The sequence below is a fragment of the Miniopterus natalensis genome, chromosome 7 (genome assembly GCF_054644295.1).
Source record: "Miniopterus natalensis isolate mMinNat1 chromosome 7, mMinNat1.hap1, whole genome shotgun sequence".
In the NCBI taxonomy this organism is placed as follows: Eukaryota; Metazoa; Chordata; class Mammalia; order Chiroptera; family Miniopteridae; genus Miniopterus; species Miniopterus natalensis.
The window spans coordinates 4,465,062-4,608,184 of record NC_142087.1 but is presented as its reverse complement, the minus strand read 5'-3'; the positions used below and the strand labels follow the sequence as shown (position 1 = coordinate 4,608,184).

Below are 143,123 nucleotides of genomic sequence, written 5' to 3'. Positions count from 1 at the left end.
TGCTGGCCATTTTTGGAAACTACCTCAGTAAATTAAAAAGCCATTCATTTACCTATTTCTAGAGCATCTATAATATGCCATAGATGAGCACTAGGCTTGGGTTTGAGGCTCAGCAAGGTTTAATAACCGAGTCAAAACCACAGAGTGATAAATGGCAAAGCTGGCATTCAAAATCAAGTTTGTCCAAATCCAAAGCCCATTCTCTTCTCCTCTAGAGGTTGAGGCTCATTTACTCACCTATAGATGTCCTATTGCTCCAGCATCATTTGTTGAAAAGCCTATCATCCTTCCTCAAGTTGCTTTTGCACCTTTGTAAAAAATCGTTTCAGCATATATGTGTAGGTCTATTTCTGGGTTCTCTATTATGTTCCATTGATCATGTGTCTATCTACCCATCAGTATCACAGGGTCCTGATTATTGTAGCTTTATAATAAATCTTCAAGTCAGCATACTGATCCATTTTATTATTCTTTTTCAAAATTGTTTTACCTCTTATAGTTTCTTTCTCTTTCCATATAAACTTTAGAATAAGCTTGCCTATAGCTACAAAAAATTCCTTCAGGAATTTGATAGGAATTGCATTAAATCTAATATGGGGAGAATTGACTTTTTACTGTGTTGAATTTCCCAACCCATGAACAAGGTATGTTTATCCATTTCTTTAAATCTTATTTGATTAACATTTTATAGTTTTCAGCATACAAGTTCTGTACATGTTTTGCTATATTTGCATCTAGCTATATAAGTTTTGAGCAACTTAAAATGGTATTTTATTTTAAATTTTGGTGCCCATTGGTTCATTGCTGGCACATAGAAATGCAATCTAATTTTGTATGTTTACCTTGTATCCTATGACCTTGTTGAATTCACTTTTAGTTTTAGGAAGATTTTGGGTTTTTTTAGATTCTTTGGGATTTTTCTACTCAGACAATCATCATGTCATCTGTAAATAAGACAATTTCATTCCTTCTTTTCTGAGGTGTATGCTTTTATTTTCTTGCTTATTGCACTGGTTAGAACTTCCAGCACCATGTTGGATAAGAGTGGTTACAACAGATATCCTTGCCTTGTTCCCCATCTTAGGGGAGAAGCATCCAGTCTTTCACCATTAAGTATAATGTCAGCTCTAGGCTTTTATAGATGTTCTTTATCAAGTTCTCCTCTATTCTTATTTTTCTGAGAGTTTTTGTCATGAATTTCAAATACCTTGGTCAATTTTTTTTTCTTTATTGGTTGATATGATCATGTGATGGCAACCAAATATAATTTCCTCTTTAGTTTGTTAATATGATGGATTACATTGATTGATTTCAAATATTGAACCAGCCTTATATCTTTGCAATGAACTCCATGGTATATAATTCTTTTTATATATTCATATGTCTTTTCATATAACTAATAAATAATTGTATTTGCTAATATTTTGTTAAGGATTTGTACATCTATATTCATGAAGAATATTAGTTTGTATTTTTCTTTCTTTTTTTTTTTTTTTTTTTTTTTTTTTACTGTACTTTAAAATATTTTTGGTTTCGGTACCAGTGAATACTAGCTTTATAAAATGAATTGGGAAGTGCTTTTGCCTGGTTTTGTGGAAGAAATTGTATAGAATTGGTGTTATTTCTTCTTTGCACGTTTGTCAGAATTCTAAAGTGAAAGCTGGGCCTGGAGATTTCCTATTTGGAAGTTTTAAATTAGTAGACTGTGATAAGTTTTGAAAATACAACACTTAAAAAAACTATAAAAAGATACATTCAAAAGCACTATTTGTAAATAAAAACGAAATTCTAAAAATGTTCAACTAATCCTCAGGAAGGCAGAATAAAGAAAACAGAAATTAAAAAATGAAAACAAACAGAAACAAACAAAAAAGAAAATAGCAAGCTTAAAATCTAACATGGCAATAATTGCATTAAATATAAGTGGTCTAAATACACAAGTTAAAAGACAGAGATTGACACTGTGTATTAAAAAACATGACCCCACTACATATGGCCAATAAGAAACTAATTTTAAATTAAGTTATATAGGCAGGTTAAAAGTAAAAGAATAGAAAAAGATATGATGAAAAATATAAATCAAAAGAAAGCAGTAGTGAATCAAACCAAAAGAAAAGTGGATTAAAAAGGATCTCTGCAGAACTAATATTGGAACCAGAGAGAACTGGGCTAAATGCCATGGTCTGCTACTTGGCTTCCTTATCACTGTAGTAATTTCAAGGAACATCTATAAACCTTGTTTTCCTCATCTTTAAAATGAGCATGGAAAGAGAACTTACCTCATAGGCCTGTTTTAAAAAGTAAATGTAATCTGGCATATACACCCTTGCTTCATTGCTTGCAGTATAACAAAGTCCTACTTGAAGCCATGACAGTAACTGCTACTACTACTGCTACTACTACTACTAACTACTACTACTGCTACTACTACTACTACTAACTACTACTACTGCTACTACTACTACTACTAACTACTACTACTGCTACTACTACTACTGCTACTACAAAAGGCACTTTGTTTTTAGGTTCTTTTAATTAAACATCTCAATGAACCCTAGTATTTACTGCAAGGTTAGTATCACCATCTTAATTTAAAAAATAAGAAAAACAAATTTAAACAAATAAATAAAAATAAGAAAATTGATGCCCAGAGAAGTGAAATAAGTCCTCCAACATCAAAAAGTATCTGGTGTAAGTGCTGGGATTAAATTCCAAAATTGTTTCCCTTCAGATTTCATGTTTTTCCAATAATCACACTATCTAAAACCTAGATGGTACTTTAATCAACTTTGAATTTTTCAGTTTTCAGCCCAATGAAATGCCCTTCATGACCCCAGGAAATAAATATTAAATTAAAATTGATTTCTGCCTTCTCTAGTCCTGGGATTTCTTGGTGTTTCTCTGGAGTTTGAGGCCAAGCTGCATTCCTGCAGCTTCAGGATGGCTCATGGACTCTCCAACCTGTTTTTGTTTTTGGTGGCTCTGTTTAGAGTTTACCAGAAGTTAGGTTTGAGATTTCAGGGGCCCGTGGGTGCCATTAGAGATAGATATTGGTCACCAGGGTGGAGGTTACATCTAAGGTAATTTGTGCTTGGGGCCCAGACACTGACTTCACATGAATACATTGTTGTTATGGACTAAATAATCCTCTGACATTCATGTAGAAATTCTAACCCTCAATGTGATGGTATTAGGAGGTGGGGCCTTTGGGAGGTGATTAGGTCATGAAGGTGGAGCTCCCATGAATGGGATCAGTGCCCTTATTAAAGGATCCCCAGAGATCTCCCTCATCCCTTACTTCATAAGCAAGAAGACGGCTGTCTGTACATCGGGAAGCAAGTCCTCAGTAGATACCGAATCTGCCAGCACCATGATCTTGGACTTCCCAGCCTCCAGAACTGTGAGAAATAAGATTCTGTTGTGTATAAATCTGTGGTACTGTTATAACAGCCCAAACAGACTAATGCAACAGTATTATCTAAATTTGCCCTTGAATGACACGGATCCCTGTAAAAGCTGATCCTGCTCAGTCTGAAGTGCTCAAGACCAGTGACATGAGAAACACATATGGGAACTACTCCTACTGTGTTTACTGTTAAGAGTTTACCAGGAAAGGATGTCTATGTACCTTCCTTCATGTTACACTTTGTGGGAGAAACAGGAATCATAACAGAAATACTCTCCTCTATATTTATTAATTCATAAAACCATGTGAGTTCCTCTACCTGCCTAGAACTCATCTAGTTTTGGAGGACGCTAAGGTGAGTAAGACACTGGTCCTGTTCTTAAGGTGTTTGCAGACCAATGGGGAAAATTTCTACATAAACATGCACATGCAAGAGTGAATTACGGGAGCCATGAAAAAAAAGGTAGAGTGAGGTCACAAAGGAGAAGGAGGGTTACATTTCTTTGTTTTTTTCAGGTTATGTTTCATTGAGGAGATAAAGATGGGACTGCACACCAACAGTGATGTTTGTGTGAACAAGGGGCAATGGTATACGCAAAGGCATAGAGACACTAAAAATGCACATTAAGTCAAGGGAAATGCAAGTAGTACATTGTGAGAGGATGAGGTTGGAGGCTTTGATGAGACATAGAACAGTAGGAGGTATTTAGTGGTCAAACATGTAGAAATTTTGGACTTTCTCCTATAGACCAGTGGCCTCCAAATATTTAGTCACCCCATCAGTAAGATTTACTGGGTATTTTTAATAAATTAATTATAATTATATGTATATGACTCTCCAGCCATACACCAAAAGTAAAGCCTACTTTTCCTCAGTTTTTTGGATACAAAAGAAACATAAAGGCGCATTCTAATACCTTATTTGCATACCATACATGACTTAACTGTGCCGTTCTCTGGGATGAACATCCCTACTTTGGAGATTACTTCTGAGGACAATGGGGACACATAAATACGCGGCATAATCAGAGCTCTAATTTGAAAGGAATGTCTAGAAGCAGAGTGGAGGGTGTTTTAAAGCAGTGGTTCTCAGTCAGACATAATTTTGCCATCCACAGGGGAACTGGCAATGTCTGGAGACAGTTTTGGTTGTCACAGCCGAGGAAAGGGTGCCACTGATATACAGTGGGTGGAGTCCAGAGGTGCTGCTAAACATCCGACAATGTGTAGGCCAGCCTCTACAACAAATAATTATCTGGTCCAAAATACTGATAGTGTTGAAGGTTAAGAAAGCCTGTTTCCAAGGGAAGTCAGAGGAAGGTAATAGACTATTAAAAGCGATGACCACCTATTTTCAAGTAGTAGCCAAAGGACTTAGAAGTGGGAGCTATTTCTAAATGGAATTAATCAGTAATTGGTTATGGAATGAGAGGAAAAAGGAGCATTCATCCCAGATAAGTGCAAGAGCGGCTGGGTCAATGGTGATGCCACATACTGAGACTGACAAAAGAGCAGGAATAGATTGGGCAGAAGGAGAGAGAGCTAATTCTTGGATATGTTACACTTTAGGCATCTGTGACACGTACAGGTAGAGATGTCGAAGTGACAATTGGGGCTCAGGAGAGAAGTGTGGGGTTAGGGTGCACTTTCAGAAATCAGGAGCATCTCAGTGGTAGCAGAAGTCATCCGACCAGGGAACAAAGAACATGGAGACCAAGGACACAGAGCCTGGGGGACAGCAGCACAAGAGTGGGCCTGGTGACTAAGAACAGGAGCCAGGAGCCAGCAGCTGTATCTGCAGCCTCTAGAACAGTCCTGGTCCACAGTGGTGCCCAACAAGCAGCTGTCAAATAAATGAAGAGTGTCTCAGAAGCTGCTGGTGGTGACAAGGTGACAATTTCAAGAATAAGTGACACTCCTAACTCAGTGCAATGGGCTGGGCACGCACACACATTTATCTCCCTTGCCTCCGAAACTACAGCAGGGAGAGACATAAACACTAATACGCTTATCAGGACAGAGCAGGTATTGGGAGAGGCTGTCAGCACGTGAGAAACGCCGACTGCTTTCTGGGAGACACGGGGGCCGAGGGAGAGAGTGGGAGCACCGTGCTCACCCCCTAACACCGATAGAGTGTGGCAAAGCCTCAGGCGCTGGTCGGAGCCTGGCGAGACCGCCCAGCTCAGGGGCAGGGCGACAGGGAGCTGCGGCGGGCAGGGGGCTGCAGAGGGGGAGGAGTAACGGAAGGAAGGATGGCTGCCCCCTCGGGTGGGTCGGGACCCCCACAGGGGTTAGCTGGGGGTTAACACTCAGGAGGCCGCGTCCATGGGTCTGCACGAACTTTGCAACCCGAGGGGTAAGCAGAGCACTGTGCTTAGCACCCTGAGAGGGTCACGGCTTTCCTTTGAAGGCAGCTCCAGGGAAACACACTAACATGCCCAGGTAAGGCACTGCCCCCTTTGGCGGGGGGGGGGGGGTCCCCTCAAGCGTTGCCCCCTCTGTACAGCCTAAAGAGAAGCCTGTCTGTACACGTGTCCCAGCGACGCACGTAGAAGGCCCCAAGTCATCCTCCCACCGGAGTGAAAAGCTTGCCAAGGAAACAGACCTGTGTGTTGCCAAGTAACACACGCCGGCTGCCTCAGCGGAGTGAGGCTTTGCCCTTTGCCCTTTCTGCGCGCACAGAAAACAAAACAGGCTCGGGGGCAGGAGGGAAACAGCAACCTGGCCAACACGCCCCAAGTAAACAAACTCCACGGCGATAAAAAGCAACGGCCTAAAGGGTGAGCTTAAGGCGGCAGGCTGAGGGCTGCAGAAGCAAGTTCAGTCCCCACAGCGAAGGGGTAACGGGGAGGAATTCACACGGGGGCCCCGACTGATGACACAGCCGGGTGTCCCCAAACGGATGAAAGAGCCTTACTTCTATGAAATGAGAAAGGTGGGGTATGAAGAAAGAAGTCCACAGACACTAAATATTTTACTGCTGACTGACGAAAGCAGAAAACCAAAACTCTCAAGAGAAGGCCTGAAAACAAACTCACACAGTTGACAAAAATGAGCAAATCTCTCGACACATAGAACAAAGACGCAGAAAAACGGGAATGATGAAAGAGAGGTACAAAAACCCCCCGGTGACGGGACTTCTGGGCGACAAGAACAAAGAGGCTGGGGCAGGAGAAACAACCGAAGTAACGGAAACACCCCAGAGCACAGGAGTCTCGCCTTCGGAGGACCATCCGCTTAGCAGGCGGGCAGCCTGAGGGGAGCCAACGGCCGCACGCTGCCTGGAGAAACATCTGGAAACCCAGGCTGAGAAAGCTTGCAAGAAGGAAGAAGAAAACCGGTTACCTACAAAAGATGAGACGCAAACTGCCACATGACTTCTGCCAGCCTCTCCAAGGGCCCGGAGCCCTTCTCAACGCGCTGACGGGAAAGGATTCCAGCCCCGACCCTGAGCGGCCGGCATTCACGCGACGGGGGGAGGAGGCCAGCTCAGGGGCACAGGGCCGCCCCGCCGCGGGAGACCCCCGGGCCTCTGTCAAACCCCGCAGACTCCACAGCCAGGAACCCTGGGGACAGGCGGGCTGGAGAGCGGCTCGGGCAGAGCCAGGGAGGGCTGTCAGCGGGTGGCCTACAGCCCAGGAAAGGGAAGAGTGCATGGGGCTCACTCAACAGGACACGTTTTTTCTTTTTAAAGCTTTTTTTAAAAAATATATCTTTAGTGATTTCAGAGAGAGGAAGGGAAAGGGAGAGAGATGGAAGCGTCAATGATGAGAGAGTCATTGATGCCGCAGCAGGTCTCGTCAGTTCAGCAACAGGCCCCTGGGACAGGGTAAAACAATCAGCCACTGAGGACGGAGAAGGCCTGGGCCTCCGGGTGAGCTGGGGCCGCCAGCCCTGACGGTCAGCACAGGGCACCTGAAACCGTCTTTTTATCTAAGTAGTAGGGTTGCCAGATTTAGTAAATAAAAATACAGGGCACCCAGTTAAATTTGAACTTCAGATACGCAACAAATAAGTTTTTAGTATGTGTGGCCCATGCGACATATACTTTGTTTTATATGCCCTGTGTCTTACCTGGCAACCCTACACCTAAGAGATCTCCCATTTCAAGTTCTTGGGCAAGCTGAAACATAAGCAGATGATGACTGACAACCAGCAACGGGTGGAAAATTTGCAGTGGACACGGACTCGAGGGTCTGTCTGGCCAAATCCCTAAAGATATATCCTTAGAATTATTCCAGCTACAAGCTCTTGAAAAGTTACTTAAATCTGTTACTTATACCCTCCATAAAAAGGGCATAATAAAAGTGTCTACCTCATAATGTCAGAGTTATCTGAGCCAACCCAGGTAAGGAAGTGAACAGTGAGTAGAATATAATAAGCACCCCTAAACTGTAGGTAATATCATGAGTGACCAATTATTATTATTTTGTCACTTTGTCTTCAAACCTGGGGCAGCAAAAACTAGATAAAATGGCAAATACACAGAAAATCAAAGAAGAGCACTCATAATTTCCTCTCCCAAGAGTCACCATGTTAGGTGATACTTTTATTAAACTAGGGCCTGAAAGTTCAATGTGTTGTTTTGATCTTCACATTAAACATGTGGTTGATCACTTTCTTACTCCTTTTACCTTTTCACTTTGAAAATTTTCAAGTGTACAGAAAAGCTACAGGAATGATTCATTCCGAATGAACACCTATAAACCATGTACTTAGCCTCACCGATTGTTAATATTTTACCACTTCTGCGCTCCCTCCCTCCCTCCCTCCCTCTCTCTCTCTCTCTCCATTGGAGAGTAAGTTGCAAACACCCCTAAAATGAGCATATACTTCCTAAGAACAAGGGTATTCTTTTACATAACCGCAACACTATTAGCAAATTCAAGATGCTGAACACTGTATAATATTATCATCAAATATGTATTCAAATTCCACCCATTGTCACAATATCACTTATAACATTTTTCTGACGAAGGATACAATTCAGAGTCATTCATTACAGCCTCTTGTCATATCATTTAGACTCCTTTAATCTAGTTCCCAGCCTTGGTCTGTTTTTTAATGACATTGAAGAGGACAGACTAATTATTTTAAAGAATAATCCTTTGTTTGGATTATTTCCTCCAAATAGATTCCTCCAATTAGATTCAGGTTACACATTTGTTGGCATAATTATAAGGGATGTTACATCTCTGTAAATCACATCAGACCAGTTTCATACACATGATGTCACTGTATCAACTGTTTCTCTTCTATCAATGATAGTAACAGGATGTAAGTTCCATTCGCAGTAGCATTCAGTACCTAGGGCAAGGTTAACAAATATTGGGCAGAATGTACCCAAAAGAAACCATTACTCTCTACTGTGTGACATTAAAGATGTGAATGGAGACATGTGCTGTTTTCCTGAAGAGCAAGACCCAATATTCTTTACCAAAATTCCGATCAAAATCTCAACAAGTTGAGTGATGTGAGTTTTCTTTATTTTTGGTTTTATTTTACTTAACACATCTAAATTTCATCTGGAAGAACAAACAAACAAAAAACCATAGGATAACAGCCAGGTCTAAAGAGTCAGAACATTTCCTATAAGACATGAATATGTTTACTATTAATATATTATTCAAAAGATTGCCTCTAGCTCCTTAAAAGAACACGTACAATCCCAAAAGTTCATAAGAATTTGGAGTGTGATGAAGGGGGAGTTTCCAAGTTGGGGGAGGGGAGAAATGAGAGAGGCAGGAAATCGTGTTAGGAAGCTAGAGGTGATGGGTGAAGAGGGGAAGAGTATATCTTTCGTTCATATACGTTATCACACATAAACTTCATGTAGATTCTTGATTTAATATTTTAATAGCAAACCACCAAGAACCTAGAGAAAACATAAAACAGTTTCCTCCTTCAGTCTCTGGGTAGGGACGGCAAACTGGCGAACCATAAAAGAAATGACTGCCAAATTTTACTCTAGAAAAATTTAAAACCTTACTTTCAGGGGAAAAAAAAATCAAGCAAAAAACATTTGGAAAATATATTTGTTAAGTATATGAAAGAAATGGTTTATTGACTTCATTTAATTATCTCTTACACATTTATAAGAAGATCACACTACCATAAAAATGATCTATGGGTACGAAGAAGAAAGTAATAAAAGAAAAATGCAAATGAGGAATAAATATGTGAAAGTAACCCATAAAGTATGAATAAAAAATGCAAATGTTTTTTGGCCTTTACCATTGGCAAAGATTATAAAGAAAAATGATATCCAGGGTGGGCATGAGTTTGGGGAGAGTTCAGTCTCATAAATTTCTATTTAGAATATAATTTACAAAACAATTTGGAGGCCACTCTACAAAGACTTAAAAGGAGCATGCACTGCAATGTAGCAATTCTGTTATTAGAAATATGACCTAAGAAAATAATTGTCCAAAGATACATGTATATTTCTCACAGCTTATATTAACAGCAGCACACTGTAAAAATATAAATGTAAAGAAAATGAGAAAAATACCTCATAGGAATCTGTAAGGTGGGGTACTGGGTAACTGTTAAAAATTATAATGCAGAGATATATTAATTTACATGGTGGTGAGTTTAAAATATATTTTCAAATAAAATATTCTTTACACAAGAATATAAGACATTAATTTATTTTTTGTAAAAACCATACATGTGTCCTAATGGTAGAAAAACAGCTATGAGAACCGATGCAAAAACAAAGTTGCACCAAAAAAAATTAAAAATTACTTTACTCTCCTACATAACAATAAAGCAGTCTATGCAAAGAGTTTGCTTATGAAGACCCAGGAGAATTCAAAGCCTGCATCACTCAATACTAATATCCTCATAGGAATAGACATATAATAGGAAAGGTTCGTTCTCAGTGAGCCTACATTTACATCTATTGTGGAATGTATCTGCTCTAACACTGCCTTTTTTATGTTCTCAGCATTAGCGCTGATGTTGTATTAAGTGTTCTTCACTAAATTAACGGCACAGTCCATTATGGTGTTTGTTTAAGTGTCTTTGTAGTATATTATAACATCTAATTTCCACTTCAAAGTAATTGGTCTCCATGAACTTTTACATAGACACCCCCAAGAATACTACCATTTAATGAATATTTGGATGAGACTGGTGTAGTAATTAAAATAAATTAAGTTTTAATAACAGTGAATGTTAAAATAACTGCCAAAGTTACAAAATCATTCAAAATATTCTCAAGCATTAGTAACAGTGTGCTTAATCAAGAACACTAACAATCCTGGGCTTGACTGTGGCGCATTTTAGCTCATCTGCTAAAGTGATACAGCAAACCTCAATAACACACAGTTCACATTTAGTGCACTTTACTGCTCTAAGTGATGTGGTTCCTTAGAATTTTTGGAAATTTTAGAAAACTTGTAGTGTTTTGAAATTTGCATCTAAGACACTAACACTAACAATATGTGTGATAGTAGACAAGTTGTTTGCTCATTCCACCCTAATTTTATTGCTATTTTAAGCAAGGAGTAAGATTTTGGTAACTTGCAAACTTTACTCCAGTACTACATTTCAGTCCTTCTATAGCTAAGAGGGAAGCCTTTTCTTGGCCTTGACCAGAATTGGGGGAAAAACATCAGTCAGGCATGGTAATATATATGGTATGGGACCTGCCCAGAATCTGGAAAGAAGCAGAAAATAGAGTTAGTGTGTAGCTTAGGGAGGAGTTGGTGAGGTTGGTGAGCTGTTATTCCAAGAGCAAATTTTCAAACACCCTACAATAAAGTCTATTTCCCTATAGAACCTGTCCCTTACCTGTCCCCCCTTTTCCTGGCTTACCTCTCCCCTCTCAAGGTTTGCCCTTAGCTTCTACTGTCACACAGTATTTTATGGCCCATGGATGTGGTGATATTATCCTAGCTTTGTTCACTATAAGCAGGAGAATTAAGAACTGCTTCAGGCCCAGCTATCTAGGGCCCTGATTCTTCTAGGGAGTCTTTCACTCTCCCCTAAAAGGTCTCAGGTTAGGGAGGGCGCTCTCCAAGGTACTCAGGGAACCATCTTCTTCTTCCTTCTCTTGAGCTGGTGTTCCTGTGAATGTTGGACCTGGGCCTAGGGGTCAGATGAACTTGATCTAGAACCTCTAACTTGGGCCACAAACTAAACCTCAGACTGAGCTTAAACTCTAAAAAGCCAGACTAGAGAGGTAAGGAGAGGCTCAGCATCCTCAGTGCCTGAACAGAAAGCCTCCAGATGTGATCTATGTGGAAAGGACTTTAACCACGAAGAAGTCCTGAAACTGCATTAAAATCTAACACCGGAGAGAAAGTTCTTCATTGTCTCACGTATGGACGTGGGAAGTAGAGTCGGGCACTTGGGCACGTGGGGAGAGGCCCATGCATTTGAAGTCCCAGCTGCCGCAGCATCGCCTGTGGGCCCTCGTGGGGCTCAGGAGGAGAGGGGACCCTGGAGGCCGAGACAGAGGCTTCGATGTCCCTTGTTTCTTCTCCGGGTGCGCTTGAGGTGGTGGTGATTGGGGGGGTGGAAGGTTGGGGCACTGGGTCTCACGTGCCTCTACCCTCAATTTTAGGGTGTGATTTCTCGGAAGCTGACTTTCTTCTGAGGACAGAGGCAGGAGAAAATGGCCCTTTCATTTCTAACGGTGATATCGGAGGTGAATTGCTTACTTATGATCTCCTCCCTAACACACCGATTTACAGGACCTAGAGACAGTTGCCTCGCCCGGGCTGTGGGGGGACTGCGATCCAGGCCTCTGTGTAGCTGCTGGTGGGGTGCTGGCACCCTTGGGCACTCCCTGGCCTGTAGCCCTGTCGCCCCGCCTCCGCTTCACCCCCACCTGCCTTCTCCCTATGTCCCTTCGTGGAGCTGGCTTCTGTGAAGGTCTGCCTGCATCCAAATTTCCCCTTTAGAAGTCATACAGGATTAGGGCCCACCCTAATAATCTCATTTTAACTTGGTTACTTCAGTAAAAAAATTCAAGTAGGGTGACATTCTGAGGTGCTGGGGGTTAGGGCTTCAATGTACCTTTTTTCAGGGACTGTTATGAATCCACACAAACCGATATACATTTATTAAAGCGTGTTATTTCTTCTGGAAGAGAGAAATCCCTGGTCAATCCATTTTCTTCAAGTCTAAGTTGACACATTGATTTCTGCCTTCGTTTTTGAAGGACGTCTGCGCTGGGCACAGAGCGCCAGGTGTAGGCCTCGATGAAACGCGCAGCCATCAGGGGCTCGCCTCGGCTGGGCTGCGAGCCTGCTTTCTCACCGGGACCCTATGACCTCCAAAAACTTCTGTTTTACTCAGTATCCCAACAGCTGTCCTCTGAAGTCTGGCCCTATGCAGGCACAGTTCCAGTGTCAGCCAAGGACCCGAGGGACATTTCCACACAGGCGTTTAGGGCTCCTTTGTAGCACCCTGCCCTCCAAACCCCAGCTGTGTTGGGAGGAAGCTCCAAACTCTGATATCCTCTCCCTCCATCCAGCAAGACCACTGCTCTCTGCTGGGGCTCCGTGTCCCTGCGCAGTCTCTAGAGATGCCATCAGGAACAATTCCAGGATAATGTGTGCTTTTGTTTCGTCAAGGGTCACGGCCCTGAATAGGCTGCTTTCCAGTGTATCAAAAAAGTGATTTGTATGCTTAGCTAGCTTTTTAAGTTCTTTCACAGTGAAAGGGTAACTCTGAGCAACCACTTCCATTATCGCTGGGACCAAAAGAGGCTGTCCTTCCACTTGAGGTACAGTTCGAATTGACTTTATTTTTACCTACGCCGATATAGTCACAGGTCCTATCAATGTACACTCTATGGACGCTAACAAGTGATGTTAATTGGGGTTCTCCAAAGAAACAGACACACACACGATTTATTATAAGGAATTGACCCACACAGTTATGGGGGCTGAGAAATCCCAAGATCTGTAGTCAACAAGCCGGAGACCCATGAGACATGATAGTGTAGCCCTAGTCCAAGTCTGAAAGCCTGAGAGCCAGTGATGTAAGTTCCAGCCTGAAGTCTGGCAGGTTTGGGACTCAAGAAGAGTGGTGTTTCCTTTCAAGTCTGAAGGCAGGGAAAGACTGATGTCCCAGCCCAAGCAGCCAGGCAGGAGGAGCTCCCTTATTTCACCTGGGTGGGATGCCAACTTCCAGGCTTAGTAATCATCCCACAGATGGCAGCTTCGCCCCATGGACTCCTCAGCCAAGCACATACACCAAATGTATGTTTCTTTAGCTGTTGCTTTTTTTTAAAAAAAATGAGGATAGGTAATCTTGCCTTCCCAAACTCTATGAGGAGAAAGTATTTTTACAGTTTCCACTTTCCATTATAGCTTTTGGCCAGATTCTAACATATCCTTATACTGTTTCCCTCCCAAGTATGCCCAACTTGAAGATATCTACTAAGGGCCACGTGGAAGCATGTCCACATATAGAGTATAAAGTGTTATTTCAGGAGTCGGTGAGATCTAGAGATGTGGCTGTGGTCTTTCCTCTGGACCGGTGGGCTCGTCTGAGCCCTGAAGAGAGAAAACTGTATGAGGATATGATACTGGGTAACTGTGATTGCCTCGTGCCTTTGGGTAAGGAGACCTTTTCTTGTTTAGAACTACCCATGGTGGAATTTTCCCTTCTGTATGAATTATCTGCAAAGCCCCTGAAAATGCCTGAGCGAATGTCAACTCAACATTCCTCAGAAAAGTATTAGAGCTGCATGTTAGGAAAGGGCATTTTCATCCTGGGAGGACGTGGGTTTTACATTTTCCACTCCCTTCCTTCAAAACTGTACTTCTCAGGCCATTGTGTGCCTAAGACACAGCTGGGGACCTGTTAAAATGTAGCTGGTCTTTTTTTGTTTTAAGCAAAAATGGTGCTTTGGAGGTTCCTGGGAGATTTTGAGGTGAAATTCATTATTGCCAAAAGTGGGGGTCCAAGTTCTGTACCAACTGCAGCATGGTCAAGGTCACTTATTTTTCTTAGGACACTGGACTTACAAGGCAGACGTGATGTCCCCTTTGAAGCAAGGGAAATGTCCCAGGATGTTGGAGAGAGAGGTGACAAGCCCTCCATGCCCAGGTAACTGAAGCAACAAGCAGGTGGACGCCATCACAGCTCACACCCGAGCTGGTCAGAGTAACCGGGACCCCCGAGGTAACAGGACAGGAGCCCTCCCCCTAGGCCTCCAAAGAAATCTTATTTTTATCCCATAGTCATCACTCTCCCTGTACCCCTTTTGTTATACCTCCCATCTTCAGACACTAAATGCTGTGCTGGTGAATTTTTGAAATTTATATTACCATGTGAAGGGACAGAAATATGAATCGCTGAACTCCTCAAATAATTTATCAGTGATTAGAATGAATGGGTGGGTTAGCTCAGAAAAGTGTCATGAAAAGCCTTTTTTTTTTTTCCAAGAAAGAGTTGTGGAGAGAGATTTTTCTCTCTAGATTAGGAAATAGGTTAATCAAACATAAAATAACAAACCAGAAAAGCAATAAAACTTACTATCTAATTGGAGAGAGATGATACTCCCATCATTAACAGAAAGCAGAAGTTGAAGTGCTCACCTAGGGGTTCCACAGAAGCTTGTTTGCGTTTCAGTGACAACAGAGAAGGCAGCTCATTCACAGGCTCTGAAAGCCAACGGATGGAAAGGTGGCGATTTTCGTTTTGGACATTATTAGATCCGGAGAGAAGAATAAGATGCCATCGGCATTTTGGGAAGCGGTCCTGGAATTCAGGAAGAAATTAAAAAGTTTTATCAGAACTGCTCACAAGAATTCCCAGGAAACCTGAGCCCTCTTATTCTTTAAAAACTTAATAAGCTGGCCTGGCTGGTGTGGCTCAGAGGTTAGGCATCAACCTAGGATCCAGGAGATTGCGGTTCGATTCCCGGTCAGGGCACATGCCCGGGTTGCAGGCTTGATCCCCAGTCAGGGCGTGCAGGAGGCAGCTGATCAATGACTCTCACCATTGATGTTTCTATCTCTCTCTCCCTCTCCCTTCCTCTCTCTGAAATCAACAAAGATATATTTTAAAAACAAAAACAACTTAATCAACTGGCCCAAACTCCTCTCCCCCCACAGCTAGTTCATCTATACAGAGGACTCACCTTCTGAGCTTCCCCTTTTATTCCGTTAATGTATCTGTCTCCCTTCCTTAGCCTTTCATCCTCTGTGCGCTCCTGCGTATTTTCTATCAAGCTTAATTACTTTTATATTTACTACAACATTTTTTCTACTCTCTCCACTGCCTTTGGTTTCAGAAAACAAATCTGTTTGCTTTGTTTTATTTTGTATTTCATACGTAAATATACATCTATTTGAATAAAACAAATTAGACAGTTCATGGCTGGCGACGTGGTGGTGAGAGGGCTGGAAATCGGGTGCAGAGGACTGAGCCAATCACCCTGCTCAGCTGCTGGCCAGCCATCACTGTTGCTCAGTCACCTACATGTGTTCATAATACTCCCTTACTCTTTTAATGGCTATAGAATCTGTAGTCACATAACCGATTTCATTCTTGATATTGGTAATTTGTGTCTTCTCTCTTTTTTTTCCCCTGATCAGTCTGGCAAGGTTTATCAATTTTATGGGTCTTTGTAAAGAACCAGTTTTTATTTTATTGTTTTTTTCTGTATTGATTTCTTGTTTTCTATTTCATTGATTTCTGCTTTGATTTTTATTATTTTCTTTCTTTTGCTTACTTTGACTTAATTTACTCTTCTCTTTAAATCTTAAGGTAGAAGCTGAGGTCTTTGATTTGAAACCTTTCTTCTTTATAATATAGGCCATTAGTGCTCTGAATTTTTCCCAAGTACATCCCGCAAATTCTTATGCATTGGGTTTTCATTTTCATTCAGTTCAAATAACTTCCTGATTTCTCTGATCATTTCTTGTTTGATCTGATTGGTTAAGTTTGTTGTTTGGTTTGAAAGTATTTGGGGATTTTCCAGGGATTTTTCTAAATTCTAATTTAATTCGATTGTGGTCTGAAAGCATACTCTGTGTGACTTGAATCCCTTTAAGTTTGTTGTTTTATGGCCAGAATGTGGTGCAGCTTGGAAATGTCCCTTGGGCACTCGAGAAGAACGCGTATTCTGTTGTTGGATGGAGCAGGCTACAAATAGTAACTAGATCTACTTAGTTGATACTGCTGTTCAAACCTATCTTGTATTTGCTGGTATTCTGCCTACTACTTTCATTGATTACTGAGAGAGGGGCATTAAAATCTCCAGCTATAATTGTGAATTTATTTCTCCTTGATACCCTTCTGTATCATATATTTTGAAGCTCTGAAGGTACAGAAACATTGAAAGTTGCTATGTTCTTGATTAATTGACCTCTTTACTATTATGAAATGAGCTCCTTTATCCCTGGAAATATTGCTGAGACCTAAAATATAATATTAAATATCAGTTAAGTTGCTAAACCAGGTTTATATTTACTAATATAAATTTCCCCAATTTTGCTGTTTAAAGGAAAATAGTTAAAGCATAATCACTTGCACAAATTGTTATATCTAATATGGAGATTTTTTTAAAGGACCTTAATGACAATAAGACTTTAATCCATGCTGGGACTTTCATGTGATTCTTTTTAGATAATTTAAGCTTTTCTGTTTTCATAATTAAAATTTCAATGAGTCATTTTTTATGGCCACAGGTGTAAGTGACTGTAATTAAAAAAAAAAATTTCAGTGGTTACAAGTAGCTCACTTAATTATTCTTGTACAGTATTTAGAGAACACTTCTCTCTCATTCCTCACCCCCATAAACTCCTACCTCTCAGTACGACCCCTCTAAAGTCTCCAGTCACTGAACCCTTTTATCCCTCATCCCACTTCCTTATCTTGATGTCCGTTACAATGTCCAGATTTAATTTTATTTTTCTCACACTGTTTTCCTCACGGCATGTCAACCAGCATTGGCGGATTATCATGCCCTTAATGAGCCTGTGAATACCTTCAGACAAAGCTCTCATCATGCTAAGGATGAAAAACCTTGTGCCTTTGTCCAGCGTTAGGAATGCGATGACTGAAGCACAGCTTTCAGCCACATCTCACAACTTAGTGGACAGCAGAGGATTCACAAGGCAGTGAAAGCCCACAGATATGGTGAAAACGCAAAGGCCTTTAGGCACCACGCATCGTTTACAACACTCCAAAGAATTTGTATTCTAGATCAACACTTTGAATGTAACCAGTGTGGCAAAACCTTTAACAGAGCTTCAAAGTTTATTCAACATCAGAACACGCACAATGAACTGAAACCATACAAATGTGATGTATGTCAGAAGGCCTTCAGGTTTTTCTCATCCTGTGATACACATCAAAAGTTTCATGTTGGAGAGAAGCCCAATCTGACTCAGCATCAAAAAATTCATACTCAAAAGAAAGTCTTTGCCTGTAAATTTTGTGGTAGGGCCTTTCCCAGTTTCTTAGAAAGAAATCAACACCAAAAAATTCATATTAAAAAGAAATACTACACATGTAATTACTGCAAAAAGGACTTCAATCCATACTCAAATTCATCATACATCAAAGAGTTCATACTGAAGAGAGACCCTACAAATGTAACGATTGTGAAAAATCCTTTAAAAGCATCTCAGATCTCAGTACACATAAAAAAATTCATACTGGAGAGAAGTCCTTTTCATGTAATGAATGTAAAAAAACCTTTCACCAGCTCATAGATCTTAATCGCCATCAACAAATCCATACTGGAGAGAAACTTTACATATGTAGTAATTGTAAAAAGACCTTTGTCTGTTTCTCAGATCTAACTCGACACCAAAGAACTCATACTAGAGAAAGACCCTACCAATGTAATGTTTGTGAAAAAGCCTTTAGACACCATTCAAACCTTATTAAGCATCAAAAAATTCATTCTGAAGAGAAGCCCTTTAAATGTAATGAATGTGAAAAGGCCTTCCGCTATTACTCAAATCTTAATCAACATAAAAAAATTCATACTCAAGAGAAACCCTATAAATGTAGTGAATGTGAAAAGGTTTTTAACAATCATTCAAACCTTAAGAAATGCAAGAAAATCCATACTGGAGAGAAACTCTTTGTATGTAATCAATGTGGAAAAGCTTTTAGCATAAACTCAAAATTTACTCGACATCAGAAAACACATGATAAAAAGAAACCCTAAACATGGAGCAAAAAAGGCATTTAAAAATCATTTACCTTTTACTAGAAATTTGAAATTTAAACCTAAGAGATCAATGTGGAAAGGTTTATAGTCAAAGCTCAATTTTTCTGCATGAATTCATCCAGTATGGAATATTTTAGAAACATAAATACATATATGTTGAAGAAACAGGGACACATGATCAGATATGTACTGTCTACATTGCATTGATTTGGTTCTTGGAGCAGAAATGGCTGAACACATTCAGCCCAAACTTGAAATTGGATAAGTTTCTATTGTGAGAAGTAGGTCAAGGGGCAGCTGGGAAGGTGTAGTGAAAAGAACAGATTTATTTTGCTGTCCATCATCTATTTTTACTGGATGAATACAATCATATGTTTAGTAGAGGTAGCTCTCTAAAATCATAAACTTTTGCAAGGGGAGAATGCAACCCTAATCTAAGCCTAAGTCAGGAAAACAACAGCCATCTCTTCGGAATCAGGAACTGGAACTAGTAGAGCAGAAACTTTGCCAGTGACTAATGGAAAAAAAGATGACCATGGTTCAGAAAGCTAAAGTATAAAGAGTTAAGAGGGTAGACACCGGAGATCCAAAGGTCACGGGCTGGTGGATAAGATGGTTTCTGCTGCCTCGTCGAAAGGAGTATAATTCTGAGACCCCTGGCCTCCCTGAAGAGTTGGCACCATTCTTAGATGTAGCTAGAGAATGAAGAGGAGATGGAGAAACTACAGCATTTCTAGGACTTAGATTCCAGACACGGAGACTCTATTGCAGTGTTTTATTTGTAGTAAGTTGACTTGCTGTATTTTTAATAAATGCTGAGTTCTCTGTTATACGTAAACACTGGTGTGTAATGTTGAATACATTCAGGCCTGATCTCAGAAATCTAATTACACTTCCCTGCATCTATTCCTATAATCACTGGTAGCAACGCAGCCCTGTTCAGCCAAGTAGGGTGGCCATAGTCTTATAAGTTTCTTTAGAACTGGCCTCAATCCATAGGGAGTGACGGGAAGGCGATATTAAGTTTCTTCTCCAGGGGTCAGTCTCACCTCTTTCTGCTTTCTCTGCCTTCCCAGATGTTACAGTGGCTGCCACAGAGCTAAATTGTTGTATAATCCCCAGATGTGGTCCCTCCTTGTCTGCTTTCTTTAAGGAAAAGTGTATATATGGCTTTTTGTAAATAATAGACATATTATATGTTCCAGATTATACATAAGGTGAAAAATGCAGTTGAAGTAAGTTTAAAAATGAGTATAAAAATGTTATCAGTACAACCATGGAAATGGAACTGGTTATTGGAATAAAGGGAAAGAAAATGTGCACTAGATCGCTTACTCCTGATTTTGGTCCTTAAAATACTGGGGTAAGGTAAAATTTAAAAGGGACTATTTTATGTTTGGCAAATGTATTAAGACTTTCCACCATGGCTCCTATTGGGGTCAGACTGCTAATTCGAAAGTCTGTATTATAAGGAAAAGAGAAAGAAGCTTAATAGGACAAACTAGTATTCCAAAGTTGCCATGAGCAGACTCAATAGAAAACTACATCCCAATAAAAGATCCCTAACATATATTCTTCTTTCTATATCTGTTGCCATGTTTCCTAGGGGCTATCACTACTTTTAAGCCATAAGTCTCCACAATTATATAAAACAGGATAAAAGAATAGCCATTATGCAAAAGTTAGGCTATTCAAGACATTATCATTGAAAAGTTTAAGCAGAAAATTTTAATATTAAAACCACATAATTATACTGTTTAAGCAAAAAAATTTATACACACTTTGAATTATATACACTCTAAATGATTATAAAGTCAGTGTTTAACATACAGTTCATTTTCAAAACGAAGTGAGTTATCAGCTGTTAAAGTGTGTATAGGTTTTTGGGGATATATGTAGCCTAGCCCAGAGGACTGAGACATCTCAAAATCTTGGTAATGTTGGCAGCAGGGCACAGATGCTTATTGAGGATGTGTTATATTCTGGGCTTGATCTTCACAAGTGTTATCCGGCTCTACCTCAGAACAACCCAAGAGGCAAGTCTCATTCCTCTGCTCACTTACAGACGAGGAAACCGGATCAGGGTAAACAACGTGCCGGGATGCTGTGTGGTTGGGGGGCAGGACCCGATCTGAACCCTCACAGCAGGCTCCTAAAAAGTCCACGCAGCGCCGCGCACCCCTCCCGCCCTCGGACCCCTCCCCGAAACCCCCCGGGTCCAGCCTCCACCCTGGCCATCCCCCGCAGCGGCAGCTCACAGCTGCTCACGGCGACGTAGTAGAAGACCAGGAATACCTGCCAGTATCGGACTTTCTAACAGACACCTGTTCGCCTCCCTGCGGCTCAGCGCTTCAGGCCGGCCGGCTGCAGGCCGCGCGCCCGCACAGCGCCAGACCCGGGTGCCCGCGCGGGGCACAGAGGAGCCGAGGGCGGCCCGGGCCCCGCCCCGCCCCGCCGGCCCGCCCGCCCGCCTTCCCCGGCTCCCGAGCCTGCGTCTCCGACTCTCTCCGAGGGACGCGGACACAGCGCCCCCTCCGGCCCCGCGCCCGGCGGCGCCGCCCAGCCCCCCCTTCCGGGCCGCGGGCTCCGAGCTCCGCCCCAGCCCCTCCTCTAACTGGGGCGCACCGCTTCGCCTTCCGTCAGCGCCACGCCAGGAGACGGCGAGCTCAGGGGGTCCCCGGCTGCAGCGCCCACCCCGGGACAGCCTGGGGACCCCGAAGGGGCGCCCAGGTAGAGGCCCCAAGGGCGCGGGCGCAGAAGAGGCTCCGCCAGGCCCCGGCGGCCCCCCCCCCCCCCCCCCGGCTCCGCAGCGGGGCCCCTGCTTACGTTCCAGCGCCCCAAACAGGTCGGAGCAATCGGCGGTGCTTCCGCCTGTTCCCTAGGAGGCTCTTCTCTTTCTCTTGGTTAATCCCCACCCAAGGATATTTTTTCCATTGATCTTTAGAGTGGGAGAGAGAGAGAGAGAGAAACATGGACCAACCTGCAACCCAGGTGCGGGCCCTTGACAGGGAATCAACCTGAGACCCTTGGGCGCCTGGTGCCTGCCCACCTCCAGCTCTCCAACCACTGAGCCGGGCTGGCCAGGGCCAGAGGGTTTCCCTTTCATTTATTTTTAAAATATATTTTATTTGTTTGTTTTTGTTTATTTATAATCCTCACCTGACGATATTTTTTCCATTGCTTTTCAGAGAGAGTGGAAGGGAGGAGGGAGAGAGAAACATCCATGTGAAAGAGGCACATCAGTTGATTGCCTTCCTCACAGGAGCCTGCAACCGAGGTATGTGCCCTTGGCAGGAATCGAATCCAGGACCTTTCAGTCCGCAGGCCAATGCTCTAACCACTAGGCCAATGCTCTAATCAAACCGGCTAGGGATAAATATATTTTTATTGCTTTCAGAGAGAGGGAGGGAGAGGAAGAGAGAGAAACATCAATGATGAGAGAGAATCATGGATGGGCTGCTTCCTGCACGCCCCCTGCTGGGGATGAGCCCACGATCTGGGCATGGGCCCTGACCCCTAACGGAACCATGAGCGCCTGGTTCATAGGTCAATGCTCAACCGCTGAGCCATGCCAGCCGGGCCAAGAGTGTTTCCTTTTAAAAACCATGGATTCTGCTGAGATTTTATCTGGGGGAGCTTCCTTCAGAAGAAATTTAAAAAGCAGTGGAAGATAAAGTTATTAAAAAATTATTCTCAGAAGGTGCTTTTCAGAATACAAGTTACATTTACATAGATACTTTTATAAGGATGTTCATTGAAGCATGGTTTATAATAGAGAAAAAGGAAACAACCAAAATGTACATTGGTCCTGAATAACTAAATAAATCATGGTGCAGGCACACAATAGAACGCTGCGCAGGCACTAAGAATGAATGAGGTTATTTATATGTTGAAATAAAAATGCCATGATATACTCCTAAATGAAATAAAATGAAAGGCAAATAAATATATAAAGCATAATTCTTTTACATATACATGATTAGATAAAGATATGTACCTTTAAATACATAGGACTATTTAAATTTAGATAAAATTTAGAAACATATGCTCCCAAATTATTTAGAAGGAAGAGGGGCTTCCACTTGTGTATCTACATAATGTTTTCTGTAAAGAATTAAAATGTATAGTTTTTCCAGTTTGTGTATGAAAGATATAAAAAATGAAAGAGGAATATAAAGGCATTCTAAGCCTATTAATTGAATTTGAATTTCAAATGTGTGTCTGTAAAGAGAGCGATTAGAATACACATGCACATACAGATCCTCACTGAGATGAGCACTGAAGAAAAGACTGAAATAAAAAATATTAAATATTTATCACTTATAGGTACAGGTTCATAGGTAAATTTTATTTTTGATGTTACATATTTTCTTTTTAAAATTTTTTCTTAGTGTTTCAATAACTTCTCTCTGCTCTCAAATCATTACTCCTGCCATCTTGCCATCTGTATTTGTTAGCTAGGGCTGCAGTTAAAAGGTACCACACACTGAGTGGCTTAAACAACAGAAATGTATCATCTCACAGTTCTGGGGGCCAGAAGTCTGAAATCAAGGTGTTGGCAAGGTTGGTTCTTTCTGAGGACCGTCAAGGAGATCTGTTCCAAGCCTTTCTTCTTGCTTCTTGGGGCCTCAGGAGCTCCTTAGCTTGTAGATGGCATTCTCCCTGTCTTCCCACTATCTTCTTTTTCTATATATTTGTCTCTGTGTTCAATTCTTCCATCCCCTTAGCTTGTAAGGACACAATGGTATTAGATTAAGGTCCACTCAAATGATCGCATCTTAACTTGGTCATCTGCAAAGACCCTATTTTCAAATAAGGTCACATTAACAGATACTGGTGGTTAAAACTTCAACATCTTTTAGGAGGGTATAACACCATTGGATAATTTTCCTGATCACTCTATTAGGATAAAATTAATTATGACCTCATATTTACTTTGATATGTTTTTGGACATCTCTCTTCAGAGTTATTTGGGCAATATGACGTAAGTGGGTCTTGGGAGAGTAGAAATCCATGCACTAAATCTATGGCAAAGTTAGTGACCTCAGGCCTCTTCCAGCATATAGGCGGTGCTCCAATAAACATTTGTTGAAAGAATAGTTTTTAAAAAGAGGAGGAAAACAGGGAAAGTGACATAGAGGGGGATGGGTCTGAGTTCTATAGCTTTCCAGGTCCCCACTTTTGGGGCTAAATCCTGGCCTGCACACAGCTCAGGGGCTGGTCCCCAGGGATGATGAATTAGTCAGGATAGTCTAGGGGAGGGGGGAAGGGGAGATTAAAAAAAGGGGGGGAGGGAGAGGAGAAGAGAGAAGAAAAGACTGGATGGAGGGAGGGAGGCTGGGGAAGAGGAACGAAAAGGCAGACCAGCCAGCAGATATTGGATCATGCAGTTTCCACTGTGGCCAATGGGTGACAGTATTAGCAGCCTGGCGGATGAACCTTGTTGCCCAGGGAGAAGGCCCCCATTGCTGATGACCTGGGTCACCTCATCTGTGGTGGACATATGTTGTTGCTTTTGTGTTTTGTTTCTCCTGACACCCATACTCTCTTTTCCTGATAACAAGCACTTCAATTTTCCTTTGGGGAATTACCCCACTCCCATTAAGGTCTGCCTTATATACTCACATAAGCCGTGCACTGCACAACTCCAGAGGATCCATCCATTTAGACGCTGAATGGTGCCCACTACAATTGAGCCACCTATACAACGGTCAATGCCAGCCACTGAAAGATGGTCCAATAAGCTGCCCATCTTACTCCTGGCCTAAGGAGAGCCAATTCTTCCAGATGTGGATGCCATGAAGCAACAGCCCATTAATTCCTGCTAACAGAATGTGACCTCTGCCCCGTAACAGCCCAGAAGGCTGCAGGAACAAATCTCCTGACCTCTCTCTCCCCTCCCACTTTGGACAGCCTGTCAGTGCCTCCCATCGACTGGGCCCAATCAACAGAGGGCAAGGGAGCCAGGGTGTTATGACTCATAGGCTCACAAAGGTCAGACCCCTGTGAAAGACAACAACAGGCAGAAGAATGGCAGAGAATGATCTGGAGGGAAAAACAAGGGGTACCAAGCCTACAGAGTAGGGAATTGCAATTTATTATAATTTCAATGAGGAGACAGTTGCCAGATAAATTACAGGTTAGCCAGTTCAACGTGAATTTCAGATAAACAACCACTATGGGCATATTCTAAGTATGTTTAGTACAAGAACAATATATCCCAAGGACGCTAAACCCATATTCATTGTTTATCTAAAATTTAAATGGAACCTGGTATCCTGTATTTTCATTTGCTAAACCTGGCAGCCATAAATGGGAAGCCCCTAAAGGAATTCCAAGCGAAGGAGTAACCTAACCCAATTTAGGATTTAATAAATACATTTATTTACAAAATCATGACAATTTTAGATTACTATCAATAAGTTCAGAGGACTCAGGGGCATAGAAATAAGTTCCAGGAGCATTTAGACACATCGGGAGGCGAAGTTTCCATTGACTAGGTAAAGCAGTTGATGAGGTGAGAGCCTTGACCTCGACCGACCCCCACCGGCCTGAAGGCCCGCTGAGCCGTCTCTGCGCTTCCTTGCCTCCCACTTGGCGTGCTTTTGTTTATGGAGGCCTTCCATGCCCAGTATTTCATTCTGTCCTCACCACCTTCCCTTGTGGAAAGTAGCTCCCATCACTGTCATGCGGCTGTAGAGACTGAGGCTCAGAGAGGTGCAGCAACCGGCCCAAGGTCACACAGGGAGGCAGCAGGAGGGCCAAGGTTACAACTTAGGCCTGTGCGACTCCGAAGGCCTTTCCCCGCATCTCCGGGGCTCTCTGTTCTTCCAAGTGTCCGGTATGCGGTAGGCCTGTCTGTCCAGCTGGGCGCTCGCTGGCGGGTCCGCGCGTGGGCATCAGGAAGGGGCCCGCGGGAGATTCCTGTCGTGTCTCCGCTGGAGCCGCGCGTGAAGGTGGCGGGCCCGCCGTGCCTCCCGGGCCCTGAAGAAGGAGGCGGCGATGGCGTGCCGCAGGCGGCGGGCGTAGGTCTCCAGGAGCACCGTGGAGCAAGCCACGAGCTGCAGGCCCCCCGCGGCCAGGGGCGCGGCCGCGAGGGGGCGCTGCGCGGGCAGCAGCGGGCAGCCAGGGGGCGTGAAGCGCAGCTCCCACTGCAGGGACTTGCGGGCCGAGTGGAAGGGTCTCTCCAGGGGCGGCTGGTTGAAGAGGAAGGGGAGGAAGTCCAGGACGCTGTACGCAGCCTTCGCAAGGGAGAAAGAGGCCCAGTCAGCTGACACACGCCCCAGCCATCCCCTGTCCCCCGCCACCTGCAGGGCTGCGTCAACTTCCCCTCCCCTTGCCCTCATCTGCAAAATGGGCACAGAAGTAACCCTTGCCTTCTGGGGTTTCAGGTGTACAATTCTATAATACGTCATCCGTATGTTGTATTGCGAGTTCACCACTGCAATCAAGTCTCCTTCCATACCATCTATTCCCCCTATGACACTTAATTTGCAAAAACAGGAAGCTGGCAGGATTTGGCCAGTGGGCCATAGTTAGTGGACTCTTGACCCAGTCCCTTCCTGAACCCTCCTCCAGTCCAATATGCACAGATGTGAGCTGTTAGTAATAGCCAGCATTTATTAAACAGCCCCTGTGGGTCATAGTGCTTACTAGGTACTTCTAGGGACCATCATATTTTAAGGCTCACAGTAACCTTGTAGGGAAAGGAGGGCTGACCCAATTTGTACAAGTGAGAAAAAGGGGGCTAGGACATGTTGGCATGTATGAAAAGAGAGACCTTGGGGGGGGAATTATTTTAACATCTCTAGGTATCAGTATTTTCACCTGTGGTAGGTGAAAACAGAACCCACTGTGTCGGGTTGTAGTGGGAATTAAATAAGTTCATCTGCGGATGCCCCAGGTCCCACAGCCTAGCCCAGGGCTGTGATTTGAAGGTAAGTAAAATTCAATCACAAGTCAAGGATTTAACAAGCCCTACCCTTTCTCTCTATGCCCAACTTCTCATCACCACACTTACATCATACTTGACCATGAGCGTAACGGGCACAGCAGGCAGCTTCTGAGCCCAGTCCACGGCTGCCTGGGCCAGGAGGAAGGCCACGTGGTCTGTGGCCACTGTCACAGCTGTGGCCATCAGGAGCAGGGTGAGCAGCCCTAGCCTTAGCAGACAGCTCAGCAGCTCCCCCTGGGACAACCTTGGCCAAGCCGCCCTCAGCAGCCAGGCTGGTGGGGAGGCCAGCAGGTGTGTGGCCCGGGCCTCTTCCAGCTGCTGAGCCAACTGCCTTGTAGCATAGACGTTATCAAACTGCAGGTCGGTCAGGTAGCAATGGAGATACCAGGCTGAGTTTACCAGGAGGCCCAGCATAAAGAGCCCTGTAACCACCCGCTGGATCCCCAGTGCTGCTGCCCGGGCCAGGGACTCCAGGCCAGAAAAGTCCTCCAGGACCTGCTGAGTGACCTTGAGCATGTGAAGCCGGAAGACAGAGCCATTACCCTGGACCTGGAGTGTCAGGCCTCGGTCAGTGGGACTCAGAGCCCTGGATGCTGTGTGTAGCTGGTGAGTGGTGTTGAGAAGACTCTCCAGGGAGCCCTCGGTGACACACCTCAGCACCTGTCCAGCTGCACCCACGTTAGCCAAGACGTTGGGCACCACGGTGACAGCCAAGGTGGCAGTACTCCAGGACAGGAGCAGGCGCCGGCCCTGTCCTGTGCCCAGGGTGGGCACACTGAGTGCAAACAGGCAGCGAACCGGAGGCACCAGGCCCAGGCCCAGGAAGACCAAGAGGCCACAGAGAGTGGCCATTATGGCCGAAGGCTCCAAAGGATAAAGCAGCGAGGACACCAGCCAGTGGTGGATCAGACCTGCAGCAGCAACAGCTAGAGAACCACACAGGAGGAGCTGGATTAACAGCTGGCCACAGCTGGCTGGGACAGGCTGACAGAAGGCAGCCCAGGCCGCCTGCAGTGGTACAAGAGCCTTGCAGAGCCCCAAGTGCCAGAATCTCCACCTGCACACAAGAAATTGGGAGAAGGTTTATCAGGAGGGTGGGGGATTGAGTGTCTGCCCCATGTCCCTGCCCCACAAACCCTTCATCAGCTAACAGGCTTCACCCCATCAGCCAAAGGGGTGGGCATTCCTCCCTGGTGGGCCAATCGGAGTAACCCACACCAAACCCAGATGACCCAAGCTGAACCAATCAGAGCCTTCCCCAGGCGGCTCACTGGAGTTCTCAGAGAAGAGCCCGGTTTCCACGGAGTTCCTGAGGATGTGAAGGTGAATGCCTGGGCTGCTTGCATCCATAATTCCAATTTTGTAAAGGCAACTGGCCCAAGGGAATGAAAGAATCATGAAGAGAGAAGCACAGATGAAAGAGAGAGAATGAGAGAGAGAAATAAAGACACTGTTTCACTGTTGGCACTGTGTGACATTAAACATTAAAGAAGTTTATGGACCACAGTGCCTTCTCTATAATTTGGGGGAAAGGGGAGAGTGGATCAGTTGACCTCTGAGAAATTTTTCTACTCTATTTATTCAATAAATATTTTTTAAGCAACTACTATGTGCCACCCACTGGAGAAACAGGAATGAGTAAACAGACAAGAATCCTTGCCCTTATAGAGCTTACACTAAAGAGTGACGGTGGAGGAACTGTAAGAAAAGGGGATTCTGGATACATTTTAACGGAAGAGCCAACAAGATTGGCCAAGACTGATGGCTGTGGGTGTGAGAGAAAGGTGACCACAGGGTTTGGTAGACTGAGCAGCTGGAAACATTGGGGTGTCACTTCCTGAGACAGAAAAGTGTGGTTCAAGCAGAACTGAGTGGAATGGGGAGAGGAGGGATTCTGTTGAAAGTCTGAAATTTGTTGCCAATTTAGCCATTCAGTGGAGCTGTTGAGTATGTGGTTGGAAACACGAATCAAGAATTCAGAGAAGAGATCAGGCTGGAGATATAATGTTGGGTGCTGCTGATTTATAGTATTTAAAGTCAAGGGGCAGGGTGAGATTCCTCAAGAAGTGTGTTTAGGAGGAGGAGGAGAGAGCCAAGGACTGAGCCCTCAAACTCCAGGGTTAACAGTTTGGGAGATGAAGAGGAACCAGCAAAGACACTGAGAAACCAGGCAATGTGCTGCTTGAACAGCCAGGTAAATAAAATATTTCAACTATGTCAAATGCTGCTGCTGGGTCAGGAAAGATGCAGTAGCCAATGGGCAAGATGTGACCAAGAGAGATCATGTAAGATGGAAGAAGCTCTGGCAGGTGTGCAGATGGGAGATCTAATCAAGAAAGGGGACACTGATGAAGGGGAGCCTCCCTGCAGTGATCTCCTTCATGACTGTCAAGAGTGAGACCAAGAGCACAAAAGATGGGGATGATCTTAGAAAGAAGCAGGGGCCATTCATTCTTAATAGCAGGTGGGAAGCCAGAGGAAATGAATACAGATGATGGTGGATGGACAGGCGAAGTGTGGGCAATTATATATTAACATCATCTGACATACACAAAACACAGCAATGGTTAAAGGCATGACTCCAGACTGTCTGGGGTCAAATCCCTACTTCACCACCCACCATTTGTGTGGTCTTGGCTAGATTTCTTTTATTTTCTTTTCTTTTTAATATGTCTTTATTAAATTCAGAGAGAGAGAGAAAGAGAAACATCAAGGATGAGAGAGTAATTGATTGGCTGCCTCCTGCACGTCCCCTACTACGGGTCAAGCCCGCAACCCTGGCATGTGCCCTGAACCTCTATCTCCTGGATAACAGGTCAATGCTCAACTGCTGAGCCACGCTCAATAGGGCTTGCCAGGTTTTTTAACTTCTCTGTGCCTCAGTTTTCTCATCTATAAAATGGTGTGATAAAAGTAGTGCCTGATAGGGTCATTTTGTGTCTGGTGACTTGTATCATGCCAGGTATTATCTGTTACTGGAGCACCAGGCAGACACTTGTTCTCTTTTGATCACTAATATGTCCCAAGTGCCTAGAATAGTGTCTGGCATGTGGTGGGTACTCCATAAGTATTTGTTGACTGTAGTATGTTTGTTTCTGTTTGCTCAGAGTAGCGGGAATCGAGATCAGCATTGATGGTAAGGGTGCTGGAGGAGACGATGAAAGCTTGAAGATAGAGGAGAAGGTATAACATAGTTGTCCAGGAAAGTGGGAAAGCAAACGAATTAGGCAAATGATATACATGCTGGGCAGCACAGAGGACCCACTTGAGGTCAGAGATAATGAATTATGGCTTCCCCAACCCCTAAAGCCATTTTAATTTGTGACTAAACCCCCTCCTACTGTATCATTAGTATTCAAAATCTGGTAGCTGTAAAAATAATAGCTACTATAAACACTATTGGAATGGAAAACCAGTTCTAAGTCATATTGGGTGCCAAGGCCTGTGTTAAGTGTGGCCACTAAGAATTTAGCTGCCATTTATTGAGTGCTCACTCTGACCAAGAACACCAGCAGGCCCTGTGTGTGCATTCCCTCATTCCATTCTCACAACAGCTTGTAGGCATTATTATTCCTTTCACTTCACAGATGGGGAAACTGAGGCTCAAAGGGGTAAGGATTTACCCAAAGTCATCCCGTCAGGGAATGGCAGAGCTTGGACCTAGACTCACCCCCAGATGCCTGACTGCTGACTGGTTTCTTGCCTGTGGCCCCCAGTGTCCAAGGTCTCCAGACCTACCCTGTCCTGATGAGGTGTTCAGCTGTCCCCCAGATGGTCCTCATGCCTCCTGAATAGCAATGGAGCCAGCCAGGCGGCCTTAGGCAGCAATGGCAGGTGGAGAGGAAGTGTGGGGAATTTCAACTTCTAGGACTTGGGAAATCCTGTTACTTCTGCTTTTCTGCCCTTTATTAAGTCCTCCCAGGTCGCCTTGTCCCGCCCTGCTGGGCCCACCTCCCAGGGGGCTGGGCGAGCTGCCTCACCTCATCCTCTTTGGGTGGGCAGGGGCTGGTAGAGGGTGTGGGAGGAGAGAAGGAGCCTTTCCCAAGCAACGTCTCTAGTCCTGATAGTCCTGATAACAGGAAGGTGGGATTAGTCCCATTTCATAGAGGAGGAAACTGAGGTTCAGGGCAGCAGTTCAGCTCATTAGTGGTAGTGCCCGGACTAGATCTCTGCTCAGCTTTCTCTTTCCCTTCCCTTCTCCAGTTAGGTGTCCCAGGAGCAGCCTGATCCTAACTCTTAGGGTGTGGGGACCCACAACTGGACTTCAGCTAAGGCTCTTCTCCAACCGTCATTGGCTCCGATCTTTCTCTCCAGCTCCCCTGCAGTCTTTAGCCCAATGGAGACCTGGCTTCAAAGCACAGCTTTGTCCCTTCCTAGCTGTGTGACCTTGAGCAAATGACCTCATCTCTCTCAGTCTCAATTTCTTCCTCTTAAAAGAGAGTGACTGTGATAACAGTTAACATTTATTGAGCCCTTGCTATGCATCAGATACACTTCTAAACAGTTCGTATTCTAATTTGTCGAATCCCCACATCCAACAATCCTTTGTGGTAGGGTTTCCATTCTCCAGTTCAAAAAACTGAGACCCAGAGAATTAAGTCTCTTAACCAAGCCACTCAGCTAATAAGAGGTAAAACCGTGATTTATACCCAATAGTCTTGCTCCAAAGTCAACTGGTCAACCACTGTGTTCTACTAGTGTGGAGGGAAGGAGTCACAAGACTCATGAGGACCTTGTGTTGCTTCTGGCACTGTACATAGGAGGAACTCAATACATGTGTGTTCCCTGTATGTGCTTGGCTATAGCCATTACCCTGAAGGTATCCTTCCAGGCTGTTCTCTCCCAGCATTTCTGTGCCCCATCACTGCCTGAGGCCTTTCCTGAGCCCACAGGTCTCCACCCTGCAGGATGGGCCAGTTAGGGGACACTTAAGCAGCATTCCAGACTCCCTGTCATTTTTCCTTATAAGGACACGGTGCCTGAGTCACTTGCTCAGGCCTGAAGAAGGATGTCCTGTGGCCCGCATGCGAGGTGACACAATTTAATGAGACACCTGTGGCCCTCAGAGAGCCTAACATTCTTCCCAGATCACAAGCTCCTCCAGGAAGGCAGTCCAGGCACCAAGTGTGCAGAGACTGGGCACCAAGTGGACCAGGAGCAGTGAATGCATGTGCCCACGGGGCCACCCAGCCAAAATTAGGAGCACAGCAGTCCAGATGGAAACAGCGCTACCTGATCATGTGTAGATGCTTCACAAAGGGCAGCTTCTACTCTGCTCCAGCTGAGGGTTGAAGCCCCTTAAAAACGAGGCCCAGCGTCACCAGATTTTCCACATACTGCGTGTGCCGTGTGTTCTTGGGAGACACACTATCCCTCTCTGAACTTGTGTGGACTCTGCTGTAATGAGAGTGCTAGTACCTACTTTTTGAGGTTTCTTGAGGATTCAATGAAATAATGTATGCAGAGCGCCCAGTAAACAACAGCTCAATGCTCCTCTCTGCTCCCCTCACCTGGGCTGACTGCTGTGCCTGAGTGGGCCCCAGGCTGCTCAGACCTGATTGTGCAAGCCTCTGTGATGTTCACTGAGCAAGATCCCTGACCAGGCTCCCATCACATAGGAAATTACAGGGCATTGTGCTGGTCAGAGAGGAGCAGTCCTGGAAGACACCAGCATTTGCCCAGTTTCTGCACAGGCACCGGGGAGCTGATTGGTTAAGGCTCATGTTGGTCATTTCCCAAAGGCCTCTGGTGAGTGTGTAAGATTTGGGAGGATGGGGGCAATAGGGAGGGAAAGGACAGAAGATATTTTTGGCACTTCTCAGCACATGTAGGCAGCCACTTCTGCCTATATAAGGCTGGCTTGACTACAAAGCCCACAACATCCGGAAGGGCTTCTGAATCACCGAAATAGAATCAGTGTCGTGGAGGGGAGTTTCTGCAGAGAGGATTCAGAGCCATAAGACAGGGCAGGAAGAGGAAGTGGTAAACCCTGCGATCTGGAGTCAGAATCAAACGCCCATACAACATGGGAGTCACTGAATTTTACAGCCTGTGGGTGTAGAACATCACTGCCATGGAGTTGGGTTGAGAATACGGAAAGGTGACTAAAATCTTCCCAAATAGACAGCGCTGTGTCCCATAGACACACAATGGGAGCCTTAGATATAATTTAAAACTTTCTAGCAGCCACTTAATAAAGTGAAATTAATTCTAATAAAATATCTACTCAACCTAATATATCCAAAATAATATCCTTTAAACATGTAATCAATATAAAAAGTATTAATGGGATATTTTACATTCACTTTTTTGTACTCAGTAAAATCTGGTGTGTGTTTTCTACTTACAGCTCATCTCAGTTCCAACTAGCCACATTTCTGTTGCAAGTAGCTACTGTACAAGGCAGGTATAGAACATTTCCATCACCATAGAAAGTTCTATTGTGAGCGTTGCTCTAGATCATTAGAACCTGTGATCACTAAAGCTAAAATGGACCTTCCAGATCATGTTGCTCAGCAGTCATAGATTCAAATGCCTTCAGAAGCCAGGAAAGTGGCAGAATCAAATGAAGAGAGCCAGTGCAATACATTAAGGAGTGGTGGGGATTATGGCAAACAAGAAATTCACCCTCCAACTTAAGTTCTCCCACCACAATTACTCAACTCTAAACAATTGTTGCCAGATAGCAACAAAATCTTCTGGTATTTTCTTTTCTAAGAGAAGCATAAATTCAGGTTTTAATGTGAAATCTGAATTTAAAATATTAGCAATAAATTAAGAGTTTAAAATTTATGGAAGTGGGGGAGCAGAACATGACTGTGGGCTGGAGGTAGCCCTGGAGACTGCTAGTTTGCAAGATCTGATATGGTCTATACCTTCTGTGACACATTTTCTCAGTTTGCCCCTCCAGACCCAGTCTTTATTCTTCTCCTCCCTGCCTTGTGCCGCCAGAGGTGGACCTGATTGGGCTGCAGCAAAGGAGACCCTTGCATTAAGGCTTCTGTTGGTGTGATGATTAATTTTATGTGTCACCTTGGCCAGGCCCAGACATATGGTGAAATATATACTGGATATTTCTGTGAGCGTGTTTTTGGATGAGATTTATATTTTGATCAATGGAGTTTAAGTAAAGCAGATTGTTCTCCATTCATGGTGGGCCTTGTCTAATCAGTTGAAGGCCTGAATAGAACAAAAGACTGACTTCCCCTGAGCAAGAGGGAATTCTGCTAGCAGGCTGTTTTTGGACTATTTCCTGGATATACATACATATACACACATCCTGTTAGTTCTGTTTCTCTGGAGAACTCTGACCAATACAGTTGGGTTTGGCCAGTAGGAAGCCCCAGCAGAAAAGCTGAGTGAGAGGAGAGAAAGATCCAGGGCATCTCCTTCCCTATGGAGTTCTTAAGAGTGGATGTGTCCCAGGACTGAAGATGCCAGTTAGGCCCCTCTTTCCCTCAGACCTCAGGCTGGGGGGTGCTCCTCCATGACTAGCCCTCCCTCCACCTCCGGGCCTGCACCTTCCCTTGTGGTTTGCCAATCCTCTGCCCACACCTTGTTACTAGATCTTTTGCTAAACTTTCCTCAGATTAGCTAGTTTATGAACTTACTATCTCCTTTTGAGACCCTGTCTACACACTCTCATCTCTCAGATGAAGAAACCAAAGTCCAAAACAGTAAAGGACCTGCTTAAGATCACAAGTGTGTTAAGGGTGGAGCCAAGAGTCCAGTGTGGCTTACTGAACTCTTCATTCAATGACTTTTATATTTATTTCTTTTATTTACCATCACTACTTCCATTCCTCTGCCACTGACTCTATGTAAATTTTTTTGATATGGGGCAAAAGTAGGTTTACAGTTGTGAGCACAGGAAACACAGAGCTTATTCTTGTATTATTATTTATTAACTATTGTATTCTTTTCCATACAAACAACGGTAAACCTACTTCTGCCCCACCCTGCACGTACTGGGATATATGTCTTATCTCTCTAGGTACCTGTTGTTCATCACTTCTGTGCTGTAGTATTTTCCACAGTGTGCTTCCTCTGTATTTCACTTAAATAGCCCCACCAGGGATGGTCACCTAGGTGGCCTCCAGCAACTTGGCCCCTCAAACAACAGTGGCACAAAGATCCTTCTCTGCCATCTCCTTAGGGACCAGTTTTGCTGGGATACCCAGGAGCAGGGTAACGGGGCATAGGGAGTGCAGATAACAAATCCCCCCAAGTTGCTTGGCAGGCTGACAGTAATGGTTTGACGTCTCGCCAGCAGAACACAAGGGTTTCTGTTTCTTCCCATTTCTCCATCGCTTATTGTCCACTCTTCTAGTTTTTGCCAATCTGCTTGGCATATTGTTGAATCTTGCTTTAATTTGCATTTACCTGATTACAAGTGGGTTTGAGCATCTCTTTATAACCTGCTGGCCACTTAGATACCCCTTTTCCGAATGACATGTTTGTATCTTCCATTCCGTTTTCTCTTGGGTGTTATGGTAGAAGGCTTCCAAAGATAGTGGCTACCCATCCCCTTGTACATGGATGCCGCTCCTCCCAACAGGGAGTGGAGTCTATTTCCTGCCCTTGAACCAGGCCAACCCGTGACCTGCTTTCACCAATAGAATATGTCAGAATTGATGTTCTTGCACTCCCAAGCCCAGATCTTAAGGAGCCTTGTAGCTTCTGCTTTTGCCTTCATAGAAGCCCACTGTCATGTAAAGAGGTCCAAGCTAGACTCCTGGAGAAGCCACATGACCCTGGAGGGTCCACAGCCATGGTGGACATTCCAGCTCCAGCCAAACTCCCAGCTGAGTGGCCCTGGCCACACCATGTAGAGCAAAGACTAAACCATCCCTGTAGAACTCTATCCAAAAGCAGACATGTGAGCCAATAAATTGTTGTGTTTTAAAGCCCTGATTCTGTGGGGTGATTTTTTATGTAACCACAGGTAACCAAAGCAGCTGTTTTGTTTCGTTTTTGTCTCTTCTGACTTCCTTGTATATTACAGACATGAGTCCCTGGTATATGTCCAATGACTCTGCACTGCCCTTGCCATCCCCTGTCCTCCCACACCACCATGAGCACATGGCTGACTCCTTCTGGTCTCAGTCCAGTGCCACCTCTTCAGAGAAGTCCTCCCTAACTACTCTGGCTAAAGTAGCATCTGAGCCAGTTTGTCACATTGGCCAGTTTCATTTTCTTTCTTAGCCTGCATCATGACCCAGAGTCATTTTATTTATTTGTTTACCTGTCTACTACCTGTCTCCTCAGCTAAAATGTAAATTCATGTGGGTGGGGACAATGAATGAGCATATAATAAATAAATATTGTTCAATGAATAAATGGAAGAATGAGTGGGCAAAGAAATGAACCAAACAGACCCCAGATCAGAGAGAAAGATTGCTTTCTCATAAATTCTGGTATAGATTCATTTATCAAATATTTACTGAGCACCTACTATGTGTCAGAAACTATTCTAGGCACTGGAGTTACAGCTCTGAACAAAATAAAGTTTGCATTATCTTAAGTTTTTCTTTTAGAGAGAGATACATTTAATAAATAAGAAAATAAATAATACAATATCTTGACTAAATACTAAGAAAAATATAGCAGCATAAGGAGATGGAGAGTAATGAGGATGATATTTTAGACCAGATGGTCAGGGAAGCTTCTCTGGGGAGGTGACATTTGAGCAGAGACCTGAATAAAGTGAGGAAACAAGCATATATTTGGGACCAAAATGTTCTAGGCAGAGGTAACAGCACATGCAAAGGCCCTGAGGCAGAAGAATTTTTAGTGTGTGGCTGGAGTAGAGCAGAGAGGAGAAAGAAGGAAGAAAGTGAGGTCAGGGAGGTCAATTTTGTGGGACTCCCAGCTCAGGAATTTGGGGCTTTGAAGCTCTTTGATGTCCAGAAAGGCAAAAAATAAAAATAAAAAAATAAAAATCTCCAGGGCCAGTGTTAATTAACATTCTTTATTTTATAGCATTTTCAATCAGAAGTATTTAAAATCATGATTCATCTGGTTACAAGTCCCATGGGTTTCTCTGTGAATGAACTTCTCTCCTCCCCTGTCCCACAGGAACGCACCTTCCCCCACCGATGGGCTGTCATTGTGACTAAATACTGACATTCTACTCATGTGGGAAGGAGGTGAAGCTCTTCCTCCAACCAGGGGGTCCTCTCCTCGCTCTTCCCCTACTTCCAGGGAAACATCCATGACTCACTCCTGCTGTATTGAGGATGAGTTGTCTCTGGGAACTGCCTTCCCAGCCCATGCTGCTGCTCAGGGGAGCTCATCCCTCAGAGGTGCAGGGAGGGGAGAGAGGAGAGGGGAGAGGGGAGAGGGGAGAGGGGAGGCTTTGGGGCTCTTCAGGTGCTATGCTAACGCTGGGCCACTCATTCCACAGACACTTCCTGAGCATCTGCAGGGCCCAAAGCCGTGCTGTTCACTGGAGATGCCCAGATGCTTCTGCTTGAAACCAGGAGTGATCAAATCCCTAGGAGCACCCATCAGCCGCTGGCTCCCAGGGAGCCTCAGTGTCCCTGTCTAGAGAAGAGGATTGTGCTACTTCGCTGCCTGAGACACTTTACCCTGGCCCTTTACAAGGCCCGAGTTTATCTTTGGTCTTTCCTCTCACCTCTGAAAAATGTGGCCTTTGCTAATCAAACATGCTTGCCACTTGGGGTAGGTTTGGGGAGGAAAAGACCAGCTGCTGAGCCAGCAGTAGCTGGCAGCCACCAAGGCTGCTGTGGGCCACGTGCAGGAGGGGCCTGGCTGGAGGGGCCATGAGCCACCTGCAAGCGGGCACGGCCCAGGCTTGGCCTAACTCCAGAATTACAGCCAAAGTGAATCAGATTGAACAGGAGCATCCCAAAATCTTGGGTAGAGATGTCAGTGAGGGTTTCTAGAACTCCCCTGGTGTGCCTGGGAACACAGAGAAGCAATATGGAGGTTCTGCACAGTGTCCACGTACTCAGGAAGTCGTCTGTCCCTCCTCACCCGCCTCCGTCTCCCCGGATTGAAAATTCCCCTGACTGCTGAGTCTCAGTAGGGGAACTAGTCAAACAACCGGCGCAGAATGGGCACCGACTGTAGAGAACGCACACCAGCTGTGAACATTAGCTGTGCCCTTGGGGATGGGTAGCTTCCCGCCCCAGCTGTTCAAGAAAAACGTCATTCGAGATTTGTTTACTGTTGCTGCAATTGGGCTCTGTTGCATCCTAACCACATTCCAGCTCAGAGACAAAGGAGATTATTTCTCAGGCAGCAGATCTGGGAAATATCTGGGCCCTGAACTGCATGAGCGAGGAGAAGGTGTCCTAGATATGAATTTGTTGACCCAAGTGGACCACTGGAGGTCACCCTTGCTTGCTACGTACTGGATCACAGAGAATTGCGTGATCATCTTGTCTGATCCTAAGAGCAAGTGATGGTAAAGGCTTCTGGGAGGGCCCAGCCCAAAGAGAGTCTCCAAGGAGGACTCAGAGGGTCCGTAAGGTGTCGTTGGCCACAAATGTGGGTGGCGGTGCTGTGACATTGGCTGAGTGGCTGTGGGCCCAGTCCGGGAAGGTGCCCAGCTGGAAGATGGGTTGTGCCCAAGTATTGATGGCCACGTTGAGCAGCAGGACGCCTACCAGGTTCATCAGGAAGCCTGCCCGCACCTGAAATAGAGCACAGACTCGAGGCCCATCCCACAGATGGAAAAACCGAGGCTCATCCTACACATGGAAAAACCCCGAAGTCATTCACCCAAACTCAGTTCAGCCGATGCCCAAGACCCTTCCATCTTTACACACCCTAGGCTGTCCCTCAAAGTGCTGCAAATGTCCTCATTCAATGAGTGGCTTCTAGGAGCCAGGTACCGTCCATGCAGCTGTCATAGGGTCATTTAATCCTGAAAGCAACCCTACAAGGGTTATTGTTATTCGTATTACTCCCATTTTACAGAAGAAGGAAACACGGCTCAGAGAAGTTGGCTTATCCAAGGCTACATACTTGAAAATAATCTGATCTGATCATTAAACAATCCCACCCCCACAGCACACGCACAATGCGGGTCTATCCAGTTAAGGCTATACTTGTGTATTTAGGAAGATTTTTTTCTTCTGGGAACTTTTACTTCTTTAATAGCTAAAAAGAGTTGCCCACTTGCTCCCTCCCCAGGCTGACCTCCTGTACTGTGCAGTCCAAATGGGGGCTGAGATCCAGTTTCCCAGCTGGATTTTCTGGTTCCCGCCCTGGCAGTCCAGCTGGGAGTCACTCGGTGGGGAAATTCCTCCCTTTTCAATCGCTTTTCCAGTCACCTCCTCGGAGCGAGTCTGCCGGAGGTGCTGCCCTTTAACGAGCAGGGCTTCAGGCCCTTCTCCAGGCAACCGTCAGCAGGGAGAATTCCATTATTTTGCTTTTTCCCCCCTTTGCATTTATTTTTAGATTCGCCATCAATGGCATGCAATACTGGTTTCCCATTTACACGTGTGTTGGTAACTCTTCTTTTTAAATACTCTTATTTAGGTTTTTGTTTGTTTTGTTAATCCCCATCAGAGGAAATTTTCCATTGATTTTTTAGAGAGAGTGGAAGGTAGGAAGAGAGGGAGAGGGAAAGAGAGAGAGAGAAATATTGATCTGAGAGAGACACATCAATTGGTTGCCTCCTGCGCAAGCCCCGGCCTGGGCTGGGATTGAACCTGCAAGCCAGATATGTGCCCTTGATCGGGGAATTGAACCTGCAACCCTTCGATGCTCTGGCCGATGCTCCAACCACTGAGCCACACCGGCTAGGGCTCTTATTTAAGTTTTTAAAAAATGTAAGCTGATTTAGTAAAATTGTGAAGTGATTATTACCCAGGATGGTTCATGGAAAGGGTAAAGGGAGGAGGCCACCTGGTGAGGTCTGGAATCTGCCCTGTGCTGGCTGCCTCTGCTCTAGGAAGCCTTAAAGTCCCTGAAAAGTTTGGAGGATTAGGAGGAGCCCAGCCAAAGCTTTGGGGGAACGAGGAGGAGGGTGGGATCTTCCTTTGCCAGGGTCCTAGGAACCTGGCTCAAAATGCCCGCTCAGTTCCACTTTAGTTACTTAGTTAAGTAACACCTATATGTCACACTCTGCTTGCTCTAGAATCTCTTTCTGCCTCTCACTCTGGTTCTCTCACCATTTACCCTGCTGGGTCCCAGAGCCTGGGAGCCAGCCCCATGAACTGGTTAAGCACATCTCCTCTCTGGGTTGCACCAGCTTAGGAAGAGTTCATTGCATCCTGAGTGTCCAGTGTACAAACACCCCAGGCCCGGGTGGAGGGGGGAGAGGCAGTAGAAAGCCGGAGGGGGGGGGGGTTAGCAGGGAGCTTAGGGGAGAGGGAACACGCTGCCCGAAGGCTGAGCCCTGCTGAGAGCTGGAGGGTACCCCCCACTGCCACAACCCTGGGCTTCTGTCTCACTCCTCAGCTGGCCAGGCATTGAGGCCACCCCACGTCCCAGGGTGTAGACTGCTGCTCCCCTCTCCTAAAGATTCTGGGCACAGAGCAGTTGGCCAAAAAGCAAGAACAGAGAGCAGTGCCCAGAAACAGGGGAAAGTCCCTTGTCCCTTCCCAAACTTTGGAAAGTAGTCACTTAGGCAGTGTTTTCTGAAGTTGTCGAAACATTGAGTGTTTGCTAAAATGTATCTTCCTGGCCTTACTCAGAATGACCTATGCAGAAATTGGGGGGTGGTACCTGGGGGAGCAGGGGTCGTGCCCAGATGCCTGGCCCACCACCCGGTGTCCACCTACCTCTCTGGGCTCTGCTAGAAAATGCCCAGACTCACCATGTCTTTGACCAGCAAGTGTCCAGAGGCGAAGGCAATTGAGTTGGGGGGCGTCGAGACTGGGAGCATGAAGGCGTAGGAGCAGCCCACTGTGGCGGGGATCATCAGATACAGGGGGTGCACTCTCAGGCGGATGGCCTGGGCCCAGGAGGGGGTGGGGAGACCAGGACATAGAGAAACAGGGAGAAATCACAAGAGGAAGGAGAGCCACATGGAGACCGATGTACAGACAGAAACAGAGACAAAGACACATGGATAGAGAAAGGCAGAGGGAGAGCAAGCAGTGGAAACAAATGAGAAGACAGGTTTAGAGACAATGAGAAATGCAACCAGAAATACGGATACACAGAAAAGAGAGATACGATACACAGAAATAGACAGAAGAGCACCGGACCAAGGAAGAGATGGAGAGAACATTCTCAAGGTTAGTGACATTCTGGGGCCACACTGCAGGGTCCTCAGGGAGGCTCCGCTGGGGAGATTTACCTAGGACACTCCTCCAACTTGAGGGTGCATGAAAATCACTCGGAGGCTTGTTAAAACCCAGATGGCTGGCCCTCACTTACCCAGGGTTGCTGACTCAACAGGTCTGGGGTGGCCCCAAGAATCTGCATTTCTAACAAGCTCTGAAGTGATGCAGATGCTCTAGAATAACAAGCCCAATGCCTGATCCTTCCCTCAGCCAAATAGTCCAAACAGCTGGGCTCTGGGACCCTTTTGTTGGGGCCTCACTAAACTTCAGGGATAAGGAGAGCTCTAGATGACATCTGTTGGCAAACATTTCCAAATTTCTAACACTGTAGGGATCAAACCTGTCTGTGGGTTGGCCTCAGTCAGTGGGCCAACGGTCCTCCTCTTCTCTCCAATGACATATTCACCTACAATTCATGTTAATTGCTTTTCCAGCATTTTATTTTAAGATAGGACGTTTTGGGACCCTCTAAGGAATTTTTGCAACCCAGAGCATATACCTTTTCTCAAAAAGAGCTAAAATTGTCCCCTTGTGTGTAAAATGTTTTGTTTTTTATGATAAGAATGTATTGTTTAGAAGAATGTATCGTTTGCTAGTGTCTTCTCCAGTAAAGGCTCTATGTTCCCTCCTCCATTCTGCCTAGTAGCCTCTCCATATCTCTCAATTGCCAGGTCCCTCAGATCCTGGGGAAGGGTGTGATTAAATCCCATTATACTGAGCCAGGGAAGGGAGATCCCCACCCCAAATGGTGGGTAAGAGTGTAAAATGGCACATTCACTTTGGAGGGCAATTTACCCACACCTAACAAAATTGTAAGTGTCCAGGCTCTTTAATCCAGGGATCTCAATTCTACAAGTATCTCTAGATGTCCTCAAAGGTGCACAGACAGGGCAAGTTCGAGGCAGCCTTGCTGGATAATAGCAAAGGCTGGAAGCAGGTGGCTTAACAAATCAACAACTATGAATTCATAATGGAATATTCTCCAGTCATTGACAAAGGATAAAGTGTACCTTTGAGTATGTGAATACAGCGTGATCTCCATTATAATTGATGAGTAAATAAGTAAACAAATACTAAGTGGTCTAGACAAGTGTGCCTGGCATGTCACTGTTTGCATACAAAGCGTACACTTGCAACATTGATTTAGTTCCATGGATTTGGAGTTGTATTGAAGTTAAAAGGTGGCTTAGTCTTCTCTAATCTATTTAAATGTAAAACTCATTAATCAGTTTTGAAATTCCTAGTAGAAACTCTTCTTGTTTGTGATATGTTGTTCTTTGCATATGATTCTGGACTCATTTTTCTATTTGCATCTTTATTTGCATGTGAGATTATGCCATTTCCCCCCTTTTTTCCCCTTGTTTGCTTTTGGTGGTGGGGTTTTGCTAGCCTTATACCTGGATTGAGTGGCTTTCTCTACCTTTCTGTGCTCTGGAACAGCTTGAAAAGTTGAGAACTATCTGTTCCTTGACGGTTCCTGTTCTCACTTAGCCAGCTCTCCAGGGCTGGTGACTTTCAATGCAGTAGTTCTCAACTGGGAATGATTTTGTCCCTCCAGGGGACATTTGGCAATGTCTGAACACATTTCTGATGGTCGTGACTTAGAGGGGGTTCTATTGGTATCTAGTGGATAGAGAGGCCAGAGGTGCCATTAAACACCCTACTGTGCACAGGACAGTCCCCACCATTGACCCAGAATGTCAGTAGTGCCAAGAGGCCTGGCTTTACAGGGAGGCTGGAGCTTTGCTATCAGAATTTCTCCTGTGGTTTTTGGGCTAGTCAGATTTTCTGCTTCTGCTTAATCCAAATTTGGTAATTTATATTTTCCTAGAAAACTTTCCAAAGAAGAGAATTTGGTCATTTTGAAAATATTTACCTTGTTTATGCATTTTTTGAAGGAGAAAAAACAGTATTTTTTTTTAAATCTGGGTTCTGGCACTTTTCACGCATTCTGGAGGAGATTAATGGGGCTGCCTGATGGAGCTCCCGCCAGCAGGGGGAGATTTCTGAGCTGTGTGGTTGGGGGGACCGGCGCCCCTTCTCCCCCCTCATTCCCAGAAGGGCCCTCACCAGCTCTGACAGGACGGGCAGGAAGATGATGATAGTGGCCGTATTGCTGGCAAACTCGGTGAAGAAAATGATGACCGAGGTGATGATCAGGACGGCCAGCATGGGCGGCATGTTCTCCAGGGGGTGCAGCTGGTCACTGATCCACAGAGACAGCCCCGACTGCTGCAGAGGGAAGGGGGCAGGGGCATCTCTTCACACCCCAGCCCACCCCAGTTGCCACGCCTGAGGGCTGGGGCCGGGCGCAGGGGGGAGGGTTGGAATCAATCACAATGATGACAATAATACCCCTTCATAGATGGGGGTAAGTGACATGTCCAAGGTCACACATTTGAGCCTGGACTCGAACCAGCCTCTCTGCCTCCTGAATTCTTCTCTATTCCATGTGCTATAGGTCTGGGGCTCAAAGCCTTGGATCCTCAAACAACCCATTCAGTTCTCCAAACAACCCATTTGGGTCTTGCACCCCTAAGCTCTAAGCTGAATGGGAGAGGGGAATTGGATCCTCCATGATAAATCCCCTCATTCCTCCACTGACAGTTGCTAATTAAAATGATATGAACACAAGTATTGTACAAAACATTAATCTTATAATTATTATATATTAATATGCTTCAAATGTATAATGCATACCAGATATACTCTATATCATTGTAATATAAAAAATGTATCAGGTATATATTAAATACGACACTATCAATGTGATTATAAATAATAAAGATATTTATGATCAATAATAAGGACATTTGTTACAATTATCGCACAAATATTAACATTATTAACATTGTGTTATTATTCATTATCATAACAGTCATCATTACTGTGGCTCTATAGGGTGCCAGGAACCTGCGTGCCGCAGCTCCCTGAGTCCTCCCATAAGGTAGACATTCGTCCCTGTGTTACAGAGGAGCAATATGAGCCTGGCGCAGTTTTTGCGTTGCCCACAGTCACCAAAAGCAATGGTGAGATGTATTTCACACTTAGGGCCATGGATTTCTGTCAGCTAACATGCTCCTGAAACACTCCCTGTCACCTGGGTACCCTCCTCTGGACACACCAGTCTGTCGCTGCCCCCTTTAATGACGAGCATTGCCCAGAGCTGACCAGAGCCCAACAGGACAGAGAAAGGACCTGTTAGAGTGTCCCCTCCCTGGCTCCAGATTCTACCCTGCCATCAAGACTGCAGAATTATGCCACGCTCTCTTCTCTGACTCCTCTAGGAGTCACTCTATTCATAAGTATATAATGTGTACACTCTCCCCCAGCTACTCCCTCCTGCCAGCCAATGAATCCTTAATTACCAGGAGTCCAACACACCTTCCTGAGGACCCCAAAGCAGCAAGGCTGAAGATGTAAAAGTATGCTCTGCTTTGCCCCCTGGTGGTTCCATGCAGCAATATCTCAAAAAAAACCCCACAGGTCAGTTTTTCTGTTTTTATTAGATGCTGACCCAAGGCCAAGTTGGATTAGTCCCCTAATGTTTAGGATCAAGTGTATGCCCACCACAGCCCTTTATCAACCCAGTATTATCTGGTGCCAGTACGCTTTGGTTTATCAAAGAAACTATACACATTTCTTCTGTGTTTAATAGAAAATTTAGTGATTATCCAGAACTTAAAATTTCATAATGGATTCTAGGACACAGCACACTGTGTTTCCATAATTAGAATAATACACTTGTCCCTACAATCTGACTTTAAAGAGACCTTGTAAAATTAAGGTGTTTCTTTTATATCTGCACTACTTGTCTGATAGCCTAGAAATGATGGCACATGGCAGAATCAAGACCCCAGTTTCTCCCCTGGCCCAGGGAACACTTCACTGGAAAAAAATGGGGCCACTGGTTTTCCCCAGAGGCCACAGCTTTGGCAAGGAGACCAAGAGCAGTGTGCGCAGTAAGCTGAGAGAGGCTGGAGGGAGGGAATGTTGATGACTTGGATGAATGAGAAGTTAGGAATCTCCCTGTAGCCAGGCCTCTGGGTGACAGCTTCCAGTCCCCGTCCCAGCAGCCGCTCAAACCCTTGGCTCAGCTTCCACAGCCACAGGAAGGCCTGGCAGCTTCATGAGAGAGAACCCCCAACTGCCCGGGCTTCTCTTGGGGACTCTAAAGGGTTTCACCTGCCCACTCCCATCCCCTCAGGAATCAGAAGCTCTGTTTCCTTGGAACCACATAGCCACACAGTGTCCCAGGGACACTGGAATCAGCAACAGGCAAGGTCAGAGGCAGTATGGCCAGAGGGTGAAGAGAAGAGGCTCTGGAGTCGGGTGAAGTACGTTCTCCATCTTAATCCTTTCTGGCTGTGTCATCCTGGTCAAGTAATTTGCCTCTTTGTGCCTCAGTTTCCTTATCTGTAAATGGGGATATAATAATACCTGTCCTAGACGGTTATTATTGGGAGAAAACAAGCTAATCTATGAAGCATTTAATAAAGTGAGTGGGCACCTGGTACATGCCCAGTACATACCACCTGTCATTAGTAGCACCAAGTCATGAGATGCCAGAGGTGGCAGAACACTCAGAAATTTCCCAGTGCAGTGGTTGTCAAATTGTGTTCTTTGTGACCCTTGAAGATGCCAAGAGGTGCCTGAGGTCACCGTGCAGGATGGGAGAGGGAGGCTGAGCTGGCAGGAGGATGCTCCCTCTTCCTCCCCCTTTCCCACTGTAATCACTCTTCTAGATCTCCTTTATAACAGAAGGGCTGCATCTTACAAGGAGGGTGTTATCATCTAAGTTAAATGTTTAAAGTTGAAATCTCAGTGGAAAACACCCTTGAAAATCTCTTATAAGACTCATAAAACACAGTAGGCTCAGCTGTGTGTGTACAACTCTATATAATAATTCTTAGGTGAATTTGATTAAAAGAAAGAAAAAAGAGAAGGCTGCATATGTGAGGTGAACATTCAAGCCATGGGAATGCTTACAAGCTGTGTGATCTTGGGCAAATTAATCAGCATCTCTGTTCCGTGATTTCTTCAAAGGGTTGTGGTAAGGATTAAACGAGTACTCATAAAAACAGTTCCTGTACATAGTAAACACTGAATATGGTTTATTACTATTTATTTAACTTAACAACACTTACAGTGTTTACTCTGTACTGGGCACACATATAAATATTTCGCAAATATTAACTTATTTAATCTTCATGACAACCCCATGAGGTAAGTAGCAGAATTCTCTCTGTTCTTGTGGTTGATGAAACTGGGGCACCAAGAATCTGTGATTTGTCCAATTAAGCGAGATGACTTTCCCTAGGGTTAGAATTTTGAGCTTGCAATTTGGCTCTTAATCATTTCATTAGGCTACTTCTCCAATTAACATAACAACAACAACTATAATAATAAACCTCATCTCCAGCAGGAAATGAGGGATGGAGAAGAAGACATGCATTTCTACTTGCCCATAGGGTCTGCTCCCCTCTCATTTAACACTGAGCTTCGATACCTCAATATATTTGCAGACAAGTGGGTTGTGGTGGAGACTAAATGAGCTAAACATGAAGGTGCCAGAAAAAGGCCAGTTTTTAATCCAGGAGACAGTAAAATATAACAACAACAAAAGCAGTAAGGTTGACAGTGGCCCCTGTTTTAGCACCTGGTATGTATTGGCCCTCTGCTGGGCACTTTCCATACACCCATCATGTCATCAGTCCTCAAAACAGCCCATCTTATAGGTCCTGTCCAGCTAATATTTACTCAGTGAGCATGGGACACAGTGGATAAGATACATATGATTCTTGCCCTCACAGAGCTTACAATCTAGTTAGAGAGACACCTGTAAACAAATAAATAGCATCATTTGAGGGGTAGGTATAGTATGAGCAGGGTGATAAGAGCGAGAGGGACTGTGTAGGTGGGGAGGCTACTTTAGATATGCTGGCCAGGAGGTCCTTTCTGTGTTGTGTTCAGCTGAGACCTGAAGGGTAAGAACCCTGAGATTTCAGGGAAGAGCATTCAGCAGAGAGAAAGTAATTCAAAGGTCCTGGGGTGCAAGGGAATCTAGTGAGGCTGAGGAATGCAAGGGGCCAGTGGGACTGGAATGGAGCCAGTGAGAGGAGAAAGATGGAGCTAACGGGTTTGTGTGCAGGCCGGTGGAAGCCTTCAGACTGGAGTCTAAACATATAGGGAGCCACGGGCAGTTTCGAAGCAGGAGAAAACTGGTAAGCACACTAAGTGGGTGTGAGTTGCCCAAGCTCAGAGTAAGCCCTGGGATCTGATTCCAGTCCTTTGGAACCAACACGAGGGGGTCCACACATCCAGACTCACCTTGGGTCCCATCCAAGGACCTCTAAGCGGCAGGAGGCCGCTGTGGCCTGGCGAGGGCCCTGGGCAGGGACTAGGAAGCAGGATGTGCCATGAGCATTCTGTCCCTCGGGGAGGGAACGGTACCAGCAGGGGCTGGGGGAAGGGGACAGCTGCCACACAAAGGCCTTGTTGAACAGAAATCCCAGCCTGCTGCCCGGGGCTGGGCCAGGAGCCAGGCTGGCCTCCAGCATGCTCAGCGGTCCTGCCGCCCAGCCCTGACCGACACAGGCTTTGCCCACCTCGCTCTGAGCTGAGGAGCCTCTGGGGTGTGGGGTCACCCCTCCGACTCCCCCTCAGGGTCAGACTAGGTGCATCTCAGTAAACAGTTCCATTTCCACAGAGTTGCTCAGGGCACGAACCTCTGTGTCATCCCTGATCCTGAATTCCCCTTCTCCCCAACATCCAGTCCTAATAACCAGCTATGTTGGCTAGGTTCTAAGTTCTCCACATGTATGGACTCATTTAATAATTGTAATAACGCTATGCGATGGGATCCGCTGGTACGCATATTTTGCAGATGGGGAAACTGAGGCACACCGCTAAGAAGAGGAAGATCTGTGACTCTAACCCAGATAGCCTCGTTCCACAGCCCATGCTTTCTACCATTGTATTGCATGCTCCTCGTAAGACCTGGATAATGTCACCTCTTCTGGGAAGCCTTCCTTACATCTCCAGTAGGAGGCAGTAGTGAGACAAATCAGACAGGCACCAGTTCAAATCCCAGCTCTGCTACCTATGAGCTGTGTAACCTGAAGTCAGTCACTTAACCTCTCTGGTCTTCGGGATTCCTAAAATGGAGGCAACAGCAGTACTTTTGCTCATCTACCCTTTGGCTCTTTTTGAAATCTGTATCATTGTAACCGTGATATTTATTGGGGGGGAAAAAGAATAAAATAAAAATATAGTTCACAAAAAAAGAGTAGCTGTGTGGAGAACCTAAATGTGCCACCCAGACCACTTTCCATATTGCCCCAAGCGCAGGGAGCGTGGGCAACAGACGGCCTTCACTGTCACCCCCTGACCCAAGAGTTGCCTTGCCCAAGGTCACGCCTGCTTCTCAGGAGGGTCATGTTCACAGATGACAGAGGGATGCAGGGTATAAAGGCCTGGCCATCTTGGACCAACTGGGACGTCTCTGAAGGGTCTTCTCAGCTCGGCACTCTCTGTGGCTGGTGGAGGCTTTGCGGGGTCTGCCTCATAGCTGTATTTCTCCCCCCACCACAGGAGGTGACCTCAAGGTCACCGAATAACCTAATAAATCCCCTGCTCACTTCTCCATCGAAGAGTCTGCTTCCTGGAAGCAAACCTACACTAACCAAGGCATGAGGATGCAGAGGGACTTCTCAGCACTTCCTATTTGCTGGGGATTGCATCAGCATTATCTTTAATTACCCCCAATAAGTAAGAACTTCGAGCCAATTCATAGATGAGAAAACTGGTGCCCAGAGAGGTTAAGGAACTTGCCCAAGGGGCCCCAGCGAGGGGGGATAGAACTCAGAATTGAATCCAGGTACTCAGATCCCCAAGCCTGGTCTTCTGACTAGTATATATCTTAATAGGTATCTTGCATTGTAACACTATTCAAACCTGAAAATTTAAATTGAATTTAAAAAGAAAGCAATCTGAGAAGTAGTTTCAGGTTTCCTTTACCTTAATTTCAGATTAACCTTTAACTGGTTATGGTTTTGAATGCGTCAGCTTATAGGGAGTGATTTAGCAGCGAGGCAGGGCCCAGCGTCATCAGCTATGGTTTCAAATCCTGGCTCTGCCATCCCCTGTCTGCACAAATACAGGCAAGCTATTTAGCTTCAAGTTGCCTCTATTTCCTCATCTTTGAAATGGGGCAGCAATAGCATTTACTTCAGTGGTGTTTGTGAAGATTAACAAAGTCAATATTTGCAAAGTGCTTCAAGCAGTGCCTTGCACTTGGGAAGTTCTTGAGACTGAGCCATTAGGACCCTGGACTCTGAAATTACATCGATAGGAGTTTGAACCCCAGCTCCTAAGCAGAGTGTGATTTTATGATCTTAAGAGGGTTGCTTAATTTTCCATGCCTCAGTTTTACTACCTGTAAAATAGGAGTAAAAAATATTACGTAGGCCCTAGGGTCTTGTGAGGATTCAGGAGATAATACATTATGATACATGGCTGACACTTCCTTTGAGCAGGGCCGATGACCTCAAGAGCGAGCTCCTCTGAAATCCTGCACCCTCAGTGACTCACATGCCTCACTCTAGTCCCAGCCCTACCTCTGAGCTCACAGAACCCTCTAGAATAACATTAATAACTAATTAAACAGTTAATATTAAAAATATCTAACATTTATATCATAGTGGCTAAGACTGTACACTCTAGAGCCAAACTACCTGGATTCTAATCTGGAGGACATAGCTGTGTGACCTTGGGCAAGTTACTTTACCACTCTGTGCCTCCGTTTCCTAATCTACAGAATGGGGATAATGGTGGCAGGTGCTGCATAGGCTTGTTGGGAAGTTTAAATCGGTTACTGTACGTAAAGCACGTTGGACAGGCGAGCACAATACATGGTGGTGGTGTTCTGTGCTCACAGAACCCTCGAGTCATGATGTTACCAACAATAGTATTACGTACCAACAATAGTATTACGTTCATCGTGAGCTCCTTGAGGGTCCAGGTCATGCCTTATTCTTGTCTTTCTCCTCAGCACCAGGCACAGATGGGAACTATGATCATCCTAACTGGCAAATGGGGTGGTCTGCAAGGTCTGTGGCGTCACTGTTCTTACGCTAAGCCTGCAGCGGGGACGGGGACCCGCCCACGCCTGCCGGGCCTGCATCGCACCTGCTGCTCTTACCTCACAGCCTTTGGCCATGGCGAAGCCCCCTCCCAGGAGAAGGATGATGTTCCAGGGGATGGTGTCCTGGGCCTTCTTCCACGTCAGCAGGGGCTTTGTCTCTGTGTTGGGGGCTGGGCAGAGAGAAGACACTCATTCTGAGGAGCAGACACTGGTCCCTGCACCCTACCTTTGTGGCGCTCAGGGTTCTCCTGGAAGCCACAATCTGGCTCCAGCATCTGATTTTGGGGCTTTAGGGGAAAAACACTCAACATCAAGGTGTCTGCTCTATTCAGAATGAAAATAATCTTCATGGCTCCAGCAGCTTGAGAATGTCCTGGAGGCAGGCCCTCCACGTGCAGGACATCCCTGAGGCCTCGCAGCAGCCCTTCTGGGTGTTACTTTCATCCTCACATGGGATGAAAGGCTCTCCTTGTAACTGGATGTGCACAGAGAGAAGAGAAAGAGGAAGGATATTCAGGAGGTAAAAAGCTATGGGAATCTTTGGCCGGTGGAATTATGGGACGGTTTTTATGTTTTCAAAAGCAGCGTTGTGCAGTGGTTAGAACAGGGGCCAGCACACTTCTGTAAGGGGTTGGGGAATAGATAGATAATTTAGGTGCTGCAGCCTCTGTTGCAACGAGGCTGCCATGGTGGCACCAAGCAGCCATGGACAAAACATACATGAACAGGCATCCCACGAAATCCTACTTCCCATGGGGTCTTGGCGCTTACTATCAACCTTTGTTGCTATTTTCTCGTAATGCAGAAACTGTTCTCTGTTTCAAAAATGTGAAAGGAATGATGAACAGGGAGGGCCTTGTTTGCTGAGACACATTGTCCTGCACCCAATCCGCTGCCTACATAAATGTCACCTCTTTGTAGGCCTTTCAGTTTGCAACGCCCATTCTTTAGAACTGGTAAAGCCAGAGGTGAGGAGCGTTTAAGGGACCTGCTCATTGTTGTTGTTCTTTAATCTTTACCCAAGGACATTTTTTCCATTGCTTTTCAGGGAAAGTGAAAGGAAGGAAGAGAGAGAGAGAAACATTGATGTGAGAGAGATACATGGATTAGTTGCCTCCCGCAGGCGCCCCAACTGGGGCCAGGGATGGAGCCTGCAACTGAGGTATGTTCCCTTGGCTGAAATCGAACCTGGGACCCTTCAATCCACGGGCCAACACTCTAACCACTGAGCCAAACCAGCCAGGGTGCGGGACCTGCTCATTTTCAAGTGGGAAGGCAAGGCCCAGAGAATATAGGAACTCACTGGAGGTCACCCAGCAAATCAGTAACAGAGCTGGGGTATCAGACATCTAGGTCATGGTGCCCTTCCCACAGCCCCAGCCCAGAGGAAGCTCTGGGTCTTATGAGCCCAATTCCAGGTGACAGAACCACGGAAGGGACCCAATCAAGAGCAGCCAGTCCACAGGCTGGTCAGGAATCTATGAGGCTTCCCTGGTGGGGGAAGATCTGCCCAAATAAGAAGCACTGTCCTGGCCGGCCGCTCAGTTGGTTGGAGCCTTGTCCCTATGCCAAAAGTTTGCTGGTTTGGTTCCTGTTCAGGGCACATACTTAGGTTGTGGGTTCAATCCCCAGTCAGGGAATATGCAGGAGGCAACTGAATGGTGTTTCTCACATCAATGTTTCTCTCTCTCTCTCTCCCTCTCTCTCCCTCTCTCTCTCCCCCCCGTCTCCCTCCCTCTCTCTCTCCCTCTCTAAACATATCCCCAGGTGAAGATTAAAAAAAAATAAAGAAGAAGTACTGATTCATGTTATACAACACGGCTCAACCTTAAAAACATGTTAATTAAAAGAAGCCAGTCAGAAAGGATCACATATGTAACTATGATTACATTTATGTAAAATATCTAGAATAGAAAAATCCATAAAGAAAGCAGACTACTGGTTGTCTAGGGCTTGGGTGGGGGAACATGAGTAACTGCTAATGAACCAGGGCTTCTTCTTGGGGGATGAAAAGGTTCTAAAATATTGTTGACTATCACAACTCTGTGGATATACTGAAAACCACTGAACTGTACACTTTAAATGGGTGATTTGTACAGTATGTAATTATATCTCAGTGCTGCTGTTACCAAAAAAATAAAATAAATAAGCCAAACCAACCAGATTCTTGCTCTTAGAAGCATCAATGGGAAGTAGAGAGACAACCGGGCAAAGAGAAGTGATCATTAAGGGGAAAGAATGGACAGAGGCCGCATGACTTAGGAGGGGCGCTGGCGCGGAGGCTCTGCGGGAAAGTGCAGGGAGGAGGTAGGTCCCACCAGGGAGCAGAAACTGCGGGGAAGTGGAAGCTATTAAGGACACAGACACCAGGAGAGCAGAGGCCCCGAGGGACAGACAGACTCGAAGGAGCATGCACGGGACCATAAGGCTGGAAGCTAGAGGGACAGAAACATAGGGGACAGGAAGGAGCAGAGGCCCCGGGAGCAGGCACTGCGATCGCCGGGCACCAGCAGGGAGGGGACACTGCAGGAAGACGGAGGTTATCAAGAGGCAGGGACTAGAAGGAAGCACAGCTCTAAAGACACAGAAGCGAAGGAGCCGCAGAAACTGCGAGGGGACCCAGGAATGACGCATGGAGCCCGAGGGGAAGAGAGCCATTTGGGGGCAAGACGGGGAAGGGGGGGGGGACGGGACGGGGGACAGGACACGCGACACATGCGACCCTGCACGGTTTTGCAGAGGCCAAAGCCCACAGCCCAAGCTCCTCGGACCCAGCGCCGGCCCTGCTCCACTAACTATTGGCGGGACCCTGTGAAACTGTGACCCTCCTGACCCTTCCGCTGTACTCCCCACACTCCGACCCCCGCCCTCCAAAGCTGGGACTGTGCTTGGTAACACTCCATTCTTTTAACAGTAGAAGGGAGTTAGAGCCTGACCCGTTCCCTGACTCCGGGTCCAGAGCTCATCTCACTCCCCAGAGAGAGCGGGGCCAGGCCCAGCCTCTGCGACAGGTGGCAGGTGCCCGCACCCTTCCCGGGCAGACACCTGCTGCGAATCCAGGGGGCCACAAACGGGAGCTCTGGAGGCCGAGGCCGGCCCACAGGCGGTTTGGTGGGGGCTCAGTGACTCTTCAGGTTGAATCTGAATGCTCTCCGGCACTTTCCGCTCACTCCCCCCACGTCCTACTCATTTAAACCCAGCATGAGCCTTTCATGTCTGGCCCGTAGACAACTGAGGTGCAAGTCCAGAGGGTGGCAAAGTTTTTCTATAAAGACCAGAAAGTAAATATTATGGGCTTTGTGGGCCAAGGGGCAACATCGAGGCTATTGTGTAGGTACTTCTATAACTAAAGTGCACACATTTCTTATTGAAGAAATTAAAAACGTTAATTATGGACATTGAAATTTGAATCTCATGTAATGTCCATGTGTCATGACATATTTTTTTCTGGATTCTTTTCAACCATTTAAAAATGAGAGAGCCATTTTTGGTTCATGGGCTGTGCTAAGACAGACAACCGGCTGGATTTGGCCAGTGGACTGTATGTGGTTGCTAGCCCCTGCCCTGGACAGTCCCCAGGCAAGGCAGCTGCTCAGACGGGGGACAGGGAACAGGGAAGAAGCAGAGTGGCTCCCGGCTCGTGCAACAGGGCTCTCGGGTCCCAGGCGAGGGCCCCGCCTCAGGATTCCCACGCTCCAGGCTCCAGGACTCACTGAGCTCACCGACACCCCAGCCTCGACCACCTTACCTTTAAAGTCAAACCACCACTTGAGAGAGGGCCTTTGGGACGGGAAGAAGAATAATATGGTGACAACGGCCACGCCGGTTACAGCATCAGAAGTAAACCTACAATGACAGACAAGGCCCCACAGCATGTGACCCTGGGCATCTCAGCAGGCCAGGCCTTGGCAGATTTACTAATGAGGATTTGTGGGAGGGAATTAGGGCCACTGTCAGAAGCCTCTGGATTCTATCCTACAGTGAACTCAGCATGGATGGGACCCCCCCATGGATACAAAAGCCCTTTACCCACAGCTCCCTAGGGCTTTTAGATCCTGCTTGAGCCAAACACTTTTCCTCCCAAGTCAAGGACACTAGGTAAAGGGGCTTGACTATGGAGGAAAGAATCTGAGAGCCACAGAATACTGGGGTCTGTGGAACCCCCATGAATCACTGTAACTAGGGTTCCTATAACAGCCCTGTATTTGTTCAGCTTCTGTTTGCATTCCTCCTGGGATGGGCAGCTTACTACATGGACATGGAGCTCATTTACATCAGCAGAGCCCAGATGGAACCAGACTCATAGCCCCCCAAAACCTAACTACCACCTTTCAAGGATCCACAAGGTGTCCTGTGGAGATGCTAAGCTCACAAGGTGTCCTGTGGAGATGCATGGGGCAGGCATCTTCTATTTCAGATGAGGAATCTAAAGCTCAGAGAGCACAGCAACTTGCTCAAGGCCAGACCATGGTCCATGGAGGAGATTGCTATTGAACCCAGACTTTCCAAGCTCCAAGTTCAAAGAAGCTCAGGGCCAATTACTAACACAAGCTTTTTCGCCCACACATTTGGGAAGAAGAGTACTTAAATGGCCAAGAGACTGGAAAAGATGGTCAATATAGCTATATTAGAGACATATAAATCAAAACACGAATGGAGTACCATTCTATTTTTACCTCTGCAAACAGGCAAACTTGAAAAGGGTGATAACACCTAATGAGGATATTAGGAAACTTATGGGGGTGGGGGGAAAATAAATGTTTAACCTTCCAGAGGGCAGCTGGCAATATGTTTCAATAGTTTATGTGAGAATACTCCTTGACCCCGTTATTGTAGTTCTAAGAATTTATCCTCAGGAAATAACTGGACTCTTGTATACAGATTACATACAGAAATATTCATTTGATATGAGTAAAAAAATAGGAATGCTTAGTAGAGACATGTTCAAATAAATTGTATTTAATAATATATACAATAATATGTATATAATGAAATACCCTGCATCTGTTTTTTAAATATATAAGATAATATCAATCTTTATGTATTGGCATAAACATACAACCAAGAAACCTTGTAAATTTTTTAAAAACCAAGTTTTTATTGGAAGTATTGGACACAATCTGAAAGGAATTGATAAAATAAATTAAGACACTCCCATTCTATAGAATACCATGCAGTGTTTAAAAAGAATGAAATAGCAAGTTGTCCATGATCCTATAATTATATTTTCCAAATTTTTGTTATGTCTATGTGTCTGTATTAATGTGTGTGTGTGTGTCTACCTGAAACGTTATACACCAAATTTTAATTGTGAACATCGCTGGGGAGTGGGGCAGAGGGGAGACAAAGGGCAACTAAATTTGCCTTTTTCTCTCCAGCACTGTTTGAATTTTTTATAATGAGTCAGCGTAACTTTTATCACAAAACAAACAAAAAAGCAGGTCACACACAATATGTTCACTGTAATCACATTTCTGTTAAAAGAATGTTGTATTGCCCGGCCGGGCGTGGCTCAGCGGTTGAGCGTGGACCTAGGATCCAGGCGATCGGGGTTCGATTCCCGGTCAGGGCACATGCCCGGGTTGCGGGCTGCAGCTGATCAATGACTCTCTCATCATTGATGTTTCTATCTTTCTCCCTCTCCTTTCCTCTCTCTGAAATCAATAAAGATATATTAAAAAAATAATAAAATCTTGTGTTTATGTTTAGATAGGTTTCTTTCTAGTCAGTTTGCCTGTGTTTTTAAAATTAGTTTTACTGAAATATGTAATTAACATGGAATAAAACGCACCTGTTTTAGGGATATAATTAAATGAGTTCGACTAATGTACTGTCTTGTAACCAGAAGGACAACCAAGTTGTAGAACGGTTCCCAGAGAGGCATTATTTTTAAGTCAGAAAGGATGTCCATCAGATCTGGAGACAAAGATTCTAGGTGATTTCCACTTTCTTTGTATTGTTGAAATGTTTATAACCCCCATTTTTCATCTGAAAAAAATAACCAAGTACCTACATTTTGGAAAAATAAAAGAATGGCAATAAGAACCTCTTCTCTTGGCTCCGTGAAATTGTATTGTTTCTCCCTCATAACAACCCTCATGAGATCAGAACTTATATTGCCCATTTTACCAGAAGGGAGACTGAGGTTCCAAGGTGAAGTGCGCAGAGCTGCTCTATCCAGCATGGTGGCCAGCGGCCACGTGTGGTTGGTGGACACTTGAAACGTGGCAAGACCAAACTGAAAAGCACACACCAGATTTTGAAGATTTCATATGAAAAAAATAAAATCTCTCAAAAATAATTTTGTATGGATTACATGTTGCAATAATATACTGTTACAAAAAATAGATTACTAAAATCAATTTTATCTGTTTCTTTTGACTTTTTTAGTGTGGCTATTAAAAATTTTTTAATTACACCTGTGGCTCTTGTTATACTTCTATTGAATGAGACCTGATGAAAATAATCAGATCTCACCAAATCCAGAGAACGCAGCTCCCCCTTACTCATGCTCTAACCAGAATCTGACACAGCTGCCCACTCGCTCTTTCTTAAAACCCTCCCTCTCTCGGCCTTTGCTAGTTTGTGGCTCCAGGTTTTCTGCCCATCTCATGGGCTGCTTCTTCCCCATTTCTCTAATGGAATCATTCTCTACCCAGCTCCTAAATGTTGGGGTTCCTCAGATTCTACTACACTCTCCATATACTCTTTCCATAGCTGAGCTCACCAGTTCCTATGGATTTAAATTCCAAAATTATATGATGGCTCTCAGATTTAGATCTACAGCCTGACATCTCTGTGCTCGGGCTTGCACAGTCAACTGTCCATTGCAATATTTGAAAGACATATTAGACTTGATACATCTAAACCAAGCTCAAAATAGAATTGTTGATGAGGCACCCCCAATCTCTCCAAAGAGCACCATCTATGCGGGTCCTCCTTTCCCTCGTGCCCCCAAATCCAGCCATAGCAAGTCCTATCATTTCTAACTCAGAATATATCTTGACTGCTCTATCTCCGCTACCTGTTTCATTCAAGCTATTGAAGCCTTCGCCTAGATTGGGGTCATTAAATGCCTTCTGGAAAGGGCCACACAATAAATATTTTTGGTTTTGCAGGCCATGTGGTTTCTGTCGTGGCTCAACTTTGATGTCATAGCATGAAAGCAGCCAGAGACAGTATGTAAATGAGTAGACACTGACCTTTGAATTTCATATAATTTTCATGTGCTGCAAAAACAGGGTGAGGCAAAAATAAGTTTACAAAAGTAAGTTGTTTGTATGGAAAATGATACAATAATTAATAATACACGAATAAACTTTTGCGTACTCACAACTGTAAACTTACAGGGTGGGGCAAAAGTAGGTTTACAAAAGTAAGTTTTTTGTATGGAAAATGATATAATAATTAATAAATAATAATACAAGAATAAACTGTGTTTTGCATACTCACAACTGTAAATCTACTTTTGCCCCACCCTGTATTGTCCTTCGATTTTGCAGATTACAGGTGTCATAGCTCCTAATTGTTCTCTCACCTGTATTTTTTGCCCCCACTATCCATTCTCTAATAAATAGAATTAATGTTTGACTGAGTTCTTCCTATGAGCAGTTTTAATCGTTTGATATGTATTAACTCATTTATCCTCAGAACAATCCAATGAGAAGTGTACTATTACAATACCATTTTACAGATGAGGACACTGAGGCACAGAGAGGTTAAGTAACTTAAAACCCTCCAATAGCTTCCCATTGCTCTCATTAAAAAAGACCAAAATGCTTAACATGTCCCGCAAGGCCTCCGTGATCTGGCTCTCACCTTCCCGTCCAGCCACGTCTTGCCCACTTTCCTCCCTTCTCTTAGGCACCGGGCTTGGTCACCCTGGGCTTCCGTCAGTTCTTCAAATGTCCTAAGTTGGTCCCTACCTCAGGCTCTCAGTAGACATGCCCAGTGTGTCTCCAGTTTCTACCTTACTCTTCCGAACCTTTGGTTCTTCCCAGAACTATCCAAAGTCAAGGCCCTTGCTCCATTCTTTCATAATTTCACCCCCTTACCCTTTCGCTGCACTCATTCCAATAAGGTATTCTCTTGCCTAACTACTTGTTTATGTCTGTGTCCCCAGCACCTAGCATAATGCTTAGGCCATATTAGGCCCTCAATAAATGTTGACTGCGTGAGTGAATGAATGAATGAATGAATGAATGACACGATCGGGGCTGCACAATTTGTAAGTGGCAGAGCTGCCACTGGAACCCAGTTTTGTCTGATTTCAAAGCCAAAGCTCTTAACACATGAGAACCCAAATGTCTTATCATCCAAATAAAACTCTTTTGAGAGCCAAAGAAGGAGCCGTTAATAACCCCCAGGGACAAGCGGAATGAACCTGGCACAGGTCACCCCTACCGCACGGCCTGTCCGGCTCCACATGGCCCATCCCAGATCTTCCCTGTTGGGTTCCGTCCCACGGGTCCCCAAAGGCTCACCCAGGGGTGAAGAGATTGGCCCAGCCGGGGATGAACTTCGGGTCTCGGAAGAAGAGGAGGATGGCGAACATGCAGAAAAGCACGAAAACGGCCTGCTCGGCAAACCTGCGGCACAGATGTGCGGGCACATGGTGACTGTGGGCTCGGGCGGGCCTCGGGGGGGGGGGGGGGGCCCAGGCAGGTACCCGCGTAGCGACTGCGCCCAGGCCCTGCCTCTGAGAAACTGAAAGACGTAATTCACTCCCCAGGAAGCCCCCAGAGTGAGGAGAAGGGGGTCCCTTGGTGTGAGTGGTCCCTGCCTGGGGCTGCCACACTCACCCAGGATCCTTCCTAAGCATCAGCACCCCCTCCCCCCAAAACTGCTTATATCATTTTTACTGGGAATTTCCCAGAGTCCTGAGGCGAATGCAGACAGAGAGAAGGAGTGAAAAAGAGAGTCAGAAAAGCAGAGAGAAAGGAAACAGAGAGGTAGGCAAAGAGAGAGGAAGAGTCACGCACACAGAGGCAGACAGATGATCCCAAACACAGAGTGGGACAAACCCAGAAAGGGCCGGACAGGAAGAGAGGTAGAAAGAGAGACAGTCCTCAAATGTTGGGGCAAATATCTACCCAATGTGCCCATTTCATAGATTGGGGAACAAGGCCCAGAGAGGGTTAGTGCCTTGCTCAAGGTCACACAGCCACTGAGTAGCAGAGTCAGCCCTTGGGTGCATTGGCAGGAAGGAGGCAGGTCCCCACTTCAAGTATGCCCTGAGGAGCTTTCTGGTTCTCAGGACATCTCCCCCAGCACCAGGGCAAGAGGCTCACTGCCTAAGCCATCTCCCTACCCTCCATCTCCAGTATCCCATTTCAGGCCATTGGTCCTGATATTCCCCTGGGACTCAGCCCCCAGGGACCCAGGGTTCAGACCAGGAGGTAGCTCTCCTGAAAGTCTAATGCCCAGCTCTGTCTCCACCCTCAGGGACCCCGGGGCCGCGCACTTCATGGGCCCCAGATTCTGGTACTCCTCCCGAATCACAGCTCGAGCCCTATCTTCGGCATCAGCTTTGACCTCCGAGCTCTGCTTCCTCCAGCCCCTGAAACAGAAAGTGTGGTAATTAGAGGAGTGGCCCTTACAAGGCTGACAACTTCTCCCCAGCCCCCCATCACCTGGCCAGGCCTCATTATCTCTGTTTTGAAGGCTGCAATGGCTGCTAAGAGGTCTCCCTGTCTTCCGTTTCTAAAAACTGTTCTCTCCGCCTATAGCCTAGATGGTCTTTTAAAAATGCGAGTCTGGTCATATGACTCCCAGGAGGCCTTTAGGGGATCATACAGAAACAAGAGTAAACAGACAAATCAATGGAATAAAATAGAAAGTCCAGAAAGATACCCAAATGTAAATGGAGATTTAGTCTGTGGTAAAGTTGATACCACAGATTGGTGTGCAAAAGATGGGCTTTTCAGTCAATGGTGTTGGACATATAGATCAATGGAACAGAACTAAGAGTCCAGAAATAAGCCCATATATCTGTGGTTAATTGATTTTTGACAAGGATACCAAGACCATTCAATGGGGTAAGAATAGTCTTTCAGCAAATGGTGCCAGAACAACTGGATAGACACATGCAAGAGAATGAATGAACCCCTACCTCATACCATATACCAAATTTGACTCCAGATGGATCAAAGACCTAAATGTACAAGCAACCTATAACATTCTTAGAAGAAAACACAGGGGTAAATTTTCATGGCCTTGGACTAGTCAACTGTTTCTTAAATATAACATCAAAAGTTAAGCAATCAAAGGTAGATAAATTGGCCTTCATCAAAATTTAAAACTTTTGCATGTCAATAAATGGTGTTGGTACACCTGGGTGGTCATCTAGAATAGGGAATAAGATTGGATTCAAACCTCAGCATCCTAAGGATAAACTCTGAATAGATTTTAAAAAAAGAATTTAAATATAAAAGATATTAAAGCATCAGAAGAAAACATGTGATTATTTTTTTATAACTCCTTCAATGGGAAGGCCCGTTTAACTATAATGGAAAATTCAGAGGCCATATGAGAAAAGATTGATAAATTCGTCTACATAAAAATTTCTCAAAAATTCTATGTGGAAGAAAGCAAATCAGGAAAAATAATTTGCAACTCATATTGCAGAATAAACACTAATCTTTCACTATATAAAGAGTACTAGCAATAAAAAAGACCAACACCAACAGTCCCTTTGAAAAATATACAACGGATATAAACACACAGTTTAGCAGTTCACAGGAAAGTGACCACCAGTGGTCTCCACGAATACATGAAAACTTTTCATATCGCCCCTCAGCATTAAAAGTTGCTCAAAATTACTTTCAATAAAACAAATGCAAATTACTATTCTCTTATCAGATTGGCAAAAATCCACTCTGCTGTGTGGAAACAGACACTCTTATATGTGGTAAATGGGAGAACGACTTAGTACAATTCTTATGGAGAATGACTTGGCAATATCTATTAAGATAAAAATGTGTTTTTATTAGTGTATCAGTATTGATGATGGGTGAATTAACTGAGGGTCTGGGCGTAGCAGGCAGGTCGCACACCACCCATTATCCTCACAGCCATGGGAAGTGAGGTCTACTCCAGTCCACGTGAGAAGATAACATGACATTATAAAGACAGTCCTCAGTTTAGGTAGAAGACTGAGACTTAGGAAGGCCACTCCCTAGTGAGAAGGAACCTGGGTCAAACACAGTTCAGTGTGACTCAAAGTTCAAGTTAAACACGAGGTGCTACCTCAAGGTCAGTCCCGCATACAGGAAGGAGATCCAGAGCCAGCCCACCAACAGGAACAGCAGCATGAGAGGGAAGGCGAAAATGAACCAGGAGCCGAAATTCACCGCGTCGCACTGTGGGAAGAAGCTGGAGGCAAGAGGGCGGGGAGACGCAGCCAGGTCAGCCGTGCCCGGGTGTGTGCGTATGTGCAGAGAAAAACTAGAAGTATGTTAAAATGAACAGTAGGGTGAAAGGCATTTCAAAGTTTTGGGTTTTTTCTTATATTTCCTGAGAGTTCTATAATGTACCCATTACACATATAACCAGAATAAACTAATAAAATGAATTTGGGGAGCAAAGCCCAAGGAGAACACTCAGGCAGCTACTTCCCTGTCTCCCCAGGCTCCTAGCTAGAGAATCAGAACCCCATTTTACTTAGCATTCCTTCTAAATCCCCTCCTCCCAGACCAGAAGGTCCAAGCATGTGCAATTAAATGTTGCATATCATTTGCATGTGATTTGCGTGCAATTTACTCCAAATCCTCATGTTTGACATTTTTACTTACAGCTCCAGCAATTTTCCCCTAATTTCTTTGAAAGTTGGGACAAAGTTCTGCTTCTGTCAGGGTGGGCAGGCAGCCTGCAAACTCTGACAGCAACTTAGGGCCTGCCCCTGAGGCTCCCAGAACCTACACCTTTCCTGTCCAGCCCCTTCTATTGAGGAGACTACAGGGCCAGCCCAGACTGTCCCCACATCTGAAACGGGAACCATCTAGGTTTCTGGTGTTTCAACTGCTAACCAAAAAACCTAAGTCACAGCTAGGTCTCGCTCAAAGAGTGGAGATGAAGACACCAAAGGTCTGTAATGGGCTTCAATCAATTGGGAAAATACTGATGCCTGGCCCCTATCCTACACCTCCCGAATCACAGTCTCTGCAACTGAGACCCACGTGTATTTTCTCACCTCCCCCAGTGACTCCAACAAGCACCTACTGCTGAGAATCACCTGTTTCTACCATCAAATCATATAATCAAGGAATTTAAGAACCTGAGAATAGTGGAGTTTTAAGGTTTTTAAAATCACCTTGTGAGGCAGAACAGGCGTACTTAAAATTTCTCATAAAAATAATTTCAATTACCAAGTATAGTACCGATTTCTGTACGCCAAACCTGCTCTCAGGAAGACCAACACCAGCTTTCCCTCACCCTCCTAATAGGTCCCCAATTCCTTGGTTGAGTAGCAGGTCAAGAAGTTGGTCAGCATCTGGGGCCGTGTTGAATATCAGAGACTTTTTACTGTTACCTGTTTGCCAAATGCTTACATTTGCATTCGTGGAGATTAAATAAACAGGCCACATCTCCACTGCACAGGAACCTGAAACCTCTCAGAATCCTAGAATCTGAAAACCTTAAATCTTGAAATACAGGAATTTGTAAAATCTTCCAACTATGAGGCTTGAAACAATGGAATCGACAAGCCGTGCTGAGAACCCTTCTCTTATGGCCATGCTGGTCTCTGAACAGTTTCAGAGATGGGAAGACTTCGCCTCCGGGCAGAACCCACAGCTCCGCTGGCCTGTGCATGGCTGCAAGGCTTCTCGCTGGACAGGACAGCCACAGACCCACGCCTCCAGTTGGGGTGTTTTCCAAGCAGATGCCACATCATGTCACTCTTCTGCTCTCGGCTTTGCACTGACTCCCCACTGGGTCCTTACAACAGTTGCCTTAGTCTGGACTCTTCTTACCTCATCTCCTCCCACAACCCCTTCACCGTCTACGCTGCAGCCTCACCAGCCCTTACACCATTTACCCTTGCACACGCTACCCCCGCTATCTGGAAGGCTCTTCCCTCCTGTGTCCACGTAGCTCACTCCCTCACTTCTAGGCCTCTGCTCAAATGTCGCCTTATTAGAGAGATCGTACATCCGTGACCGACCTATAAAATGGAACTCACTCCTGTCCCTTCTACTCCTTTATCCTGCTTTATTTTATTTCACAATTTATCACACCAACATATCCCATATCCCTTTGCTTTTTCCTTTACTGCTTGTCTGCCCGCCAGAATAAAAGTCCCCCAGAGCAGAGGCTCTGCTGGGTTTTGTGCCAGAGCCTGGCCAAGAGAAGGCACTCAAGACGCACATTCCCTGGGTGTTAAATGAAGGAGGGGGAGGAGGAGAAGGAAACTCCAGTGCCAGGTGGGGGACACGTGCTTTTACCTCTTGAGCCCGCCAAGCAGGATGAGGTTGGGGGCTGTGCCCGTGAGGGTGGCAGTACCCCCGATGCTGGCTGAGTATGGGATGGAGATGAGGAAGCCCTTCCAGATGTTTCTGCGATATTCTTCCTCCTTCACGGAGTTGTCTGGAAGATCCAATGGAGCCTCTGCCTCCTCAGGGAAGTCTTTGCTTTAAATAAACCCAAAGGGAAACCATTGAGAACACTCAGCAATCCGGGCCTCACAGGGAAATGGCTCACACATTGCTTGGAGTGCTCAAGGATCTTTGGAAAAGGTAATTTGGCACGGCATCAAAAACCTCTAAAAATGTGCAGCCCTTTAGCTCAGGTGTTCTCTTCCAACAGTTAATCCTAAAGAAATAATTGGGCAAGTGCTTCAGGTGTGGGTACTAGAGTTCACCATGGTGTTAAATAGCATTTCAATTTAAAACAACCTAAATCATCATCACAAAGGGGGGGGGGGTGTTGTAGGTGTCGTTGTTGTTGTTGTTGGGTGGTTGGCTAGCCCTGGCCAGTTTTGCTCAGTGGTTAGAGCGTCAGCCCGTGGACTGAAGCGTCCTGGGTTCGATTCTGCCCAAGGGCACATACCTCGGTTGCAGGCTCGATCCCTGGCCCTGGGGCATGTGTGGGAGGCAGCCAACTGATATGTCTCTCATATAGATGTTTCTCTCTCTCTCCCTTCCACTCTCTATGAAAAGCAATGGAAAAGTGGAAAAAATACCCTCTCCTCAGGTGAGGATTCAAAAAGGATGAGAGGGATTGGCTAAATAAAAGTGACCCCCTTTCTGGATGGAACACCAATGCAGCTATTAAAAAACGATGACTTAGATGAGTGTATTAAGATGAAAGTTGTCCATTTTATAAAGTGAAAAGACAGGTAGCTGAACTAGTTTTTTTTCCTATTTGCATTTTCTGGGTTGTTCTTGCACAGTTCAAGAGTTTTGGGAAAGAATGCAATTAAGAATTGTTAACTATGTAATTAAAGATAATGATGTTGACACAAATTTATTAAGGTGAAAAGATGTTCATTACACTCCATTAAGTGAGATAACAGGTTTCAAAACAGCATATATACCGTTGTCAGTATTTTTATTTAAGAAAATGTATTTATGTATATAAAGAGGTATCAAGAAATAATCTAGAATGGTATTCACTTAATTGTTTTAATCTGTCTTTGGCAATGAGATGCTGAATATATTTTTTGTTTAAGAGTATTTTTTTGACCTTTGCAATTACAAATGAAATTAAGAATTGCTCCTGTGCAACAAATCAAATATTTTTAAAGAATAAAAGATCCTTCAAATACCTTCTGGTCTTAATTGCTACATCAGGGGCCCCTTCTCCAGTGGGCAATGGGGACATGATCTGGAGTCTGAAAGGAACACAAGGAAGCAGCTGGAGACCCGTGTCACGCATGGTCGGACTTCTCAGGTGAGCAGCTGGTCAGGAACCGTAGCCTCTCTCAGATCTGGGAACCCACCCAGACCAAGCCTCAGAGTGAGAACAGAGAGCAGAAAGAGTTCATCTAGTACAACCTTCTTTGTTTGGATGGAGAAACTGAGGCCGAGAGGGGGTGGGGCTTGCATCCAATGGACATGGAATTTTCATCTAATGGACATGGAGTTCCAGAGAGTGGCAGCGGGTCTTTTCCAATAACTCAGCATAAACCTCATAGGCAGGTGGTTAAAACTGATTCCCAGGTTGCATTGTAGTGAGTGGCTGGGCCATCACAGGACCCATAATCTCAGAGCTGGACTCAAAGCTCCCAAGTGGTGCTGGGAAGGAGCACAGGTCATGGGATAAAACAATCAGATGGGAGATCATGTTCTTCCTCTGCATCCCTCCATCAGCTCCCCTCCCACTCAAAGTCAACGCTACGTCGATGGCCTATGAGGCCCCACATGCTCTGTCCCACTACTACCACCCTCTTGCCATCCAGGCAAGCTCTCCGACATCGTCCCCTACCAACCACTCACCCAACTCCAGCCACACAGGGAACACACAGGCTTCCTGTTTGCTCTGGACTCTCAGGAACTTTCCCTGCTGGTCCCCCTGCTGAGAGCCCGGGCAGCCCCACCATGACCCGTCACCTCCTGCAGGCGTCTGCTCCGCATGGCCTTCTTAGAGGCCTTCCCTGATCACCCGTTTCAAAGCTTCCCTTTTCCACCTCCAGGCTCCTCCCTAGCCCTTTACTGCTTTGTTCTCCTGCACAACACTCACAACCATGGGACGTATTTTGGATTTTACTTGTGTATTTGTCCCTTGTCGCTGGGGCGTCAGTTCCCCAGGTCTGAAATGTTTTGTCTGCTCGTCGCTGCATCCCTGGTAGCGCCAGGCTCATCCTAAGCTCTCAATAACTATTTGCTGAATGAATGAAACAGACCTGGAAGATGCCCAGAGATAAAGAACACTGTTTCATTGCCGTTAAATTAAGATAAGATGCCATTAATGACAAGAGCTACCATCGTGCATGTAGGGCCTGGCAACCGGCTTTGTCAACATTATTCCATTTCCTCTCAAAGCAGCCCTCTAAGGTGGGTTCCAATATCATGTCCAGTTGGTAGGTGGACTTAATTGAGGCTCAGAAAGGTTAAGTGACCTGTCTAAATGACACAGCAGGTAAGTGGCAGAGCCAGGTTCAAAGTTAATAAGCTCCAAGCCCCAAGATCGTAACCATGTTGTCATGTACAAAGTAAACCACAGACTGAACATGCTAGTGATGTGAAGGTGCTTCTGCACTCACATAAGTGTGAAGGATTATTATTCTGTCATAGGACACTTTTGTCTGCGCCTCCTGACCTGGTCTGCACCCCCTCCTTCTTGATTATCACGTGGCCTGTGCTCTCCTGCTCTTCCGGGCCGTCCAGGAGACCCTCCCTTTACCAGGACTCTAGGGATTTAAGGTACTCCCCCCGCCCCTCCAGACCACATTTGCATTTTAAGCGTCCTGTGGAGGTCTATGCATATGCCAAAGGGTGGAAACTTGGGCAATTAGGTCATTTGGAGAAAATTTCAGAGATGGGAGGTAGGTTGCTTGCAACACTGAATTCTCGTTCATCATCTTCTTGGACCAAGCACTGGCTCCTCTATTATTTTCACCAGGAACTCACTCTTCAGTGCTGGCAAGAAATTGCATCTCCGTCGGCACAGTGTGCAGGGCTTTTGTCCGCACAGCAGCTAGGAGAAGAAAGCACAATGTTTTTAGTGTCATGTGAATGGGACAGAAGTGTGCCCATTTTTTGTAGGCAGCCAAAAGTGCTTCTTCAGGCTCCACTCTTTGCCAAGGATCCCATACTATTCATTCAATCAAATAAATAAAATAAGTCACTCAACATTCCATCTTCCTGTCGCACTCATCTCTAATTGGGGATAGCCCCAGATGGATGGGCAGGGAGTTAGCTGCAAGACTGCTTGCCAGCCCATAACTCAAGCCTAGGCTTACCTGAACAGCCATTGCCAAAAGGATGTTTGAGAAAGACTAGTTATGATTGGTAATGGGTGAGCAATAGGATGGGTGACCCCAATTTCCCATTCATTCATTCAAGAAGTATTTATTGAGCACCTGCAATGTGCTATTGACTATGAACTTGGGGTACACAGTGAAAAGTATACAAAAAGGTCCCTGTTCCCATGAAGCTTATGTTCTAGAAAGGAGACAGACAATAAACACAGAAAGAAAATTTCAGGTAGTGATGAAAGTGATGGAGGACATAAAACTGGGCCATGTGATGGAAAACAATTGCAGAGTGGGGAACAGGTGGCCTTCTGTAATCAGTCAATGGTGAGATACCATGAGCTGATGGCATTTGATCTGAGCCCTCAAGGATAAAAAGGAGCCAGTCACATGAAGAGCCTTGAGAAAAGAGTTTCAAGCAACAGGAACAGCAAGTGCAAAGGCCCTGGGGTAAGAAGCTTAGCAGAATTGAGGAACCATAAGAACACCAGTGTGCTGGGAAAGTAGTGAGTAGGAAATGCCTAGGGGAGATAGGGAGTGGGAGTGGGGTACACATAAGTCAATAGAAGTCAGATGTCAATTCAAGGATGGCGAACCCTTGCAGGATTTAGAGCCCAAGATGGATATCGTGTGGTTGACATTTTGCAAACATCTCTGGGCCTGGTAGGGGAGAGTGGACTATATCGGGGCAAAAGTGGAGGCTGGGAAACCAGCTCAGAATCTATTGCATTTTTCCAGGTAAGATGATGATGACTACACGAGGCTAGTGGCCATAGAGCTGTTGAAAATGAGTAAGTTGTGAGTGTGTTTCAGTTCTTCTTAGACAAGAGCTCGGTACAACTTGGAGCCCAGGGTAGAACTCAGTCATGTGAACCCTAGCTGATCACTCCATCAATAATGTTCCTGAGTGACAAGACATGAAAATCCATGTTCTTGTGGAACTTACGTCTTGTTGGGAGACAGACCAAAAACAAATAAGTATAATATACAGTATGTCAAATGGAAATTAGTGTCATGGAGAAAAATAAAGCAGGGTAGGGGACCAATATTCCGGAATGGGACACCTTTTTTAAAGGATGGTCAAGAAAAGTCTGACTGAGAAGGTAAGATTGAACAGACACCTGAAGAAGGTGAGGGGGTGAGCCATGTAAACCTTTGGGGAAATGAAGAGCAGGTGCAGAGGCCCTGAGGTGAGAGGGTGATGGTGTGTCCAGAAGCAGAAGGGAGACCAGCGGGGCTGGAGGGGCCTGAGAGAGAAGGAGAGGAACAGGAGGTGAGGTGAGAAAAGTGGCAAGGAGTGGGGGTGGCAGGAGGTGGACTGGGTCATACAGAAAAATTGGGGATCTCAGTAAAACATCGGCTTCTCCTCTGAGTCACATGGGAGCAGAGGCAGGGAGTATTTAAACAGAGGAGTCAGGAAAGGATCTGACTTTATTTTAAAAGTATCCCTTGTTTGATAGGTCAGTCTCCCTAGGAGCCTTTGGGAGTATTTTACAGACAAGAAAAATTGAAGGGATTACAATTTCTTGCAGCTGAAATCATCACCAAGGGCAAAAGAACCCATCCCTGGGTATTGGGCATGTGACTGATAGTTGAACACATGGGTTCTGGGTTCAAATCATAGCTCCATCATTTACCATGTGACCTTAGATGAGTGGTTCCCAACCAGGGCCAATTCTCCCATAAACATTGGACAATGTCAGGACACAATTTTGGTTGCTACAACTGAGGTGTGCGGAGTGTGCTACTGGTATCTAGTGGGTAGAGGCCAGGGATACTGCAAAATATCCTACAATGCACAAGCCAGCCCCCCACAAGAAAAGAATTATTCCACCCCAAATGTCAATAATGCTGAGGTTGAGAAACATTGGTTTAGATGAATCTCTTAACCTCTCTGCACCTCAATTCTTCAATTGATGAAATGGGAGTGATACTTTCCCTAGGGTTGTCAAGAGGGTTAAGGAGATGACCCATCTGCTATAGGTTGAATGTCTGCATTCTCCCTAAAACGCATATGTTGAAACCTAATCCCCAATGTGATAGTGTCAGGAGGTGGAGCTTTGGAAGGTAATTATGTTATAAGGGTGGAGCCCTCATGAATGGGATTAGTGTCCTTCTAAAAGAGACATCACAGAGCCCTCTGGCCCCTTCAACCATGTGAGGACACAGCAAGAAGACAGCCATCTATGTACCAGGAAGGGGGATCTCATTAGATATCAAATCTGCTGGCTCCTTGATCTTGGACTTCCAGCCTCTAGAACTGTAAGAAATAAACACCCAGTCTATGGTATTTTTGTTATAGCAACCTAAGTGGACTAAGATACCATTTAAAGCAGGGACTGGCAAACTTTTTCCATAAAGGCCAGATAGTAAATATTTTAGGTTTGGGAGGCCATAGGGTGTCTCTTGCTAACTACTCAACCCTGCCAATGACATCATGGAAGTAGCCACAGACAACACATAAACAATAAGTGTGGCTAACTCTTTATTTTGGGACACTGAAGTTTGAATTTCATATAATTTTCACATCACAAAATATTCTTCTTTTGATTTATTTCAACCATTTAAAAATATGTCAAGTGTCCTTAACTCACCAAAAAAACACAAAAAAAATAAAACAGGTAGTGAGCTAGAGTTGGTGGGCCGAAGTTTGCCAGACTGTAACTTAAAGAATTCCACAGGAATCTGAGCACCAGCAAAGATTTAGTTAATATGGGTTACCCTTGAATATTAAAGTGGCCCCTGACATCTAGAACTGGTCTGACCCAGATATGCTACATTGTTCTCTTGTTGGACCTAAATAATCTTACACATCACTGACCTCAAACAAAGCCACTCTGATAAAATGAGCCAAAGCAAGGACTCTAAAGTTGTCTAAGCACAAAGCCACTTGCCTCCCACAAAACACCAAGCATCCCCACTCTTGCTAAATGAATGGCTGCTACTTCCTTCCCCAGTCATTGAGTTGCCCCTGATTTCTGACAGCACCCGATCTAGAGCAAACCTTGCTCCTTTAGATCTCCACATGACCCAGCAAAAGCCCAAGTCTTCTGAGAGGTCCTTTCACACACCCTCTCACCGAGATGATCGAGTTTGCCTGGGTGTGTGCTCCCCTTCACTGCAGCAACGGAAATAAACTCAACCTGTTCAAATGTGGGTGTGTTTCTGGGATCTTTGCCATGTGGACTGGGAAGGAGGGTCTAGACTCCAGCCTCCCTGTCTCACCCAGGGGCTTGGGGAGTCCCTTCCTCTCTCCACTCTGGGCTGCTCCTTCCCTGTTGGTGCCCGGAGGGAGCAGGATTCCTTGTTAGCTGACTGTGCCATTTTTACTGTGTATGTGGCTGGCACTGCTGACCACCAGCCAGGGCCTGAGGGTTAAATATAGATCAGCTCGCCCTGGGTCACCTAGGGGCTCCCCTGATGGGAATACATGTCCACGTGCAAGGCATCCGGTCAGAGGCCAGGGCACTGAAGCAGGAAGCGAAGCTGTTAATAGGACACAGATCCTAGGAGCAGAGTTGCTCCCCAGGGGATGGCAGGACAGGAAGAACTCTGACCCAGTGACTCCCTCAGCCCCCTCCCATCTCTAGCTCACTCTTCCCTCCGCAGCCCTGGGTACACGGTAGCTAACTCACCATGTCACTTTGGACAAATCATTTTGCCTCTGAACCTCTCTCCTCTCTCCTGTAAAATGGGGATTACCTACCTCATAGTACTGTTAGGAAGATTAAACGAGCTAATGGGTATGAAAATTTTAGCACAGCGTCTGGCATATGGTGGGGTCTTCAGAAAATGAAAGTGCACAGTGTCATTGTCGTTGTTGCTGTGTCTGTCTCTCATGGATTTAAAGCCCCGGAGCATCCTTGCCCCTGCCCTGGCCCCATAACACAGCCTCCATGCCCTCCACCCCTGTCCTCACCTCACCTCACAGCAACTAGGTGAAAGGGAGCATCTCCCTTTGCCCTGGAATGAGCTATGTATTAGGTCTTAGGGTTGACCATTAACCAACCCCAGCTTTCTGATCCCACCGCCCACAAAAGCAGGTCTCTGGCCCAACCTCCCTGGGTCTCCTACCTCCTGACACCCTGCAGCATAAACAAAAGGGAACACTGAATTTCACTTTGTGCCCAACATTGTGTGTGACCTTGGGCAAGTCTTTCCCCTTCCTGGGTCCCAGATTTTTCATCTTTGTAATAAGGGACTTGACTTTCCCTTTTTTTTTTTTTTTTGGCCACTAGACTCTGAGAAAATCTTGTGTTGGAAGCAGAATAACAGAGGTTAAGAGCACAGGCTCTGAAGTCAGCCAGTCTGGATTCAAAATACCAGAGCAGCTGTTTTGAAAGTAGGGTGGCCTTGGGCTGCTTTATCTTCTGATTTATTTCTTCCTTAATTTCCATTCCTCTGAATGGGGTCAACGCCAGCTCTACCTCACTCAGATGTAAGGCCCTAAGAAGAGTCCTTGCTCTTCATAAAGCAAGTGCGCAATAAACACCTGTGGTCGTTAGCTGGAAGTTCGGTGTATAAAACAGATAATGTGGGGGCAGCTGGAGTTGAAATGGGAGGAGTGAAGCCTTCACTGTTTGCTGCCACCCCAGGGTAATTACGAGGCAGTTCTCTTGGAGCCCCAAGACTCAGGGAAACAGTTTGAGAACCGACGAAGCAGATACTACAAAGTAGGGATCCACAAACTAAGAATCCAGCCCACTGCCAGCCGGCTAAGAATGACTAACATTTTTAAATGGCTGGAAAAAAATCAGTAGAAAGAAAAAAATCAGTAGAAGAATAATGTTTCGTGATGTGAAAGTGGCATACAATTTTAATTTCAGCACCCATAAATAAAGTTTTATTGACACACAGGCGCACACACAGTCATTTATGTACTGTCTATGGATGCTTTCTCTCTGCAAGGGCAGAGTTGATTGGTTGCGACGGAGTCAGCGCAAAGCCTAGAATAACTATCTGATCATTTACAGAAAATATTTGCCAACCCCTGCTCTAGAGCACCTCTTCCCTTCCACATGGAAGCCTTTGACCTTGCCTCGCCCCTGGCTCTGCTACTTTATCAACAATGTGATTGATTCTGGACGTATCACTTCACCTCTCTGAACCTCATCTATAAAGTACTTATTATAATCATTTCCTGATTTCAAGGTCACTGTGGAAATAACATAAGCAAGACCCCTTATTGCATGATAGGGAAATAACCATACCACAGTAAATGAGATTAAATGGAGATGGGACATGGACGAATATGTGTATTTTCAACAGATATATATTTATTTTAATGCATATTCGAAAAAACATAACTAGCACACAAAACCCCTGGTTTCATGGATAATGTTTGGTGTGTTGGGTGGGGTAAATGATCCAGAGCTACTGGATCATTTTTCAGCATGTGGCTTCCATTTCTGGGTGCCAGGTGGCTCTCTGCCCCCACCATCACATTGCCATTCCCATTCCCATTCCCATTCCCATTCCCATTCCCATTCCCATTCCCATTCCCATTCCCATTCCCATTCCCATTCCCATTCCCATTGGCTAATTTAGTCACACGGCCCCATCTAACTGAGGGGAGGCCGGGAAATTCAGCTTTTTCTCAGCCCAGCCACATGCCCCGGGAAAGAGAGTGGGCTCTGGAGCCAGGTGCCTGGGTGCAAAGTCGAGCTCAGCCATGAGCCTGGGGTGTGACTTGGGGAAGTCACTTCCCCTCTCCGAGCCCTCATTTAATCATCTATAAACATAGCAGTTCCTTGCATTTTGTTTTATTTCGAACACAGTTTCAGAGATTTGAATGAATCAAATCCCTCAGTTCCTGGCACATTCTCTCTGTTGCACAAGGCCCCTCTTTTGTTGTATTTATTTAGTCAGTCCCTTTTATCTCCAGTTCCCACTCCCATCCTTCCCAGAACAAGCACTCATGTGTTTACTGTGTAGCTCTTCATTTGTTCATGTTCTTGCAAAATGTTTTGTCATTTGTGTGTAATTTTAATTTACATAATGGTATTTCCACAATGGAGATATATTCTATAACTCCATCTGGCTCTTTTTCAATCACAACTATGTTTTATGAAATCCATTTATATAACTATATTTGCTCCTAAAAGCAACATAGTGCTCAATGGTGTGCACCCACCACACCTTACTGTCCCCTTCACTAGGGGTCGCATCCATGTGGCTACCAACTCGCCACACCAGAGAATGCTGCCGTGAACATCGTCACATGTGTCCCCTCATGGTCCTGTGTCAGAATCCCTTTAACATTTGCATTCAGGAGCAAAACTGCTGAGTCACAGGGTATATACACAGATAATCTGATTAAATATTTGCAAAATGCAAATATTTAAGAAAGGCCAACCCAGTTTCCCCTCTCTCTAGCAGTGCTCAGAGTTATAGGGGCCCTCATTCCTGCCCACATTTGGCATTATCCAGCTTTCTCATTTTTGCCACTCATTGAAGTCAATCTCATTGTTGTTTCAATTTGCATTCTTGTGGGCATTAGTGATTTGAGCATCTCTTCAAAGGCTTTAAAACAAGGTTTAATTATAGTACCTATTTCACAAGACTGTTTTGAGAGGTGGGGATAATATATGGAAAGTATTTAACTCTTTGCTTAATACATAGTAAATGCTCAATAAATGCAAAAATTTTTAAGTACTATGGTTTGGCTTAATTTTCAGTTATTATTATTACTTTAAAAATACTTGGCACATAGTAGGTGCTCAATACGTGCATTCCCTTTGCCTTCCCCGACACCCTTTGGATATCCCCACTCCCACTCCACCTTGCTGGGGTTGGCCCCCAGTCCCTTTCCACAGCCTCACCTGTGTTCTCCTCACTCTCTGAGACGAGGTCCTTCCGAGTCTCCTTCTGGCCAAAGAGATTCTTCAGGATGGCGCTGGCAATGGGCAGCATCATAGCCGTGGAGGCGGTGTTGCTCAGCCACATGGACAGGAAGGAGGTGTTCACCATCATTCCAAGGATGAGCCTGGGGATGGAGGGAGCTAGACACAGATCTGAAACTGGGGCCCAGGAGGTCCTCTGGTCCGAATTTCACACCCCTGAGGCATACAGCCCGCTTGTTTTACAGATGGCCCAGATTGCATAAGAAAGTGGCCTTGGCTTGATACCAAGACCTCTCCCGTCTCACCCCAAGCAGCCTTCCCACCCCCACCCCCGGCCCACTCTTACCAGGCCTCCCTCTCAGCACCCAAACAGGCCCTCATCTCCTGCCTCCCTTCCATTGCTTGGCCCTGCCACCAAGAATAATTCATGTTTCATGATCTTTTTTTCTTACATTCAACTTTCAATCCACCTGGAAATTATTTAGATGTATAGTATGAAGTCAGCTCTAAGTAGATCTTTTTTCAAAGAATAAACTAATTATTTCAACCCCCACCATTTATTGAATAATCCTTCCCTTCCCCACTGACTCAGATTTCTTCTAGATTATTTATTCTGTCTTAAAATCTGTTTCTGAACTAGTGTCGTACTGTCTTCATTGTCAAAACTTGAAAATATGCTTGCCAGCAGCCCCACCCATTCTTCAAGGTCAAATGTAAGCTCCTCCAGGACTTCACCCCTACGTCTCATATGGGCTCCCATGGCACAGGTGTCTCTTGGGTATCAAATTCTGCTATAAATGGAATCTCTCTCCAGGACTGACATTTCCTCCAGGAGGAAACACAGCTTCAGAACCTAGCAGAGTGCATGGCCCAGAGCAGATGCTAAACGCCTACAAGGTGTCCAGAACCTTTTTCACCTTCTCCCCCACCCTCACCCCCATCACAAAAAGAGCTCTCAAATTCTGTCCATCTCTACTGCCACCACCTAGTCCAAGCTGTTACCATCTCTTGTCTGGACGCTCAGGACAGTCTCCTAACTGGGCTGCATCCAGCTTCTCACTGCTCATCTGCTCTCCATGTGGCAGCCAAGAGGGATTTTTTTTTTTTTTTTAATGCAAATCTCATCATGTCTCTCCCCAGGCTGGAACGCTTTAAAACAGAGTTTCAGGCCTGGCCGGTTTGGCTCAATGGTTAGAGCGTCAGCCTGTGGACTGCAGGGTCTTGGGTTCGATTCCGGTCAAGGGCACATACCTGGGTTGCAGGCTCGATGTGTGCAGGAGGCAACCAATTGATGTGTTTCTCTCACATCGATGTTTCTCTCTCTCCTTTCCACTCTCTCTGAAAAGCAATGGAAAAAATATCTTGAGGCGAGGATTAAAAAAAACACAAGAATTTCATAACCAGGGTGGGGCCATGGATATCATTCAGGATGGGAAGGAAGGAGAAAAATTCATCTTTATTTCACTAACATCTCAGAAATTCTTTCCTTCCGTGATAAACATAGGCCACAAAGCTCAGTGGTACTAGAAGTGCCTGGAATTTGGTCACCAACGAAGATCACAGATATTTTCATATTGCATTACTGCGTAACAGGCGCAGACACCTTGGAATATCACTGACATGCAAAACTGCCTCAGAACTACAGTCGTTGCCCCAGCCGGTGTGGCTCAGTTGGTTGGGTGTCATTCCATACACCAAAAGGTGGCGGCTGCAATTCCTGTTCTGGGCACATACTCAGGTTATGGGTTCGCGATGCATGCGGGAAGCAACCGATTGATACTTCCCTCTCATGTCGATGTTTTTCTCTCTCTCTAAATATCAATAAAAGAAAGAAATTAGAAAAAAACTACAGTTGTCAGGCCAGCTGCTAGATCCTATCATTTACTGGAAAGAGATACATATGGTACTGTATCACAGACTCATGTGTTTTAGAAAATTATTTGAATGACTGCCTTTTGCTGTCATTATTGTGGCTATTGTTTTAAAGCCGTGTGCTGTGCTTTAGGATTTAAAAACATTATTTGAGAAGGAATCCTTAAAAGTCACCAAATTGCAAAAAAAAAAAAAAAGAAAGAAAGAAAGAACAGCAATGGCCCTATTTGAAAGGCCATTCAATCCTCTTAAAAGAAAAGTCCAAATCCTAACCAGGGGCCTGAGGACCAGCCTGCAGGAGTGGACCCTGCCTCCTGCCTCTCTGAGGCCATGTCACCCACTCCCCACCCGCCGACACCGTGGCTGGTAAACAGCAAGCTAGGCTGAAAGCATCTGCTGTGCATGAGCTGTGCAGGTCTAGGCTATTGATTGCCGGAGGTTCAGTCATTTCCCAGAGCAGGAAAGGTGGAATTCAGCCCCAAGCAGTCACACTGCTAGGTGGCCCCTTCTAAAACTACTGAACACAAATCCCTGGGGGTGGGGCCTGGAAATCAGCATTTCAACCCAGTGATTTCCCAGTGATTCGTATGCACTTTTGAGAATCCCCACGCCAAGAGCCAGCGCTGTGCCTGGCGCACAGAGGAGGCTCATTAAATATCTGAGGAATGACCAAGTGACCGGAAAGCGGGACATGAGCTTGTCAGCCTGCATGAGTACCAAGAAAGAGTGAATTTGGGCTCCAAGAGATAGGGTCCCTCTGCCTCCCCGCCTGTGGGCGGGACCCGTCCCCTGGCCTTACCAGGCCGGCCGCACCCCGACCAGCATCAGGATCTTGAGGGCGATTCTCCGGTGCAGGTTCCACTCCTCGATGGCACTGGCCATGATCAGACCGCTGAGGAAGAGGAAGTTGGTGTCCAGGAAGTACTGGGGGCAGACTATGCTGGAGCGCAGGATACCCAAGAAGGGGAAGAGGGTGATGGGCAGCAGGGCGGTCACCGAGAGCGGCAGGGCCTCCGTGCACCAGTACACGGCCATGAGCAGGATGACAAACAGGCAGCGGCCTTCCTGCGGGGCGAGAGGTGCAGGCTCAGGAGGGTCCGCAGAGCTGGGGGTGCAGGGCGAGGGGGGGCCCACAGCAGGCCCATCAAGGTGCATTCCTTGGGGGGGCCGTGGCGAGGGTAAGTGCCCAAGGCTGGACCTCAAGCGGGTGGTGTCACCTATCTGAGCTTCATTCTGCTCAGCTCTAAAATAGGGAAGCTGTATCTGTCCGGTTCGTGTGACTTTTTGAGAATTCTATGAAATACCCCACGGTCTTGGAAGTAGGCCCTGAGATGAGCATGAGAGTGAAAACAGTTTACTTAGTCAGGGATCTCAGAAAGTTCCAGAAGGGCAGTGGGGAAGTGAAACAGAGGAGGAAGCCAATACAGAGCGTGTTAATGTGGTTACCATTACCACTGTTGGCAGCTGGGGTTAATCTGATGGGGACCCTGGGAGATGGTGTAGATCCTGTTCCTTTGAATTTTAACTTCTGGAGTTCAGAGGTTGGGGAGGTGTCTGATCTTGCAGGCTCACTTTCTGGGCCATCTCAGAGTCAGCACTTTGCCCCCTGGTCACTTTGTTTTGTCCAGAGGTTCTACTTCAAGAAGGTGGCCCAGGGTAGGTGGAGTCCTGGCTCCAGGTGAAACATTTCTCAACTCCCCAGACTACCCCCTTGATGATCAGAAGCTGAATGACTCAGCTGAAACCTCCAGGGACAGATGAGCCTAAAGGAGGCTGTACCCAAGAAGACAGGTGCCAGGAACAAGAAGCCTGGTCCTAACTTTAAAGGCTGACCCCAGGGGCCAGATTTGGGGAGAACCTGATGTAGGTGGGGTTCAGTGAGGGCTGAAATAGAAGGGAAAAGAGTGCCAAGGAAATCTCTAGAGCTGAGCTGTCCAAATGCAGTAGCTTCAGCCCACATGGAGCTATTCAAGTTTAAATTCATTCAACTTAAATGAAATTTAGACTTTCAGTTTCTCAGTCAGATGAGCCACAGTTCAAGTGCTCAGTAGCCACATGAGACTAGTGTCTATCATTCTGGACAGAGAATATAGGACATTTCCATCATCAGAAAGTTCTGTTGGACTGAGCTGCTCTAGAGAATTCAGACCTCGGGGCCAGGAAGCCTGGGCATAGTAGTTTTGCTACTAAATTTTTGTGGCAAATCACTCACTGAACCCTCTGAGCCTCAGTTTGTTCATCTGCAAATCGGGAATAATAATCTGGGGTTGTCTACATCACAGAGGATCCCATTGAAGTCTTTTCTTTAATATTTTTTAAATATTTCACTGAGAAATATCTGTCCAGTAGTTTCTCCAGCTTCATAACACAGCTCCAGTATTTATTTTTTACTTTTTATTTGATGTGCCCTTCTTATTTCTCACACTGTCTTTTTGTGGGTCCCGTGCAGGCTATTCATCACAGGATTGGGGCCACTCTCTTCAGACCAGTTCTTTTAAAGGAAAGTGTGGGGAGAGGAGCTGGGAGGAGGCTGGGGCAGCAGGTGCCTGAGCATTAGCACTGCTGGCTTCTCAGAATCCTTGGTCATCAGAGCTGCCCCCAAATGTGTCTCACCCTAAGCATTAGGCTTACTGTGGAGATTCAGTGTGAAGACCCAAGAATGTCACAGCTCTGCCCAGGCCACCAGTGTGGCTCAGTTGGTTGGGCACAGTCCTGTGCACGGAAAGGTTGCTGGTTCGATTCCTGGTCAGGGCACATGCCTGGGCTGCGGGCTCGATCCCCAGCTGGGGGCGTGCAGGAGGCAGCTAACTGATGTTTCTCTCTCATTGATGTTTCTCTCTCTCTCTCCCCCCCCACCCCCTTCCTTTGTCTCTTCCTTTTTTAAGATTTAAAAAAATCTTTAAAAAAAGAAAAAAGAATGTCACAGTTCTTTGGGGTCTCTTTGAGATTTCATGTCACTTAGAGAAAGAGAAATAGAAATGTATGACAACGACAGAGCTGGTCGTTGTCCATCCTCTGTCTCCCGCCCACCTTCCAACATCCTGCATCTCACCAAGGGCTCCGAGCCTCCTCCAACGCACGGGAACTCCGTCCTGTCACGTGCGTCTCAGCGACTGTCCCTTCCCCCTGGGTATTTTCCAGGCTTTACCAGGCTTAGGAAGAGCCCATAGAGCTGAAAATACTTCTGGAGAAGGCTGCGTCCCGCCTGGGAGCCGCAGAGCATGTACTGCTCTTGGTTTCCTTCTGCCATTTGGTCTACATCCCATCGCCACTGTTACCTCTTCACTCACCAGGGCTGGGACTGGCCTGTCCTTCTCTTCAAAGATGACATTCCCTCCTCCCTTTACTACTTTTGGTCGCTGTTTTCAGATTGCTTTACAAAGATGGGTGGGATGGGAAAGTCTGGATTCCACCGACTTAAACCAGAAGTGCCTTCCACCTGGTAGCTTGGTCCTCAGGAAGAACTATATTTCCTTTCGGTTATCTGTTTTTTCTAATCTTTCTACGATAAACAGGCATCGCAGAACTAGCATGAGCTTTGGAATCAGGTAAGCCTTCCACTCCAGCTGTGTGATCCTGGGCCAGTTACTTAACGCCCTCGCCCTCAGTTTCCTTACCTACTGTGGGCACACAATAATAGTACCTACCTCGGAGAGTGGTTTATTTCATGTAAGCTAACCATTCACCCACTGATGAACACATGGGAATGCTCAATAAATATGAGCTATTGTTATTTTGGATAAATTATTCATGATCACATATTAATGTACTTTATTATTAATAATTCAAGTTCAAATTCTTAAATGCTCTTCTTAAATCTTAACATAAAGTCTTAAACTATCACAGCTAGAATAAATTTGAGATCGTTGAATTCCATGGTTCTCAATAGGGAGTGATTTTGTCCCCCCAGGGGACATGTGCCTGGGGACATTTTTGGTTGTCATGATTAGAGAGGGGAAATCTAGTGGGTAGAGGCCAGAGATGCTACTTAACTTCTTGCAGTGCCCAAGACAGAGAATTTCTTTCCCAATAGTGTCAATGTCAACAGTGCCAAGGTTGAGAAATCCTGGTCTGATCTAACCCCTAGGATAATGGTTGCCTGCAGAAGGAAAGGGGCTTGCCTGCAGTCACAGCGAGTCAGAGGTAAGGACTTGTTTTACCTTGAAAGCCCACGGTGCCCTGAGCTTTATCAGGCAGCAGAGATGATAGCAGGGCTGAGACTGGGGTAAGGCAGGTGCACAGCCCTGACGGTGAGCCCAACTCCAACTTTGTTCCTTAGGGGCCTTGCCTGGGTTACCCTAACCCTGGCCCTGGTTGGGAGCAAGAAAGGAAGGTCCCCACAGTCCCTGAGCAGCCTTATCCATGCCAACCCAACCCGGGCGTTTCTTACAGGAAGCCTTATAATCCCCACCCCCACAAAGAAATCCCAGCTTCTCAGGCTTAGCGAGCCCATCACAGCAGGGATTAAAGTCTGCAGGCAAAGCATGCGAGGTGAGGGGGGGAGAAGAAAATGCTTTATCAGGCGGTTAATTTTTGAGCTGGGGAATGACTTCCAGGCAGACACAAGGCATCTTTCTTCCCATTGCCCCAAACTTGCCCCCCTCACTCACTCAGGACAGAAAGAGAACTGGTCTGTTCTCCGAGCCCTGATCTGGAAACTTTACCCGCCACCATCCTACCCCCTCCCCAGCTCCCCGGTGGGCAGCAGCAGGCATTTCTGTCAGGGCACTGGGCTGTACCCAGGCTCTCCGCAGGCACCAGTGACTCCATGCCAGCCCCTTTGGGGAGCAGGACTGTGGCCAGCTGCCCACTAGAGGCCTGTTCCCCAGTAGAGTCCAGGGCAGGCGGTGGGAGGCTCTGAACTCTGAACTCTAAAAAGGCAGAAGCCACTCCTTAAACGTCTCAGCATCCCCTCACCACCCCCAGCCCAGCGCGGCTATCTCGGTATCTCGTAGAGGTCAAAGCCTCAGAGTGGCCCAGGGTTTGAAGCATCATGGCTCAGGCACCCCTTATTGATGGAAGTGACCTTGGCCAGATGGCTTCCGCGCTGGGAGCCTCAGTTTGCTCATAGATAACGGAGGAGTGATAACCGAGGCATAACAGAGTCACCACGGGGAGCCAGCACCAGGAAGATGGCCAGCACCAGGGAAGCAGGAGCTGTTGGGATCAGTGGACACGGAGCTGGGAGATGGGGGCGAAAACCTGGACCCAAGGCCAAGAAGCAGAGGGGCCTGTGAGTTACAAACCTGGCAGCCAGCCCAGAGTACCTGGGTTCAAATCCTACATCTATTGCTTCCTGGAGCAAGTGACTTAATTCTGCCCCTCAGTTTCCTCATCTGTAAAATGGAGATGGTGATAATGATGATAAGAATTTCATCCTCATAGAGTTATTGCAAGGATGAAATAAGTGAATGTAGCTAAAGTGCTGGGAGCCATGCATGGCAGAGTAAACTATATATATTTAAAATGTTACCTATGACTGATGGGCCCTGTTACTTTGAGCACATCTTGCCCTTTTTACGGGAGAAGTTTTGCCCCAATGATCTGTAAGGCACTCCAGGCCTGCCATGGGGGAGGAAGATGATGATTCTAGGTGGCACACAGACATGGAGCCCAAAGGGAAAGGTGTCTGGAGCACGCACACAGCAGACCCAGGCAAAGGACCCAGCCTGGCAAGAGAACCTGTCTCTCCTGAGGCCACGCAGCATTTAGGCACAAGGCCTCCACTTGAGAAAAGGGAGTTAAATGAGGCCAGCTGAGGCTCAAATGACAAGGCCACTAGGAGTCACACAGTTGTGGGTGCAAACTCCAGTCTACCACTCACAAGCTGCAAGATTTGGATGGACAGGTGCCCTTTCTGAGCCTCCGTGTCCTCAACCCTAAATTAGGATGCATATTATACCCCCCTGAGAGCTGGGAGGGACATCCAAGGGAATGTGCATGGGTGGTTCTTCGAAAGCCCTGCGATTCTGGGAGCTTCTCTCCCCGCCTTCCCTGTCTCTCAAGCAAATCTCCCTCCGTGCCTCACAGCAATACCACTACTTGAGATGGCTGCACACATCGAGCACTTTTTATGTGCCAGGCATTGTTCTTATGGATCCCCTTGTTAAACTCCACCAAGAGCCCCATGAGGCAGCTACGGCTACTGTTTCCAGTTTCCATGTAGCTCGGTTACTGTGGCTCAGAGAGCTTGAGTGACTTACTCAAGGTCACACTGTTTCAAGATGAACAGTAGATGAGAAGAGCAAAGCAACCATTTATTGAGGGCTCACACTGGCCAGGCCCCAAGCCATGCCTTTGACATGCATGAGCTCACCTACACCTCACATAATCCTGTTTAGAAAAGAGAAACTGAGGTACAGAGGGGCTCAGCAACTTATTTATTCATGTGCACTTCTAGCAAGGGATAAAGCCCTGATTCCCACCGTGGTGGTCTGAGCCCAGGGCCCTAGTCCCAGTCCTATGGACGCTAGTCATGGGCTTCATGATGAGGACAACAGTGGGGGTGGCCGCCAGCATTTACTGAGCACTTACTATGTGCAGGTGCTAGGCTAAGCCCTTTACACGCATTGTGACTTTTGCTCCTCACACAGTCTGGTAGGTTTTATTAAAGGAAATGAAAGGATAGACACTCAACAGAAAAGCGCTTTATAGCCCCCTTCGTACCGCCTCTGAGTCTGTTCAGTCTTGCAGATGAGCAGAGCTGACTGGTGTGCCCACTTTCTGGAGGAGGAGACTGGGGCATGGAGGGGACGCCAGCAACTAGATCAGGGTGACTCAGAGGGAAACAATGAGGGCAACCCAGGAGTCTGGTCTCTGATTTCCATCCAGGGCTCCCCCTTATCCTGAAAACACTCTGAGCAAGCAGTTAGACACCACATGTATCAATTTGGGCGTAAGACTCAAGAGGGAAAAGAGAAAGTAGAGAGGGTGACTTGCCCCAGGAGACCTCTGAGTCCAGTCCCCTTACCCTCCACCCTTCCCCTGGGCTGGAGTGTTTAGTCCGCTGGACTCATTAGCAGGTGGTGTGCAACTTCAAGTTCTTGGGGCCATTCATTAAAAGTGTTCCTGGGGTGGCTCACATGCCACAGCTTCCCAGGCCTCACTAATCCTGAGCCAGGTAGGTCAGTGGAGGTGGGTGGGGGTAGGTAGGAGCCCCACTGGACCCAGGAGCCCCCTGCAGCCTGGCTCAGCCCCGAGAGGGCAGAACAAGTTGTTCAGAAAAACAGGCCAACTCACTGTGTGACGGTGAACAGCTCCTTCCCCTCTGGGCCTCAGTGTCCCCTTCCAAAGGGCCTTTCAGTTCCCATCATGGGGTGGGAGGGGTACATTTAAAGCCCCACTCAGGGCTTCTCCAGCTCCCCCTGCTCCTGACAGCTCCCCCACCCACACACACACCTTTGGGGGCCTTTCTCTGGTTGAGGTGAAATCTAGTCCGAAGGCATAGGAGTAGGATCTGCCTGGAGGGGCCATCAGGAGGACCCAAGAAGATCTTTGATGTTTCTTGAAAGCCTGCCACAGTCCCACCTCAGGACCTCTGCCCGGGATGCTCTTCCTTTATATGTGCTCAGGGCTCCCTCCGTGGCCTCCTTCAAGTCAAATGTCACCCCCTCGGGAATTTGTTCAAAGGTTCCCTCCCTATGGAACCTCCTGACTCTAAAGTTGTACTGTCCCATTCCTGACTCCCCGCTTCCACTTTTTTTCTCTATGGCACGTATATCATCAGAGCTGCCATAGGTACTACTTATTTATCTGTTTCTTTTTAATACCTCCCCCTAAACTGTCAGCTCCACAGGTATAAGGACTTGCGCCTGTTTGGTTCACTGCCACGTCCCCCGGGAAAAGGAAATGGAGTGCCGTAAGTGCTCGATGAACACTTTTTGACTGAATGTGTTAAACACATGTAGACGATGCCTGCAGCAAACACTGAGGAAATAGCCCTTTGATTTTGTATTAGTTCTGGAAATATTTATTAAGCACCTACTATGTGCCAGGTGCTTGGGCACAATGGGGAACAAGATGGACAAGATTTCTATCATTTTACTCTTTGCAGGACACTTCACTACTCACAAAGCACTTGGTTTCCCTGGCTCCTCACAGCAGCCCCATGAGGTAGGCAGGCCTGACACGGATGAGGAAACTGAGGTCGGCAAGGGAAGTGCTTTGCTCCCACTCACAGAGTTAGTTCTTGGCCAACCTGGGATCCATCCGGGGTCAGCTGAGGCCACATCATGGGTGCCCACCACTCTACTTAACTGATCTCGGGCACTGGGGGTCTGCCTCGTCCCTGACATTTTCAATTCTCTACTGTTTAGCATCATCCCACTCTGGTCCAGCTGGCCCTGCCCCAGCCATCCTGGGACCTGATATGGTTAGTGAGTGACAGGGAGGTGGGCCCCTGCTCCTGAGGCCTGACCCGTGGAGTTTCCAAGTCCCTCTCCACAATAACTTTCCAATGCCCACAATCCCTCACTTCTTAGGCCTCTGGGGCTCCAGGCTTCAGGCCAAGAATAAGAATGGCAAGGGAACTTACACTGAGGTTTTTCTCTGAATAAGCACTATCTCACTTAATTTTCCCAACATCTCTTCATAATGACCTTTATTCCATTTTATAGTGAAGGAAAAGGAGCCTCAGAGACCCAAGAACCCACACAGTGAGAAAAGGGAGGACGCCAAGAGGACTCAGAGACAAGCCTCAGCCCCTGTAAAGCCCCTCCAGACCCCTGGATCCATGGGCTCGTTTGTAATGCAAATAACAATATTACTACTAATAATAATATCAATACTAACAGCAAACATTTACCCAGTACCTCTTATATATATATATATATATATATACACCGGGCATAGCCCAAAGTATTTTCAGTATATGAGCCAATCTTTACAACACCCCTATGAGGTAGGTCCTATCAGTATCCTTATATTATAGAGGAGGAAACTGAGGCACAGAGAGGTTAAGTAGCTTGCTCAAGGTCACACAGCCAGGAAGTGGAAGAGCAAGACTGGAATCAAGGAAGTCTGGTACTAGAGTTCATATGCTCATGATTCTGTCCCCTCCCCCTCAGAAAGTTATTTTGGGCCCCTCTTCCAGAGGAGGTCTAGGTCCCACAGCAGAAAAAGATCAGGAGGGGGAAATGGAGCCAGGTCTCCCAGGTTGATGGCCAGTTTAGCGAGGGCGAGACAGTCCTCTCAGAATAGGCCTCAGTCTCCCCTAACACCCCAGCAGGAGGTGGGAACTGGGCTGAGGGCAGGGTACTGCATCCGCCCCCTGCAGGGCTCCCCCAGGCCTGGGCACCCCATGATCTAGTCCTGGTGTGAGCACAGCAGACCACATTCCCAAGACTCATATCTCAGTCAACTGCCTACACTCCCGTTGTTTGGACTCCGTTGCCAAACACCCTGCTCGGGCGCCACAAGAAACTGCTGAGTCCAGCCCTTTCCAGAGAAGTCCAAGGGGGCAGCACAAATGGGCGGGAAATGGTTAAAAGGAACAGGAAGAATTTTCCTTTCCCTTCTTCCTCACCCCCAGACCTCCAGAGCCAGCTTGTCACGAGAGAAAGGTGCTAGCAAGCCCATATAAAAGCGTAGGGACAATGGGGGCTGTGGGTGACAGTGAACAAGGGCTTCTCTTGTTACTTCTCCCAAGCAAACGACAGGCACTGTTCCCGCCCACTGAGGGCCCAGAGGGCAGAGGGGACGGTCAGCTCTGTCCAGTGGAGCCCGAAGCTGGTCTCTGAGTCCAGCTGGGAGGCCAGGGTGGTTTGTCTCGCCTGGGATGCCCTCCGCTCCAAATCGTCTCCACCCTGGGAGGCCTTCTGCCAGATGTTCCCATAGGCAAGCAAGTCCCTCCCCTGCCCTCGGTTTCCCGGACGGGAAAAGGGACTTTGACTGCGCCTGCCTCACAGCCTTGCTGGGCATCAGAGAAATGAAAGCGTTTAGCCAGGGATTCTCAGCCTCCGCACCACTGACATCTGGGGCCTGGCAATTCTTTGCTGTGGGGCCGTCCTGTTTGTTGTAGGGTGTTTAGCAGCAGCCCTGGCCTCTCCCCACTAGATGCCAGTAGAACCTCCCCCCGCCAATTGTGACCATCAAAAATGTCTCCAGGCATTGGCAAATGTCCCCCAGAGAGCAAAATGCTTGCGAACCACTGATCGCAAGCACTTCCCTGAGCGCAGAACACAACAGGCAATCTGTCCATGAAGGCAGCCAACATCTGTTCGGCCCTTTACAGGCATCATCAATGATTAATCAGACCCATTTGCAGATGAGGAAACTGAGGCACAGCGAGGTTAAGCAACTGGCCCAAGGTCGCATAGCATATGAAAAAGCGAGAACTTGAACCCAAGCAGCCAAACCTGAGCTCCTATCCATCATGCTTAACCACCCATGTTAGTTCCTGTCTTCAGAGAGCTCCCCAAGACTTCTAAACAGTGTCAGAATGATATGTGTCTCCTCTGAGAAGCCTTCCTTGATGCCCCCACTCCATCCAGCCTCCACTGAACGGTGGACTATGGGCTTTCAACAAGACGGACCTAGACTCTTATGCCAATCCCACTGCTCATTCAATGGCTGTGAGGTGTGAGGCAAGTGGCTTCATCTTTTTGAGTCTCAGCCTCCTCATCTGTAAAATGGGTCCATCGACATCGCTGTGTCCACAGCATCGCTAAGAGCACCAACTCTGGAGCTAGAATGCCAGGATTTGAATCCTTGCTCTGCCACTTTCAAGCTTGGGAGCTTGGGCAAGTCGCTAAACCACTCTGTGCCTCAGTTTCCTCATCTGTGGACTTGGATAACAATAGCGCTTGCCCCACGGAGCTGTGCTGAGCATAAACGAGCTAGCAAGGAAGTCCTAAGTGCTTTGAACCATGCCTGACACATAATAAGCGCTAGAGAGATATTGACTATGGCTCTTAGGAGGGCCTCTTAGGGGACAGAGGAGAGGGCTTGAACAAGGCATGTGGCCCAGGACATCAACAAACTTGAATTCACTTCCTGCAGCCTCCCAGGGGCCAGCATATTTCTACAAGAGAGCTTAATCCTGTTGAAATCAATTCCTTTTTTGGCCCAGACTGCTGATGAGGATCCCCACGGGAGAGGTGAGCAAAAGGAACTGGGCAGGGGATCCAGTGGGCTGGTTGGCAGGGGTACGTTGGCCTCCTGAGCCCTTTTCCAATATCTTTATCCAGCTGGGATCCCTGTTCTGTTTTATGCACCAGTATTTTCATTTCCTCTGGCACAGGTTCATTCCCATTGCTGCCCTACCCCCTGTGAATTTCAGGGACAAGTAGACAGAGCCAAGAGCCTGGTATTCCTATTTTGCAGATAACAACAACAGCCACAATTTTTTGTTGAGCATTTACAATGCATCAGGCACTGTCACAGCTTCCCAGCAAGTGGGTGTCATCACGCCCACTTTGCTGAGGAGGAAATCGAGGCTGGGGGAGAGCAATGACTCGCCAGGAGGTAGTGTGGCCTTGTGTCTCTTCCCCGATGGACTTCGGCTGGAGAGAGTGGTTTGGGCACACGTGAATGACTTGCTCCAGGCTCCAGCCAGGTTGAGCCTGGCTAGGGTGCTGACTTTGTGTCTTCAACGTCTGGGGGTGTCAGAAAATGCTACTCATCAGTCCAGAGGGCACTGTCCTGTTGAGTCCGGTCAGAACACATGATCTTGGTCCCTGCCACGTCACGGGGAATCACATTGGCCTGTTTACACACCTGGCTGGAGCTTTGAGAAAGTGGAAAGTTGGCAGGACCTCAGAGGAGCCGTTCCGAGGCCAAGGGGTCTGTGTGAGCAATGGGTCAAACAGCATGGTGGGGGCACAGGTGAGGGTTCTGGGACCACTTGGCTTTGGAGGCTGGGAAAGTCCCTCTCCGCTCCCTCTGGGCCTCAGTCTTCTCAATTGAAAAACGAAAGGGCTGGAAACACTGGTTCCAGCTCAAATCTTCCACAAATTGGTAGCAGTCTGGGGTTTTAGAAAGTCCATGTCTTCTGAACTCAGAGCTACCTGGATTCAAGTTCATATTCATTCATTCACTTATTTACTGAATACCTACTATGTGTCAGATGCTGTCCTAGGCACTGGGGAAGCTGCAGGGAACAAGACAAACATGGGCCTTGCCCTTAAGTTGCTCACAGCCCAGTGGAAAAGGCAGACAATGAACAAATAATGATCATTTCAGATTGGGACGAGCCGCGAAGGAAATAAAACAGGAGGCTGTTTTAAAGGGAATTTTGTGGGTAAGGAGGGCAAGAGTTCTTGAGGAGGAAGGGCTCCTCAGGGGAAGTACCATTGGAGCTAAAACCTGAATGGCTGGAAGGATCCAGCTCATTCTAGGCAGAGAGCAAGTGCAAAGGCCCTGAGGCAGAAACAAGCTTGCCAGGTTTGACAAGTCCTCTTTTCCATGTAAGGTAACATGCACACATTCAGGAGAGTGGGACATGGACATCTTTGGTGGACCACTGTTTGGTCAAGCACATGCCAGGAGATTTCCTTTACGTATCAGCCACCAAGTGGCACGGTGGAAAGAAGGTCATCTAGGTAGCCCCCTCATTTTACAAATGAGGAAACCAAGAAACGGGGCATACAGTCAACTTCATGAATCTCCAAATAAGGAATATATATATATACACACACACACACACACATATATATATACAGGCTTCGAGTCCAATATTCCTTGCAGTGAAAGAGGCCAACTCTGGAAGACTTTGGACCATTTATAAGACAGTAAAGAACACCAAGGTTACTCCCCTTCTGATTCTTCCTTCAATTTCCCTCCAAAACAAAGTCTCAGTTTGGTATTAGCTTGCCTTGAACACCTCTCTTGATCATTTCCTTCACTTTATAACAAAGAAAGGGCAGGTCTCAGGCTCTCAGCTTCAGGCAGGCTGTATGTAGCCAGAATTAACCAATACAGGATATGTATTTATGCAGCACTAATTTTCTATTCTATTAGTCATTGTGTTGTAGGCAGTTAGATAGACATGAGCTGAGCAAGGAAGACGGGCCAGGTACAGAAGGTCACTAGGCAGAAAGCCCTGTGTGCCTAGCAGATGACAATTGTAGGGTGGGACTTCACCCCCAGGGTGACCTTTCCTCTCCTAGCATAACAATGGTCATGCAGTTTGGACCCCCTGACTCCCCCCCTCAGGCATATTACCATTACCTTCCTCACTCCCAAGCTCCACAGGCCCTTCCTTTGCATCTATTACTTGTTTCTTTGGCCCTTTTCTTCTAGGAATTACTTCTTCCACCTCAGATTTACCAAATTAATGTTCTCTTACAGTTTGGGTCTTGGCTCTTAATTCTTTCCTAGCCAGAACCCAAGTACCAAGGTTGCTGGTGCTGGCCCCTCTCCCTAAAACAATTCATGATCCTGATTTTCCAAACACGATCCAACATAACATACGTTTTCTAAGTCATTGTATTTATGATTTTTTTAAAAGGGGGCGGTGCTGTAAGGCATTAACGTAAAAAATAGCTAAGTGATAGGAATGGGTAATTAAGTGGTAAAAGGATTTGGCAATTTGTTGTGAGAGGTATTTGGATGAAGGAAACCAAGTCAGACCACATGCCATTTTGGGGGTGCGTGTGGACAAATTCCCTGTCCCAGCTCTCTGGGGTTCAAGGAGAGGAGGCAAGTGAAAAGCACTAGGCAGTGCCTGGCCAGAGAAGGTGTTCCATCCACAAGGCTGCACTTGTGGTTTTATTGTTGTTATTGTTTTCAGGGAAATCCCTATTAGGGGAAGACTCGAGGGCCTCTCCGAACCCTGCCACCCTGTCTGCCAAAACAGGACCACGAGAAGAGAGGAGGTGATTGAAGTAATCTTTAGTAGCTGTGTGACCACATTACCTAACTTCTCTGTGCCTCACTTTCCGCATCTGTAAAAATGAGGAAAATTACTATTCCTACTTCTCATGGCTTATGTGAAGAGTAAATGAAATTGAAATGTGAAAGGCATGTAAAATAGCTAAGATATATGGGAAAAAATAGAAGTAATTACTATAAACTCCCACTAATGCTTGGCACTGCATTGGATGATTTCTGTGCTTCGTCTTTTTTTTTTTTTTTTAATATATTTTTATTGATTTCAGAGAGAGGAAGAGAGAGGGCAAGAAAGGGAAACATCAATGATGAGAGTCATTGATCAGCTGCCTTATGCATGTGCCCTGACCGGGAATCGAACCACAATCTCCTGGATCCTAGGTCAACACTCAATCGCTGAGCCATGCAGGCCAGGCCTCTGTCTCATAATAGCCCTTGGGGAGGGTGTGAGTCTCCCCACTTCGCAAATAAGGAAACTGATGCTCATCAAATTCAAGGTCTCCAGCCCAGGCCCCCTGTCTCATGGCTTCAGAGCCAAAACCCAAATCCAAGTCTCGACTCAAACACACTCTGTTTTCCATCACTTCAATTCTCTGAGTCAGTTTCCTCATCTGTAGAATGCGAGAGTTAAAACTTACCTTGAGCATTAAATATAAAAGTAAGAAGTTATGGTGCAGGTACAATATATGATTTCACTGGACCCAAGTAATAAGCAGGGAGGAAGGTGATTTTATGACCATGTTATAGATGAAGAAACTGCCCAAGGTCTCAGAACAATGAGAATCCAGTTCTGATCCCAAAGACTCAAAACTGGGAACGAAATGGCCATTTTCCTGGTCACCTTCCCTAGATGCCCCCACCCAAGAATTAGACAAATGCAAAAATGTGGGCTCTGATCTCACAGGTGTATTACCATCCCCTAAAAAGAACCGCCCCCCCTCCAAAATAAGTCTGCTGCCAGCCAGACTGGATACCTTTGTATAAATTAGGAGAAGGGGCTGTTTCTCAGGCAGAACCAGCGCCGCACTAAGGTGCGTGGGTTTGCCCTGTGGAATGCAGGCTGATTTATTCTCATTTTGCCTCAAGGCCCCTTGTGCAGTGCACGACCTGCACAACACCCTGTAGCAGGCCTACCTAGAGCACCCCCAAACTCCTCCTGCTCACAGCATCCTTAGAAAGAGTCACCGGGGAGTAGCCACCGTAAGAACTGGCCAGATGCTCAGTCCAGCTAAATTTGCTTTCAGCGGGTGGGGGGCGGGAAAGGGGGGCAGGACTTCTCTGCAAACACACGGGGGCTGGCACTTATTTGCAAGCCTGTGTTAATAGTCTCACCTGTCCCCACCAGCTGCCCAAGGTCCCCAAACCTCCAGCTGCCAGGATGGCCATTTTTGGAAAGCTGAGTGGTCCCTCCAGCAGCGTCCTGACTTCCTAAGTCTCTAGCACTCTTCGTAGTAAGAGCCGGATCCCCAGTGGTGCTGGAAATTGCAACCACTGCATTCCACAAGTGCATCCCACTCCTTGTCATCCCTGCTGGCGCTCTCAGAGCCCAGAGGACATAATGTAAGAACTGTTCCTCCCCACGCCCATCTGCCCTTCCGATTAACCGCAGCCTCCCAGACCAGCTCACCGTCGCCAGTGGACAGGTGCGTGAGAACCAACCCATCCGACCAATCAGACTCCTAGGGCCTCAGAGGAACAGTGGCCTGGAGATGTCATCAAACTGGAAAAGCAGGACCCAAATAGGGGCCAAGGGCAAATGCTGGCACCTCTCAAAAGTTTTTCCTGATCTGATAACTGCAATTTTGCAAAAGTTTTTGGGAAAACATGTGTACGATACAACCTGCATGGTGATTCCAGAATTTCCATGTGAGAGAGGCCTGAATGCGGCAATCTGATGGTGGGGGTGGGGGCAGATGCTGAGGACACTTGCCTTGAAGCTACATTTGCACACACAGCATATTTTTGTCAAACCACCAGACTTTGGAGAAGGTATCACAGGGTTAACAGTGATTAAGATTACACAGATTGTCTTGAAGCTGTGTTTGTCTAGCAAACCCACTCTGTTTGCTCTAAATGTAGGTCACAGATCAATAAAAACAGCAATGTTCTCCATTCAGTGTTCTCTAAGGATGCTTTTGTTCACATTGTGCATTAGATTGAGAAACATGTCAGTTATTAACATCAAAAAATATAATAATGATAAATGTATACATTTATCAAGCATGCTGATAGAGATTTTGAAGGAGTTTAAGATCTCCCAAAAAGCCAGATGTGCCTCCTTGTAAGTTTGTGAGCCATGTAAAGAGGTAGTGACATCTAGGGCCACCAAAAAGTCCCCACCAGGGATCTGTAGGGAACCAGGAGAGGTTTTCATTCATTTATAACTAAGGGAAGAGTATAAAGTGCAATGATTAGAAGTACAGACCTTGCATTCCAGCCTTGTACAGGCTGTGTGACTTTGGGCAAGTCACCTAACCTTGCTGAGCTTCCATTTGCTCATCTGTTCAATAGCAATGTTAACAGCAGCTGCTTCACTGGCCATAGGACAATGCCTGCGAAGCTCTTAGCATGGTGCCTGGTACATAGCAACAGTTAATCACTCAATAAAACATCTTCCCTGCCACCATCGCAGGCAGTCCATAGGGAAGCAGACTCACTGTGCAGCTAATGAAGCTTAAGCTTCACACCCCCTTCCCAAACTCCATACTCAATCTTGCATTTGTAAATCTGTATGCTTTTTGGTAAATAGAGCCTCTCAAATACTACATACTTCAGGCGCCATGACACCTGGATCTGCCTCTGGATTCACAGATCTTGCTAGAGGGCAAAGCCGAGACAGAGACGCTTCCAGAATGCTCTGCTGAGGAGAGAGTCTGTGTGCTTCAACTCTTCTTCCCTGGAGCTCTGCCTAGAACCTGACAGACCCATACATCCTTCCACCAGGAATACTTCACAAAGGGAGGCAACTTCCTTGGTCGCCCCCTTTTACAGACAAGAAAAGTGAGAGCCAAAGAAAAAAGGAGGTTAGTCCAAGGTCCTGCGGTCAGCAAGTGGCCTAGGATGGAATGCTTTTCAAAAAAGTGACCTAATCCTATTCCAGCATTTATTGTTTTTCTTTTCTATGTTAGAAAAGTCTAATTGAAATGTCTAGTTGGATAATTACACACTAAAGGACTTACTTGTGTCTTAGCTCTGGATGTCCTTGGCACCACCTAGTATCACCTCCTCACTCCCTGGGCCCAAGAAGGGTTCCTTCCTCCAGGCAGCTCTCTCTGAACACACATCCCAGCTCTCCTGGTCTCTGCTGGTGGGTGCTGGGTAATGCACCACTAAATTACACCCTCTCATTACTTTTTTTTTAATCCTTGCCTGAGGATATTTTTTCCATTGGTTTTTTTAGAGAGAGTGGAAGGGAGGGGGAGAGACAGAGAGAGAGAAACATCAATGTGAGAGAGACACATCTATTGGCTGCTTCCCGCAGGCACCCAACCTGGACCAGGAACGAACCTTCAACCCAGGTGTGTGTCTTTGACCAGGAATCGAACCCGAGGCCTTTCAGTGCATGGGCTGATGTTCCAACCACTGAGCCAAACTGGCCAGGGCCACCCTCTCATTACTTTTATGAACATTTAATATCTCACTGAGGGATGGTGAAACAACTTAGTGCCTTCCAGTCATGCCTCAGATGGACTGGGCACAGGTGAGGCACCCCACAGGGACCTGCGGTACCATCTCCTTCCAGCCCCCATTGGTGGTGATTTCATCCGACACTCTTGACATCAATCTGGATCTCCTTTGATCTTCAAGACTTTCTTTGAGAGTCTGGAAACAGCTTGCATTCTGGACCAAACCCCCACCCAGCTGTTGTGTGATTCTGAGCAAGTCACCTCTCTCTGAGCCTCACTTTCTTTTCTGGAAAATGGGCTGAATAATCCTCCCCCCTGTGAGGGGCACTGAAAAGGTGGAGGGATTTAGACAAATCGGTAGTTACAGAATAGTCCTGGGGATGTAAAGTACAGCACAGGGAAAACGGTCGATAATATTCTAATAACTATGCATGGTGTCAGATGGGCACAAGATTTATCGGGGTGGTCACTTCATAAGTTATAATAAATGTCTAATCACTGGATTGTACAACTGAAACGAATATAATATTGTATGTCAACTGTAATTGAAAAATTAAAAAATATATTTTAATAAACGAGAGGTTTGAATGAGATGAAACCCATAAGGCAAAGCTTAGCACTGCACCTTGCTCCTAGCAAGTTATTTGTTAAATTTGTATTATTGGGCACTTACCGTATACCAGGCTCAGGTCTAAGAGCTTTACATATACAGTCATGAGCCACACCACTGGGGGGCGCGTCCTGAGAAATGCACCTCGTGCCAGCTTTAGAGGACACTTACACAGACCAGATGGTGTGGCCTACTGCACACCAAGGTCCGTGGGCCAGCCTAGTGCTCCCAGGCTACAGGCCCGCTCAGCCGGTTACCGCGCCAACAGACACAAGATTAAATCACGCACGTGGGAGTGGGAGTGTAACACAGCCGACAGACTGGCTACCAGGCGCATGAAGCCCCTGCTGGTGTCCTATGGCTCACGGTTTCCAGCAAACTTCTTTTCTTATCCTACCCAAGGACATGTTTCCTTATTGATTTGAGAGAGAGGAAGAGAGAGATCGATGCCAGAGAGAAACATCCATAGGTTGCCTCCCGTACACACCCTGACCGGGGATCAAACCTGAAACCTTTGTTGTACGGGATGAAATTCCAACCGAGTCACCGGCCAGGGTGCAAACTCCTTTCTCTAAGTCGAAAGAGTACACTCTAAAGTAACAGTAAAAAGTACAGTCTAGTGCACAGGAAAAAGGAGCCACATACCAAACTTGACAAGCTCAGGGGAAGCCGGAGTGGAGGCTAGCAAACTCAGAGAATGAAAATAACCGCATAGGGTGCTCTGAACGTAAAAATTCCTAACTAAAAGTGAGTCATGGCAGGTAATCACATCCTGGGCAGTAGCTTCCTTGATAAAGATCAGTGTTTACATCAGGTGAGACGTTGTCCTTTTGCATCTATGATTAGATGCCTTTGGAATTCAGAGTGATTCCTTTTTTACCAGGCCCCTGAGGGCAGGATTTCCCACCAGAGCTCAAGAGCACAGAACCCCTCATGTTATCTTGTTCCCTGAACACCATCTCTGTGGGCTGTAAATGTTAACTGTCCCATACCCACCAAAGTAGAAGTATGTGTCTCTCCGTTTTTATCCAGTCTCAGAGCTTTCCCCGCTTTGCTCTCTCCGACCTCCCTAATCTACCACCAATGAATTTACCATTCTCTAGAGCATTTTCTCAGTCTGTTGAGATCCTCTTTCCCAGCAATTGTCGTCAGTTTGGCTCAAATAAACTCCTAAAAATTCTCTGTGGAATACTACACAGCCATAAAAAAGAAGGAAATCTTACCTTTTGTGACAGTGTGGATGGACCTGGAGATTATTATGCTAAGTGAAATAAGCCAGTCAAAGAAAGAAAACTACCATATGATCTCACATATATGTGGAATCTAATGAACAAATAAACTGATGAACAAAACAGAAACAGGTACATGGATGCATGGAACAGACTGACAGCTGTCATAGGGGAGGGAGGTGGGGGAACTGGATGAGAGAGTGAAGAGGTTAACCAAAAAACATAACACATAGACACTGACAGCAGTGTGGTGATAGCCAAAGGGAAAGGAGGGTAGAGACTAGGTGGAGGTGGGCAAAGGGGGGTGTGGAATGGGAACAGAAAGACACTTTGCTGGGGTGATCGGCGCACGATGCAGTGTGTAGATGATGTTTTAGTGAGTTGTACACTTGAAACCTATATGGCTTTGCAAACCAATGTCACCCCAATAAATTCAATTTAAAAAATTTCTACAGGATTAGACATTTCTTACATTGACAACAGTAAATGCATAAACCAGTAGCATAGTGGTTTATTATCAAGTATTATGTACTGTACATAATTGCATGTGCTGTACTTTTATAGGACTGGCACTTTTACAGGACTGCTGTACTTTTATAGGCTTGTTTACACCAGCATCACCACAAATGCATGAGGATGGGTACAGATTTACTGGGGTGACCACTTTATAAATGTTACATAAATATCTAATCACTGGGTTGTGCACCTGAAACTAATATAATATCATATGTCAACTATAATTTAAAAATATTTTAATAAAATAAAGGATTAAGTGAGATGAACCGCGTAAGGCAAACTTAGTGCTGCCCCTTGCTCCTAGTAAGTGTTGGTTAAACTTGGCTTGTTTTGTAAGGTCAGGGTGGCTACAAGTCACTTAGGCAATAGGAATTTTTCAGCTCCATTAGAACCTTAGGGGACCACCATCGTCTTTGCCATCAAAACAATCGTTATGCTTACCCTCAGCATGACTGTTTGCCTCGTTTAATATTCTCTACAACCCTACGCAGTGGCACTATCGTTTCCCGCCCGAGACGTTAACTTCAGAGAGGTTAAGTGACTCGCCCCAGGTCACACAGCTCGGCATAAAGTGCTCATCGCGATGATCAAGTGAACCGTGCAACACAGCGCCCAGGCTGTAGTTAGAGCTCAATACAGAGACATCATTCCCGCAGAAGTGAGATCAGAAAGCTGGGGGGACTCGGGCTCCAGGGGCGGCTGGGAGAGGGGCCGGGGGTTGGGGCGCTCACAGCAGCGGACAGAGAGGAGAGGGTGCAGGGAGTCTGCGAAAACTGCCCGCACCGGGATCTCAGCCCCCGCGCGGAGGCTCGGGAAGGGCCCGGGGCGCGGCCGGGGGGGAGCGGGGCGCGGGCGGGCGGGGCGGGGCGTTACCTTGGGCGGGAGGGCGAAGACCACCGGCAGCAGCACCAGCGGCGTGAGCAGCAGCACCAGCAGCCGCCGGCTGCTCCACAGCTTCTTGGCCACGGCCGCCAGCGCCGCCATCGGTGCGACCGCGGGGCGACGGCCAGCCCGGGACTGCGGGCCTCTGGGCCACGCGCCCGCTTAAAGCCGGGGGCAGGGCCCGGGCGGGGACTGCGCTTGGGGACCCGCCCTGTCCCCCACACCTCTCGGACCGGCGCGAGGGTGCCTGCCCCGCACCCCCGCCGGGAATTGGGTGGAAGGCGCCGGGAAAAGTTAGGTGCAGTTACGCAAGACGAGCAAGGAACTGGCTCCGTCCCCAAGGCAGCTTGGCTGGGCTTTCAGCCCCACGACTTTCCAATTAGGTGACGGGCCACGGGCTTCATCTCCTCTCGCCACTGTTCAGTCACCGGAGACACATGAGATAATGACGGTGTGAGGGCGAAAGCGCCTCCGAGGGTTCAGATCCTGGCTCCGCCCCACGCTAGCTGCCTGGGCTTGAGCGAGGTCCCTGGGCCTCAGTTTACTCCTCCGGATAGTGGGAGTGCGATGATAACAGTCACTACCAGACAAGTCTGTGGGGAAGCTTAAATGAGATAATGCACTTAACGTCCTTGGCACAGAGCAAGCCCTCGGTGGGAATTGTGTTTACTTCCACCGCCCTCAGTATTGTTATTATTTTCTCCCAGGGTGGGTGAGTCACCTGTAGGTTGGAGCTTGGAGGAGTCCTTTCTCTCCTCTTGGATAAATGCAGGGGAGTACAATTGCTGGTTGTATGGTAGCAGCGTCCCTAGTTCTTTAAGAAACTGCCAAACTGTTTTCCAAAGTGTGTGCACCATTGTACATTTCTATTAGTGACCTGCCTTCTCTATATCCTTGCCAGCATTTGGTGTTGTCACTAGTTTTATTTTAGCCCTTCTGATAGGAGTGTAGAGATACCGCATTGTGGTTTTAATTTGCATTGTCCCAGTGGCTGATGATGATGTTTAGCATCTTTCCGTGACTCTGTTTGCCATCTGCATATCTTCTTTGGCGAATTATCTCTTCCTGTCATTACCCATTTTCTAACTGGACTGTTTGTTTTCTGCTGTTGCATTTTGAGAGTACTTTATACATTCTAGACAGCAGTCCTTTGCCAGATATTTCATTTGCAAATATTTTCTCCCAGTCTCTTCATCCTCTAAACAGCCTTCATAGAGCAAACATTTGTAATTTTGGTGGAATCAAATTTGTCATTTTTTTTAATCATGCTTTTGGTGTCAAACTCCTTGCATAGCCCTGGATCCTGAAGATTTTCTCACATTTTTTTTCTAGGTGTTTGGTAATTTATAATTTTGTTTATATTTAAGTTCATACATTAATTTTTACATAAGGTATGAGACTTAGGTTAAGGGGTTTTTTCTTTATTTTTCTTTTTTTCCTATCATTGACCAATTGCTGAAGCATCATTTATTCAAAGAGTTTTCTTTACTCCCTTGAATTGCTTTTGTCAAAAATCAGTCAGGCATGTGTGCTAGATCTATTTCTGGATTTTCTGTTGTGTTCCATTGATCTAATTGTCTATCTCTTTACCAATACTGTTATAGACAGACAGACATGAGCAGAGCAGGGACGATGGGCCAGGTACTGAAACTCACCAGGGCAGAAAGACACAGATGCCTAGCAAGAGGCAAAACTGGGGAAACAAGAACCTCACACCCAGGGTAACCTAGCCTCCTCTAGCATATCTCTGGTCATGTGGTTTTAGACCCTCTGACCTTTTCCTCCTTAAAGATAACACCTAGGCCTCAGTTCTATTTCAGCTCCAGGCCCAGAAAAGCAGCAAAACCAGACAAGTGATGCCATGGCTGCCTCAGGACCAGCTGCATTGACTAATGACCCTCTGCCCTGGTGCTGAGCAATCAGTGGAGACCACAACCCTGAAAGAGCTCACCTGGAAAGCTGATGAATATTCTATTGAGACTCTCCCCTGAGACCTTCCCTAAGAGTTCCACCTGCAAAGAGAGCGATAAATACACTCAGGATGAAGGACCCAGCACGAGCCCTCTCACCCAGGGGAGCATGCCAGCCCCATTCCCTTCCCACCTTCTCCCCCTAAGGGACTCCACAAGATCTGCATCCAGGGGAGCAATGGGCAGTGGCAGCTTGTCTTGGGCTTATCCCCTGAACCTGTTTCCAAGGCCCTCTTCTCTCTCTCTGACTTCTCCTAGAGCCAAAGCAGCCCAGACTGAGGTCCCCTGCTGCTGGTTCTATGCTCCTTCTTGTTTCACTGTCCTAAGTATATTTTTGCTTCAGCTAATACATCCTTAGTTACTTTGCTACACTTTGTCCCTTAAAATCCTTCAAGAAGACAAGAACTGAGGTCTTGTCGTCTTGCCAGTAATGACACCATGCAGTCTTGATGACTATAAGTCAGGGGTGGGGAACGTCCCGCCCAAAGGCCATATATGGTCTGGCCCTGCCAAGGCAACTGCAGGTGGGACTCAAAATTTAATAAATCTAGGAGATTTTTTCATAGCTAACTTTTCTTAGCTAAGTATATAAGAAGTCTTTAAATTGGGGAGACTGGTTCCTCCTATTTTATTCTTTAAAAAAAATCATTTTAGTTATTATATTCCTTTGATTTTCATGTAAATCTTTAGGATAATCTTGTTCATATCTACAAATATTCTTGTTGGGATTTTGATAGGAATTAAACTTGTATATCAATATGGAGAGCATGCACATCCTTATTATGTTGACTTGTCTAATCCATGAGCAGAGTATGTCTCTCAATTTATTTAGATCTTCCTTAATTTCTTTGATCAGCGTTTTGCAGTTTTAGGCTAAATTTCCTATACATGTTTTGTTATATTTACATGTTACATTTTTTGAGCAATGGAAATGATATTCCATTTTTTTCAGTGTCTGGATGTTCACTGACAGTATACAAAAATAAAATTGAATTTTGTATGTTTATCTTGCATGTTACAACCTTGCTCAGTTTATTTATTAGTTCTAGGGGGGTTTTTTGTTTGTTTTTTGGTCAAATCCTTAGGACTTTCTACATAGACAATCATGTCATCTACAATAAAGGCACTTTTCTTTCTTTCTTTCTGATCTGTATGCCCTTTGTTTACTTTTCTTGCCTTATTGCACTTGCTAGAACTTCATGCACTATGGCTGAGTAGACTTGTAACCTGAGGAGCAATGGTCAGTGGCAGCTCATCCTGGGCTAATCCCCAAACCTGTCTCCAAGTCCCCTTTTTCTCTGACTTCTCAGTGATCCGAAGCAGCACAGCCTAGGCTCTCCTGTTGCTGCTTCTATGCACCTTCCTTATGAGAATGGACATTCTTGTATGGTTCACAATCTTAGGAAGAAAGCATTCAGTCTTTCACCATTAAATATGTTAGCCATGTTTTGTAAACGCTCCTATCATGGTTATTCTAGTAGATATGCTTTTCATTTAAAAGGTCCCTCGGGCTGAGATGATAGTGGTTGAAACCAGAGTAGTAGTGGCAGACATAAATGATTCAGTTCTTGATATATGTTGGCAGTAGAGCTGGCAGGTCTTACAGATAGTCTGATGAGGTTAGGAGAGAGAGGAGCTGTTGGGATCTAAAGAGATGGTGGAATATTTCTCATAGTGTGAGAAGTATACCAGTGAGGAAACACAGATTATTTTATGTTGTACTACATGGCATTTAAATAATAACATTTAATTCCACAGGGTGAAAATTATTCCCTGTGTCAATTTTCTTCAACTCTTTACTACACCATGGAGAGAGTCTCAGTTGGGTGTTAGCATCCCTTTAATCCCTCAGCACTTGGTCAGTTCTCATTGTAACAGCCAGAGAAGGCTTTAGTGCAGAGACTTTGGACAACATTGGACAGTAATAATTGACTTTTATTTTATTTATTCTTATAGTTACTTTTGACTTAGAGCACATGATTTTCATATTTTATTAAAGCCATGATTTATTTTTTTAAATCCCCATTTTAAGTTAAACCTATTTAAGTTTACAATGTGAAGCAACTCCAAGAAAAATATTAGTAACTCAGTGCAAAGAGCTCATGGTCATAGCAAAATTCCAAAAACTGGAGTCAAAGATCTGAAATCTGGGAAGCTTAAGAGGTGGCAAGAGAAAGACTCAGAAAGGGGTACAGTGCTCACTTCCTAGCTGGTTCATGCTTCCATGATTCCAGGAACCCCCAGGGCAAGTTATTTCCCAATGGACCCTGCAGGCTGTGATGAAACTTTCTCCCATGTCCTTTCAGGCTGGGGGCCTGACCTTGAACCAGCCCAGTAACCGGTTTCATCAAAGGTTTTAGTTCGGCTAGCGTCAGACAACATTGGATGAGGGAGAGGCCCTGCAGGAAGCACTTTGGACATTTGAGGCCTAGGAGTGGGGAGGATGGGGTATTCCAAACGGGAAAATTATTCCTGGAGTTTTGGACAAGCTGACATCATAGAAAACTCTGGTCCATTCCCCAAGTGGAGACAGTTGGACCAGGGTATATTGCAGCCAGGGCCTCTGGACTGGCTCTCTTCTGGAACCAGCTGAGACTAAGCGTGCAATACTTAGTATAGAGCAGAGGTTTCAATCCAGTGGCGCAAAAGTAATACTACTATTATTGTTAATAATAGCAAGAACATATACTGCACTATGTGCCAGGCACTGTTTCCAGCACTTTACATGTATGATCTCATTTAATCCTTCCAATACGCACTCTGCATTAGACAAAGCTGCATTCCAATTCTGGCCCTGCCACTTGCTTATTGTGCAACACAAGGCAAGAGGTTTAATTCCAGTGGCCTCAGTTTCCCATCTGAAACGGAATGAAGATAGAATGTAACTAACAGAGATGTTGGGAGAACTAACAGGCCGAGGTGCAGCACAGTACCTGCACACAGTAAGTGTTCACGGACAATTATGATTCTGCCTGGGACGGATTCTACTTCCCAAGGATAGCACCAGTGTATTCCTCCATCCTAGATGTGCATCCCACATGCTCCACTTACAATGTGATTAACAGTCTTCCCACTCGGGGGTGGGGGGGTCTCTGTCTCTACCTCTTGAAAGTGGGTGGGGGCTTGTGATGAGCCAACTAAAAGAACATGGCAGGTGGATGCTAGAGATTTCCAAGGCTGAGCTATAAAAAGGGATGGCTTCTGCCTGGTTCCTTCACGCTTGGGACTCTCACCCTTGAAACAGCCATCATATTTGATGTTCAAACTAAACCAGAAGGAAAAACAAAATACACAGAGAGAAAAACCAAGGCTCCCGACAAATGGCGAGCGACGACAACTGGTGTATGAGTGAATCAGCCTTCAGACGATTCCAGCCCTGACCCCAGCCCCACCCAGCTGAGGCCCCAGACATGGTAGATCAGAGATAAGACATCCCCGTGCTACCATGTCCAAATTTCTGACCCATATAATCTGTGAGCATAATAAGTAGTTGTTTTGTGTCATTAAGTTCCAGGGCAATTTGTTCCATAGCAATAGTTAGCTATTACTTTTCTCACCTGCAGAAGAGCTTAGAGAAAAGAGAGTCCACACGACATGAATCCTCTAGCTGGATGGTTTAGAACACTGCCGGAGAAAACATGGCCCCCAGGCTTCCTTTCTTGCCCCTAGCCACTGAAAAGGAAGTAGAATGTAGGAGGGAATTCTTTTTTTTTAGGAGGGAATTCTTAAAGAACTTCCCCAATCGATGATTTGACTACCATTTATTTTCACTCCCTACTGGATATGCCCATTAGACAGATAAGAAAACTGAGGCTCAGAGAAATTAAGATGTTTGTCCACAGCTAGTGCATGGTAGAGCTGAAATTCCAATGATACACACTGCTACACCCCTAAAGCCCATTTTTAACAAGCAAATAACAATCTATGTAAACTCTGCATTACATATGGATTGTAGTTATTGGCCCAGTTATTAAGGACTTGCTGTGTGCCAAGCACTGTGCTGGGCACTTACATAAATGATCAGTTCCTGCCCAGTTCTTTGACCTGCTTGCCATCTTCTCAGTCACTGTGTGCCACCCTCTCTGTGACCTTTTTTCTGCTTTTTGAATATGCCAAGTTCTTTGCATTGACCGCTCCCTCTGCCTTCTTCACCTTCGTATTATAATGGCTGATTCCTTCTCACTCAGGTCACCTCCTCAGAGGGGCCTCTGTGATCGCCTAATCTGATGAAACGCAGACTTCCTCAACACTACATCACTTGTTCTGAGTAATTTCCTTCAAAACATGGGTCATCATTTGCAATTGCTCCCCACTGGATTAAACCCCATGAGAACAAGGAGTCCAAATTGTTTCTGGCCACATTCCCAGTGCCTGCAACAAAGCCTGGAACATAGTAGAGATTCAAGAAATATTGAATTGAACCTACTTTAAATGATTGTATTTTGTTATTATGATCATCAAACAAAATTCTAAATATCATTCATTCAACAAATTTAATTGAGCACCTACTATGTATCAGGCATCATTTTGGGTGCTGGCAATTGGACGAAAACCTCTGCTCTTATTGAGGCTTCATTTTAGTAGCTTTGTAATAACAGAGATGAGTGAAACATATAGCATATCACATGGCGCTTGGTGCTATGAAGAAAAATAAAGCAGGGAGAGAACATGGGGAGAGTACTGGCAACAGTTTTCTCCTTCACTTCCCCGGAAGGGACTCTCAGTGCCCCCCTCCCCAAACTCCACTCTTTTCACTGTACCACTGCCAGCATCTTTCCATGTGACATTTTGGTGGAGGCCTCTGCAGCTCCAACAGCAATATTGCTTTTGAAGCAAGTCCCTGCAGGTGGGCCTCAGGCTGGGGTTGGGATAAGTCACCCCTTAAGATGCCCTGGGGGTGGTCAAGCAGCTTGGCCGTGCAGGATCTTTCCTCACTCTGGGGAAAGGGGCAGGCCCTGGACTCCCCTGACCTGGAGCAGCAACTGGCTCTGGGTTCTGGGCCATCCTCTTACCCCCTCTATTCCGGGCACAGAACGAAGGTTTATAAACACGAGGAGGCCTTTGATCAGAACCAAACCCCCAGGGTTTTGAATGTTTTTTGTTCCAAGCTGCAAGTCAGGACCAGACTCTGCTTTGAACTCCAGCAGGGAAGACTGAGGGTAGGTGGGGGGGGGGGGGGGGGAGGGGTGTGTGTGTGTGTGTGTGTGTGTGTGTGTGTGTGTGTGTGTGTTTGCAGTAGTGGGAGGAAGACTCACATGGCTCCTTGATTTCCTTTACAACAACCACGTTGGGCTTGTATGAGAAAATTAATTTCAATTCAGTAAATGTTCACAGAGCACCCACTACTACCCACTACTTTCCAGGCACCATTATAGAAATTAGGGCTGGAGCAGTAGAGCCAACAAGGGCCCCTGCCCATGGAGCAGACAGGAAGCAACTGAGCACATAAATATAAACGGTAGTAGCTTTTTGTGAATGGGACGGAGATAAAGCTGGAGAGGTGGCTAGGGAGGGCTGGGGATGGGGGTGTTACCTTTCCACAGAGTGCTCGTGGAAGACAAAGTGGTATTTGGCAGAGACTCGAAGGAAGTGAGGAAACCAGTCATGTGAAGATCTGTGGGGAACAGTGTTACAGGCAAAGGGAACAGCAAGTACAAAAGCCGTAAGGTGGGAGCATGACTGTGGGAAGAATTGTGTGGCTGACTCAGAATGACAAGCAGGGGTCAGAAAAGGGTAGGTTGGGGGCAGGTGGATACATTGACTTAGTGAGCTGGGAACACTGGAGTGTTTTGAACAGAGGAATGGCATGATCTGAATTGAGATAGAACAGGATGCCCCGGGCTGCTGTGTGGAAAGCAGAGCAGGGTGTCCAGTGAGGAGACAGCTGCGATGGTTCAGGCAAAAGATCACGTGGCCTCAGCTACAGGGGGTACATAGCGATAGGTTCTAATCCTGTATTCATAAGCTTTTTACAGAAATGTAACAGACATACAGAAAAGTACACATAAGTGTATATACAGCTCAATGAAGTTTTACAACTGAATCCACCCATCTATTGAGCACCAAGCTCAAGAAATAGAACTGATCTTATTTCCCAGGTGCCCCCAGAAGCCTGCTCCAAGCCACTACCCCTTTCCCAAGGGTAGTCACTCTCCTAATTTCAGGATTATATTTTGAAAGTAAAGCTAACAGGATTTACTGCTATAAGGGTTGGGTGGGAGTGTGGAGGTGAGAGAGGGGAGTCAGTGAGGACTCCCAGGTTCGGAGCTAAAGCATTGGATTTGCAGAGCTGTCATTTCCTGTGATGGGAAGGCTGAAGTAGAGACCAAGGGATGGAGTCTGTTTTTGACCATGTTGAATTTGAGATGTCTGTGCAACCCCTGGAGAAGACACAGACCATCTTATCTGGGAGTTGCAAATTCAAATGCTTGCAGGGACCAGTAGCATGAGGGTGAAGGGGTCTGGGAGCAAGAAATACTTCACTTTCCTCTTAACTCTATGAGAATAGCAGGAAAAGGTTGATGATAAATGTTGACTGGCAGTTGGCCTCAGAGTCCAGGAGCAATACAGAAAAGTGGGGATTAGGGTAAAGTGGTGAGCACAAGCCCTCCTCTAAAAGGAGAGGTGTTGGAACAGTGCCTAGTGTGACCAGATCTCCTGACAATGTATTCAGAGAAGTCAGATATCTGGATTTTTATATGAAATTTAAAAATTGTTTAACTCCAGCAAGCAAAAACCAAACACTATATGGACCCAACGAAAATATCTACAGGTATGGCAATCTCTCTGATCCAGATCAAGCCCTTCATTTTACAGAGGGGGAAACTAAGGCACAGAGAAGTCTGGGATTTTTCCCAAACTCAAAGAGGAAGTTGGTGGCAGAGATCGCCCAAGGCTTGAATAGGCTGAATATAAGTCCAGTGTTCTTGGTTTCTGGAGAGAAGGTGCTGGAGTCAGCCTGTCACTGCTCCTTTACTTTGACCTAAATAGAAGCCTCTGCTGCCCAATATGCCCTAACCTGACCCAGAAAGGCACAGATGCCATGGAACAAATACGGCTTTGGGAGAGTAGAATCTGTATCTTTTGGTTAGGAACTGTTTTGGCTTCAAATGATAGAGAACCTGGCTAAAGCAGCATCAGCACTAAAGATGTTTGCTTATGCACACAGTAAGTCAAGGAAAAGAGGTTTGAGGTCTGATGTCACTAAGGAGAGAGTCACACTCTGCCCATCTCTCTACTCCATAGTCCTCTGCTCACTGACTCTTTACCTTCAGGAGCGGCCTCATGGTCTCAAGATGGCTGCAGAACCTCCAATTATCATCACTGAAGGCAGAAATTGTTGGCTGGCATGTGTTGGAGTCTGGGCATGGAGAGAATTCTCACCCCCCCTTTCACCTTCTACAAGAAACAAAATCTTCCCCAGAAGCAACTATGCAGATTCCCTCTTGTGTGTTATTGGCCAGATAAAGGTCATATACCCACCCCTATGGCAAGGAACAACCTGAGATTCCCTGAGATAAAGCCATCTTCACTGATAAATACTTGAGCAAGTCAAGGCTCTGTCCAAAAGGAATGCGTACAGGTGGGGCTTGCACAATCTCTACTATTTACAGGATGACAACTCTGGGCAAATTGCTCAGCTCCTCTGAGCCCCTGCTTCCTCTTCTGTAAAATGGTTATAGTAAATAACTACTGTTTCTGCCCTCCCAGCATTCATTTCCTGTTCTCATGAAATACTGTGATTTCCTTTAGGGCAGTGGTACACAGCACAGTAGCCTCAGCACTACCTGGGAACTTGTTAGAAATGCAAATTCTCAGCACAACCCAACCTTTTGATTCAGAATACACTGGGGCTGGCGCTTGGCTATGTGGAAAAGTGCATCTGTGTACCCTTGGCTTATGTGTGGAGCATATAATGCTGTATTAAAATTGCCTGTTTGTTGGTCTCTAGAAATAGTAGCAACATAAATTATATAACAATAGCTAGTTGTTACCATGTGCCAGGCCCTGTGGCAGCACTCCACATGCATTATTTCATTGATACTCGCAGTGGGCATGGAAAGAAGAACCGATTGCCTCAGATGCAGGAGTGGTCAGCAGGCAGCTTCCAGCTATTATCCTTCAGGGGTCAAGTCATAGGTAGGAGAATGGCATTGTATCCAAGTGCATGCCCTCCCAGGGGTGGCCCACCAACGACTGGGTAACGTGGGATTATGAAGGCCCAGTCATTTCGGTTCAACTTGGGACAACTCTGCAGGCCATTATAGCTGCAAAACTCCCTGTAGAGTCAGCTAAGGCTGTGATCAGGGCTGCCTCTCAGTCCCACTTCTCCCTCTGCCCTTCCCCGCCACCTTCCTTTCCCTCTGCAGAGGTTAACTCCAAGGGCATGCCTTAGTAAAGCTCCTATATGCGCAACTGCATCTCAGAGTGTTTCCTGGGGATTCTGACCAATGACAGTGCTCACAGCAGCTCCATGACATAGGCACCGTTGTGAGCCCACTTTGCAGATGAGGACACTGAGGCTCAGGGAGGTGCAGCAAGGGGGTCCCAAGCCATGCCGATGGTAAGCAAGGAGACATGGGGTGGGAAGTCATCAAACTTCTCAATAGAGAGGTGGAATAATCTGGCTCTAAAAGGGGCCTTTGGCTGCTGAGTGAGGAAGAATGTAAGGGGGCTAGGGCAAAAGCCGAGCAGTGGGGCAACCACTGCTTGCAGCAGTACAGGGAGAGGCGAGGGGACTCCCGCTGGTAGCTGGATTTTCTTATCACTGTGTCTCCTTCAGAGGCAGACACAGCCAAGGTGCTCAATAAATACCTGGTGAATGAATGAGTGAAGTGCGAGGATGGATGACAGATTTGAACAGGAGGGAAGTAGGCACCCCCACATCTGTCTTGCTCATTACATTCTGAGTGATTAGCACGGCGCCCACCACATGTGGATGCTCAGCTAAGGCGTTGAGTGAATAAATGAACAAGTTCAAGAGGGAGGTGGGAAGAAAAGAGGCAAAGAGGAGGAGGGAGAGGGAGGAAAGGGAGTGGTGGGATGGAGGGAGAGAGGGGAGGAAGTGGAAGGGGAGGAGTCGGAGGGAAGACTCCTGTTTACTTTTTTTTTTTTCTCACCAGGAATGACAGTAACTTGCGACCTCTGGTGGCAAAAGAAAGCCACTCCTCTGGCCTGGGAAAGGGGAATTCAGTGCTTTGGAGTCGCAGTGCCCTGAATTCCGGACCTGAGAGATTCCCAGTTCCCAAAAAGAGGTGTGGGGCAGGCCCTTATAAGAACATGGGTTCCAGCAGTGATGGCTGGGTGAGGACAGGGACCAGGTGAATGAGGGTTTTACTAGGGCACAAACTTAGGAGGCACCTGAAAACTCGGTAATCAAGACAAATGTTTTAATGTAGATATTTTTTAAATCAAATTGGCAAACCATGGCCCACAAGTCAGCTGCCTGTTTATGTAAATAAAATTTTATTGGAACCAGGGTCAGAATTAGGGTTCACTTTCTTTTCTTCTTTTTTTTAATACTCCCCTGCAGATATTTTTCCCATTGCTTTTCAGAGAGTGGAAGGGGGGGAGAGAGAAACAGAGAAATATCAATCTGAGAGAGACACATCAATTAGTTGCCTCCCACACACACCCTGATTGGGGCCAGGAATCGAGCCTGCAACTGAGGTACATGCCCTTGGAAGAAATCGAATGTGGGACCCTTCAGTCTGCAGGCCGACGCTCTAACCACTGAACAAACCCAGCTAGGGCAGGGTTTACTTCCTTAGTTACAGCAGAGATCACACCCCACATACTTCATTAACGTAGGTGGTGCCCAAAGCCCCTCACCAGCACCTGGTGCTAGTGTGGTCAGCCCATCTAATTTAGTAAGAACATGCCTGAACAGGGCACTCACTATGCCAGGCTTGGGTAAATCCATTCTGTGGTCCATGGACTGCCCACAAGCCTCTTTTAAATACTCCAGATGTGGGCCATAACTTTTTCAGGGATGGACACATTTCATTGTCACATCACATTTCCCTGTGCCACTCACTAGGTGGGTGACCTTGGCCAAGATTTAATTTCTCTGTGTCTCACGTGCCTCCTCTGTGAAATGGGTTAATGCATGTAAAGAACTTAAAACATCTCAACAAATGAATGCTGTTGTTAAAAATGTGGGTTTGAATCCCAGTTCTGCCACCTATTGTGACATTAGGACATAATATTTTGCATTGCTAAGTGTTTCATCTATAAAGTGGGGGTTATAAGTCCTGCCTGGGAGGGTTCAGGTGGGAATTCACACAGAGCTGCTAGTACTATTGGCTCATCACTACAAAGCACCAGCCAACCCCAGGAGGACTCTGAGAGATCTGGAGTTGCAAAGGACCCTCAGAGCTTGTGAGACACTGAACTAGGGAAGGAATCAATCTCCAGCTGCTTAGGAATGTTTGTTAACCCCTTATTTCTCATCATGGGCCACAGGCCGAGTACACAGATAAGACAATACAGTCTGCAATATCCCTCTCCCTCTCAATACCTACACGGATCATTTTTTGCTTCCCCACTGCTGCTGGCTGCCATGTCACCCACACCAATGGCTGTCAAGTGGTTTAGAGCATGCTGGCCACACCTCCACCCAGGCTACCATCACCACTGGCCCAGCCCGCTGTATAGCCTTCTCACCAATTTCTTGCTTCCACTCTTGCTCTCTTTAGTCCTTTATCTACCAGTGTAATACTTTCAAAACATGTCTCCCTGTTTAAAACCCTGAGTCGCATTCAGAATAAAGCCCAACCTTGTTACAGGCCCTTACCCACCTCTCTGATCTCATTCCCTATTCCTCCTCCTTGCTTATGCACACCAGCCCCACTGGCTTGCTGTCCCTCCAGGATGTTCCTTCACCAGCTTTTGTACATGAAGGTCCTTCTGCCTGGAACATATGCCCTGTCTCCTGGTTTTCCTGCACATCTTAGCTCCCGTGTCACTTCATAAAAGGCTTTTCCCTGACCACTCTTCCCTCCCCCCACGGTCACTCAGGATCTCAGCACCCTTCACAGCATGCATCACTGTCTGTCATGGGTACCTCCTTCATGCTTCTCAGGAGAGCAAGGACAGCCTTTGTGCTTCCCATCTCCAGTACAGGCACACAGTGAGTGCTAGGTATCTGCTGACTTAACACCTGCACGTATTCAGGTGGGGATTCACTCATTCTCCCCACATTAAGCCTTAACAACCTTATAGTACATATGAGGATGCTGGGGAATGAGTGCTCTGTATTGTGAATACTCACTGAAAAAAACTGCCAGCCTTGGATGTTTGAAAATGTTATATACTGCCAATACACATTAAAAGACAAAGACGTCCCATAGCCAGCATTTCATTTCTTAAAAGGACCAGTGGAAAGAATATGGGCTTTGGAGGCAAGTGAAAGTACCTCTTGCTACCTGTGACACCTTGGACAAGTTCCCCCCAATTTGAGTCCGTTTCTCCATCCGTAAAATGGGGACAATACCTAATGTAGAGCTGTTTTAGATCCTGGCATAATGCCTAACATGTAGTAACCAGGTGATGATATTAGTTCTGCTAGTCACCACTGCCCGGGAAGGGCCATTTCCTTTCATTCCTGGGTATCTGCCACATGGAGGGTGCTAGCTATGGTGAAGGAAACAGAAACGATCTCAGTCCCACCCGAATGTTCCCTCCAAGAGAGCAGGTGCCGTATCTATCTTGCTCATGGTTGTACCCACTGCCCACCACAGTGCCAGGCACACAAAAGCACTCAAAATATTCACTTGCTAGTTGGAGCTTACAAGGAAGAAAGGTATTTTACTGTACCCTCCACACACACCTTCTTTGGGGTAAGAAACTGAGGCTGGGCAAGGTTAAATGTGAGCTATTAATGGCACTTTGCATCTAAATTCAGGTTTCCTCTACCTTCCCTTAAGTCAGGCTTTATCAAACTTCGATCATTCTCAAGCCATGTGACCATTTTCGCTCTATCTACTTACTGTGATACAAATTCACTTTTTTACCTATATAAACTAAAAGGAACTTTATATCAATCATTTGTCATAACTAGAAGATAACTATAAAAATCACAGAAAAACAAATATAAAAACAATGTGGTATAAAAGCTTTTGAAAGAGAAATTGGAGTTAAGCAGTATTTTTCATCTTTTGTTTTCACCATGATCCTCAAAAACATATTTCATACCAAAACTCACCTACCCGTGTATTCATATGTATAAATAAGTCTCATAAAACAGTACTGTATTTACAATACTATATGAATGTTATTTCCTAGTCTGATTCTACTTCATTTTTAAAATGCTGGTTGCATCCCACTACACTACTTTCAAAAGGAATGTCATGAACACAACAAAGAACACTGGGTTAAAGGGCTGGTTTAGACGTACTGTCACCAAGACTTTGTTCTTGTCTCCCCAGGAATGAAGAGAATAATCTTCTCATTATGTGGGTCAATGTTTTTAATGCCATGTCCATGTACCTGAGGCAGAAGCCTATCCTAGATTCATTTTGTACTCAGTTCTGTCTAGAACATGGCTTATGTACATAGTAAGCTCCTGAGAAGTCGGCTGCAGGTGATGATGACACTCAGCGAGCATGATCACAGGCAGCACTTAAAAATATCCCAACACTTTTTTTTTAGGTCAAATCCATACTCTTAGCATTCCTTCAAATTTACTTTGAAGTAAATGGCTTAACTGTCTGTGGTTGTCACACGCATTCTTCTACCCGACCATGGACCTCTTTCTTCCTCTCAGGCGCACTTCATCTAATTTCTTGAGCACTGGCTTGGCCTTTTTGGAGGAGGTGGAGTAGCTCTTCAGGAAGGCTTCAAACACACTTTCGGTATTGGGATGGGTACTGAGGAAGGCTTTCTCTAGCACATAGAGGTCAACTCCCTTATCTTCTGGAAGTGCTGAAATGAAACTCAGCCCAAAGTCTATGAGCACAATGTTCAGCTGTTCCAGGGGGGGTTTCAGGAGCATGTTGGAGGTGGTGAGATCACCATGAATGAGGTCCTCATCGTGCATTCGAGCCAAAACCTGCCCGACTGTCTTGGCTAAGCCGAGAAGACTTTGGGGAGTTTTCCCAGTCTCCATATTGGATTGGATATAATCTCGAACAGTCACTGAGCCTTCGATTTCTTCCATGAATAAGCAGTTGGAAGCATAATCCACAAAAAAGACAACTGGGGCAGATATCCCTGTAATCAAGATATAACCAGTTACTGAATTAGATTCTTTTTTTTAATGGTAAACTTAACTTTCAAAGATTAATTCATTTTTTTTACAGTGTATATCTGCTTATTTCAGGAAAAGATTTAGACATGCTGTAGAATGATGCAACTTAACTCATCTGAAAGTTTCCCCTGCTCATGCTCTTTATGACTGCTCCTTAAACCACCCCAAGACTACGTTTAGTAGCGCCAAAGCTCCAACTTTCCACCCTTTATGATTGATTGGGCTTCGTTCATACTTATTTCCTAAAAAAAAACGCCCAAAACACCAGAAGGGTAAGCACAACCCAGGTAAAGCACTACCTATCTGACAAGGACACAAACAGGAGGCCAAGCAGTGTTGGCTTAGAGATAGTTCATCTTCAAAGTCAGAAAGGACAAATTCAAATCCCAGTTTCCTTCCTTATTAGTTGTGAGGAAGGAGTGAAGATGAAATCAGTGCAGCTAGGTTGACTTAAAATGCAGTCTGCATAGTCACGCTGACCAAACTGGTTCAGACCAAATGGGATGAAGAGTGGAGCAGATTTTACTTCACGTTAGCCCGGGGACTTGAACTTTTGAGTTGTGCATCAATGCCTGGAGAGATATACAAATACTATAGATAATCCCCTGAAGAATTTAGGAAAGAATATTCATGGATCTAGACTGCCTGACATTCATTATGCAGGCCATCACTAACCTAGAGGACTACCATCTCAGACAAATCCAGAGGCTAAGAATACAGGGCTGTGTCTTCTCAAAAATGTACTTTTTACTATAAGAACTCTCAACTTTTCTCTTTTTGGAAAGCTCTGGGCATTACCTGGTAGTGATTCCAATTTGCAAATTCTAAGACCCTTGAATAAAACTTCGTCATTTTCAATTTTAGTAAAGCCTCCTAATTCATTTACACTTGGTCTACACTTAAAAATCCCATCAACTTCTCTACACTTCCATTTCTGCTTCCATAGCATGAGAACAAGACTTCCAAAGATTTAACGAATCTTTACTGAATGTCAGTCATACTCAGGGCACTTTTCTAGATACTGGGAACATATTGGGGGGTGGGGTTCAGAAGGAAATAAGGCAGCCACAGTCCCTGCTTAATGAAACTTATATCCTAGAGAGGGTGCAAAAGAAAATACAAACACACAAATAACTTCATTAAATCCAAGCAAGGGCAGAGATACACGTGCTTGATCACTGAATTTCCTCCAGATCTCCCAGTACCTAACAATGTTCTGTTGTACACAGGTGCCTAAGAAATATCAATGTAAGAAAGAAAGGTAGGAAGTGTAAAAGTGAAAAGCCAGTTTTTCTGAGTCAGAGGGCTATGAGCTGAGAGCCTGGCTGGGTCACTAACTAGCTGTGTAACTTTGGGCAAGTTACTTCCCCTCTCTCAGTTTCTCACCTGAGAACAAGTTTATGGTGATGGTGCACAGTAGTGGTTTAATGAAAAGAAAAAAAATTAGCGATTTAATGAAATCTAATTTTATTAAGCTCTACGTGCCAGTCACACACTCAAAAGTAATACATGGCGTACATCCCTCATCCAATGGTCCCAAAATCCTTATGAGATTAATGCTGCAACTGTGAAGTCCCTTTACAGGTGAGGACACAGGCAGAGAGGTTAAACACGTGTTGAATGGCTACAGTGGTGTCGGTGTTTGAACCCCCAGAGCCCGGCTCCAGGACAAGCACGCCTGCTTCTTAAAAGTAATGAAGAGATCATGTTAAAACGCTGAGACTGAGGGCGGTTAAATAACGTGCTCCACGTGGAGCAACAGTGGCGGAGCCTGGAACCAAACCAGGCTCAATGGCTCCAGGACAAAAGTTCGTCGCTTCAAGGCCAAGCGGCTCCTTAAGATTTAATGAATGAAGAGAGGTATGAAAAGATGACATTTCTTAAATACCCAAGTCCACGCAGAAGGCAAGCGGCGCCAGAGAGCCCCGCACCCGCCTCGCCCGGGCCGCGAGCTGGGCCGCCTCACCTGCGCGGCGGCAGCGGAGCAGCGCCCGGGCCTCCTGCACGGTCCGCCGGCGGCCGAGCCGCGCCTCCAGCGCCGGGTGCCGGTAGCCCTTGGGGAAGCGGTGCTTCACCACGGCCGCGCGGCCCTGGAAGCGGCCGCGGAACACGCGCGCCTCGGCGCCCTGCTTCACCAGCTCCAGGCCGCTCAAGAAGCGGCGGCTCCGCTCCCGGGCCTCGGCCAGCGCATCGGCCTCCGCCGCGGGTTCTTCGCGCTTCTCCGCCGCCACAGCGCCGGACGCCGCCATTGCTCCGCCTCGGCGCCCCTCGGCTCTCTCCGGAGGTTGTCGGAGATGCTTCGGCTCTCTCCGAAGATCCTCGGCTCTCTTCGGCCAATCGAACGCCGACACTTCCGTCCAGTGCGAGTGGTTCCGCCTCCCAACCTTTCGACTATTTCCGAAGTCCCTCGAAAAGACTCTCGTGGTCCCGCCTCCCAGCTCTTCGGCTCTTTCCGGAAAACTGCGGCTCCTTTAGCGAAAAACTTTTGCAGGATCTCGGGTGTTTTCCCGAGCTGGGCGTTACCGTCGGGTGTTTTCCCGAGCTGGGCGTTACCGCTACGGAGGTAACCACAAGTGCCTGGCGCAACGTGTAATGCAGGAAAAAAATCCACATCATTTCTCTGAGTTTCAGCTTCATCATCTTCAGTACGAAGACAATCAGTTTTACTTTGGTAATTGCTTATTAAAATTAAATAAGATGTTGCCCCTGAGGGTGCCCGGTGAATAGCATACACCCTTCATATGTTCATCTTCCCTTTCACCTATCCCTGGGACTCTGAAATACTTCAGAGTATTCCCTTTGGTCCTATGGTTGCTGTGACGCCCATCTCAGCTCTGCAGTTTCATTCATCACAGGACAGGTCACCTTTCCAAACATCAGACCCTTTGTGATGGCATTACTGTGGCTTCCAGCACCTTTCATCAGCCCAGACTACTCAGAGCTCACCCAGAACCAACTCACTTCATAACACCCAGTTTCCCAAGTGTGTGGGCTTCATTATCCTAATTGTTGGTGTCCACATAAGCCTTGTATTTCTTTGGTTACCAAATCTGTCTGAACCCCGCCTTTGAAAAATTCATCGTGCAAACGTTTTTACAAGTCCAAAGCTTGTTATGGTCAGACTGGTTCTGGCTTCAGTGGAAGGAAACCTGGCTTAAGACCTTTCACTGGCTCCCCACTGTGTTTAGGATAAAGACCCAGAAGGTCTTGCATGGGACCACTATGTCTGTCTTCCAGACTCATCTCTCACCAAATCCCCCTTTGCCCTCGGATCTTCAAACAAAATTGCCTTCTCTCAGTCTTTCATTCGTGCCAGGCTCCCTCTTGCAACTGCTATTTCTCACTGCTTTTCCCTCCCGTTGTTGCCTAGGCCCATCTAGACATCCTTTCATTCTCAGCTCAAATGTCACTTCCTCAGAGAAGCCCTCCTGACTTCTCAGAAGAGGGAAAATCCAACTTTTATAAGCCCTGGTGTCCCCATGAACCTCTTCTCTTTTGTATTATCACCGAATGTTGTTTTTGTTTGTTTATATGACCATTTGATTGGTGGCAGGGTTTATATCTTCACGGGCCTTCATTCCTTGCTGCCTATTGCCTAGAGATCCCCCTCGCCTCTTGCCACGTGGGCCTCCCCATTGGGCAGCTCACGACATAGCAGGCGCCTTTATCAGAGTAAATGAGTGAGAGATCAGGAGAGGATGAGCAAAAGGAAGTCACCATCTTTTATAACCTAATCTCTAAGATGACATCATCACTTTTGCTGTATTCAGTTTGTTAGAAATGAGTCACTAGGCCCTGCCGACCCTCAAGGGAAGCCATTGGTGAAGATGCTACCGAAATGCTTGATTAGAACTTTTGCCTTCTCATCTGGGAAAACAAAGAGGGATTCTCTGTTCTCTAGGAGAGAGGGAACATGACAGCAAGTGTGCAAATATCCTCATGACGCAATGCACGCCACAGAGATCGCAGAGAGCTTCATGCTCCCTCCCACCATATAACTTCTGTAGGTTATCGCACATTAATGGAACACTTGCTGTAGCAAGTCTCCCGGTGACAACTCCAGGCACTCACAGGCGAAGTAGGAACTGTCCCTTGGCAACGGCCAAGAGGCTTCCTTGGGATCCTCTCCATGCCAGAAAGGTAGCAGAGCATGATGGATAAGTGCCCGCTTTCCCATGACTGGGCTTGTCTCTCAGCTCAGCTATATACTAGTGGATGTCCTTGAGCTCTGTTTATCTTAGTTATTTGTTTATTATGCAAGCCAGTTACTTCACCTCCCTTTGCCTCAGTTACATCATTCATGGGGGTGAATTATAATAGTCCCTTTCTCATTAGGTAGTAGTTGCTGCATAACAATTTACCCCAAAACTTTGAACCTTAAAACAGCCATTTAAATATACTCATAAAATGTGTGGGTCAGAAATCCAGACTGGGAACAATAGAGATATCTTGTCTCTACTCTACAAGATCGGGGCCTCAGCTGGAAAGATTTGACACTGGGAGCTGGAATTATCTGAATGCTCATTCTGGAGCCAGTGCTGGGATGACTCAAAGGCTAGGACCACCCACTGAAGCATCCACACGTGGCCTCTCTCTACACCTTGGGTTCCCTCACAGCACCGTGGCCTCAGAGTAGTCAGACTTCCTAGAGGTGTGGGGCTCCGGGTGCTAGTGTCCCAGTGACCCAGCCTCAGAAGTCACACAGTGCTACTCTGTGCACTGATTGAAGCAGTCACAAGCCCACTTTGATTTCAAGGGAGGAAACAAAGAATTTGGAACCAAGTTTTCAAACTGCCCCAGCTATTATTATTTTTAGAACTGGCTCAGAGGGTCTTGTCAAATGCTGCCTTCTTTGCCGAGGTGCCCATTTGTGTCTGTGGCATACAGCCCCTGCTGGGTGAGGGTATGTGACACATGTCAAGTGAGGTGTCTGTGTATGAGCATGAGATGAGATAAGCCTGCGGCCATGTGCGTGCTGAGCTTGTACATGTGTTTTTGCATGAGAGTGAGAACTAGTGGGAGTATCCCCATTCTGGCTCCTTTCCAGAACTCCAAACTTTTATATCAAACACTCCACCTATTTCCACATGGATGCTGAATGAGCACCTTAAACATCACACAGCCAAACAGAACTCTAGATGTCCTTTCTCCCCCAAGCTGTACCTTTTCCAATCGGTAAGTCCTTATCAAGTCTATCTCTGATCTGCCTACTTTCTTCCTTCCCCACTACTATCACCTTAGTCCAAATCAACTCCATCTCTCACCTGCAAAAGGTCCCCCTTTTCCACCCTTGCTCCCTATTACCTACTAGAATGCCCCAATTATTTCTTATGTCACTTGGAATAAAATCCACATTTCTGACCCTGGCCCCCCAAGGCCTTGAATGATCTGGCCCTTGCCAACCCCACTCTCTGGCCCCATCGCCCTCCACTCTCTCCCTTGCCTGCTGTGCTCCACACACTCTGGCTTCATTTCTGTTGTTTCTTATACTCTCCAAGCTGCTTCTGCCGCAGGGCTGTTGCCTTTGCTCTTCCTTCCGCCTGGAACCTGAGGTCTCGGCTCAGATACCCAGCCTCAGAGCAACCTTTGCAGACCCTCGAGCCAAAGCAGCCCCTGTGCCTGCCTGCCCCGTCACCCTAGTTTCATTCTCTACCTAGCCTTTATCACCAGCTAGTATTTGTTACTTCACTTTCTGCTTCCCCCACTGGAATGCAAACTGCACAAGAACAAACAAATCTGTCTGTCTTGTTCTCCCACCCCCAGGGCCTAGCTCGGTGCCTGTGTTCCTTGGGTGGTGTCCAGACTTGTGTCCAGTGAATGGAAGATGAGTCCTGGGAGAGTGGCTGAGTGGGTGTGTGTGTCCCCATCAGTGCAGGGGCAGGTGTGTGTGTGTGTGTGTGTGTGTGTGTGTGTGTGTGTGTGTGTGTGTGTGTACACGCTGGTGATCAGACTAGTATGGACTGATGTGATTGGCAAGCCTCCTTCCTCCAGGGGCTTGGAGGGGGTTGGACGCGGTGGGCAGCGCCCTGGGGAGGACGCTGGGGGGCATCCCTCGCCGGGAGCACAGTGAGTGGAGGCGCAGCCGCCGGGCCCCTCAGTCACGCCTCCAGGCACTTGGGGCCCGGGCTGGCCTACGTGGCAGCGGCGCTGGGGGCGGGCAGGCGGAGAGGGAGGGACGGAGGCGGGCCGGCCACAAAGTTTGTCTGCCTGGCGGGGACTTCAGCCCAGGGATGCCCGCCTGGTCGCTGGGCGCCCGCAGCACGCCTGGGTGTCCTGCTCGCCATGGGTAAGTCGCGCTCAGGCGCTGCCCACAGGGCTGTCCCCGTGGGCCCACCCGTGCGCGCACCCTCCGCCCCTTGCTTGCGCACCCCGACCCGATACCGCCCCCGCGGTGGCGAGTCCCGCACGCCAGGCCCTGGATGGGGCCTGGGAAGGGACTTGGGCGCACTTCCTTTCTGCCCAGGAAAAAGTGACTTGAGAGTGCTCCTCACCTAAAACTGAGCGCTCACTCGGGGCCAGGCCCTCTCTTGACCGTCTCAAGCCTTTTAAGCCCAGGCAAGCGAAACTGTTCTGTTCTGTTCTGAAAAAAAATAGAGGCTCCCCAAGGAGCAAATTCATTAATTAATTCACCAGACCTGAGGATGCTGCGGTGAGCATGCAGACAAAACCTCTGCTCTGGAGATGATTCAACAGAGGGAAAAAGAGGAGATTAGAATGCAGAACTGTGTGTGGGAGGGAGTAGGGAATTTCTTTGTTGCTACAGGGGACCAAGGATTTTATATTTTTCTCTGGATTCAGAAGCCTCAGAGGGTCACTCTGTTATCCAGTCCTCTACTGTGTGACAAACGTTGGTTTACAGGCCGGGGGCTCAGTGGAGCACATAAAATAAGGTAGCACAATAGTGATGAGGGAGGCGTAAGCAGGAAGGGAGTGCCTCCTGGAGTAGGAGGCACTGAAGCTGAGATATCACTCGAAAGAAGTGGGCTTGCTAAGACCTGACAGAGAGCTTCCAGGTGAAGGAAACTGCAAGTGCAAAGGCCCTGAGTGAGCTAGTGTGGTCCAGGCCAGTGTGGCTGGAACACATTGGCAAGGGGAGAGCAGTGGAAGGGAGGTCAGAGAGGAGGGCAAGGGCTAGATTATGTGGGATTTTGTAGGCCACAGTGAGAAGTTTGGATTTTATTCCAAGTAACGTGAGAAGCTGGAGAAAGATTTCAAACTTTGGTGAGGCATGATCTGAATTGTGTTTTAAAAACTCACTCTGGGTTGTTCTGTGGATAAGCTAACACTGGCGATAAGGTAGGCAGGCATATGGGGTAGGTATTACTATCATCTTCATTTATAGATGGGGAGGCTCAGAGAGGTTAAGTGAGCTGTGCAAGGTCACGCAGCTGTGAAGAAGAGAAGCTGGGATAGAACCCCAGCACTCTGGCTCCGGTCTATATTCCTAACCACTGTACCACCCAGCCTCTCATGCACAGGGTAATGGTGACCAACTCCAGCTCTGGCTCCAGAGCCCTAATTTGGGGCCCAGAATTTGGCCTATTCCTGTCCATGGCCACTTCTAGGCCCTGGACCTCACCAGACGCTTAAGAGCCAAGATCCATTCTCTCTGGATTTCCTACACCTCCAGAGTTCGTTCAATCAAACAAGCAATCAATCAATCATCCATTTATTTAGCAAGTATTTATTGAGTGCCTACTATATGCCACAAACTGTCCTCAGCATTAGGGAGACAGCTGAACAAACAATCCCTGTTCCTTTGGGGCTGACATTCTGATAGGGGACACCAATAAATATGTAAAATATATAGCTATTTCAGGTGGTGATAAGTACCATGGAGAAAACAAGAAGGGAAGGGGAGTGCGAAGTGCTGGATGCTGTGGGGAGGTTGCAGTTTTAAGTAGAGAGCCAGGGGAGGTCTCACGAGAAGGTGATGTTTGATCGAAGAGCTGAGGGAAGGAGGGAAAGAGCCTTGGAATGGAGGGGAAGGCTTCCCCAGTGGAGGCAACAGCTGGCAAAAAGCCTTGAGTTGAGCCATGGCTCGTTTGGCTCAGTGGTTAGAGTGTTGGCCCACCCACCAAAGCATCTCGGGTTCAATTCCCGGTCAAGGGCAGGTACCTGGGTTGCAGGTTCGATCCTCTGCCCCGGTCGTGCCAGAGACAACCAATCGATGTGTCTCCTCTCTTACACTGATGTTTCCTTCTCTTTCTCTCTTGCTCCCCCCCTTTCACCTCCTTTACACTCCCTCTAAAAATCAATGGAAAAAATACCTTCTGATGAGGATTATCAACAACAAAAAGCCTTGAGTTGAGATGTGCTCGGAGTGCGGGAGGAACAGCAAGGAGGCTGGTGCGGCTGGAGGAGCAGAGTGAGAGGAGGCAGATCCTGCAGGGCCTTGAAGGTCACTGTAAGGGCCTGGGCTATTTTCAGAGAGAAGAGGGAGCCTTGGAGGGCTCTGAGCAGAATGACATGGTCCAACTCAGGCTTTCACAGGATCCCTCTGGTTGCTGTGTAGCATTAGATTATGTTCAAATGTCCCTGACACAGCCTCTGGAATGCCACATGGTGATACCACCCTGGCCCCCAACTCAGCCACTGGTTCTTTCTGCAGAAACCTCATTGAGCCCCTCTTGGGTGTCAGGGCAGAGCTGGGGCCTTGGAGACAGAGGGACAGTAAGTCTCTGTCCTATCCTATCCTGTCCTGCCCTGTCCAGTTTAATAAGGAGGACACATCAATGACCTCACGATATGGTGTGGGTACATGAAGGGAGAATGCAGTTGGTTGGAAGTGAGAAATGAGGCTTGGAAAGTTGAGGAAGACATACGGGAACTATATCTAATGGCCCTGACTCCTTTGAAACCGTCCTTCATGACTCCCAGGACAGTATCATTGCATCATGTTTTGTGGCATGGGGTTTTCCTGAGAGCTTTACTCCCCCTCCACCTCTGCCCCCTGTGTCCCTGCTCTTTCTCACACCTCATGTATCTCTGATTGGCCCTTCTTGCTTGGTCAGTTCAGCAAAGCTCTTAAATATCTGGGTTTGGGAGTCAGATGGTCAGCATTTGAGTCCTGATCCTGTTGCTTTTCAGCTGTGAGAACACTCTGACCCTCAGTTTCGTCATCTGTAAAATGGGGATAACTGTAGCGGTATCACCTAGCGTTGTTATGAAGATGAACCGAGAGAAGGCATCTAAAATTACATAGAGGAGATGCTCAATAAATGACACTGGTTATTATGACTATTTCATTTCATGTTTATTTTTGCTGTTCTCTTACCACTGTGACCGGAATCTGTTCTGATGCGTTTTCCAGCAAAACCTGTACACAGTCAAATTTGCCTCTGAGTCCTTTGGCTGGGTTCCCTTCCACCTCAAGAGGAACCAGGATACAGCAAAGAAATTCTGTGTTTTCACTTGATTGCCTCACACAGCCTGGAAGAGCCTTCCTTTCTAGCAGTAAATTCCAAGAACCGAGGAAGGTGGGGCAAAGGGAGGTAAACATGAGGTAGGACTTGGGCAACATAATCTCCCCAGGGTGTTTATTGATGGTCATGAACAGGTAGAACAAGGCCAGCCAGGGAATGGTAAGGGGTTATTTCCCTGGGGGGCAGGGGGGATGGGAAGAAGAGTTAGCAGAAAAGGGAGGGGGTTTCCACCCATGCAATTCCTCCCCCTGTACAAAAATTGCCCAACACAGATGGGGAAAGGCAGAAATAAGAGAGAACAGAGTGAAATCATCTTATGACAAGGTTTTCTAATGAAGTGGTGAAGAGAATGGATTGTGGAGCCAGGCAGCCTGGCTTTGAATCTAGACACAGCTACTTACTACTTTTGACCTTAGTCAAGTCACTTCACCTCTCTGATGATCAGTTTATTCATCATAAATAATATAAAAACCCACCTTACAAAGTTGTGGTGAGAATCAAATGAGTTATTGCACTTATGCTCTCAAAGCAGTGCTTTAAGTGCAATAACTCATTTGGTCCAGAGAAAACACTCAATAAATCTTGTTACAATGTTATCAATGTTGTCAGGTCTGGGGGGGTTGGCTAGGGCCAGCTCATGAAGGGCCTAGGATATTAGGCTAAGGAGTTAAGAATTAGCATGGAGTGAGATAGATACTGCTAGATTACTCTAGATGCTTCCAGAAATATTTAAGTTTAAATATGTGGATTAAAAACTCAGAGTAAACTATATAACTAAACTGCGAATATGGTAGCCTCTAGCCACATGTGGCTATTTTTACATGCAAATTAATTTAAATTAAATAAACTTAAAATTCAGTTCCCTAATCCCATTAGCCACATTTTAAGTGATCAATATCCATGTGTGCTGGTGACTACCATAGATCATCTCTCTCCCAGGCTCAAGCCTTCAACGGCTTCCACTCACTGACAATGAAATTCATCGTCCTCATGACCTACAAAGCTCCACATGATCTGCCCCTGCCTACTTCTCCTACTTCATCATCTCTCACTCGCTGGGCTCTAGCCACTTCGACTTCCTTGCTGAATAGCACAGTGATTAAAAGCCTGCACTCTCTAGCTACATCAGCTCTGCCACTTACTTGCTGTGTGACCATGAGAGAGTTTCTTAACTTCTCTGTGCCTTGGAGGATGATTCTAGTAATAATATGTTATAGGGTTGTTGTAAATGAGGAATTAAGCGAGTAAATACATGTAAATCTCCTAAAACAGGGTCTGGTGCTTAATAAGTGCCTTATAAGCACTAGCTATTAATATTAATAGTTATTGTTCCAACATACCAAAAACTGCCCTGCCTCAGGCCTTGGTTCTTGCTGTTCCCTCTGTCTAGAGTGTTTTTCTCCCAGATTTTATATGACTTTTACCCTCACTTCATTAGGGTCTCTGCTCAAATTTTCCTTCTACAGAGAGGCCTTACCTGACTACCCTATTTAAAATAGAACTCTCCCATCACTCTCAATCCCCATTTCCTGCTCCTTTAAATGATACCTATCACGACCTGAAGTTATATAGCATAGATTTTTTAAAAATATATTTTTATTGACTTTAGAGAGAGGAGGGGAGAGGAAGAGAGAGATAGAAACATCAATGATGAGAGAGAGTCATTAATCGGCTGCCTCCTGCACACCCCCTGCTGGGGATCGAGTCCCCAACCCAGGCATGTGCCCTGACCAGGAATCTGACCTCGATCTCCTGGATCATAGGTCGATGCTCAACCAATAAGCCATGCCAGCCGGGCTAGCATAGATTTATTTGTTCACCATCTGCCTTTTTCTACTAGAATGTCAGGTCCTTGACAATACCACTGTAATGCCAGCCCCAAGAATGCAGCTTGGTGTGTTGTAGATGTCAGATAAGTAAGTTTTGAATGAACAGTTGGACGGATGGATGGGTGGATGGGTGGATGGATGGACGGATGCGTGTGTGTATGGGTACATAAGGGATGGAATACAAAGATGGATGGATGAATGGATGTATTTGTGGATAGGTGCATCAATAAATGGATGGGTGTTTTGGTGAATTAAGAGGCATGTGAATGGACAAATAAATGGATGGATATGAGGTGGACAGAGTAGATGGATAAATGGAAGAGTGTATGATGAAGGGACGGGTAGATTGATCAATAAATAGACGTGTGAATAGATGAAAGAAGGAGTGGATGGGTGGATAGATGGATCAATAAATGGAGAGATAAATGAATGGATAGATTGATGAAGGGGTGGCTGGATGAAGGAAGGAGCGAACGGATGGACAGATGGAGCAGCTGACAAATAGGGGGGAGGTTGGATGGACGGAGGCTCTAGCAAGGAACCGTTCTGAACTCTGCCCCTGCCACTTTGTTTTCCAGGCCGCCCGCCACCCCTCCTGCCCCTGTGTGCCTCGGTGTCTTTGCTGGGTGGCCTGACCTTTGGTTATGAACTGGCAGTCATATCGGGCGCCCTGCTGCCACTGCAGCTTGACTTGGGGCTAAGCTGCTTGGAGCAGGAGTTCCTGGTGGGCAGCCTGCTCCTGGGGGCTCTCCTCGCGTCTCTGGTAGGGGGCTTCCTCATCGATCGCTACGGCAGGAAACAAGTCATCCTGGGGAGCAACGTGGTGCTGTTGGCAGGCAGCCTGAGCCTGGGCCTGGCTGGCTCCCTGACCTGGCTGGTCCTGGGCCGCTCAGCGGCTGGCTTTGCCATCTCCCTCTCCTCCATGGCCTGCTGTATCTACGTGTCAGAGCTGGTGGGGCCACGGCAGCGGGGAGTGCTGGTGTCCCTCTACGAGGCAGGCATCACTGTGGGCATCCTGCTCTCCTACGCACTCAACTACGCACTGGCCAGCGTCCCCCGGGGCTGGAGGCATATGTTCGGCTGGGCCGCCGCACCTGCTCTCCTGCAGTCCCTCGGCCTCCTCGGCCTCCCTGCTGGCACAGACGATGCTGCAGCCCGGAGGGACCTCATCCCTCTCCAGGGAGGTGAGGCCACCAAGCTGGACCTGAGGAGGCCAAGATACTCCTTTTTGGACCTCTTCAGGGAGCGGGATAACATGCGAGGCCGGACCACAGTGGGGCTGGGGCTGGTGCTTTTCCAGCAGCTAACGGGGCAGCCCAATGTGCTGTCCTATGCCTCCACCATCTTTCACTCAGTTGGCTTCCGTGGGGGATCCTCAGCTGTGCTGGCCTCAGTGGGGCTTGGTGCGGTAAAGGTGGCAGCTACCCTGATTGCCATAGGGCTAGTGGACCGAGCAGGCCGCAGGGCCCTATTACTAGCTGGCTGTGCCCTTATGGCCCTGTCGGTCAGCGGCATAGGCCTCATCAGCTTTGCGGTGCCCATGGACTCAGGCCCAAGTTGCCTGGCCATACCCAATGCCACCAGGCTATCAAGCCTCCCTGGAGACTCTGGCCTGCCAATGGGCTTGTCTTCACGCCCACTGCCAACAACCAGCAAGAACCAAGAGAAGCCAGTCTCATCAGCCTACGAGAAAACCAAGCATTGTCCCAGAGCTGGGGATCCCACAGCCCCTCCTGTGCCAGCCCTAAGCACCGCCTCCCCAGCACCCCTTTCTCCTGCCCCGGAGCGTGCCCTGCTGCACTGGGCCGCGCTGGTCTGCATGATGATCTTTGTGAGCGCCTTCTCCTTTGGATTCGGACCAGGTAGGTGGGAGTTCCTTGCAGGTAACTCTGAGCTTTCTATTCTTCCTAGTGGGAAGCTTGGGGATGGTGCCTGTCGGGGTCTCAGATGGTCACTAGAGGGGGCTCCACCATGAAGCCAATGCTGCTTTAGCTTCAGGGCTCCTCGCATATTTGCAGGTTACTCCTTTTGGAAGCAGGGGCCTGATTTTATGTTTGTAATATTTTTTACTTTAAAAAGCCCCCAAATCGTTTAAGCTTTAGGCCTCATAAAACCCAAATTTTCTCCTGAATAACTCACTCAAGAAAACTTTACTTGAAGGGAATTTAAAGAAAAGGGTGACCAACCGTTGGTTTGCCCAGGACACTGAAAGTGTTGTGTTCCAGGCATCCACCCCCTCGGTCCTGGGGAAACCAAGACTGTTGGTCACACTAAAGGGATTCTTACAGCCAGGCAAGAGAAGCAGCAGGGGAAAAGGTGGTGTCAGGCGCCTGACACTGTTGGAATTTCACTGATGGAAGGCTGCCTGCTGGACCATGGGTGCCAGCCTGTCCTGGCCACAGCCTAGGAGCCTTCCCTGCTCTCCTGTCCTAGTGACCTGGCTGGTCCTCAGTGAGATCTACCCCGTGGAGATCCGAGGGAGGGCCTTCGCCTTCTGCAACAGCTTCAACTGTGCCACCAACCTCATCATCAGCCTCTCCTTCCTCGACGTCATCGGTGAGTCCTCTGACCTCATTCCTTGGTCCAGTTCCTTCTGGATCCAGGAAGAACTTCCTTATTGGTCCAGGTATAAATGACAGAAAATCCCATACAAACCAGTTTATGAACAAAGGGGGTATTTTTGTCTTAAATCTGTGAAAAGAGGGCGGTTGACTTCAACCAGGGCTGACCCAGAAGCTCCAACACAACTGTGGCATCTCTCATCTCTCTCTACTCTGCCTCCCGCGCTGCGGGCTTCACTGTCAGGCAGACGCCTCCTGGTGGCAAAGGGGACCGCCAGCAGGTCTCAGGTTGGCAGCCCGTGGAAAGAGCATGTCCTTCCCAGGGACTCTTTCCCTAGACCTGGGACTGCTTCTCATTGGCTCAGCAAGATCACACAGCCACGTCACTGTGGCTGGCGGGCTGTCTCCACCCCCTGGTTCCAGGCCTGGGTCATATACCCACCCGGAGCAGGGGGGTGCGGCGTGGGAGGGGGGGTAGACAGCCTCACCCAACCTCATGGGCCCGGAGTTGGAGGGGAATCCTTCCCCAAAGGAAAAATGTATCAGAAAAAGGGAGAAGAGAGGCTGGGAGACAAAGAAAACAGAAGATAGGATTTGTGAGGCTTCTACCTCATTCCAGGCCCCATCAGTGTGTGGGCTGGCTTGATTGCTGAGTTGGGAGTGGAGGCCAAAAGAGAACTGAGGCATCCATTTTTCCTGGTCCAGGAAGCCGATTAGTGTGGTGGGGGGAGGGGTACAAGCTCTGGATGGAGAGGGCTCTGAGGGTCTGATTTCCCCCCTCTCCACCAAGTGCAATCTCTTCTCTGTAGCCCAAAAGTCCCCACTCTAAAGCGGGAGAGTTTTTTAATTTTTCCTATTTGTAGCAGCAGAACTATTCTTCAAATAAAACTTTGTGCACAAGTTCCATAGAAGTGCCAGACGACATCCAGAACTCTCAGACACGCTGTGAAATTCTCCGAGCCCCGGAGCAGGTGATAGTCCAACCAACACCGGGGAGAACTGGTCTGAGACCAGAGGGCGCAGGAGCGGCAACCTTTCCTTTTTGTTCTAAGCCGGCGCAGACTGGCTCCTGCCCGCCTGCCAGCAGGAAGGTCTCAGATCTGGTTTGGGTGACATCATCTCTTCTCCTTCTTTTTTTAAAATATGTTTTTATTGATTTCAGAGAGAGGAAAGGGGAGGGAGAGGTAGAAACGTCAATGATGAGAGAGAATCATCAATCAGCTATCCCCCATATGCCTCCCACTGGGGACTGAGACCCAAACCTGGGCATGTGCCCTGACCAGGAATCCAACTCAACCGCGACCTCCAGGTTCGTGGGCCGACCCTCAACCACGGAGCCACACCGGCCGGGCATATGGTCTCTTCTTACCTAGCATTCAAACCCAGTCTGGTGGGAATTAATGGGCGCAGAACACTGGGGAAGGGTCTCTGAGATGCTGAGATGCACCTGGCCCAGTTTAGCCCTTGGTTGTCTGGGCCACAGTGGGTAGGGCTCCTACATTGAGGCTCCAAGTTATTAGGGTTCAGTGATTTTCCCACTTTCTGCAGCCATGCATTTTGTACTCAAAGGCACAGCCACCACTGTGGGCCTGTGGGAAACACTGGTAGGAGAACCCACCCACCGTGTCTGTCTCCCACCCCCAGTCTTAGGGAATCCAGACGTCTCCCTGCTGCGTCCATCTTCAAGCATTTCCTCAATGGAATGAATGAGTGGATGAGAGAGTTGAAGGAAGAATGGGAGGGCTTTATTAGAATTGTATCCTACCCTTATCATCCCATTTCACAGATGGAGAAATAGGCCCTCCCCTCAGCCCAGCCAGATAGTGAGCAGACTAGAACCCAGCCCTCCTGACTCCCAGCCCAGCTCTCTCCCAGCTGATACACGGATTCAGTGGAGGTCAGGCTGGTCAGCGGAGGCGCCTTGAAGGAGGTGTGGTCATGGCTGTTAGAGGTGAGAATAGCAGCCGAGACATCATTTGTGCATTTGGCTCAACACAGCCTCCTTCACAGCCTCCTTTCTCTCCCTTGGGCTGACTGACCTCAAAGGAGTCAGGGTCATCACAGGGGTCCTGGTCGCTGGCCCTGAGACCCTGGCCCCCACCCAAGTCTCCAGGAAGAGGGAGAGGCTGGGGTGCCAAGGTTTCTGTCATCTCTCCCAGACCAATCAGACTTGAGCCAAATTGGCTGAAACTCAGTTCCCTAAGTACTCAATTCACTGAATATCCAATTAATGGAATCACTAAGGATTGTTTTTCGGAGCTGGGCTTTTCCCAAGGCTGCATCCTGCAGCTGTTTCGCCCCTGAGGTAAATGATCAGGTTTTCAGATTCTGAATGTACTCCACCCATTAGTGTTTTAGATGTGAGCGAGTGGGCTTTCCCAGAAAGACAAGATGCCTTGGCAGCGTTTGTGGATCTGAACCCTGCTTCGGCCTGCCTCTGGGACAAGCAGTCCTACTTCTGCTTTAAGGTCCTTATCTGACAGTTGTTGGTCATTCTGCAAATCGACCACCTGGAGAATCTTCTTTGGGTGAACTGACATTCAATGTGCTACCTGGAACCAGCCAGTTGGCTGCACCCCTACCCAACTCTCACCCCCTGTTCCCAGGCACTATCGGCTTGTCCTGGACCTTCCTGCTGTACGGGCTGACTGCTGTCCTTGGCCTGGGCTTCATCTATTTATTTGTCCCTGAAACAAAAGGCCAGTCGTTGGCAGAGATAGACCAGCAATTCCAGAGGAGACGGTAAGGGGGACAGAGTGGGCCTGGGGGAAGAGCCCCATCCAACCCGAGCACTTCGCTGCAGGACTTGAGGTGCCACACTTTCCCTTTGCAAGAGGGTGCTTTTCTTTCTTCTTTTTTTAAAAAATCCTCACCCGAGGATATTTTTTCCATTGCTTTTCAGGGAGAGTGGGAGAGAGAGAGAGAGAGAGAAAGAGAGAGAGAGAGAGAGAGAGAGAGGGAGAGAGAGAGAAACATCGATGTGAAAGAGACACATCGATTGGTTGCCTCCCAAACGTGCTCCTATTGGGACCGGGTTTCCAGCCTGCAACCAAGGTACATGCGCTTGGCCGGAATCGAACCTGGGACCCTTCAGTCCGAGGCTCTAACCACTGAGCAAAACCAGCCAGGATAAGAGCACTTTTCTTCTTGCCTCTCTTACTGCCTGGACAGTGTGCATTTTGTCCTGACTTTATACAGGAGCCATTTTCCTTGAGCTTTGAGCCTTCCTACAACAGAGTTCCATTTGGTGCTAAGCCCAGCTGAGAGGAATTTTTAAATCCTGAAATTGTGGAATCACAGGAGGTTAGAGTAGTAGAATCCTAAAAGCAGAGAATCTTAGAGTCACAGAAGCTTGGAGAAACCAAACATTATAATTGTGGTCTTTTAAAATCACACACAAAAAACTGGGGCTTAATTCACTCATCCAGTGGGTATTTATTAAGTCCCTACTGTGTGCCAGGCAGTGTTCTAGGCCATAGGACATATGGCTAAGAATAAGATGGGGAAGGCCCTTGTCCTCACAAAGCTTCCATTCTAGTGGGAGAGGGAAACAAAATAAACAAGCTAACATATGCATCAATACGAATATTTTATTTAGTGATGTGTAATTGGGAGAAAATGTAATGAAATGAAATAGGCTGAGAGGGCCCGGTTGGTGGAGAGGGGGATGGGGGGCAATGTAAGTTAGTAAGGAGGAGGCAGCCATGTAATGATGAGGGGAAGGAGCATTCCAGGTAGAGGGAACAGCAAGTGCAAAGGCCCTGAGGTTGGGAGTGTGTCTGGCATATGCAAAGAACAATAAGGAAGCCAGTGTGGCTGGGACAGAGTGAGGGAGGAGCTAGGCCACAGGTCTTGAGGTCATAGAGAGGAGTTCAGAATCTTCGCACCATGGGACCTTGGGCTGTTTAAATAAAAGAAGACAGGAATGGGGGCATCGGAAGGTACCTAAAAGCAGTATAATCCTAAGCATTTTAGCAAATGCCCTTGTAGTAAGGGGAGTCACCAGCTCCTGACTGCCCATTCTATTTCTGGGAAGACCTAAAAGATTGGAAAAATGAATCATTCTAATATTGAATTAGAAGTTACCTCCCTGCATCTACCTGCCAAGCCTCACCCCAAACTGGCCCCTGAAGGGATACAGAACTAGTCCAGTGTAAAAACCTCTAACCCAGTCCACCCCACCCTAGAGTGTCCCCTGCCAGCTGAACCCTCCCAGTTAGTTGGGTGACACCTTCTGCAAACCCCTCAGCAACCCAGCTGTATTAGTTAGGAGACAGGTTTGGCTGATTGGAACAGCCCAAATGTGGGGGTCCAGGGCTGAGTGCAGCTGTGCCCCAAGAGGTCATCCAGGATCCCAGGCTCCATCTCTCTTGGCTCTGCTGTCTCTTCAATATTACCTTTCCCACATGGCCCATGACAGTGAACCATCACATTCCTGCAAAGGTTGGGGGGGAGAGGAGGACCCAACCTGAGAGACGCACTTTTACCCACAGCCCTTTGGCCAGAACTTGGCTACACCTCCATGTAGGGGCAGCTGGGAAAAGAAGCATGGTCTGTAATCTGGGTAGCCCTGTGCCCAGCTAAAAGTCAAGGATGCTCTTACTAGACATAAAGGGGGTACAGATACCAGGAGCCACCTGGATCTCTACCATACTGGCTTTCTTGGGAGAAGATTCCAGGCCCCTTCTCTGTGACAAAGAGCAAAGTGGGCAGAGCAGGTGGAAGCCAGCTTTGGGATAAGGCAGGATGCGGTTGCAGCCAAGGGGAGTGTCAGGCTGGAGCTGGAGACTCAGGAGCACATGGCAATGAGAGCAGACACAGGGAGACCAAGAGGAGTAGTGGGTAATTCAGAAGATGGAAATGCATATTAAGGCAGGAAGAAAAGGGACAGGTAGGAGTGAGGGTGGGAATGGGATGGAGTCCCAGGGGATGTCCCTTCCCAGGCTCCCAGGCCCTGCCAGCCCCTGACTCCACTCACTCTCTCCTTGACAGGTTCCCCCCGAGATTTGGCCACAGGCAGAGCACGTCTGGTGTCCAGTACAGTCGCATCAAGGTCTCTGTGGCCTCCTGAGGAGTCTGTCTGCTTGGAAAATGCTGGAACCACAGTTTTAGCAGACAGTCTCCAGCTTCTTGCTTGCCTGGGCCCCAGAACACAAGTTCTAAGTGGTCCTTTGAGACTGACCCAGAGGAGGTCTTTTGTGCTGGGGTAAAAGGGATGAAAGTCTGAGAACCCAAAAGTCTTCATGTTCAGTCTCAGGCTCTGAGGGTTCCTGAGGAGCTGCCTGGCCTCAGTTTCCATATTGACTCTGCACATCCCTGCAGTACTATAATGAGAACATCTTATAAAGTTTCCACTGTTGCTTGGGCTTTCTCAAAGAATCTCTGGGGTACCTGGCAGGAAATCTTTCCTGGTATCACCCCTAAAAACAGCTGAGAACACCATATTCTCTGCTCTCTTTTCCCATCCGGCTGGGACTTTTCAGCGAGGGGAAGCCTGCTTTTTGCCTTTTTATTTTGTTCACCCCTACAATTCTCTTACCTGGAATATTTACCATTCATTCACCAGCAACTCTCACTGGTTGACGAGAGGCTTGAGTTCTAGTCCTGATTCTGCTGGTGTCATTGCTGTATGACCATGGGCCTCAGTTTCTTCCATATGTACAGTTGGGGGACCTGGGCCAGGTGGTTCTTAAGGTCTGACACCAGTGAGTTGGAATTCTAAATGCTGGTAATACAACAAATACTCAACATGGGCCCTGCTCTCAAGTCGCTTGTCATCTTTCTGGGCGATGTGAGCTTTATTAGGGGAAAGGTCCATAGAAATCCAGAATCATGTGCACTAAAATCCAAGCGCTTGGAACGAGCTGCAGGAGCTGTCTCCAGGATGGTGCTGGTTGCCCTTCCATGCAGAAGGGAGATGGGTTTGGACTGATTCTTAATTGAAAAATAGCTTTTAAGCTCAACAAAACACACCTGTGGCTAAATTATGACCTTTAGTCTGTGCCTCAGTTCTCGATGCCTTTTCCTCTGAAATACTCCTTTCCTCAGGGGTAGTGAGACTCCCAGCTTAATCTCTTTAGAGAGTCATGGCTTTTGGAAATCAGTAGCAAGCAAACTGAGTAGCCAGGCAGCTTGATCTAAATAGGTGGGAGGGGGTGTTTTTGACCGTGGAGGAAAAAGACACGCAGGGTACAAATGGTTCATACTTCAAAACATCTTATACTGGCACACGTAGGTGTGTGACTTGGGTAACTGCTTGTCTGTATAATGGGAATGATACTACTTACTATTTAGAGACGCTGTGTGTCCATCACTAGTTCAGGGCTGGGCTCATAGTAGGTGCTCAGAATCGCTGAGTAACTGGGCAGCCTCCAGGGACATCTGGCCCCCATGAGGAGGCCAATGAGGGCAAGGACCAGGTGGCAGTTCAGAAGGGGGGGCATCAAAAATTATTTTTTATTTGGGGTATCTACTAGGTACTCAAAGATCTTTAGCACCAATCAGAAAGGAGACATGGTCTGTTCATTGATCTGCAAGGTGGATACTGGGAAATTCTTCTCCTCCCAGATAACCTCAGAATCACTTCAAATTCTGGTCTATGCCCAGACCTTTCATAGGTGCGCCCAGCACTTACACCCTCCTGTTTTGGGCCAAATGACACGACACAGACTACTTATTAAATGCTTTTTCTTAAAGTGATTTGCTTTTCAACCTGTTGCACACATGGGCGATCTGCCCTGGTGTTCACCATGGTGTTACGTCTTGGTTCTGATGTGATTGAGGATTGTGGAGTTCCCTGGCACAAAGATGATCCGAAAAGAACTGCAGGAGGGAGGGGTGGGGGTTTGGATGGGCTACAAAGAGAGGAGATGGCATGGCCCAGAGGGAGGGCCCAGAAAGTACACAACATGTGCAGCCAGGACACCAGGTTTGAGTTCGGCCTCGGCTACTTGCTAGTTTTGCCTCTATGAGCCTCAGTTTTTTCATCTATAAAATGGGGCACCGGCAGGCCCTACCTCAAAGGTTTGAGGGCGATTAATTGAGATACCAGATGGAGAAATCTCTTTCCAAGCTGTAAAGGGCAGTGTACCCATAGAGAGTGGGGATCCTCTGGAAATTCTCCCCAGAATTGGCAGGGCTCCCCCTGCTCAGTGGCTGCCTCCAGGCCCTGCTCTGACCCAGGGCCAGACCCAGTTTCCATATCTGTTCATTTTGCTTTCCAGCACAAATATTCTTTCATCCATGGCATAGGAGGACGATGGAATTTTGACATGAGGCAAAAATGTTCAGGGTCACACTCTGAAAGTGCTTCCAGACCCCCACATGCTGGGTCCTGTCCAGGGTAGAAGAGATTCTCATGGATGGGTGGTACATGGGTTTGGAGCTTTCCTCCTCGTGACACTGGAAGTGGAAACGCTGGCATCCTGCTTTTAATTGATCCTCACGAGATGCAAAAAGTTCCCAAGTAGGCTGTTGTGTTGAAAGCTTCATATTCTAAATGAAATGAAACAACTCAAAATGTTTTACTTAATGAGGTGAATCAAAACATCACACAAATTTTAGTATTATTATCTAATCTATTTAGGTCTACCTTGTATTAAAATCGTATTGAAACATTTGTTGACTCAAATTTAGGTCTTTCTAAATTACCTGCTTAATACAGCCTCTTGCTGTTCATTTGAATTCTTTCTTTTCTGTGACAATATTTGAGAATCTTTAACGATTGTTATTGCCCATAACAATAGCTTTCAGAGTGTGTGTGTGTGCGTGTGTGTGTGTCCCGCTGGACTTGGCACTACAAAGTTGCTAAAATCTTCCAGATCTGGAGTCCGATGCCATCCCAGCTCTCGTGATTTGATGGGCTGGGTGGCTGATTCCTATGATGTGATCCCAAAAGCTCTCTCTAGAGCATGTTATTCTTGCAATAATAAATGTACATTTATTTTTAAGCTGACCAATACAATTCCAATATCTAAAGCAATCAGACTTTTCTAAACCTCTGAGTTACATGTAGGAGGGAAATAACATGCCGTGTTTCATTGATCGGACAGAGAGAAACCTCCCTGATTACAGAACCGCTGTGGCACGCGGTGGGCGACTGTCTCATCGACTTTCCAGAAGCCGAAACCAAACCCAGCACTTAATGGCCATTATTGTTTTGATGCCACAGCCAACACCAATCTTGGATGTACATGAATTTTCTACTCCGAATGGCTGTTCAACCAGATACCAACAATGTTTATCTCTGAGTAGCGGAACAAGAAGGAATTTTAATTAGGTTCATTACATTTTTCTGCATTGTCAAAATTTTCAATGATAAACATAAAATCTGTAATAAAAATTTAAAAGAACCTCAATAAAAATTACTACAAACCATAAAGACGAAAGTGAAGCTGTGGTACATCAGATGGACGCTCAGGGGCCGTGTACCCCTCCCCGCTCTCAGCAGAGCACACTTGTGTCCTCATTGATGTTCTTGTCTATGATATAAAGCTGCTTAGAAACGAAGATGGGTATTTGGATCTCATCACTGAGATCATGTTGTATGTAACGCGTGGGGGCATTTACCTCCACGTTTCGCATGAAGCTTAGTTCATATCGTGTTGCCTGTGCCAATGTTAAGCATCGTAGCAGCAATTTCTCCCCGTGCCTGGCTTTTCCTCACTTCTGAGTGTGTAGAAAATTGAATTATGTGCTTACCAAGTCAATATTCGCTTTCCTGGCAAAGACTGAATCTGCCAGTGGAAACAGAGTGTTTTCATTTTCTTTCTTTCTCCCCATCATTCTGTGCTTTTCTGGTTTCTCTGTGTGCGTATTTCCCCCCTGCATTTGGCAACTGTGAAGTTGCTAAGTTCTTCCAGATCTGGGGTCCGTTGCCATCCTACATCCCTGGGTTTGACGGGTGGGTCGGTGGTTACTGAGATATGATCCAAAAAGCTCTCTCTGAAGCCTTCTCTCAATCAGATGTCAAGTCATGAGATGGGAGATGGCAGTCACACTGCGTCTGGATGCCAGGGTTGGTTGCCTTCTCCGTGAAGTGTATCTGCACCATGCTGGGCACACAATAAGTCCCATTATATCCTCGACAGGTTTTCAACTGTCATGCAACCAGGTCAGTAGCTCTTGGCAGGAGCTATAAGATTTTAGCTCCAAAGAAACTCTTCATTATTTCTTGTACCATCAACTTCAAATGACCACACCAACTTCTCTGACTCTAACTTGGGTTAATTTTTGTGAAGACAATTGCAATGTGACCCTCGTGCTAGCACCTGAGATTTCCAGCCTTCCAGCCTCAGCCTTCCTATTGCCTGATCTGAAGCCTCAATGTAGGAAACCAAGAACTACCCCCACCTGCCATCGCTGCGTCCTTGAGTTTGCTTGTGGGCCTGGACCTTCCCGTATATTGAATGAGTGGAAGTCAGGGGTGCAGTCCTCTACTCTCTTTCCCTCCAGCCGCCCATTCAAACACACCTGTGGGACAGTTCTGACTCCACATGAGCTATTGGACAGTTCCCATGGCTGTTCCGCTCACTCTTAGATAGTGATAAAAGACAGTATGATGATTAGAACAATGAAATGTCTTCTAGTCACTTCCAAGTGTAACACTGGTCCCAGTTCAGTAATTTAAAATGTTAAGCCATGTCAAAGTTTCAAACCTCATTCATGTTATACCCTTCTCCTCCCCCACTCTTACTCCCCCCTCAACCCCAGCCTGATTGAAAAGGTAAAGGGCATGAAGGCCTTACTTGGCTGATGCTGTTAGGATGTAGCAGCACGCTTTCCAGGCTCGGTGGGTGTTGGCAGCACATTCCTCCTCTTGTTAGAGTGTGTGTGTGTGTGTGTCGGGGGGTGATCTTGGCAATTCCCTCCCTGGGAGCCTCTGATGAACTTCCTCAGGCTCAGGTGATGCGTCTCCTCTGGCTGGCCACATTCAGCTTTGCCCTCAGATCCTTGGCATCTTCACTTGATCCCTCACATTTCCAAGTCATCCCCCCACTGTCCCTGGAAAAATTCACAGCTTTGGCCCACTCTAGAGCCACTTCCTGCTGCCGCTGGTAGTAATCCATCATCTCGCAAAGGCTGAACAGCCCTAAGCTCGGACTTCTGTTGCCCTCAAGGTGATATTCTCGAGGGTATTCTCCTTGGGGACCTACCCCTGCTCCTGTCTGGCCAGGGAGGGCGTTTCACTTACCTTCCCAAACAGTGATTGGGTCAAGAATGGGGGCTTGAGCGAAGCTGAGCCAATCAGAGCCAAGGGTGCTGCATCCGGGGAATTATTTTTAAATATCATAAGAGAGACTTTTTTTTTTACTGATTGCTGAGGGACTGGGATTTGTGCCTAGAGCTGTGTCTGCCTTTATGCTACCAGCAAGGAGACCCAGGTTGAGAATGAGGCCAAGACAGAAGGCGGCGTGAGGACAGAGAGAGAGAGATTCCCGATGACATCATTTGCGCATCTCTTGTCTAAAGTCAGACTCATCCGTGAGCATTTTAGATATGTGAGTCAATCAATTTCTTTTGATCTCTTAAGCCAGTTCATGCTATTTTTTCTGTCACTTGCAATCTAGAGACCAGGCTGATACAGAAAGAGGAGGAATCATATGCCAAGAGGAGAAATAATTAAGCATTGATTTTGAGACTTGCCTGGTCTTAAATGTCTCTTTAGCATAACTCCCATCAAGAGTTTCATCAATTCATTCATTCAACAAATATTTCTGAAGTGTCTTGAAATAACTGTTCTTTTCCAGACTTTATAGGTAAGGAAATTCAGGTTTCAGCAAGGACACAAAACCTGCTCAGTGTCACACACACTGGGTGTCAGCAGGGCCTCACCCACCCCCATGTGTGCCTGTCTCCAAAGCCCTGGTTTTCCCATCAGGCTTCATCACCTCCTTTGAGACGCGCTGCTGTTACCAGCCAATGCCTGGCTGCCTGTCGGATCACATTCCAGGAATGAGCTCCTGGAGCAGCAGGGCACAGACTGTGTCATCCCGGGGGGTGACAAGGCCTGTCAGGAAAGGGGTGGGCAACAGCCTCTCTGCCTCCTAGAGAACCTTCAAATTATGCCCATGTGACCCCATGAGTCTGATTCACCCTGCAGTCTCTCTGGGACTTAATGTCTTACATCCAGTAGGTGCTCAGTCATAGTTTATCAAGTAAAAGAAATAGTGGGGAAAATGTTTGCTGCTGCAACCACGGTGCCAGGGCTATGATTCAGTGGCACTAATTGCCCCCTGGAAACAACTGCGTACATGTAATTCTATGTCTGAGAGGTTATCCCACAGACACATTTGCACACAGGCCCATGCCAGGACCACAGCGCAAGGTTGGGCAGCTTGTGCACTGCTCAGCATTGGGAGACACCTTTCACGTCATCGGGGATGGGGTGAGAGGCAGATAGCTTTTCAATGTCTACCTTTGTGTGCTGTGTGAACATTTTTCTTTTGACTGTAGTCATATATAACTTCTTCCAAAGAAAACCTTTGGTGTGTTTAAATTTCTTAACACATTGCTTGGCCCATTAGCGCCCAATAAGCATTATCAGCCACTATTGTCATCACTGCTACTATCTGTAAAGTGCTGTTTTGAACTCCCATAAGGTATTACACCACAGAGACACACGAGGGCGCACCGGGCATCTGGTGAGGTGTTTTCCCAGCAGCAGCCTTCCGCAGCTGTAATTTTGAGGGTACAGCAGTGGAGGGGGAAAATATTGGAGGTGCTCTGAGTGACAAGGTCAAATCTTGGCTCCATCTTGGTCCAATCGGCCAACCTTTTCAATGAAATACTAGGCTCATTTCCTGAGCGTTTCCCTAATGGAAATCAGGGTGGCTCCATTCTCCACTGGTGGTGCTGGTGGTGCTGGTGGTGAGGAGAGCTCCTCCAACCCCCATCGCTATGCAACAGGGGTAATAGAACCCACCGTGCAGGGCTGTTGCCAGGATTAAGCGGGGACTCTCGGAGATCAAAAGAAGCTGAAACCAGAACGAAAAAAGAGAGAGAAAAGAAAAAAAATCCTCCCAATACATACCAAGATTGAAGTCAATTTTACAAGGTTAGATTTTAAAACCCATGTCTCTTAACACACACACACACACAATGTAACAACAGCAATTCACATGGCCTGATAATGGGACCCAAGTTTAATGATTTTTCACAATCCCTTCTGCTTTCAGTTCTGGGGGCGCTTCTCTGTGACTTGGGTGTAACTTTATTTGAAGATAACACATAGAAGCTTGTGCAGAGGCCTGCAGCAGACGGATTGCTTGTCTTCCTGAGAGGAGTCCTCCCTTCTTCCCGGCTATGAGAACTTTGTTCCAGCACAGAGCAAGCAGATGGCAAGGTGCTCAAAGGAGAGTTGCTCCACCCGTAGGCCAAGGGGTCAATTGTGATGGCCTAAGTCATCCTCTTTGGCCAGCAATAGGTTTATAGATGGGCATATGCACTGGCTCTGGTCAGTGTGATGTAAATGAATTTCTCCTGGGGGGTCCTGGAAGAAATTTTCCTTTGGGATATGATAGGGACATGAGAAACTTCTCTTCTGTCTGTCCTATCTTTGAATGTAGTCAGAAGTCTGGAACAGAAGCAGCCACCTTGTGACCACAAGGAAAAAAAATTAAGAAAATTGCAGAGGCCCCCATCCTCATGCCCAACACACTTGAGGTGCCCCATTAGCCAGCCCTCTAAAGCAGAAGCCTGCAGATGGGGCAAAGCTTGGGAGTCGGGCAGATCAGTTTCAAGTCTCATCTCCAGCCCACGCTGGCTGTGGCCTTGGGCCTCAGTTCCTCACCCGTAAATTGGGGAAGATAAAAGAGCTCCTGGCGCTCTCCTCAAATCTGCTTCCCCACCAGCCTACCCAGCTTCGTTCGGACAGCTCCGTTCTTCCCGGAGTTGAACCCTAGGTACATGAGTCATCTTTGTGAGCTCTCCTTACTCACACCCCACATCCTGTCTGAAAAAACCGTGGGTTCTACCTTCAAAATGCACCCAGAGTCAGGTCACTTCTCATCACCTCCATCACTAGAACCCTGGTTTGGGTTGGCATCATTTCCCACCTGGACTGCAGCAGCGACCTCCTCGCTGGCCCCTACCTCCACCCTCATCCTTCATAGTCTGTGCTTCACACACAACCAGAGGAATCCTGGTAAAACCAAGATTTACCACAATCCTCCTCTGCTCAGGACCCCCACAGGCCCCTCCTCACTCAGAGTAAGAGCTGAAGTTTTACGGTGGCATTCAAGGCTCTTGGAGAGCTGGCTTCTTGGTACCTTCTGACCTCAGCTCACTCCACACTCCACACACTCTGTTCCAACCACATTGGCCTCCCTGCTGTTCCTCAAATATGTCACACAAGCTCTCACTTTCTGCCTGGAACAGTCTCCCCCAGATATTCATGAGACTCCCTCCCTCCAGTCTCTGTGTAAAAGTCACCTCCTCAGGGAGGCCCACCCTGATTGCTCACATAGCTTCTTCTGTCCCCCTTACACTGCCTCATGCTGCCCTATATCCCACCTAAGTATATATTTGTTTACCTGTTTGTTTTCTGTTTCTCTCTATTAGAAGGTAATCTCCATGACAGCAGGGTCCATATCTGTTTTTTTTTTTACTTTACATACAGTAAAATTCACTCTTTTTGTGGTACAGTTCTGCAAGTGTTGATGAGTGCAGAGAGTTGTGTAACCAGCACCACGATCAAGATACAGAACAGTTCCATCACCTCCAAAAATATCTTCGAGGTGCCCCTCTGCCAACCCGCCCTCCCGCCCCGCCCATTGGCAACCACTGATCTGCTCTGTGCCATGAAATTTTGCCTTTTACAGAATGTCACAGAAATGAATTATATAGTAGATAGCTTTCTGCACCTGGCTTCTTTTGTTCAGCTGTTGAGGTTCACCCGAGCTGCTGGGCCTATCCACAGTTCATTCCCTTCTGTTGCCGGGTTTCAGTCCACTGTGCGGATGTGCCTCAGTTTGTTTATCCATTCCCAGCGAGGGACATCTGGGCTGCTTCCAGCTCGGGGTGATTATGAATAAGCTGCTCTAAACTTCCACGTACTGCTTTTTGCATGAGCAGAGGTTTTCATTTCTCTAGGTTAAACGCCCAGGAGTGGGATTGCTGGGTCGTATGGTAAGTGCATGTTTTACTTTATATGGAAACTTCCAGACTGTTTTCCAGAGTGGCCGCACCATTTTCCATTCCCATAAGCAGTGTGGGAGACTAAAGCTGCTCTGCATCCCCATGTCTGTCTTCTTCTCACTATCCTATCTCTACCACCGAGCATAGAACCTGGCACATAGTAGGTGCTCAATAAATATTTGCTGAGTGATTAAATGGGTGACTTGGGACTATCACACCAGGAGGCCATGAGGATTTAATGGAATAAAGTTTGTAACGCTCTTGACACAGTGCCTGGTCCTTACCTGAGGGTCTTGTTAACCTCAGAGGCCACCTCTCCAGGGTCTAAGTCCCCACATCACCACCTCCTCTATTCTGATCTTTGGCACCCAGCTCCAGGCTTTGGGGACAGGAAGATCCTCTCTCCCCAGAAACTGAGGAGGTAAGAATCCCCCTACTCCTAGCAGGACCCCAAACCTGCAGGCACTTTCTGAGCCAATCTTGGGGCTCTCTCTGCTCCAGCATAGGAGGAACCCAAGGAGACTTGGATCCCACTGTATTTTCCTTGCCTCCACACTCAAGAATGAGGGGTCCACAGGCCAAAGAACGGAGCGAATGTTTGTTTTCCTAGCTGGCCCTGTCCCCTTGAGGAGGACACCAGTGCCCCCACACCGCTGAGTTTAGCCAAGCTCTTTGGCCTGCCTTATCCACCCCCACCGGGGACCTGTTTGCCAGAATCTTTTCACCACCTTTTCTTTTTCACAATAACTCTGACCCTTTGTGCTATTATTTTTCTAGGTTAATTGAATACGTTCTCCTCGCAGTGGAGGCCCGCAGACAGCGCCAAGCACAACAGGCCCAACCTGAAGGGGGCCTGGGAGGCCGTCCCGCCCCTGCAGCCCGGGGCCTGCTCAGGCAGGGGCCGGGGGACGTTTACGGGGACCAGGAATGTGTGTTAGCCTTGCTCGCTGGCAGCAGCCGGCGGGGGTGAGGGTGCGGCCAGGGAGGAGGGAGTCCTAGGCTATCTTTCTACTCCCCTTTTCTTATCAGAGCAGATTATCCCGAAATTCTTTTTTTTATTATTGTTGAGAGTATTACAGATGTCCCCCATTTCCCCCTTAAGTTGGTATTTTCTGAGCATCTTCTAACGACAGGAAACGAGTGAAGTGTGGGGTGTAAAAATAGAAACCAAGAGTGCGGTGGTTCCTAACCAGGGGTGGCTGTGCCCCCCAGGGGACATTTGGCGGGGCCTGGAGACCCCTTGGGCTGCCATGACTAGGAGACAGGAGCTACTGGCAGTTAGTTGGTAGAAGCCAGGGATGCTGCTAAACTTCCTGCAGTACACTGGGCAGCCTCACAGCAAAGCCTTCCTGGCCAGGATGGTGACAGTGCCCAGGCTGAGGAACCCAGATTTGTCACCCTCCTATTGTGTGGTTGAGGAGACTGAACCAGAGCAACCCGGAGAGTCTGGCCCTGATGTCCTCCTGTGCCTCCCACGATTAGAGTTCATGGGGGGAGAAGGGGGGGAACCTGGGGGGAGGGGGAAGTTGGGGGGAGGGGAGACCTGGGAGGGAGGGGGGACCTGGGAGGGAGGGGCTCATTCAGAGCTGGGGAGGGGGGGGAGGGGAGGGGTCTTCTACAGAGGATGAGTGGACTGGGGACTTTGGAAAGGTTCCCAGGAGGAGGAAGGAGTCTGTCATGATCCCTCTTCTCATCCACTTCTAGTACAGGGAAAACCTGCTTCCAAACTTTGGTGGGACACCTTTCCCTGTCACCCCCAAATGCTCCCCTTCGGGCAGATCCTGGGAACTGCCCTGCAGCACCCAGCGATGGGCAGCAGAGGGCGCAAGAATTCCTTCGCTCCTTTCCACCTATAGCTCTTTCATTATAAAGGAAGTAGATGTGCCTTAAAGAAAATGTGGAAATTATTTTAAAAAACAGAACAAAGAAATATAAATTGCCCCTAGTTCCACCTCCAGGAACAGCTAAAAATGTAAAACGTGATTCTTCCTGTTTATTTTTTCCCCAGGCAAAGTTGTTTAACTTTTTTGTTTTATTTTGATGTCTTCTAGTGCAGGTGTAATCGGCCCAGAGATGTGACTTTGTGGCCTGCATTTTTCACATAAGGTTGTATCAGAAGGCTTTTCTATTGCCTAACAAGCCCTTCATACCATCCTGAAATGGGCCGTTAATAAATGAATTAGTGAGTTTGTGTGTGAATGAATGAATGAATGAATGAGAAGAATCCATGAGCGAGAGAACGAGGGTGAGGGGAGGTTGAGAAGTTGCCTCCCCAAGAGATGGATTCAGAGTTTCATACCGTGATGGATGGAAGTGTAGGAACAGATCCCCAGGAAATACCAAGCCTCCATGCAATATTACAGGGTTTGAAATGGAGCCTTAATGTGATTTTTGCATATTGGGAGTAATAAAAATGTAGGCGAAGTCTGCTCAGAACATACTCCCTGATTCAATTTCCACTCCGCTCATGAGCATGTTGTTAAATTGTCTGGTCCCACGGGTTAAGATGATAGACCCACATACACTCAGGTGGGAGGGTCCAGAGAGCTGATCCAGTGCAGAGCGTTCCAAGCCTTTTGACAGCGGCCCACAGTAAAAACTGCAATTTACATTGTGACCCGCATACACCCGAGCACACGCACACACACACACTTTGTAGAAGACTATACTTACCTTAGTCATGCAATGATATTTTCTATGTCACTTTTTAAAATGATGGTTATGACCCACCAACTTGATTACAAACCTGTTTGAAGGGCCACAGCTCACAGTTTGAAAACATTAGGCCTAAAGCCTTCAATGCACAGATAGGGAAACTGAGGGAGAGCCAGGGTGGGCTAATAATCTTGCTAAGGTTACACAGCATGTTCCAGGGCGAAGGGACTTCCACTTTCCTTCCAGTGTAGACATCTGGGCATCTGGGAGCCCAGGGGATGGTAGAGAGCCTTTGAATGCAGGAATTCCAGCATCGAGGACAGTGATTTGGCTGTGGTATCCTATGTACTCCATCCAACCCTCTCTCTACCCCCTCATGCCAAGCCACCCTCTATTGCACATGCTACCTGATTGTCTTCATGTTTACGGCCAGCAAAGTCATATTAATTTCTTTGTTTCCCTGTTGTCTGTCCCACCCCCGTCCCCTGAAGCACCAAAAATACAATCTACAGGACAGGAAGGACTTAGCTGTACTGGGCTCTGCTATGTCCCCCACACTCAGAAAGGTATCTGGCACATAGTAGGTGTTCAATAAATCTTTACTAAATAAATACAAGAATAAATGGAGCAGCTGGCAGCTGGCATCCAGATTTTGATGAAAGCCAGTCTCAGGCCACATGCAACTTACACAAATAGACATTTATTAACAGGCAGCAAAAACCAGCCCACAAGTCCATCTGAAAGCTCAGCGGGCTGCCAGACCCCTGTCTTTTTGAGGCTCAGAAAATGCTCTGCAGGAAGGGCTCACTGGGGCCAAAGCAACAGTATTACAGCAGCAGGACTTGTCTAATATCCATGGGGGTCAGGACCAAGGCCATTTAGGGATCACATCTCAGGTGCCATTTGCTAGATCAGCCCTGTCCCCATAGACCTCTCTGGAGTGCTGGAATGTTCTATTCTGTGCTATTGAGCCCTTGAAATTCAGCTAGTGTGACTGAAGAACTGAATTATATATTTTATTTTAACCTTGGTTAATTTACATTGAACTTGAAATAGCC

The 143,123-nt window shown here is 46.7% G+C and overlaps 4 protein-coding genes across 8 annotated transcripts; 1 reads left to right on the top strand and 3 right to left on the bottom strand.

Annotated features, from left to right (window-relative positions):
* Window positions 1-25,170: 25,170 nt before the first annotated feature.
* OCSTAMP (osteoclast stimulatory transmembrane protein) lies at window positions 25,171-30,297 on the bottom strand. Its single transcript, XM_087819272.1, is given in 5 exon segments — window positions 25,171-25,317; window positions 25,319-25,439; window positions 25,441-25,802; window positions 26,582-27,572; window positions 30,254-30,297. Coding segments are annotated over 5 exon segments (1,665 nt in total).
* Window positions 30,298-37,995: 7,698 nt separating this feature from the next.
* Window positions 37,996-96,342, bottom strand: SLC13A3 (solute carrier family 13 member 3). Of its 4 annotated transcripts, XM_087818526.1 has the most exons (15): window positions 96,232-96,342; window positions 76,350-76,615; window positions 73,590-73,821; window positions 72,672-72,678; window positions 66,493-66,559; window positions 64,689-64,754; window positions 63,367-63,552; window positions 61,172-61,297; window positions 59,388-59,483; window positions 58,408-58,512; window positions 53,673-53,770; window positions 49,982-50,094; window positions 42,850-43,011; window positions 40,308-40,445; window positions 37,996-38,175 (listed from the first exon to the last, which is right to left on the bottom strand). In XM_087818526.1, the coding sequence occupies exons 1-15, from the start codon at window positions 96,340-96,342 to the stop codon at window positions 37,996-37,998; spliced, it is 1,953 nt and encodes a 650-aa protein (XP_087674652.1). The 4 variants fall into 4 exon arrangements, with proteins under 4 accessions (XP_087674652.1, XP_087674653.1, XP_087674654.1 ...); XM_087818527.1 differs by lacking the exons at window positions 64,689-64,754; window positions 72,672-72,678 and having other exon boundaries at window positions 73,658-73,821; XM_087818528.1 differs by lacking the exons at window positions 72,672-72,678; window positions 96,232-96,342 and having other exon boundaries at window positions 73,658-73,821.
* A 13,838-nt stretch (window positions 96,343-110,180) lies between these two features.
* TP53RK (TP53 regulating kinase) lies at window positions 110,181-113,708 on the bottom strand. The gene is made up of 2 exons (XM_087818706.1): window positions 113,426-113,708; window positions 110,181-111,422 (listed from the first exon to the last, which is right to left on the bottom strand). Exons 1-2 carry the CDS (start codon window positions 113,706-113,708, stop codon window positions 110,944-110,946), a joined length of 762 nt encoding a protein of 253 aa, XP_087674832.1. The 3' UTR covers window positions 110,181-110,943.
* Window positions 113,709-117,662: 3,954 nt separating this feature from the next.
* SLC2A10 (solute carrier family 2 member 10) lies at window positions 117,663-134,675 on the top strand. Of its 2 annotated transcripts, none has more exons than XM_087818705.1 (5): window positions 117,663-117,745; window positions 123,292-124,575; window positions 125,147-125,269; window positions 127,881-128,016; window positions 133,326-134,675. In XM_087818705.1, the coding sequence occupies exons 1-5, from the start codon at window positions 117,742-117,744 to the stop codon at window positions 133,339-133,341; spliced, it is 1,563 nt and encodes a 520-aa protein (XP_087674831.1). In that variant the 5' UTR covers window positions 117,663-117,741; the 3' UTR covers window positions 133,342-134,675. The 2 variants fall into 2 exon arrangements, with proteins under 2 accessions (XP_087674831.1, XP_087674830.1); XM_087818704.1 differs by lacking the exon at window positions 133,326-134,675 and adding an exon at window positions 130,267-133,223 and having other exon boundaries at window positions 117,664-117,745.
* The last annotated feature ends 8,448 nt before the right edge of the window (window positions 134,676-143,123 follow it).

What these genes read in the sequence shown, in the direction of transcription:
- SLC13A3 (XM_087818526.1), bottom strand. Translation starts at nt 96,342, where the DNA reads ATGGCGGCGCTGGCGGCCGTGGCCAAGAAGCTGTGGAGCAGCCGGCGG. An exon ending in TCTTCGCCCTCCCGCCCAAG is followed by an intron (nt 76,616 to 96,231) that starts GTAACGCCCCGC and finishes CTCGCCCCGCAG; the next exon opens with GAAGGCCGCTGCCTGTTTGT. An exon ending in CCATGGCCAAAGGCTGTGAG is followed by an intron (nt 43,012 to 49,981) that starts GTAAGAGCAGCA and finishes TTCCCTCTGCAG; the next exon opens with CAGTCGGGGCTGTCTCTGTG.
- TP53RK (XM_087818706.1), bottom strand. Translation starts at nt 113,708, where the DNA reads ATGGCGGCGTCCGGCGCTGTGGCGGCGGAGAAGCGCGAAGAACCCGCG. An exon ending in GCTCCGCTGCCGCCGCGCAG is followed by an intron (nt 111,423 to 113,425) that starts GTGAGGCGGCCC and finishes TCTTGATTACAG; the next exon opens with GGATATCTGCCCCAGTTGTC.
- SLC2A10 (XM_087818704.1), top strand. An exon ending in CTCCTTTGGATTCGGACCAG is followed by an intron (nt 124,576 to 125,146) that starts GTAGGTGGGAGT and finishes CTCCTGTCCTAG; the next exon opens with TGACCTGGCTGGTCCTCAGT. An exon ending in CTCCTTCCTCGACGTCATCG is followed by an intron (nt 125,270 to 127,880) that starts GTGAGTCCTCTG and finishes CCCTGTTCCCAG; the next exon opens with GCACTATCGGCTTGTCCTGG.